Raw genomic sequence first — 144,179 nt, forward strand, 5'->3', positions numbered from 1 at the left:
TCATAAATCTTTTATATTAGATTTATTATAGTTTTTGAACATTGCATCCTTTATTTAGTCACTTAGAAATTTTCAATAGTTAAAAAAAAAGTGTTATAGTAGCAATCCAACCACACTATGTTTGCTATACAGATTACCAACGAGGTAATTTAGTACTCGTTAGGCTGGCTGGAATAAAACAAACACAGTAGTGGTCTGAACACTATTTATATTAAATATTTGTTACAACGACAGTTGTTGTGGTGTGAACACCTTTCCCAAGCTGATGAAACATGGTTATAAGTAATTATACTTGTCATAAGGCATCAGTATTGAACTTATTAGATTTGTATATACATATATATATTATTGTTAATGTCCACTGATATGAAAAGGCATCAATGCTGGTCACTGCATTGTGTGTGTGTGTTTGTGTTTTCTTATAGCAAAGCCACATTGGGCTCACTGCATTCACCCATCCAAAGTCAACACAGAATTTTGCAAACTCCACACGTTAAAATTCAAGTAAACCAGTTTTGTTGTAGAAACTGATGTGACATATTTTGATTCTGTAAAACACTTCCCAAATATCACATACTAGTTCAGAAGAAACCACAAGCTCAAATAATGGAAGATTTGAAATTAAAACTCAAAACTGCAGCTTAAAAACAGACTACAATTCAACACGACATTACATATAAAATATCCTTTCAACATTACATTCAAATCAAAGAACGCTTCCAGTAACAAACTAAAAAATACATTAAAATCATAAATAAAAACAAACTATTTCGTTTCAAGTTCCAAATAAAATGAGCACTTTATGCCTTATCTATAAAATAAATATTTTAGATAAAAAATTAAACAAAATACATTTAAATTAAAACATTTTGGGAATAAAATAAAGATAAAACAAGTTTTTTTTTATATTAGAACAATATTAATAAATTAAAATGAAAATTCTATATACATCAGATAAATTTACATATACAGATATAAAAAACGAAATGGCGCAGTGGTACAGTTACGACAGAAAGTGTTCGTATCCCTGCGTCGTGGGTAGTTTTTTCCTTATAATTTAAAAAAGTATCATGATTAGGATAATGTAAATATTATACTAACACACATCTATATAAATTTTTATGTAAATTGAACTACAAATAAACTGTTTAGAAACAAATAACCAAAGATAAGAGGGGCAGAAAGTGTTCGTGCGTCTACTTTAATGGTCAGTTGTGTAGCCTTTCAGGTGAATTACTTGGCGCAATCTCTCCTCATAGCCCTCCATGATCGTTTGACAGTACTCGACAGGTATTTTTTTCCATTCTTATTTAAATAAGGCCTCCAACTCTTGCAAGCTTTTTTCGGATGACGCTGATGAACCCTGGTCTTCAACTCATGCCAAACGTTTTCAATTTGTTGAGATTGGGTGACGGCGATGGCCATTCCAGAACGCTGATATATGATTCCTCTGCAACCAGGATTGCACATATTTTGATGTGTGCTTAGGGTCACTGTCGTGCTGGAAGATCCAACGACGCCAAAGCCGCAAGTTCCGAGCATCATTCTTGATATAAGTGTCTAATATATCAACATACTCTTTTTTTTCATGATTCCGCTATATTTTCCGTAAGAAGGGGGAACGAAATTTTCCAAAGAACACCGTCCCTACAGTTAAACACGGAGGTGGCTCGATCATGCTATGGGGTTCCTTCAGCTCTTCTGGAAAATATAGCGAACCCTTTTTGTGGCCGAAAAGCTCGATTTTAGTCTCGTCTGACCAAAGAATACTCTTCCAATAGGTAAAGGGTTTATCTACATGCTTTCTTGCATACCTCAATCGTGCTTCTAATTGAACAGGCTTTAAATATGGAGTTCTACGAGGACGGCATGCTTTGAACCCAGAAGCGCGTAACATGTTCGTAACTATAGAGGTGCTTACTTCAACCCCAGTTTCCCTTACCAGTTTCCGTTTGTCATTCCGTTACGTGTTAAACGGGGGTTCCTACTCACTTCTCTGAGAACCTTCCTCTTAATTGGTAAATTAAGTTGCTAAATTGCTAGAAGTAAATTTTTTGCTGGCTAAATTCCAATAATTATGAACCAAGTGTCTAGTTCTGGAATGGTATAATGCCATTTATTCGCTAAACTAAACAAAATATTTACGGGAATATCAGTTTTTTTACACGTTCTGAAATTTACGAACACTTTCTGCTCCTCCTATTTTTGGTTATTTGTTTATAAACAGTTTATATGTCGTTTAATTTGCATAAAAATTTATGTAGATGTGCGTTAGTATAATATTTAATATACACTATATGTTTATTAGACTAATCGTGATACTTTTTAAGTTTTGAGCAAACAACTACTCGGGACGCAAGTGTACGAACACTTTCTGTCGTAACTGTATGTCTGAGGACTTATACTGCTAGAAACCGGTATCTGATTTGCTTTGTGCTTGATGGCAAACAAACAAAAATATATATAAATTTATATATGCATAATGCAAAAAGGTGCTTAAACCCAAACTTTCACTCAAACACAGAGTAATGGAAACTAAGTCAGAGAAAAGATGGAGAAGGATAATTCATACAGCAGAGTGGACAAGCCTTGATTGTCTTAATGGCTTGGGTCTTCAATACTATTTCATAGCTTAAAATAACTTCTGGAGATGGTATATTTCCATCCTTTAATACCCACTATAAATTAGCGCTGGTCAAGTGCGTGGTAGTTGTTTAATTGTACGTGTAGCGTCCGTATCTTCGCATCTATTCAGTAATCTTCTCACATAAGTAAATCAAATTATCTAACCAACAAATCACTAAGCTTTAGACATTGTGTTGAATCTATCTTATATGCAAAATCATCATTTAGTGACTTTGCGTGCCATGGCAACTATGTAGTTGCTCTTGACATAGTATAACAGAAGCAACCCTAGTCTCAGTTACCTCTATTTTACTTACAAAACTAGTATTCGAGAATGGTATGACAATAAGAAACTGAATACAAAGTGACTAAAACTGCAGACTACATCAGTTTTTACAAGTAACGTTGCCTACTTTTTTCTTCTCCAGAAATGGTGTATTGTTTCATCACTGTATTGAACAAAAACAATGCAAAAGAACATGAAACATAAACTGTGTATTTGGAGGCATTATGATTACTTCCATGACATATATTCATGCAATCTGTTGTTCTTGTGCCTGATTTCGCCAGAATTGCATTTCATCTATTCCTCAAGCAAACCTAATCAAGCATTTCTGTGATGCATCCTCTCTAGAATTCCAATGTCAGAAATGGCAATTTAGTTCTGTAGTTGATATCATTTGGATGTATTCAGAAACATGCCTTTTCACTCACAAAGTCAGTATTATCTGGTTATCTGTTACATACTAAGCTACACTAAGAACTTTAAAGTGGCAAAGTTGCTCACACCCATAACTGCTCTATAAATTACTATTTTCACCATTTGATGTTTGCTGTCTCATCTGCTGTCGAAAAGGCTCAAACTAACAGACACTGTTCACCTGTAATCTCTCTTGACTGGTCTTGTTAGAGCCAGATTTTATTTTATATGGCCGAAAAATGTCTGGCGATCCGATGAGATAATCCTATTTACTCTTACTGTCACCACACTACATATCATCTTGACAAATTTCAGATGCCTGTATCTCCTGTGCACTATAAGTTTTTGCTATTTCTGCGTACTCCATATTCGAAAACATTACCTTTCAAGTTTATTGTGAAAATCCGGCATCTTGACAAATACTTCTCAAAGGCCATTACACTTTCTCTGAAAATCAGTTTCTTTTAGCAACAAATTATTCCTTTTGGGTATAAGTCCTTGGACTTGTGAAAAATGTATGTTCCTCAAAAATAAACCATTTTTAGATTTAATAACACAATACGAATGGTGAAATATTATCATTAAGAAAACAGAAAATTAGAAAATTCCACAAAAAACAAATCGTGCACTCACAGTACAAAAAATAGATATACGGAAGAATAACGAAAGATGTACAACAAACACTACAAGTGACTATAAAACCAAGAAGGACTAAACCTAGACTTGTCAATAAACGGATATTTTTTAAGACTAAAGTATGGAACAATATAATAAGATGAACAGTTCCAGTGATAGGTGACTAAGTAATTTCTCATTTTTAAGGGGAAAACGTTAGAAGCTTAACTTAATTTCATCTTTTACAGATATGTTTTTAATGTGTGACAAAACTGTAATTTAAGTACTTAACAGTAAGCCTGGTATGTCATAAAACTAATTATTACCTAATACAAATGTAATATTTGTTAACACTTTCATTATGTTACCTGATAAATACCTAGTTTGTTATAAAACTCTAATTACACGATGCTGACAGGACAATCCTTTTTATCGAAAAGTTAGCTTCTTCCGTCCCCAGGTACATTCCAATTGATGAAGAAACAGTCGGTATTTTCGCCAAGAGGTAATTTTATACGAGACATTTTCGATCACTAATCCTACAGGCAATGTTCACAGTTTTAGTTGTTTCAAGACTGTATAGTTTGTCAACAGAAGGAGCCGTAAGACCCAATGATATACTGAGAATGATGGACGATATTGAAAGAGCTTCAGGCTTTACTTAATAGAGTTAGATATTATTTTTTTTGCTGTTTTTGAGCGAAACAAGAAAAGATTAAAAAAGAAACGTGAATGTTTTTGACAAACTCAAACTAAGAAGTCAATACCTATAGATTTCGAGAAAAGTATATTCTACCTAAGTGACAAATAGCTATAAATATTCTGTTTATATACACGTATAACAATTACCTATGTTACTGATGAACTAAACAGTAGTAAGGTAAACTACTTAAGCTTGAAATTTTGAGCTAAGAATGTTTTCTTGAGAAGGTGCTAGTTTCATTCGTAGTGTTTGTTTAATAATGCATCAGTTAGTGACGTTTTCCGAGTTTAATTCGTGACATTGGTTTAATAACATGTGAGCTAATACTGCTTTTACAAAAATGTACTAGATTTATTCTAGTGTTTGTATGATGCTGTTTAGAAAATTTAAATGGTTTAACTAAACAATTCTTTTTTAAAGTTAAAAAATCGGAGAACAGAATTATTATTTCAGTTCGGAAATATAAGTGTTGAGACAGTTTCTCTAATGATATTAGATAGTGTTGCAATATTGTATATACCTAGCTATAGTATTCAACACTGAGGACAGTAATAGTTTAACAGATTGTGAATTATGAATTTATTACAACACCTTTGTAATCCAGTTTTTTTTGCTCCGAGGCAGGTTTTTTATGATTACATAGTATTAGAGTATGTCATGAATAGTTTAAATTTTTTTAACAAGGTCCAGTTAATAAGTTACTTTTGCAATCTATAACAAACCTATACTTGATAAAACAGTGTTTTAGAATGAAGTTCAAATTAAGATTTTATCATTTATCATTATTTTATTAATACTTGTTTTAGATAACAAGAAATGTTGGTGTTATAAGAGTTAAGCTACACTTATCAAATAAAGCATCAAGCAAACTGATTTTGAATAATCAAATGACTTCGACATGTCTGACAGCATAAATAACAATAGTAAATGCAATTTATAAAGCGTTTATCGTTTTAAATTATATGAATTAAATATATATATAATTATAGTTAGCTAGATAGATATCACGAGGATGATAAACAAACATGACTAGAAGGGTAACGAAAATTGTTGATGTGATACATTTCAATATATTGACCTGAAGCTTAAAAAGAAACACAAAAATGAGCCACGTTAAAGCAGCTCTGATATAATTTCTTTTACGATTGTATCACATAACAAGAGCAAGGAGATAATGAATAGTGTAATACTTGACATTTAAAAATAAAGCACTCAAATAATTTAACTAAACAAGTAGAAAAAGTGATAAGTAATAGATTTTTTTCAAATATGATACTTTATTGATTGTCCAAACTGAATCTAGCTTTAAAGGAATAAATAACGAAATGCACCGAATAAAACGTGTGCAAAAAGGAACATTGTAATAAGTTAGTATCATAAAATCATTTTTGAATTGGTGAACAAAAGATTTGTGGATGTGTTATTATCAAATACCTGAAAAAAAAACTTAACGTATATTTGAAAGAACGACTTTTTAATACTTGCATTATTTAATGTTGCTAATGGCATAAATACAAAACTTCTCTTTTCCAACATCAAACCATGTTTAATTATAACGAATTTCGAGAAAACGACTCAACACCAAAATTGTTTACTTTTAATTAAACTGTAATGCATGTTTCAATATTATAACAACAATTACAAAAAAGAATTAAATATCTAGTTCTGAAACAATCGGTAGAGCTGAAGTAAACAGTTACTCCTCATTTTGTGAAGAACAGAATTTTTACGTTTAAAAGTAGGAATAATTTCTGCAGGAATAATTTTTATACGAGGTCACCAGCATTTATATATCTGTTTAATAAGCAATTGACTTTGGTAGAGTAAAAATATTGAATCCAATTTCTTCCACAAAATTTATTGAATTTGGAGGTGAAAGTGATGTAGGTTTATAATTTCCATGCTGTTGATTGTTGTCAAGACGAGGTAAGACGTAAGATACTTCCTGTTCCTGATAACTGATATGATCCCATGATTACTGGAGACTTAAATGATTTCAGTTACTTGAGATTTTGTAGCTTACAGATTGCTTACAGTTATTAAACATTTAATTTTATTTTGGTATTACTGGAGACATGAATCTATTCAATTGTTGAGCATTTAGGTCATTTTGGGATTACTGTAGACAAATACTGTTGCGGTTGTTGAATATTTAGATTACTCCAACTACTAAGCATTTAATTGACTACTGAAGACGTAGTTGTTTTTTGGATTCTAAGAAGTATAACTGTCTTCAATTAACCTTTATTCACATAATCTTAATCTAAGTTAGTAGTTTAGACTTAACTTTTTTTAATATGATTTTAAGACAGATTGTTTAACATTCTGGTGTAATAATTTTAAATTACTTTCTTCCGACGTATGGAATTGCATTCCTTTTATTACCTAATATGGGTCCAAAATGCATCAGTTTACCTTATAGATGACACTGCAGAAGAATTAACAGATTATGCAACAGTAAACAAATATATTGCATTAAGAAATTACTTTCAAACATGTTTCATTATAACCGCGTTTACATTCGATATGTAAATAGCTGCATTAAGACGGCCTGCATTTTCAACTAACTGCAAAATATTCCAACTATAGTTAATTTGTGAATTTATTTGATTGTGTTAAACGACAACTATTAGGTGTATTTGGAAAGGTCACCAAATGAGTCATTATAAGAATAGAAAATGGGAAAGAATTTCATTTTTTATCAGTTGACCGAATAGTCTTCCCTTACAATGAAATAAATTATATATCACGGATTGCAACGAACTAAGTTATCTTCAGAGTTAGTAAAGTGGTTTTGGAATGTTGCCGTTGGGAAAACTCAAGTCAGGTAAAGCACATATTTTAGCTTGAAAAGTTAAATGAATTTATTTTATTGAAATATCTTATTTCCAACATAAATATCTAAGGTGACAATAGAAGGAAGATGGAAGGTTTTTAGGGTATAAAAATATAAGGAAAATTAAGTAAAAAATGATTTTAGGTTACAAATTTAGAGTATTTTATGCAGCCAAAATTCATGAGTAGCTGTAATAAAATTAAACTAAAAACCTCGTTTAAGTTACACAATCGAATAGTTTATTACTTTTGTATTACGAACCAAATGAAAGCAACAAAGGATAAAATATGTTTATTGATTAGTTGATTTTGAATATTAAATACAAGTAAGATGTCGTGATCTTATTAACATAAACTTTACTGTCAAGCCAACTTGAAGAATTTGACAACTATTTTATAAATCCTTTAACTTAACTATACGGGAGTTGGTCAGAATTCAGACATCGCCCAATAGAATAAGACGAATAATTTACCTTATATACTTTACCAATTATTTGTCGTTTTAAGTATAAAACACTTTATTAATTCATTAGGTTCATAACTTTTTGCGTAACATACTTTTGCACTGTCTAATCTTTTATATGAACATTTATCACTACTTCATTTCTCTAATTAACATATAATATTTATTCACCATGAGCGCTTATTTAAATATCTTGTTTTACTTTATACGCGAATTGTTCCACTAATCTTGTTTGTTGAGAGATTAGGTACAATTTTATCTAGTAAAACATACCAGCACATATATAATGAACTTCCTTCTGCAGTAGACGTTGAGATATATAGTCTAAGGTCATGTGCTCATCTATTTGCTTTGTATATACACTCAAAAGTACAGAGTTATAAGTTTTGGTGCTTTGGTATGCTCAAATAAACCAGTATTCTGCATAACAAGATATGGAAACTGTGAATAATTTATTGAAAGAACGAGCTCGTATCTAAGCCGTAAAAGAGATAAAGCAAGCACGAAATCGAAAAAGAGAAACAACAAGACCGTATCGGAGCCAAACAAAGACACTCATATCAAAGTTGCAGTAGAAATTAATCTGAAAAAAGGCAAATTAAACTCAACTCCAACTGACAACGGCAAAATAACAACTTTGAACTCAATAGTTATACTAATGTACCATCATTTAATGAAAATGAAGCTGATAATTACTACCAACATTTGGAAAGGAAGCCCAAATCATGGAATCTCCAACAAAGAAAAAAAGGTCATTATTATTATAAAATGTTTTATTTGGTTAAATCACAAAAAAACTTATGCCACTCTCTCTTTAAAAAATTGTACGAATTATAAAAGGTTAAAGCCGCTATTCTCAAAGCATACGAGTAAGTACCAGAAGTTTCAAGATTATTTAGAGCAAGATAATTAAATAAAGAGATTTATTTTGATCGATGGTGTATATTGAAAATAGTTTTGACAAACTAAGACAGTTATGTCTAATTGAGGAATTTAAACATTCCACAAGTCATCACTAGATGAAAAGAAAGTTGAAACACTACAGGAAGCAGCTGTTCCTTCTGATGATTACATTTTAACTGAAAGAAATTCCTGCTATCTCTGAAAAACTTGTACCTTTTCAGTTCATTAAAATTGAGGATTCTTTTAAGAAATCCAGCTTCTCCTGTTTGAAATCTACACTACATTATATTATTAGAATATTCAGTCTATGTTGTATACTTTACAAGCAATAATTTATGATAATAAGTATTCATGTGTCTTTAACAACTGTTGTAAATTACCTGCAATTTAAATTTTATTCTTACAATTAAGTAATATACAAATTCTTACAATTAAGTAATATACAAAATGTAAATTTACTCTAGACTAGCGAATACAATAGTAAACCATTTTTCTAGAGTGTTTCAACCTTTACACTTTTCTATAAATCAGTAAATCGTTTTTCTCTTTCAATTCTTCGAAATCTTAAACAGCTACAAATCTATACACATATCACTGTGCTGCACATTAAGCGATCGGTGTTTTATTAAACGAAGTAAATTCTAGTTTACACACCTACTTCTTAACCTTGTTTCTAAACTGTACAAACAATGACGAAATTTCCAAGTAATTAAGGTGATATTTAAAATACTTCATTTAATTTATATAACACAGCGTTTATAACATTAAAAAGTATCAAATATCAGGTAAAACATCGAACATGTTTACAATTTTATAAAAACCAGAGGTTAAGCAAATATGCCGGCATTTGAACAAAAATCATAATATTATAACAATTTCTGAACTGCAGGTCAACATCAGCTATATTCAGTATTTTCAAAGAAATTATAATCTACTAGAGTATTACATCCACCTTACAAATAGTAAGTGAGCAACCTGTCTTAGATACAATATGTGTTACAATGACAAATTATATCCGCCTGACAACCAAGTATTTTAATAGATTCTCTGTTTTCAATTATAAGAATTTTTACTTTGGTAGATAAACGTTTATATGTGTTGTTGTGCAATAAATAGCAAGCTAAACATGTTGTAATGTAGTTTATATTTGTCAAACAATATGTAGGCTGTAATTATGAATTATCTAGTTCTTTATTCTTGTCGCTCTGAAACGTTTTTAACATATTTCTTTATTCTTGTTTAATCTTTTCCATTAAAACTGTATATGAAGTTGATATACGTTGAACTAAGAGGTAAAATAAAACGGTCTTACCTTTAAGAAGTTTAGAGAGATAGAAGTTATCAATAGTGAACAATTTCACTCGGCAAATGCTGTATGAAATATTTTGTACTACTCAAAGACATATATTAAATATAACTATAATTTGATTTGTTAATTCAAAATAGCCGTACATACAGCATATTTAAAAGGTATGGGTGCATTTCCAAGCATTTCCAAAATTGTTTTAATCAAATTATGTTATAAATTATAATAAAAAATATCTCTCCGTACGGTTCTCATGCCAACATGACACATATAGCGAGAGGAAAATAGTTATCTGGATTCAATAATATCTGTATTGTGAAATGTAGTAATATTCTAATTTCTGAAGCCTTTTTAGGTAAGCATGAAACGTGTATTTAATAAAAATATACGTATTAATTGCCATTTTCTTATTAACATTTCACTTTTTTATAATTAACGTTTGGTAATATGACTGAAACTCGTAGTGTTGTTTTAACCCCGCCAGACGAGCATCATAGGCTCGTTAAACTTATCGCTGACCCAGTGGAAGGACCTCGTTTAAGAAGACATGAGAAACATATTTTCCGTAATAACGTTATTTTTCTCTTTTCTATAGATGTTTTACAGAGCATAAATCTCAGTGTTAAGCTGCAGAGCTAACAACACTAAAATTCGGTGTTCGATCTCCAATGCTGACACAATGCAGAAAATTATAATGCATTATATTGCTTCGCGCTTAAACTAAACACAAATAAAGAATAAAAAATATAAACAGTATTCATATTTTGTTAACTAATTTCATGGAAGACAGGTGTTCTGATTGTGCATTTTAAATCACGTTTGATTCTAAAAGTACTTAATCTGTAAGACAATAACATAAATGTGTGACTAAATTTGTATTCTAAGAACTGTCTTCTTTTCTGATGACTTCTTTTACGTACTTAAAAGAAAACTTTTAAAGCTATAGGAGTTAGATAGTAACCATCATAATTTTTTTTTGGTTTTCAGCTGGATTTTTTCATAAGATTCTTCTGTCAAATAACAGGTGCAAAGCTCATAATCTTCATAAAGAAAAATAACTGTTTACAGGAAAGATAGGAAGTATTTCCAAAAGGCTTATCAATATTATTTTTAAAAATGGGAAACTTGCCAGTGCAATTTTGTAAATTTGATGAATATTACGTTATTTTCCAAGAATGACAAACAAAAATGTCAATTAATGTTTAGTTATCTGAATTAAATAATCAGAGAAAATGTAAGGAATTAACTACAAATACCAAAAGAATATGGAGAAATTACGTAACTTAGACAAGGAAAAGTACAAAAACACATTATGATATCCTGTAGGCTCATTAAATTTATTGGGCAAGCTTAATTACAAAAAATTTGGCTTCCAATAAAGAAATTAAAAAAAGCCCAATTTGCAAAAACTGCTTTTACCCGAGGGGTTTAAAAACTCAGAAATAGAAATTATGAGTAGCCGAATTAAAAATTAATGTTAGAAATAAAATTTATTTTTTATTCTCTATTAGTAATTTTAAAAACATTCAGTATCGTCTGATGAACTTCTTAGTATTGTTGTTATCGTTCTCTGAAAAAAAAACACCTACAAATTTTAAGTAATAGAAGGTGATAAACTACTACTCTTTAACTGATTTAAAAAAAATAAACGGAAAATTATAAGCAAATGAACAAATGGAAATAAATCAGCATTGATAAACATTATCCGGTCACTAAAGACGTATATGATAAGGGGTTATCTTCCTTCAACTTTATCAGTTCAAAATTAGGGACTTTATGGAAAGGTTGGACTTACGTAGCTTGCAACAAACATTCTGAACAAATAAATGACGCTGGATGGCAACTTAGGTTAATACAAAGCTGAACAAAGCACATTTGAAGAATGGCCTCTTTACGAAAAGCTTCTGAAGAAGACATGGTCATTTTTCACTTGGTCTCAATGCTCTTTGATCCATTAAATTACAAGAGGGCAGTTCATACACTAAAACATACTCTATTCTATAAAGAGATCAAATATTTCTGAAAACAAAATTTCTCTTATGACCCATTTAAGCCAGTTATTAAAAACAATAACAAAGGAGGGTTTGAAAAAAAGGCATATATTTTTTAACCCAGAAGAAAGTTTTTAACTATAGATGTCATAAGACGAAAAGCTTTATTATTTTTCTTCACAATGAATTTTTTGTGTGTAGCGTCTTGAAAATCTCACCATATACAGCATAGACAAGGATATTTTTCTGTAAAACGTATGTGTGTTATTCAATACATAGTGATACGTTTGCAGAATTTTATACCTGTTGTGTGAAGAATTTAATAACCACTACTCTTGCTTATTGCTTCTTCACACCTAACTCTTTTAAAGCGTGTTCATCGTATCTTGTAGATTTCCGTGCGATTTTACGTCTTTTGTATAAGATTTAGTTGTCTTTTTTATTTACAAACCTCTTGAAGAGGCCTCATAATCACATATATTACATACAAAACAAGTACAAAGATCAAATACACAGTTATATACAATTTAATGCACCTAATACTATCTGTAGTAGCTCATATCAAAGGACACACAATAATGTAACGTTGTGAACAGGGACGAACACTTTATAATAAAATTGAAAGAAAGAATCGACATTATTACGAATAACATACCTGGGATAATCAAAACTTATTTTCTTTCTTAACTTATAAAATGACAAAAGATTTAAATGGATATTTTTGACTAAACAAATTTTCCTAACAGTCATTATACAATATTTAGCTAAAGTAATCAAACACATACACTGTAGGCTGTTATCTTTTCTTAATCTTTCTAGGAAGCTCTGTACAAGAATTCGCCGTTTCTGATTCATTGGTACATTGGACACGGGCAATATAAATGTCTCACTGTTTCAGTGTCTTTATCAGAAAGTTTACATAAACCAGTATTAAGGTTTTTGCACATGAACAAGTTTATTGTTCGTCATTAAAGCATTGTGGTAAAATAAATAATCGACATCAGCAAAAACAAAGCTTTTAAATAGGTGATAAGTATATTTATGTATTTTTTTCCAGTTAGTATCTATTAAAATATCTTTCCAAGCAGTAATTTCTTCCGCAAGGGTATAAGAGTTAGTAGATTAGACTTGCGTCAGTTTTATCACTAGTTACTCTCTTCGAAAAACATTTATATGTGTTGTTTGAAACTGTAACAGCTATTATGGTGTTTACACAACTAGTATCAATACCACCAGAAAGTTTATAATCATAAATGTCATATAGATGTCTTTTTTTATATTTTTCTTAAAAATGGATTGTTTGTGTAGTGTCTTGAATATCTCAAGACATACAATATAAACAAACTGATTTCTCTATAGAACAGATGTGTTTTTTTCTAATATTTCATTATTAATGCAAAGTTTGTATATCTTTAGACTGGTTCTCTAAAAGAATTAACATGTTCTGTACTCCTGCTTCTACATAACTAAATCTCGTAACATTTGAGTGTCAATTCACCTATTTTCCGTAAATTTAGTGTTCTTAATACAGTTTTGTCATTTCTATAATTAGCTACCGTTTTACTTGTTTTATCTTTGATTGAAAATATATTCCAAACCATTTATATAAGCTGGTTGGAACAATAATAGGTGTTATGGCGTTCTCAAAGCTATTTTCAGCTTAGTAATTATAGATTTCATAAGTCAATAAGTAAAAGCCCTTTTATTTTACTTAACAATGGATTATTTGTGTAGTGTCTTCAATATTTCAAGGCATAGAACTTTAAAACTACAATTTTCTGTAGAACAATTGAGAGTTCTTCCTGATTTTCATAGTTAATGCTAAGTTTTAAAGCTTTACACCTGTTCTATGAAGAAATTATGTTTCTGCTCCTGTCTACACATCTAACTCTTTTCAAGCTTGTTTGCACTCTCATGTTCATTTGCGTGTGCTTTTAGATCTTTTGTTTAAGATTTCAACCAGACAACAAAGTTTGTAATTATAGGTGCTATAACATTATTCACATCTAACTCTTTTCAAGCTTGTTTGCACTCTTATGTTCATTTACGTGTGCTTTTAGATCTTTTGTTTAAGATTTCAACCAGACAACAAAGTTTGTAATTGTTGGTGCTATAAGTCATTCAGGAAAGCTTTATTTTTTCTTAACAAAGGATTCTTTGTGTAGTGATTTGAAAATCTCTTAACATACAATATGCATCTAGATATTTCTATGTAGAGGAAAAAACACTGTTTTCCTGTATTTCGTAGTTAATGCTAAGTTTGTGTAACAATAAACTTGTTCTTTGGAGAACTTAACATTTTAGTATACGTCCTTATTGCTTTTTCACAATAACTCTTTTAAAGCCTGTGTACCGCCACTTGTGGATTTGAGTGCCAATTTACGTGTTTTCTATTGGATTTAATGGATTTCCATTAATAATTCACTCTCTGACTGCTACTGTATTCAAAACCATTTATATAAGCTGTTTGCAACTATAGCTGCCGTTATGGTGTTTACACAATTATGTTCAACCCCAGAATAAAGTTTGTAAAAACATTAATATTTGTTTTAACAATGAATACTTTGTGTAGTGTCTTGAATATCTCTGTTAAACAGATGTGTGTTCTTCCTGTTTTTAATAGTTATCGATAAGTTGGTATATCTTTAGAAAGACTTATGTTTCGTACTCTAAGATATTACTTCTTCACAACAAATTCCCTTAAGGCATTTTTTCCATCACCTGTGAGTTTGAGTATCAACGGATATGATTTCTATAGGCTGCACTTTTCTCATTTCTATACTTTTCTGTGGTTTACTTATTTTCTTTCTGATTATTACGTTTTCGAAAACCAGTTAAATAAGATGTTAAACTCGAGAAGAAAATTTGTATATATAGATGTCACAAGATATTAAAGAAAATGACACTATAAGATTCCTTAACAAAGGGCTCTTCAAACAACTTTGTACGTCTTTCAAGACACTACTAAATAATCCATTGTTAAGAAATCAAGAAATCTAATGATGCATTTTTAAATGTCTTATGACATCTATAGTTTCAAACTTTCTTCTGGGGTTGAAAATAGTTGTGTGAACACCATAACAGCTACATTACAACGAACCACCTTATATAAATGCTTTTAGAATAATATAACAATCATAGAGAAAACATATAAAACAATAGTTAATAAGAGAAATGACAAAGTAATATGAAATAAACTAAATCCTATAAAAAAAAATATATAAATTAACACCCATATTCCTACGAAAGCTCAAACAAGCTTCAAAACAGTTAGAAGTGAATAAAGGTATAAACAAGGGGATCGTAACTCCTCCCTAAAATTTAAGAACGAAAGATTAAAATAAATTAAGTCTTTATTATAATTTAACAAAAACAGAACTATAGCAACTTAACTTCTCATTCTGATTTAATAAAAATATAACCAATGTAAATTAACTTTATTACACATAGAGTTATAAAAAACAAAGGATGGTCAACTTATTATTATAATTACATAAACATTATAGAAACTTAATCTCTTAGTTTGATTTAATAAATTCAAAACTAGAGTTCTTTAACACCTCATTATATTTTAATAAAATAACCACAGTAATTTACCTCCCCAGTGTAATTAAATGAAAAGCAAAAACTAGAGTAATTTAACTGCTCATTAAATATTATTAAAAACTAAGGTAACTTAACTCATCATTTTATATTAGTGAAAAACACAAGACTATATTATTTCCTCACTGCAATTTACGAAAACAAAATTAAGTATCTTAATTTTTCATCATAATCTAATTTTAAAAAACTACATTTTTTCAACTGCTCTTTACAATTTAAAAAAATTACGGTAAAGTAACTCTTCTTTCTCATATAATTAAAATAAACCTAGATTGACATAACTTTTCATTATAATGTAATAAAAACAAAACTAGAGTAACTTAATTCTTCATTATAATTAAACAGAAACAAAAATAAAAAAGCAAAATAAGAGTATCTTAACTACTCATTATAATTTAATAATAACAAAACTAAAGTATAATTTAATAATAACAAAACTAAAGTATCACAAATCGTCATTATAATTTAATAAAATACAAAATTATAGGAACTATTTTCTAATCAGGAATAAAGTTTTTAATTATAGATGTCACAAGACATTAAGAAAAGCATTATTATTTTTTTCAAAAATTGATTATTTGCGTACTGTTTTGAATTATACTTCAAAAATAATTTATTTTAATATCTCGAGTGGTGTTTCTCAAAGGATTTAGTGTCTCTGTTAGAGTTTTATCCTTTCTATAATTAGCTTTAGTTTTACGTGTATTTTCTATAAATGCTACTGTATTTCATAAACATTTATGATATATTTGTAACTTTGTATCTTCGCTTGCTCATCTATTTTTAATCCCAAAAGGACGTTTGTCATTATGGATGTCATAAGACATTAAAAAAACTTTCTTAACATTGGATTCTTTGTATAGTGTCTCAGGACATACAAGATAATGAAAAATATTTCTGTATGAAGAGTTTTTGGTCTTTGTTTTTATTAAATAGTTAGTGCTAAGTTTGTAGAACTTCAATCTTGTATTTCCTACTTTTGCTTATTGCTTCTTTTAAAGAATGTCTGAAATTTTTTTATGGATGTGAATGACAGTTTTCTATAGCATTTAGTATATTTGCTGCGGTTTTATCAATTCTATAAATATATATATTATTTTATGTTTATTTCTGCGCTTGTTACTGTATCTAAAAATCACTTGTATGAGCTACATTATTGTTAAGATGTTTACACAATTATTTTCAGCTAAGAAGATTTCATAGAAGATATGAAGTATTTAGACAAGCCATATTATTTTCTTTAACAATGGATTCTTTGTTTACTATGTTCAATATCTCAAAACAAATAATATAAACAAAGATATGTGTTATATTTCTGTTATTCATGAAAAACGCTAAATTTATATAAATTTAGGCTTATTGTACGAAGTACATGATACGTTTCCTACTTTTGTTTATAACTTCTATCAAAGCGTATTTACCATCCCTTGTAGAAGCAAGAGAAGCAGTGCTTCCCCAATATGTCTTAATAAAACTTAATTTTTAAGTATGTGCCAAATAATATCTATGAACTTGTATATAATTTGTTTGTTTGTTTTGAATTTCGCACAAAGTTACTCGAGGGCTATCTGTTCTAGCCGTCCCTAATTTAGCAGTGTAAGACTAGAGGGAAGGCAGCTAGTCATCACCACCCACCGCCAACTCTTGGACTACTCTTTTACCAACGAATAGTGGGATTGATCGTCACATTATAACGCCCCCACGGCTGAAAGGGCAAGCATGTTTGACGCGACGCAGATGCGACCCTCAGATTACGAGTCGCACGCCTTAACGCGCTTGGCCATGCCGGGCCATAATTAACTCGTACAGAAGAACTCTACTATAATGTACATAACCAGTAACTACTTTAAAAATAATCTGGACTACAACTCTTAAACTGCTTCTAATTTTTTGTTGCTATAGAAAGTTAATTGAAATATTTCTCTTAAATAATATATTCTTCAAACTGTAAAATGATTGTTATGTATATAATTTTTTTGAATAAAACATTTCAAACTCCTACTTCTATTTAACAAAAAAAATTTCTATGGCTTGAAAATACGCGCAAAATTGAACTTATTAACTATTTATAGTCTATAAATTAATTTATTTAAATCACTAAAACTTTAAGCAAAATGTATAATTTATAAATAAGTTAGCGTTTCGTAAGTACTATTCTATAATGAAAAATGTACAAGAAACAATTGATTATTTGTGTAGTGTCATGAATATCTCATGACATACAATATAAAGAAACAGATATGTTTATACTTCTGTTAGTCATAGATAAGGTTAAGTTTGTATAAATTTGGAATTGTTGTATGAAGTATATGACATATTTTCATTGCTTGTTTTAAAGCGTGTTTACCATCTCTTATGGAAGCAAGAGAAGAAGTACCTCCCTAAATATCTTAATAAAATTTAATTTCATTAAGTGTGTGCTTGTTATATATACCCTTATAAACTTACATTTCATTTGTACGGGCGAATGTGCTTTTGGAAATAATCTGGGAAACAACTCTAAAAATGCCATCTTTTTATAACCATCAGAAAGGTTATTTTTAACTTTTCTGCTACTAGAAGAAGCTATTTAAGATATTCTTCTTAAATAATGTATTCTTCAAACTATAAAATGATTCTTATGCATATAATTTAAAAAATCTTCTATGGCATCTTACTTTATCTTGTTTTAAAATACACTCATAATTGAATTTATTCTCTATTTACTTTGTATGAATTAAATTATTTAAATCACCAAAACTTTAAACGAAAAGGCATAATTTATAAATAAGTTAGCGTTTTGTAATTACCATTATATAAATAAAAAATTACAAAAAACAAATAATTTTAACTTTCCTCCTGTTCACAACCAGCTCTGCATGCGTGGCTGTTATCTCCTTGATGTCACGTTATTTGCAAGTGATTCGGGCATTGTATTATGTGGTACTGTTATTTTTCCATTCATAAATGTTTTTTGAAGTGACACTTCAGATTTCAATATGGATTGAAAAATAATAGGAAAATTGTAAATGTATTATGAACAACTTTTTAGTGAATAAATTTGGAACACAGTAATAAAAAATCAGAAATGGAAACCGATGACTGATTGGAAGAACAAAACTGTGCATTTGAAAATTTAATGTAAAGCATCATAACAAAACATCTTGGTTAATTGGTTGTCCTGACTTCCACAAGCTTTTCTGATGACCATGTTTATTTTTAACAGTTAATTTGGGAAATGGAACTCAATCGGGTTTGACGATTTAAACTAAAAGACTTCAGAATTCTTCCAGTCACATATAAATAAAGTCGATAGTCAAATATAGCTTGTTTTTATGTCTAATTCGAAGTATTTAATTATAGATATAATTATAGATATAATTAAGTAATTAATTTATCTTTATTGTCAATTATAATTTATTCAAAACAAACTTAGAATATCTTAGCTAGTCAGTATAATTTAATAAAAAACGAAACTTAACTCCTCATTATGATCTAATGAAAACAAGTATATAAAATTTCAACTTCTCATTATAATTTATTCAAAACAAGCCACAACAATTTAACTCCCCTTTGTAAATCAATAAAAAAGTAACTCAGCTTCACTCTTTCATTTGATAAAACCAAAAATGAATTAAATTAAATCAACTTTATAATGTAATAAAAATTAAACTTATTACTAATAAAATAATTAAAATTAGAGTGACATAATTGCTCAATATAATTAAAAAGTTTAATTACTTAACTCTTAATTATGATTTAATAACAAACTAAAGTAACTGAGCTCCTTGTTTAATTTAATAAAAACATAACTTTAGTATCTCAACTCTTCATCATATTTTAGTTAAAGGAAAAATAATAGTATCTTATACAGCTATTGTAAGTTAAGAAAAACAAAACTAAATTAACTTGGCTCCCCATTATAATTTAATAAAATATTACAATAAAGAAACTCTTCTTTCTAATAAAATTAAAATAAAACTAGTTTGACTAAACTTCTCATTATAATGTTATTAAAAGGAAACTTGAGTTAGTTAACTCATTATAATTTAATAGAAACAAAATCAAGCAACTATAAACACCATAATTTTAAAAAGCAAAGCTAAAGTATCTCAACTACTCATAATAATTTTATAAAACAAAACTAAAGTTTCACAACTTTTCTTCAATAAAATACAAAATTACAGCAACTATTTTCTAATGAAGAAGAAAGTTTTAATTATAGAAGTCATAAGACATTAAGAAAAGCATGATTATTTTTCTCAAAAATTGGTTATTTTTGAATATCTTAAGATATACAATATAATAAAACATAATTTATTTTAATATTATTTTCATAATGAATATTCTGACAATAAACTTTAGCAGTAGATTTCATCAAAATATTTTAACGACATACTTTAACTGTTGATTTCATCAACATATTCTAATAACAGACATTCCCTGAATATTATTTCAATGGATCTAAGTAAATTCTTTAACTGTAGATTTAAACACACCTGACTAGATACTTTATCTGTAAATTTCATTAATATATTATAACAGCACACTTTAGATGCAGATTTAACAAACTTATCTAACTACATGCGTTACCATTAGACTTCTTCAACATATTAAAACTATATAATTAAGATGTAGATTTCATCCACATATTTTAACTAAATGCTTTTGCTGTAGATTTCATCAACATACCTAACTAACTATACTAGCTGCAGATTTAACAAACATATATATGTATACTTTAGCTGTAGATTTCATCATCATAATCTAACAACATACTTTAGGTGTAGATTTAACGAACACATTCTAACAACATTTTTTATCAATAGATTTAACGAACACATGCTAACAACATTTTTCATCAATAGATTTAACGAACATATCTAACTTTATACATTAGCTCTAGATTTCATCAACATATTCTAACAACAGACTGTAACTACAGTTTAACCAACATATCTAACTACATACTTTAGCTGTAGATTTAACTAACATATCTAACTACATGTTTTAGCTACAAATTTAACCAACAAACCTAGTTGCATACTTTAGCAATAAATTTAATAAACATCTTCTGACAATAAACTTTAGGTATAGAATCAAGCAACGTATCTAACTACATACATTATCTGCAGATTTCATCAACATATTCCAACGACATTTTAGCTGTTGATTTCGTTAACATATTCTAACAATAGACTTCAGCTATAGATTTAACCAACTTATTCTAACAAGATTCTTAAATGTAGATTTAATTATCGTATTCCAACAACATTCTTTAACTAAAGATTTAACCATCATATCTAAGTGAATACTTAACTGTATATTTCATTAAGATATTAAACATTTCAAAGTACATACTTTAGCTGTAGATTTAACCATCATATTTTAACTATATATAACTACATACGTTACCCTTAGATTTCACCATCATATCTAACTACATCCCTTAACTCTATATTTCATCAGAATATTTTTACAACATACTTTAGCTGTAGACTTCACCAACATATCTTCCTCTAAACTTCAACTATAAATTTAAACAACGTATTTTAACTACATACTTTATCTGTATTATTTATTAACATATTCTGCCAAAGGACTTTAGTTGTTGATTTATCCAACATATCTAGCCACATCCTTTAGCTGTATATTAAACCAGCATAATCTAACAACAGACTTTATCTTAATATTTTATTAACATAGTCTAACCTATATTTTAGATGTAGTTTGAAAAAACGTGTTCCAACAACATTCTTTAGCTGTAGATTTATCCAACATATTTATCTAAAAACTTTAGCGCTAGGTTTAACCAACATATTCTGACTACATATTTTAGCTGTTGATTCATAAACATATTCTACATTCAGACTTTACCAGTATATTGCATCAACATATTCTAAAAACATGTTATAGCTGTATATTTAACCAATATATTTTTAAAACATTATGTAGCTGTAGATTTAAGCAACATGTGTAACTAAACACTTTATCTCCAGATTTCATTTACATCTTCTGAGAGCATACTTTAGATGTAGTTTTAACCAGCATATTTTAACATCATACATTAGCTATAGATTTAAGAAAGATATCTATGTATGTAAGATTTGCTGTAGCTTTAACCAACATATATAATTGCATGCTTGAAATATGTGACATCATAAGGCATTTTCATTACAACTCTTCTTTTTATATCTTGAGTTTGTTTTAACCAATTCACTAAGAGGAGCCTTTAGATAATCGTATTCTTGGTATATAGCATGTGATTTCACTTGTGTTTCTAGGTTTTTCACAGCTAGCGTGTGTATGTATTTTCTTATAGCAAAGCCACATTGGGCTATCTACCGAGGGGAACCGAATCCCTGATTTTAGCGTTGTAACTTCGAAGACTTACTGCTGTATCACAACTAAAGGATCTTTATTCGAATTTGGAATTTGCTCGACTAGTCGCCAAGCATTTTTTTTCGACTTAAAATAAAAGTAAGCTATTTAAGTTTATAACACGGCTTAAGCATATCTACACATTTTTATATCGCGCAAAAATAGCCTGAAGTTACAAAATATTTTCTTATGTATATCATCATAATAACTTATTCTACTGACTTGTGTTTTTGAATCAAAGAAAATGACGTAATTACAGAATATAAATATATGTATGTATATGAAAAACAAAACTGTATGAAAGTATTAGCTTTAGCATTTACAGTGGAGTTTAACTTCTTAGAATTTAAAATGATGGAGAAAAACCCGTATAAATTATCAGTGGAAATAATGTGGATTGTAAGCTGTGTAAACTTGCAGATTGAGTTGGATAAGGAGACCTAAAGATCAATGTTTACTTAAAAGTATATTTTGCTCTAATACCAGCACGAATTTTACAATGTTGACACACTACGCAGTAGATTTAAAAAATAAGTTGGATATACATAGCCAAAGCTACAGTTGTTTTCTTCTATTGATCTATAATTTATTTTGATTTACAATCATGAAATATTCTTGTTACTTGTTGCCATACACTATTTCAGAGGTGGAAATTTTAAATGTTCATTTGCTCCCACAAGTATACATATATATGCTTATTTTTCTTGTATATTTTTGCATTAAGAAAATTCAAATAACCTCGCGTTTTTCTCAGTTCATTCACGTAAAACCTATTTGAAGTCTATTTACGATTGAACAATATTACAGCAATTTATAAGGCTATCTCTAGCGAAATCTCCTATATGTTCACGGAGTTTAAGCTTTTTTGTTTAAAACTTTAATGAGTAGTTCAGCTAAAAGGAACAAAAGATAAACCTGCAACTCGTTGGATAAAATTACATGAAAAACCCAACAGCAATTATAGTATATGCAATATGAAAAGTACTATCTAGCAATTATTTTTAGAATCCTCCCTCTCTCTCTTCAATTTCAATATTTCATGTGTTGCAACATTAAATAAACTGTTGTTGACATCTTTATCTAAATATAAAACAATTACCTTGTTTGTGTTTAATGAAGGAACAAATCATGTTAATCATACTATATAACTCAGATAAATGAATGAACTGCCTCAAATTATTTTATACAGTATATATTTGCAATTTTAAAAATATGTTAGTTGTTTTATAGCACAAGAAAAATATTGATTCTACATCTGTATAATAGTTAGTAGAAACTGACAACATAGATATTTGTCTGTTTCGCTGATCAGGCCAGTAAGTGTTCCGTGAACAAAATTAATAATATAGAGCAACGAAGTAATTTGTCTTCAGAAAAGACGATAACCAACTTTAGGTAAATGTTTATTCTATTCAACATTTCAGCTTATGCATTTTAAAGGTATTTGACCGTCAGAGGCTTTAAAACAGATTTTAAATTATAGTAACTGTAGTTTTATAATAGTTTCGGTTACTATAATTTAAAATCAATTTCATAGCCTGTGATAGAATTAAAAAAAAAAAACTTTTATATGATGTTGTTTATTGTCTTCTTGAGCCACCAGAAGGCAAATCCACTTATTATAATTGTCAGTAATAATGACCTATTAAGGTGACTATTAAGGATGTTTACAGACTTTATTTCCATTGTGAAAAAATCGTTTTGTTTTTAAAGATGAAAGAAAGCATTTGTCTAATATAAATTGTTTTCTTCACAACAAGCAATTCACTTTAAGAAAATGGTGTAAAATACACTATAATAATGCTTTAAATTTCTACGAAACTAAATTCTGTTTATGCTCCGTAAATAAATTATAAAACACAGTTTCTAGCGTTTTAAGTCTATATAGATACCGCTGTGCCCCTGGGGAGCATTGTAATCATACTATAATGGAACTCTTGCTTATATGATACTGCAGAAACTTTTTATTCTGCGTTGTGCAACCCCCAACTTCGAGAAATTTTTATCCCGTATGCATATATATTTGCAATAGAGATCACGATTTTTCCGTTTCTCGTCACGGAGAACTTTATTTTTTTTTTCACTCTCAGGGTGCAAATATGATGTCATAAATACATCACACGCGGATCTAATGCATTGTGCCATGTATATAAATATAATAGCACTGTCTGTGATATGTCCATGTAAATACTTCGCAGTTCATTAGGTCCATGAAGAAATGCACACAAATTTTCAGTTTTGCATTTTACATTTTTATGAGTGTTTTGCGGGATGTTTTACCACTAATTGCCCCTATTTATGAATCTTCACCAAATTTTACAACAAGGTTTGTTGGGTCCATGAAGAGATACGTGCACATTTATGGTTTCATATTTTGTGTTTTGCTGTTTTTTTTATGGACATATGGGTTTTCCTTAAAATTATATATAAAGGAAACAATTTTTTATGCCCTAAGATAACCTTTCATTAATCATGAATTTATATAACTTTCGTCCATAGTACAGATATCCCAACTAGTGTGTATAAAATTTAACTACTTTTTATTACTTTTGAAAATGTAAAAACATGGCAAAACACATGAACTATATCAACACATGAAAAAACTATTAAAAGAAAAACCTGCAGAATCTTTCATTTTTTGTTTTACAAAAAAAATAGTTTGATGTATATCCTAACGATTTGAAAAACTTTCTTCATTAAAATTTCAAACAACAATTAATTTACGGTCTCGCATATTCCAATAGTCTAGAAGTTTCCTAACTTTACTTAACAATAATATTTATACGTCAAGAAACAAAATTAAGTCTTTTTTCGCTATAAATGAAGTTTAAAAAATATTGTATAAAAAAATTCTGTTTACCTTTTTCAAACATATTAAAGTATAGGTAAAACACCTTTACTAGATTTATTCTGAAAGATAATTTCATGTATGATAAATCTAATTAAGTCATTTTTATCATAATGAAATGAAAACATGCCCACACTAGAAAATTGAGCGCTTACTTACACAAGCCAATAATGCTTTAAATTACCTAAGTATTCAGCTGTACCTGGAAGTGGATTGGAACCTCGTAAAGACTCTTATCAAAAAGTCTTATCTTCTTTTTAAGAGAGCAGCTTCAACATGAAAGAAGTAAGAAGTAAATACAATGCAAGTAAATTAAACATATTTAGGCTTAAGCATTGTGAAACAGCTAAACAAATTATGACATGCGGAAGTACATATTTGTATATCACGCCTTGATGGCAAGGGTAACTAGTCATATGAGTGAAATGATTATAGGCAATTTTTAGAATGATTCTTAATTTCAACACATTATATGCTAATGTGTTTTTCTATTTTACTAATAATGATATTATTTCACTTTATATATTTATCATTAGTATGTTTAATATTCTTTTAATTAAGATTTCTATTGCAGGGATTAAACAAAATTAATTAAACATATGTAACTATATGAAAGATTGCTAGTGGATTTAACAAAGTAAAAGTAAATAACAAACAGCTTTGGTTTTCAATAATTATTAAGTTGATAGTTAGTTAGTTAGTTATCACCATTAGATTCCATCAAGGAACATAGGGCCGCAATCGCTTGCGGATTCTTCAACAGGTATTTAAGTGAGTAGGTTGTTAGCCCTTTGCACCGAGCCGTCCCTAATTTAGTAGTGTAAGACTAGAGGGAAGACAGCTAGTCATCACCACCCACCGCCAACTCCTGTACCAACGAATAGTGGGATTGACCGTTATATTCTAACGCCCCCACGGCTGGGAGGGCGAGCATGTTTAGCGACCCTCGAATTACGAGTCGCACGCCTTACCAGGCCTATTAAGTTGATATCTATATCTTTAATGAGCGATTTCTTTTGGCAAATATAAGAACTATTTTTCCTTTTAAAAGCGTTATGTTATGAAAATGTAAAGAAATACTGGTTATAAAATTATTTATAATGAATCATGGGTTTACAGTATGGATCGCCCATTTGTTCTCCTTTTTATTAATATTATTAGTGTTCCGCCAGTATACAGCAAAAACGGGCGCAAGTATTACCATCAAACCTGGGCAATAGCACCAAATGGATCATTGCGTTGGAAGAAGTAAAGCAATAACCAATAGTTACAGTAAATCATCGTGAACCGTACCAACAAGTCTCCCATAGCCGATATCTTTAAGCCGTGGTTGAAAATATAACATTACGTTCAGTTTCGAGCATCGAGCCAGCAATCACGGTGACAGCCGATAGTGTCGAGTTGTAACAGCTTGATTGTAAATTTTACAGATACTGCAGATACAGTAACCATCGTTGAACTTGGTATAAAGAATGGTAAGAAATCGTGCAAGCAGGGAATGGAAAAATGATGGTGATTGTTGATATATATTTTGCAATTATGTATTTTATTTAGAAAATAATTATTTTCAGATAAAGTAGGCAGCAACTGCTTACTAAAATTTAGGGTCATAACAGTGAAAGAGGGTCGTAGAAGTGACCTCCAAACTCCATTAGAAATGAAGGGGGGTATGTTACTATAATTAACTTATAATTGTTAATTAGCATAATTGTTAATTTCGTCTTTGTAGAGTGTGCAGAATGTCACTTTTTAGTGGAAATTTGGCATTCTGTAGCAAATCCGTGACCGACCTTACTATGGTCAACGGAGAGGATGGGGAAAATACAACAACTATAATAAATATTTAAAATGCTTGTTTGTGTAAGAATGCGTTTATATTATGACACGTCTTCTTATATTTCTATTTAATATATGTTCATGCATATATGCCACTTGAAAAATTAATATGATTTCACATATTTACGACTTTGCAGCTTAAAGAACAAAATCCAGTCCACGCTCTATTCCAGAATAGTTTAGTAATTCCTCTAATTCAGTGTTTAAAGACAACTTATAACTACAGGTTATATATATACTATAATTATACAAGCATATATATAACATGTGGTATGTTGATCACAATGCGTCATAGTGATAATACATTCAGTACAGTTTTCATTGTGGCAATGATATCAGAAGAAAACAGCCATCTAATCTGCATGAAACAAATCCAAAGGTCTACAATAATCTCCGACAGAGCATCATACAACAACTACGTATTTCGTTAAATTAAACTGTTTAAAATAAGGCAGTATTGATATTATACGTGTGATCTTTATAGCGTAAATAATTTTTGTGTATATTCGTTTAACTAATTCAAATATGTATATGTTATTCTGGAAACAAGTGAAGTGCATGCTGTTCTCGTTCCGCTTTTGAATTTATCGCCAATAAGTCTCAGACACCTACTGTAGAAGAATCTTTAGCCAAACACTCATATTATTCAAACCTACTTACAAATTACTACTATATTATAATTTATATAATATTAAGAAGGTTAAAACTTCCACTAATTTGACGAAATATGTAAGGAATTGCAGGTTGAAACTTGTTTTATCATGTTTAACCTTCAATCCCTTGGAAAACCTAGAGGTGATATGTGTGTGTGCTCCTAGTTTCAAGAATGTCAGCCCAGAAATAGTGGTTTGTTCCTGAATTTCGCGCAAAGCTACACGAGGACTATCTGCGCTAGCTGTCCCTAATTTAGTTGTGTTAGACTGGAGGGAAGGCAAATAGTCATCACCGCCAACGCTGGGGATACTCTTTTACCAACGAATAGTTGGATTGACCGTCACATTATAACCCCCCATGTTTGGTGTGACGGGGATTCGAACCCGCGACCCTCCAATTAAAAGTCGAGTGCCTTAACCACTTGGCCATGTCGAGCCAGAAATAGTGTTAGTTAGTTAGTTATCACCATTAGATTCCATCAAGGAACATAGGGCCGCAATCGCTTGCGGATTCTTCAACATGTATTTAAGTGAGTAGATTGTTAGCCCACTGCACTGAGCCGTCCCTAATTTAGTAGTGTAAGACTAGAGGGAACGCAGCTAGTCATCACCACCCACCGCCAACTGTTGGGCTACTCTTTTATTAACGAATAGTGGGATTGACCGTCACATTATAACGCCCCCACGGCTGGGAGGGCGAGCATGTTTGGCGCGACGTGGACGCCAACCCGCGACCCTCGGATTACGAGTCGCACGCCTTACGCGCTTAGCTATGCCAGGCTTTCAGAAATAGTGTAGTAGCACATAATTTTAATTGTAAAGAAAAGGAAGAAAGAAAAATGGAAAGCGCAATTTCTCCTTGAAAGGATGACACAAAGAAAACCTTTGAATCATTGTATATTTTATAAATGTAAAAGCTGCGTCACTCCTACGATAGATGATTTGTCAAGCATTATAATAATAATAGTTACATAGTGAAATTAAATACTAGTTTTTCAACAGATATGCATTTTTGTCAACTTTAAAACAAAAAAAATAGTAGCTTTTACTCTTTCCGTGTATCATTGGAGACCATTTAAGATAGTTCACGTTAAGAAAAAATTTTTCTGGATTATAACTAGACTTTTGCGTTACTTACAAAAATGTTTAATATTGATTGCATCTAATTTCTTCCTAGAGAATGTTCCTACGATGCAATGTATGAAAACTTATTTGTCGGAAGTGAAATAGAGAAATCTTATTTACAATTCAGCGGTGAGAAGGGGTGAAACAAACAAATGTTAATTAAATGTAATAATTTTAGTGTTAGATGACCTAAAACAAATGTGTTTTAATGTTTTATATAGTAATTAATGCAATAAATAACCAAGAATGTTCACATTTAAAGTGTAATGTATCTGACTCTTCTCAGCACACAAATACCTGAAGCTTGATATCGACAAGAAAGACCTGATTGAAAGCTACGTAGAAAGAAATAACAGCTGGACCAAATTTGAGATTGTGCTGTTTTTAATACTAGAATAAAATTATATATACATATATAATGCTACTTAAAAAGTAAGTTACAATTTACTCCAAGAAAATGTGTAAGAATTATAATTATTTATTTGGATAGATTATACGTTTCGATTTTTGATGTTTAGTTTCTGCACTGCTGGCCAAAATCTTAAGGCCAATGAACATAAAGAAAAAATATGCATTTTGCATTGTTAGACTCAACCACTTCTTTGAGTAGAGATTTGAAAAATGAAAATAAGAAAAGGAAATTAAAATAAAATCTTTTTTAGCATTTAATAGGGAAAATGTGAACACTATGAAATTAGCCTAAACACTAGCTGGCCAAAAGTTTAAGACCACTGAAACGAAGCGTTAATCGGTAAACATGAAACGAAATTTAGTCCTTTGTGTTCAAGCATTAGCGTTGTCAACATTTCCCACTGACATCTCCTGTGTTACATTGGGTAAAAACATGACAAAGGCTAAAAAGTTGACAGAGTTTGAGTGTGGCAGAATTATCGAGCTGCAAAAGCAAGGTTTCTCTCAAAGTGCCATCGCTGGTGAGATTGGGCGCAGTAAAACTGCTGTTGAAAATTTCTTAAAAGACCCTGAGGGAAAAACGGAACGAGATTTCAAGTGGTCAGCCCAAGGAAATTTCGCCGGCGTTGAGGAGGAGGATTCGACGGGTTGTCCGGCAAGGCGCCAGCCAATCATCAAATCATATTAAGACCCTTACGGACGCAGAATTCAGCTCAAGAACAATAAGAGGGCATCTGCGAGAGAAAGGCTTTAAAAACCGGAAACGTTTTCAAAGGCCACGCCTCCTTCCACACCACGAAACAGCTCGGTTAAACTTTGCTGAGGAGCACCAAACTTGGAACGTAGAAAACTGGACAAAGGTTTTCTTCTCTGATGAGAAACAATTTAACCTGGGTGGTCCAGATGGCTTCTAACGTTACTGGCACGATAAGGATATACCACCGGAGACATTTTCTACACGACACAGTGGAGGAGGTTCCGTCATGATCTGGGTTTCTTTCTCTTTTCATGGAACAATGAGGCTTCAGGTTATACAGAGGCATCAAACAGCAGCTGGCTACATTGGCATGTTGGAGAGAGCATCCTTATTGACTGAAGGCTCTCGCTTGTGTGGAAATGACTGGATCTTTCAGCAGGACAACGCTACAACCCATAATGTTTGCAGGACAAAAGACTTTTTCATGGCGAATAATGTGATTCTTTTAGAACATCCAGCGTGTTCGCCCGAATTGAACTCCATGGGGTGGATGGCAAAGTAAGTTTATAGAAATGGACGTCAATTCCAAAGAGTGCACAATCTTCGTGAAGCTATCTTCACCACTTGGAATATCATTCGAGCCAGTCTTCTGCAAACGCTTATATCGACCATGCCAAAGCAAATGTTTGCAGTTATTCGCAATGATGGCCGTGCAACTCACTACTGAGACCTCTTGTTGGGCATTTTCTACCCTGTTTAGGACTTCTTTTTGGTATGGTCTTAAACTTTTGACTAGCTAGTATTTAGGCTAATTTCATAGTGTTCACATTTTCCCAATTAAATGCTAAAAAGTTTTCTATTTTTATTTTCCCTTTTCTTATTTTCATCTTTCGAAGCTATACTCAAATCAGTGGTTGAGTCTAACAACGCAAAATGCATATTTTTTTTATGTTCATTGGCCGTAAATATTTTGACCACCAGTGTATATTGCCTTCAGATGGTACAACATTAGTTTGTACTTTAATTTATACTGCCTTGAGGTCTACAACGATATACATGTCTTAATCTCGGTATCTTCAATGTCCAGTAAAAACGAAAACAACACAGGATTTTTTTATATCTCGTTCTATTCTATATTAAAGATAAACATGTAACTCACTGCTAGCGTTTCACCGCCTATTTACTAACATTAAAGCTATGTAATCTCCCTTATTGACAAAAAGTACAACAGAGACGTGAATCACTGGCTACGCCATGATATACACTTTATGATTTAATTATGAGACATCTATCAATATGTTCCAACTGGCTTGGTTCTATTTGTGTTTCACCATAATATACATTTACTTGATACCTTAATGGTCCTTCAGTCTGTAATTTACAGCCTACTTCACCATGCATGTTTTTTACGTGGACTGGAACTTCAAATATTATTACTACAGCTTTATTTCCATCTTTTCCAATACATTTGCCAGTTTGTAGTTTACAACGGATGCCCGTTTATACTAAATATACTGCTTTTTCTGATATGTTTGTTTATAAATGCAAAGCAAAAGGTGTATCTGACTAAAATTTAGTTCAAGTAACATAATTCATCATACAAATACATTGTCTTAAACAAGTTTGTTTTACTATTATTTGAAGTACAACAGGCTAATTTTACATTCGTTCTAACTTACATACAAATATTGGATACTATATGATGTAGTATAAGTTGTGTCCGAAAAGACCTTACAGAACGTGTTTTGTTTGAATTCAAGTAGAACGTTACACAATGAGTTTTTAATAGTGCAGTAATCAAATCCTAAAGTTTAGTGTTATAAGCGCTCAACCTGTCATAGAAAATATTCATCGGTTTTATATCAGTAATCTGAAAAAAAAGGAGATACAAGTTCAATAATCTACTGAACTTATTAAGTATATTATTTGAGTGAAACAGGTAAGGATTATAGCGTTCGTAGTTGTTTTTCTTCTTAAGCATAGTTTTACGAATGAGACGTAAATACTTTATATACTTATAAAATATGTATTTATCTATTTATAAACGTCTGTGGTTGTTTTCAGGAAGAAACCAGACATACAGAAGTTTTCATTAATTAAAGAAATGTTTGTTTCAATCCATATGTTCTGTATGTTGTGTCTTTGTATGTTATATACACATACATAAATGCATTATATTTCAATAAATTCTCTACCGGATTGAAATACATTTTAAAGAAATCTCTTTGAATGACACGTTAGTAAAAGAATCACATAAACATTACTTTATTTCTGTGCATATTTCTTTAACTGTTTGGTGTGAAATTATGGAAGTAGCTGCAATACAATGCTCATGTACTACCTTACATAGGGGGCTTTTATTTCAGTAATTTTGAATTTAGACCTTTCAAAGATGCAATCTTATGAAGTTAAATAGTGCTTTGTACTGTTTACAAATGTTCTAACGATGAACATCTTTATAAGCACGAATTAAGTAAAGAAGAATAAACACAAATTTATCATATTCATATTTTAGGAACTTTTGTTTGTTTTTGTTATAAGATTTATGTGTATAAAGCTGTTAATCTTTATAACATACGATGGCCTGCATATGTAGAATTCTGACCTCGTACTTTACACCTAGGTTTCATTTTTGCTATGCTCTAGGTGTGTATTTATGTCTAACTGTTGTTGTTGAGAAGCAGTTTTGGATATTTTTGACCTAAATGTTTCATTTGTTATTTTTTACACCTTTGTTACTGATATTTTAGATGTATGATGCATATTAATAAAATTTTAGAAAGGGATGATCTTGAATAGTTTAAGCAATACTGTCAAAGGATAGGATCACACCTTATTCCATAGTACTAACAATTATTTACTTGTATCCTTTTATTTCGAAATTATTTGTTTGTCAATAAACTTCTGAATCAGCCGTTGACCCCTAGTGGCTCAGCGGTATGTCTGTGGACTTACAATGCTAAAAACCGGGTTTCGATGCCCGTGGTGGGCAGAGCATAGATAGCTCATTGTGTAGCTTTGTGCTTAATTCAAAACAACAACAACTGAATTACCCGTTATAAGAGGTTAATGATTAGGTTACATGAATAAAAAGTAAATATACATTAATACTTAGACTACAGCTTGCAAATAACACTCTACAGTAACTGTCAGGTTAGACTTAATAATTCTTTTGATTTTAATCGATAATAAACCTTCATTTTATATTATTAGGCTAAGGTATAAGAGAACCATGCGTTAGAACGACAATTATGATATTATTTTATTTTGTTCTTAGGGTCAAAATTTAGTACATGTAGATTTAGCAGTGTGAATATTTAATTCAGATGCATCCAAATTTTGTATTTAAAGTTAAAGCACATATAATGTTGTTTACAACACGAAGTGTGTTCCCCACAAGCTTGTGTAAGCTAAAAACTATTGTGGTAGAAATATCACTAGGCACAGTAATGCTTAGTATGTAGGGATGGGTCAATAAAAACTTACTGCCGATTTCAGTTTATTTCTCTAATGTCCACAAAGTTGAGTAATAACTTTATTTGAGCACCTAACTGTCATTATCGAGTGTTTCACAACTTGTGAGACTTTCAGCATCATTGAAAAGTGTTTATAGAGTGGACAATTTGGAACAAGCTAATAGTCAAAGTGTTGATCTATCTACTTTTTCCACGTTAGACAAAAAAGTGTGAAGCTTTTCTACCGATTTTAGTATGAGAAAAAGCATTTTAAGAGTACTTGCGAACAGACTATCACTAAGCACAGTGATATGTTTAGCATAAGCTTTAAAACATCGTAATTCTAATGTAAACGATATTTTAGTTATTTCTGAAAGTTAGCTTACCTACAGAAATCTGGTATCCCTTTAAAAAAGCTTGCGTACGGGGTGAAACAGGAATTATTAGCCAATAATAGAAGAATGTTAGATGACTGTAGCTTGTAGAATACTCAGTGCTTTAGGAAACCAACTTCTATATTTTGTATGAAGTGAAGAAGTGAGAGAAAATCAATATACACAGTATTAACTTTTATCACGCCCATTCGTACAAGACATTAACTTTCATCAGAGGTAAAACGTCACAAAATAAGTAATAAAAACATTTTATACATGTAAAATGATGTAGGAATGTCAGTGGCGAAAAATATGGCAAGCATAAATACAAGGATGATACAGCTATACATTTTTCGTATGTTCTATTCTCACTGTAAGTTCTTCTACACTACGTCCCATGAAGTCAACATTATGACAGTGATAATTAACAATCTACTGGAGTGAATTTCATGGTATAATATCAATATCTGAGATCATTTTATAAGAGCAATAAAGAAACTGATAAAACAGATGTGATATTAACAATATACAGTCATGGACAAAATGTTTGATGTTATTGTCCAATTGCATGGAATACTTATTGAGTAAATACCAAAGTAGTAACATAGAAAGTAGCATATAATCAGACAAAAGCGAACGAATTGTTATTCTGGTCTGTACAAGTTGTTTTGAGTATTTGTTCATCAAAACACAAGCACACACCTGTTTTATGTAAAAAGGTGTGCTTTTGTAACAATCTTTTTCGAATCAAGTCAATCTTTTTAGACAGTATCTATGTTGAATCATGGTGTAGAGTCACGTGCCAGAAGTTATAGGGCGTCAAATTGTCCGACTGTCCGGAAGTGGTAAGAAGTAAACAGGTATTGTCAGAACAATGGGTTATATGGGTTATACCCTGTGTAATGTAATCAAAAAACTGAAACGCGATCAAACAACAGGGAATGTTGTTTGAGATGAATCTGAAAAAGCGGACCAAAGGAGTACTGAGTGTTTAATATGAACTGGTATAAGGTTACAGATGTCATTGATAATAATTTGATGTCATATTTTGCTATTATATATATTTTTATTTGGTTTTCTTATGACGGATAAGATGCTGAATTATACATCTTTCTACAGATGCGTAATAAAACTTTAATGTTCAAATAAATCGTTCATGATGTTCATGAAACCTGTTTCATTATAAAAATCATATCTGTATGTTTAATATAACATACAATTCTCAGTTTTACAGCACTAAATGTATTTATATTCCATCTTATTAATGATGATCTTATTTTTTACAAAATATGTGAACAATTTTGCTACAACTGTATATTACTAACTGAATTATAAAAATAGGTTATTATGTTTCAACCTACTTCAAACAAACTGTTTAAAAAGTGGGGAAACAAGTAAAAATATTTAAAAAGTAAAAAAATAAATATGATACAAGGATGTCAAAAAGTACAAAAAGAAGGTAGAAATAAATACACAAAAAAGTACAAAAGTTACTTCATAAGTACCTATATCTTTCCAAAAAATAACTTTTACAACAACTATATGTTAAATTTCTGTCAGTTTCATTAATTCATGTTTTAATAAAAGCATTTACAATGAATAGCTCTGAAAAATTAAGTTGGCTAATAACCACAAGATATTAAAATTGACTCAGTCCTTACCGGCTACTTATGTAGGGGCTTTTATATGGTTCTGGGTACTCATCCTTACTTTTTATTGCACATTTTGGTATTGCTATATCTACATAACACTTAACGTTAAAAATATTTTATTACTTTGAACATAAGTTTTGTGTTTCCAAAAAACACAAATGACCCGCGATTTTCATTGTGTTGTGAAGTAACATCATTGTTATGATGTCCGTTTTGAACTGTTTAGAGTAGAATATGTTCGCAACGAATCGTTAGTATGATGAGGGTGTTGATATAATATTGTTTTTATCCACTTTTTCACTTCTTATTTATGTAACGAAATGCTTTAATTTAGTTATATTACGACAAGTGTTTAAACAGTATAAAATTCAACACAACATTGGGCATCAACCAACACATTTGTGATCTGTTTTGTTAGTTTATAATGACTGTATTGCTTTTGAACTTGATATTTAGTTAAAATTATTCTAATACTATCCTTGGGCTTAATAGAAAATATATTTTACACAGTTTAGATATAATATGATAAATTTAGCTATATAATCAATAAAAATAAATAACGTATTCAGGATATGAACAGCTCCTAATCCATAAAAATTTAAACTAGATATATTGCTGATCGCACTTACTTCAGAAGTGTTTTGTGTGTGTGTGTGTGTGTGTGGCAGAATAAAATAGTTTATTTTGAATTAGTCTTCTTTTGATACCAAGCTTCCAAAAAACAGATAATTGTAAGACTTGCATTTTCCAGCTGTTTATTTTTTAGCAATCTACTGTCACGATAATCTAATAACGAGTGATGATTACTAACAATTAATTTATTTTCATCTAGATATTATCAAATATGATAAAAATCTTCACCCTACACTTGTTTGGTAAATGTAACACTAAAGAAAACGAAAGATTTAACATCTCATAGACCATTCATTACTACACACTAAATATCTAATGTGAAACGCAAACACATAAGATAGATGAATGAAGGATTACTGTAATTTTTCTTCTACTTTTCGTCCTTAACATCCTGGAGATAAGAACAATCGGATCTTTAATACCCATATATTTCTCAGCAGACATATAGCTTAAACAATCGTGTGCTGTCAGTTGTTTTCATAGAAATAATTTCACTCATATGTAATTTAAACCTCAAAGGCCTGACACACAGAACAAAACAGAGCATTAAACACCTTGGAAAGATAAATAATACACTTGATTTATAAAAGGGTACATCATGACGGAACGTAATTATCTCGTTTAGTGTAATCTATGTGATTTTTAATTTACCTACTAGCGTATCATTAATAAAGTGCTAAAAGGCAGTCGAAAAAGCTTATGAAACATTTATGTTTGTCACAAGCAAGTCAAGTCGTCGACTTGTACCTTCTTACATTAGGTAATGTAAAGTTATTTATTTGTTCCATATAATTGTGTAAATTTAAGTGGGGACTATCTGCATTAGACTTTCCTAATTTGAACTGATAGATTAGAGAGAAAGAAGCTAGGCAACGACACCAACGGTTGCTGTAATTTAATAGTAGGATTTAGCTGTCGCTTAATAACGAATCCTGAAATTCAAAGAACAAAAGTTGACAAATTACAACCAGACTAGCTCCAGAAGCTGCTTTACTTCCATATCGTTGACACCTGCAGGTAAAATATTTAGCTGTTTATAATATTATTAAGTTTTGTTACAAACGTTTTTAACATATTTACTGTTTTACATTTATTTTAGTACTTACGCTTTTTTTCTTTATAGTTTTATTTTTTGCATGTCAGTATATTCTTGGCTGTGTATTGCGAAGTCCCGCCTGCCTTCCAAATTTGTAGAACGTTTTTAAAAGTAAGAATCAACAATATTTGTATATGAAAACAATCTACAATATTATTGAAGCGTCGAGAAAATAGCGCGATTCCTATAAAAAGCGGCTAGTTGAGAAACGGAGAAGAATATTATCGGACAACTACAGTCAACATGCTATAGGCCTAGGAAACTATAATTTGGATAAACGTTTACTAACCGGAACACTACAAAATTTGACCAGGACAGTTATAGATTTCAAACATTACAAAACATTCAACTTCAGGCAATTACTTCGGACGTTATTATTACAACGAGGACATCAAGTATCTTCGCCGGAAGAAGTGAGCTTGTAAGGGTGTTAAGGCTAGCCAAGAACGATGTCTTCAGTTTAGGCAAGGCGCAGCAATATTAACTCAGAATTAATTTGCTCGGCGTGGACTAGGATCGTTGATAAAATATTCAGTTTTAGACCGGATATAAGACTCGATATTGTCTGTAAGTATGTAAAACTGTTGTATACAAACCATCAATAGTAATAACTATTAGTAATTGTTTGTTTGTTTTGAATTTCGCACAAAGCTACTGGAGGGCTATCTGCGCTAGTCGTCCCTAATTTAGCAGTGTAAAACTAGAGGGAAGGCAGCCAGTCATCACCACACACCGCCAACTCTTGGGCTATTCTTACCAACGAATAGTAAGACTGACCGTGACATTATAACACCCCTACGGTTGAAAGGGGAGAATGTTTGGTGTTGCGGGAATTCGAACCCGCAACCTCGCATTACGAGTTGACTGCCTTAACCACCTGGCCATGCCTGGCCACTATTTGTAATAATAGTTATTATAAAGTGTATTGTTTTTATCATTATGTATTAAAACGTGTTAAAAAAGGAAATTGTGTGTATCAATCTTGCTGATAAATAACAAATTCAACACATATTAACATTTAATTAATAACTAAATCAAATTCAAATATCTAGTTATTTGAGATTGTAACACTTAACTCACATAACATAATAAATAGGAGACTCGTCCGAAATAAATAATAATACGCAACACTTTGTTTGTTCTGAAACACAAAATTAAATACGATATATCATATTAAATTAAGGTTTTTAATAATCGTGTCAGTTATTCTACATGTCAACTGTAAAGAAACATGTGAGACTTACATAAGCTTTACCTTTTTTTGCATTTTACTTTTATTGTCCTCGGAGTCGAGTTATGAGTACTCAGTGTATGTTTGTTTGTTTGTTTTTAATTTCGCGCAAAGCTACGTAAGAGCTATCTGCGCTAGCCGTCCCTAATTTTGCAGGATAAAACTAAATATAAGACAGCAAGTCATCACCAACAATCGCGAACATTTAGGCTACTCTTTTACCAATGTAAAGTGGGATTAACTGTGACATTAAAACGCTCCCACGGCTGAAAAGGCGACCATGTTTGGTGTGACGGGGAATTTTGTATGTTCCTTGGAAATGCTCTGACATGAAAAAACAGAAACACTTTTCAATATCAAAAATATATAAGAAATAAGACGTTTCACATTTAGAAACTAACAAATCATCTAAGAACAATTATGTGCTAATATTTATTTCTGATTGAATTCACCTTACCTATAATGTCAGGATACTGTTTCACTGTTAATGCGTTTAGGTTTAGTTTAATAGCATCAACTAGTTACATGTACTATATTAAGAATTCTTATGTTCCAGGTACCTGCTTCTTTCTTTAAAAGTACTATGATTTTCTGGCTTGCTTCAAGCCAGAACTGCTCATTCATCACCTACATCTCGGTGAACCGAAATAATAAATATGATACACAGATCTCTGATAATCCTTAACCTTTTGTGTGACGACATCTATGGAGTGAAAGGAAAACCTGTAAAAATGAAACTGATATACAGTTACGACAGAAAGTGTTTGTATCCTTGCGTCGTGAGTAGTTTTTCCTTATAATTTAAAAAGTATCACGATTAAGATAATGAGAGTGTAGCATGTTATAAATATTGTACTAACACGCATCTACAATTTTTTATGTAAATTGAAAAACAAATAAACTGTTTAGAAACAAATAACCAAACATAGGAGGGTCAGAAGATGTTCGTGCGTCTACTTTAATGGTAATTTGTGCAGCTTTTCAGGTAAATTACTTGGCGCAATTTCTCCTCATAGCCCTCCATGATCGTTTGACAGTACTCGACAGGTATTTTCTTCCATTCTTCTTTAAATAAGGCCTCCAACTCTTGCAAGTTTTTTTCGGATGACGCTGATGAACCCTGGTCTTCAACTCATGCCAAACGTTTTCAATTTGGTTGAGATTGGGTGACGGCGATGACCATTCAGAACGCTTATATGGTTCCTCTGCAACCAGGATTGCACATATTTCGATGTGTGCTTAGGGTCATTGTCGTGCTGGAAGATCCAACGACGCCCAAGCCGCAAGTTCCGAGCATCATTCTTGATATAAGTGCCTAATATATCAACGTACTCTTCTTTTTTTCATGATTCCGTTGACGCGGTGAAGAATGCCTACACCAGAAGAGCTGAAGGAACCCCATAGCATGATTGAGCCACCTCCGTATTTAACTCTAGGGACGGTGTTCTTTGGAAGATTTCGTTCCCCCTTCTTACGGAAAATATAGCGAACATCATTGTGGCCGAAAAGCTCGATTTTAGTCTCGTCTGACCAAAGAATACTCTTCCAATAGTTAAAGGGTTTATCTACATGCTTTCTTGCATACCTTAATCGTGCTTCTAAATGAACAGGTTCTAAATATGGAGTTCTATGAGGACAGTATGCTTTGAACCCAGAAGAGCGTAACATGTTTGTAACTGTAGAGGTGTTGACTTCAACCCCAGTTCCTCTTACCAATTTCTGTATGTCCTTACGTGTTAAACGAGGGTTCCTACTAACTTCTCTGAGAACCTTCCTCTTGGTTCTCTTTGGAATTTTGGTGGAGCGTCCGGAACGAGGGAGGTTAGCAGTTGATCCTGTAAGCTGAAACTTGGCAATTATGCTTTGAACAGTAGATTTTGGCACATTAAGTTGTGTAGCAATACAGGAAAGAGACACACGAACTTGTATGTTGCAATAATTCGGTTTTTTAAATCACTGGACAGTTGTTTCCAGTTCGCCATGATAACCAAGCAGATAATGACGGAGACGGCGCTAAATTGCCGGAAGTACAAATTTTGCTGGCTAAATTTCAATAATTATGAACCAAGTGTCTAGTTTTGGAAGGTATAATGTAGTTTATTCGCCAACCTAAACAAAACTTTTACGGGAATGTCAGTTTTTTCACACGTTCTAAAATTTACGAACACTTTCTGCTCCTCCTATTTTTGGTTATTTGTTCATAAACTGTTCATTTGTCGTTTAATTTACATAAACAAACCCCAGTTTCCACAGTTGTAATCCTGCAGACATACTAGGAGAGTTGTATGCTGAAGCATTACAACACAGATAAATATTATTATTATTGAATTTTTAACTAGTCAGATTTATAATTGCACATATTTTCCTTTGAACATTGAAAATTACTTTGAAAAACAAATATTCATAAACATAATGAAGTGATTTACATACTACATACCCAAAGAAGACAGGCCAATGTTCTGTTGATACATATAATATGTTTATTCCAAAATAAATTTCTTCATCATGCTCATAAATTGTTATTTGCCAAATTAATTTGATATTAGCGTAATGTGCTTTTTGACTCAAATATTGTACATTACTACTTTCCTGGTGTAGTAATAAGACCTTAAACGTCATACAGGTGTATAATATAATTTGTTTTAGATTGTTGAATCACTAAATCTGTTTCACAATTTTGTGAGTTTAAGAGTAAAGTAATGACAAATCATTTTGTATCTGTTAACATCTGAGGATAATTTAAACATTTATTGTTCAACAATGACGATTGTTTTTATTTCTGCTCTTTTAATTCTGTGTGGGACTTTTACTTCCTCCCTCTGTATTTTCTTAATCAATTTCATTGTTCTCGCAGAAATCTTCGTTCAAAGACGCAGTAAAGTTTTCAATTAAAATTTGTTTGGGTAATAGCTGCTGTGGGAACACCTTTACTCAGTGTTTTGGGGTGCGCTTAAGTCTTAGTTGAAGAGTGTAGTTTCCTTAAATGAGTCTCCAAAGTTTGGAATCAATATTCCAGTGGCGCTGTAAGCTAATCGCTCTTATAAATACAACATTTTATTGATATATATTTCACAAGGTCTTAAATCAGCTATGACAATTTAATATAGTCCGTTATTATAATAATGTTATTTGAATTTGAAATTTTGGTGTTGATATTGCTTGTTCTTTATATTGACGTGTCTGCGTGTGTGTGTTTTATGAACATAGTAATATAGATAAGCTGCAGATAAAGGAAATCACGTAATCTAGATTAAGTAATATTGTGATATGTTTTCAACATTATTGGTGTACGTTACATATCACAGTTATCGTAATTAAATTAAACATATATGGCTTTTTAATAGGCTAGAACTTGCAATGATTAAGCACGAACGACATGAAACGATAATTGTGCATTGAACAATGAAAAATATTCTCAGCGTTGTTCAGTAAATAACGTATGTCAGGAAACAAGAGCTCGTAGGTTCTAAGGTGAAAAAAGTGTTAATGATTGATTAACGTTACAAATCTTCAACAACAACTTGTAGTTATCAAATACACGCTTATCGTAGGTGATCAGAACTATCAACTCTTACTCATTGGTTTTCATCTCCTGAAATCACGATGAGTGCCTTTTTCCTTAAGGAAGCCTACAAGTTTAGGTTTAATCATATAATATTCTCTTTTCAGAAATACAGAAATATTTATATAATCTTTTTACGCTTTAAGTTTAAAAAAATGTTTTTCATCAAGTTATTTTCCAAATAACTTAAAACTGATTAAAAATAACTTTCTATTCGATAAGTATAAGCGTATAACTTATAAATATTTCGATCTATGCTTCTCAACATTCTATATATTTTTATTTCTAGTACACCTCTCACATTAGTATTATCCACGAGTCTTAGTTTTTGGTTTTAGAAATGCACTTAAGCCTCAACTAATGATCATAAATGTCAGAATAATAAGAAAATATGTGAAAACTAAAATTGAAACTAAACACACGAATTTTGCGTATAGACTTAAGAAACTAATCATACAAAATTATTTTTAGGGCTTTCTTATTTCACTATTAAACTATCATTACACGAGTTATAAACTCGTGCTGTAAAGAAATGAGAAAGTTAGTAACACCATAACAACTCGTTAAGTTGCGCATAATAGGTGTAAACTGTAAAGTGGTAGCCTGTTTAGCCTCCATTGACGCTTACTAAATTTTGAGAAAACGTTTTTTTGTTTGGAATTTCGCACAAAGCTACTCGAGGGCTATCTCTGCTAGCCGTCCCTAATTTACCAGTGTAAGACTAGAGGGAAGGCAGCTAGTCATCACCACCCACCGCCAACTCTTGGGCTACTCTTTTACCAACGAATAGTGGGATTGACCGTAACATTATAACGCCCCCACGGCTGGGAGGGCGAGCATGTTTGGCGCGACTCGGGCGCGAACCCGCGACCCTCAGATTACGAAGTGCACGCCTTAACGCGCTAGGCCATGCCTTGAGAAAACGATAAACCCCTTCCACCCTCCCAGTGATATTGCGAGATGGCACGTGCTTCTATTACATTGTAAACGGCGTTGCATGCTCGTACATCATAAAGTCACGTTTTCTATATAAAATGTATGAATAGAAATATCAGTGCAAGAGAAGGTAAAAAACTAACAAATCTCATGGTGAAATATGCATATACTATGCATGTTATGGTAGATGTTTCATTTTCATTAATATATTTATGGTAAAATATAAAATTAAACTTACAAATAATGATGCTCATGAAAAGATACAGTGAAAAAATAATTAAATCATTAACGAGTTTTTGTTTTATTTATTTGTTGTTCAGCAAAAGCTACACACGAGGCTATCTGTTTTCTGCCTATTGAGGTCATCAAAAACGAAACGACTTTTAGCGTTATAAGCCAACAGACTTAGTCCTAAGCTACTGGAATGGTCATCTAAAATGATAATATTCGACAACAAAATGAAAATATTTAATGATAACAGGAAAAACATTTTTTTTTCTGTTTTCACGATGTGTGTGTGTTTTCTTATAGCAAAGCCACAAAGATAAGATGCTATAATGAATACATGTGTTATATATACAAATTCTCTGTAAGGTATAGTAATGTTTACACCTCTTAAAATTAGCTCAATATATACTGATATCTTACAATTATCTTTGGAATAGAAATAAGCAAATAGAGAAATACACGCTGTTATTTAGGGAACAGGATATTCTAATTTTAGTATTCAAACCATTTGAAGGAATGTGATAATGTATAAAACAATTAACTATTAGTTTTTAGTGCAAAATTGACACATACGAGGGCTGTTAAAAAGATACGCGGACTGACGTTATAAAACAAAATGTACTTTATTTAGAAGTTATAGTTTTGGGACCCCTTCAAAGTACTCTCCTCCCCAACGCACACACTTATCCCAACAGTGTTTCCACTTGTTGAAACAGTCCTGGTACGCTTCTTTTGTAATGTCCTCCAGCTCCTTCGTCGCATTTGCCTTAATCTCTAGAATCGTCTCAAATCTTCTTCCTTTCAAGGGTCTTTTGAGTTTGGGGAACAAGAAAAAATGCAAGGAGCAAGGTCAGGTGAGTAGAGGGGGGAAGAACAGTGATCGAGTGTTTGGCCAAAAACTCACGAGTTCTGAGGCACAAATTTCGCAGCAACGCGGTGCATCTTCAATTTTTCGGTCAAAATCTCGTAACAAGATCCAACTGATATCCCACACTCTTCAGCAAGCTCCCTGACAGTCAGACGTCCATTTGCCCGCACCAGGGTGTTGATTTTGTCGACGTGTTGGTCGTCAGTTGACGTGGAAGGACGCCCAGGACGCTCATCATCTTCAATGGACTGTCGACCATCCTTAAAACGTTCATGACACTTGAAACATGCCGTACGCTTCATAGCAACATCACCTTAAGCCGTGTTAAGCATAGCCACAGTTTTTTTAGTCGCAGATTTTCCAAGTTTAACACAAAATGTCACAGTGAGTCGTTGCTCCTTCAGGTCATTCATTCTGAAATCCGCCAAACGAAAAAATCGCACTTCACTTAAAACCGCGTAGCTAATACACAAATGAAGATATCTGCAATCGGGAAATGGCGTCGTAATCAGCTGATCTGTGGGAACCTAGCGACACCAAGCGGATTCCTCTGGAATCAATTGGAGCCGCGCAATTCAAACAGTCCGCGTATTTTTTGAACAGCCCTCGTATATATACACAAAGAGAAAGCTTTGTTTGTTTGTTTGTTTGGGAATTTCGCACAAAGCTACTCGAGGGCTATCTGTGCTAGCCGTCCCTAATTTAGCAGTGTAAGACTAGAGGGAAGGCAACTAGTCATCACCACCCACCGCCAACTCTTGGGCTACTCTTTTACCAACGAATAGTGGGATTGACCGTCACATTATACACCCCCACGGCTGGGAGGGCGAGCATGTTTAGCGCGACGCGGGCGCGAACCCGCGACCCTCGGATTACGAGTCGCACGCCTTACGCGCTAGGCCATGCCGGGCCACGAGAGAAAGCTACTTCTGTGGATTATATCCTAATAGAAACTTAAGATTTTTTTTGTATGGAACACATGATTAACTTGCAATGATTTTTCTAGAATTTTACATCCATAGTACATTGTACATCATATTCGTTTAGTGGTTTTTAGTTACTTAAAAATTATTTAGACACTTTTTTGTCTTTTATAGTAACAATTACAGAAGTTTTATTTAGCACCGCCTATGTCTGCAAAATGGACAAATTAATGTTCGTCAAAAAAAAATGACCAATTGTGGAAATAAGATTTTATCGGTTTCTTTTTCTGAACAAAAGACTGATGATTTGGCGTATGTTTAGCTTCAGTGGACCACTAGCTGCTTCAAATTGATTGAAGTTTAAAACGGCTAACGAAAATTTGCAATTTTAGTTCAGAAATGAAAATAGCGTAAATATTCAAAAGCTGTCGTCGTGACTGTCATTATCATTTTCTACATGTATTAGAAAGTACCAACAATACAACAAACAATAGAAGAAAACGATCACAGTCAACTTACAATGACAAAGTTAACCACGACGCTACGGATTTTATTGATAATGACATTTTGGTCTAAAACTACAGACAACTATGATGATGTTGTGATGACAAAGGAAATGAATACGTCATAAAATAATGTAAAAATACATATGATATCAAAGATGTTTTCAGAATAGATTGTTCTTTAACAAAAAATCTACCACGTCGAAAATCATGTGAAAGTGAATTCATTATTTCTATTAACGAAGCAAGCCGTGAAATTACCTTCAACGTTTCAATACTGAAGAAAGTTGATTGGTTGGTTGGTTGATTTAGTGTTTTATAGCATAAACCAGCTAAGCTATTTGCGCCAAACATTCGATAAAAAGTTAAAATTAAAGAAAATTCAGTAAAATTCATAAAAAGAAATTTAGGTAAAACAAAATAAAGTTTAAAGAAAACATAAATAGTAGAAAACCAATATTTACGTCTAGTTTACAACGCTAAGAGAAAACCTACAGTAATACAAGTTGTAAAGGGCTTTCTGTAGCATGATTGCAATTATCATGACTCACCAGGTAGACTAACAGGTAAGTACAAAAACCACCGTCAGTCACCTGAAGGTCCGGTAAGGCCAAGCATGTTAAGGCGTTCGCCTCGTAATCTGAGTGTCGCGGGTTCGCATCCCCGTCGCGCCAAACATGCTCGCCCTTTCAGCCGTGGGGGCTTTATAATGTGACGGTCAATCCCACTATTCGTTGGTAAAAGAGTAACCCAAGAGTTGGCGGTGGGTGGTGATGACTAGCTGTCTTCCCTCTAGTCTTACACTGCTAAATTAGGGACAGCTAGCACAGATAGCCCTCGAGTAGCTTTGTGCGAAGTTCAAAACAAACAAACAATCACCTGAAGTTGGCCTTTCAAGTCCTGGTTCTGAGTTATTTGACGTTATGGCCACTTTCAAAAGTAATAAAAGTTTTAAAAGACTTGTAGCAAAATTTTAATAACAACTCGCCAGGATGACTAATGGGTAGTTCAAACGGATAATTCAAACAGTAGCGTTAGTCATCTGAAGTTGGCCTTTCCAGTCCTGGTTTCGAGGTATTTAACATTACGGCCATTTTCTAGTTTCAAATCAAACTAGATGGACTGTGATTCATAAAAAGGAATCACATTAAATAGGTCTAATGTATAAATTAACAAAGTTAAATAGCATTAAAAAGATTAATGACCTTTGAAAAAACTAAAAACAATACCAAGGTGGACAGTGTCACCATCACCAATAACACTGTATAACGTTATGGAAAAACCTTGGGACAGAATATGTTTAAAATAGTGCCGTTGTTGAGAGTCGTAAATACGGCGAGAAAGTAAAATTGTGACCTGAGTGTTACACAGACAACATATTGGTACATCAGTCTCTGATAAAAGAAAACGATGAGTTAAAAAACTGTGACCAATGCGTAGTCTAGTTAGAACAACTTCCTCTTTCCAATCATTATGGAAGCAAGACGCCCAAAGAGTTTTCTTTCGAAAAGCTTGTTTTCGCGTTGCTCACTCCAAGTCGACTGCCAGTTGACACGGAGCCGAGCCTTGAATTTAACAGGACCATAGTCCATGTATAGAACAGGCACTTCGGTGATAGTGCTAGAGCAAATAGATTTAGCTGCGGTGGCAGCGAGCTTGTTCCCACGAATACTAACGTGGCCCAGTATCCAGAAAAACTGAATAGAAATAGGTGTTAAAGAGAAATGGGCCAGTAGGTTTTGAATATCGGCGAGAACAGGGTGTGAACTAACATGAAGCGATTCCAGGGCCAGTAGAGAACAAAGTGAGTCAGTATAAATAGTGCAGTTGGAGTACTGCTTAGCTTCAATATGATCCAGGGCAAGAGAAATGGCGTATAGTTCAGCAGTGGACACAGAAGCTGTAGAAGGAATTCTGCGTGCAACCACCGAACCGCAACAAACCATGGAAGAGCCCACAGAGTTACCTGATTTGAAACCATCCGTATAAATTGGAATGGAAAGATTGTTCAAAAGATGTTCAGTAAATAAAAGGCGGTACTTCCAAATGGGAGTATCTGCCTTTCTCAAATGACTTAAAGAAAGGGCACATTTGGGGACTGTAATAAGCCATGCTGGGATGGGCTGACTAGTAGATTCTGCAATGTTATCCAAGGACAGACCTAATTCATCCAACTATGCCTGGATATGAAGGCCAAAAGGAGCAATGGCAGATCGTCTGTTCTGAAAAAGTATGGCCCACCGAGGAAGAAAAACACAACCCCAGGTGGGATGCTTTGGTAAGGAACAAAGTTTCGAAGAATATAGTAAAGAAAGATGCAAACGGCGGAGGTGCAAAAAAGGTTCATAAGACTTTATGAATAAGTTCTGAACTGGGGAAGTGCAGAAGGCCCCAGTGCAGAGCTGAAGTCCTTGATGAAGATTGGGGTCCAGCATCTTTAAGGCCAAGGTCCTGGCAAAGCCATAGACCAGTGATCCATGGTCGAGTTTCGATCGAATAAGAGCACAATATATCTTTAGCATAGAACATCGATTCACTCCTCCAACTGGTGGAAGTTAGAACAATGAGGATGTTCAGTGCTCTTGTACATTTGACCCGTAGCTACTTGATGTGTGGTATAAAGGTCAGCTTATGGTCAAAGATAAGCCCCAAGAACTTTGTCGCAGAGACCACAAGCAGCACAACTTCATCGATACGGGGTTCAGGATCAGGTTGAATATCCCGTTGGCGGTAAAAGTGCATGCAACAGGTTTTAGAGAGAGAAGTTAAAGCTATTTGCTGTGGTCCTTTTCACTAAACGATTGAGGACAGTCTGTAGCTGCCGCTCAATGTACCCTATGTTCGATGAGTGACATGAGATGCAAAATTCATCGACATAGATCCCGTTTGCAACAGTGAGAGTGAGTTGTTCAGTGATGACATGAATTTTCATACTGAAAAAAGTGACACTCAAAACACAACCCTGAGGGACTCCAAGTATCTCTAGAAAAAAACGGGAATGTGTCGAACCCACACGAACTTGGAAGCTCCTGTCCATTAATTTGTTTTAAATAAAAATGGGCAAATGACCACGTAACCCATATATATGGAAGTCTCACAAAATGCCATATCTCCATGTTGTGTCATAAGCCTTCTCAACGTCAAAGAATATTGATACAAGATGTTGTCGTTTGAGAAAGGTTTCTTTGATTGACGTTTCAAGTCGAATCTGGTGGGCCACGGTGGAGCGCTGTCGTCGGAGTCCACACTGGGTGGGAAAGAGGAGGTTGTTAGATTCGAGGAACCAAACAAGACGAGCATTAACCATCCATTGTAAGGTCTTACAAAGACAGCTACTCAAAGCAATTGGATGGTAGTTTGAAGGAAATTTGGGATCCTTCCGAGGTTTACAGAAAGGTAGGACAACAGCCTGGCGCCAAGCATCAGGAAAAACATTCTTCTACCAGAGCCGGTTAAAAACAATCAGAAGAATAGCAAGAGGAGCAGGGGTTGAATGGAGCAGCATTTCATAGTATACATCATCAGGTACAACCGATGTACTGCCAAATTGATGAAGGGCCGTTTGAGTTTCACTGGCGTAAAGGGACAACTATAGTCACAGAGACAATCGGCTCGAAAAGAAAGAGGTGATCGCTCTGCCCAAGTCTTCATGGCTAAAAAAGTGGATGAAGAAGCAGAAGTGCTAGATACACGGCAAAATCTTTCACCTGGAATATCAGATACGTCCTGGCTATCAGAGAGAACGATCGACAGGGGGAGAGAATTATATTGACCACTGACCTTTCGAATTTTGTCCCATATCACTGAAACTCGTTGTAAAAGATATGCCAGTTGTACACTTAATCCAAGATTCCTTCTGGCTTTGACGTCTTACCGACCGAGCATATGCGCGGGCCTGCTGGAAATTGATGCGGTTCGAGAGTGTGGGACATCTATGGAAAGTATCTCAGGCTCGATTTTTGGCCTTCCGTGCCATGTGGCAGGCAGGAGTCTACCACGAACGAGGATATAGTAGAAAACGTGTCGAGGTTTTAGAAATACATTGAGCAGCTGCTTGTATAATACAGTTATCTATTGATGGCATACAGACAATATCAAGTTCTATGAGAGCAGCGAAAGAGGGCTAGTTTGCGTGATCCAGTTTCCACCGGCGCACACGGATCGGGTGGCATCGACCATGGTCAGTCTCTCTCAAAAGTATAGGAAAATGATCACTGCCTCGTGGATTATTGTCAACCCTCCATAAAACAAAATAGGAAAATTATGAAGGGGAGCAAATTGAGAGATCAAGAGCAGTAAAGGACTGACCAGGTGCATAAAAATAAGTAAAAGAAACAGTACTGAACAGAGAAAGGTTGGGTTCTGAGAGAATACACTCTTTAGAGCGACCCCTCCTAACAATATAAGCAATTCCCCAAATAAAATGATGTCCATTAAGGCCCCACAGGATTAAAAAGAGAGACGGCAACTGTTCAATGAGAGCATCAAGGTCTGATTGATCATATATCTCTCCATGCGACAAGTAGAGAGAATAAACAATGATTGTATGACACAAGAAAACACGGATGGCTATGGCCTCCAAGGGTGTGTCGAGTGGCAAAGACAAGATGGGCACATGCTGATCAACCAACAGTGTCACCCCTCAATGTACTCGTCAATCACACAGTCTGTCATTTTTGTACAGAGAAAACTGCCGAAAGATGACTGCATCGGCAGGTTTCAGAAATGTTTCTTGTAAGGAAAGACATACAGGATAGTAGGAAGCAATCAGTGTTTTGATGTCATCCAGTTTAGAATGCAAACCTCGACAGTTCCATTGTATCAAGATGGCCATTTTTCTCTACGTGTGGGCGAATTGGGTAGAGATCCCTTCTGTTTACGACCACGTCGTTTTTCTTAGTGTCCTTATTTGAGGGGAGGTCTGTCGATCTCCATGGATCCTGCCTTGGGTCAATTGGGCAGGTCTTTGTTGTTGGAAGGGGATTCCAGTGACTGAGGACGTGAACAAATGATCGTTTTGCATCTAGAGATGGGAGAAGAAGATGTATCCGAGGAAATGCGTGTACTCTGAACCAAAGGATGTGGATCTTGGGGTTTGTTGGAAAGTATGTAAGAGACAGAGATAGGTGTTGAAAGTTGATTCATCAACTTTTTTAACCATGGAGGTCAAAAGACTTTTAATTTGTTTTGGGAACGATTCTTCTGGAGGCACAGAGAGATCTGTCTGCACTCCCACTGTAGTTGTGGAACGAAGTGCAGCAGCATACGTCCGAGATGAAGTGGTGGACAGCAACTTTCAAGCCTTAGGATAAGTAATGTTATGAATGGTTTTCAAATACTGAACCTTTTTTTTTCTAACCATTTAGGGCAAGAACAAAAGTAGAACGGGTGAGAGCCATTGCAATTGATGCAATGAGGGTCCGTTTTACACTTGTAGGCATCATGGTCCTTGTCACTGCAACGAGCACACGTCAAGGAACCATGACATGACGTCTTTGAGTGACCGAACCATTGACACTGGAAACATCGGTGAGGGTTTGGAATGTATAGCTGTACTCTGCAATTAAGATAACCTGTTTTGATGGTGGCAGGCGTACGTGGTGACGTAAATGTCAGAATGAGGACATTGGTCGGCACAATAATTCCATCTTTGTGAGTGGATATACGCCTCACTGCAGAAACTCCTTGCATGGAAAGATCAGCAAAAATCTTTGACTCTGAAATGTTCTTCAAATCCTTCTCAGCAATAACTCCTCGTGACGAATTCAATGTAGCATGACGTGTAATCGCAACAGGTATATCCTCAATTGCCTTTGAATGAAAGAAGAGTTCACTGTGTTCAGATGTGGATGTTCCCACCAATATTTCACCAGATCGAAGCTTCTTTACTGACTTTGGAAAGCAAGCAAGTCCCTTTTGTCTCTTCTGAATGAAAAAGGGAGACATTTACTCTAAAGGTTTGTCTGAAAATGAATGTAATATAAGAAAATGAGGTAAAACAGGTGGTACAGATGGTGAGGATTGCTACTCAGAATCTTCATGATGTGGTCGTTTATCTATAGACCGTTTTTCATTATTTTATTAAGATTTTTAATTGAAGTATCCATAATGAAAAAAAGGAAAATTTCGGTGCCCACTGACCCCCACCATGAAACCCTACGAGGGGACGCACTACAATGTCAAACAAGGACACTGCAGCAACGCCAGGGTTTCGTGAGTACTATACCCAAACACCAGCATCAAATACAATGTCCACAACGTCTGTTGAGAACATTTAACATTGGTACTCGGTTTACCCTAACCCAATTGGACCAGCCGATTAACCCAAGTAGGGCTACCACAAAGCCGCCCCTCTACAGGAATTCAAGGCCAAAATGGTGTGTTAGGATTGGACCCCTCGACTACCAGGATCCTCTCCACCATTTCACGAGTCGCCACAACGGCAAACACGTGGATGTATGTATAGGTCCATGAGGAGGTAAACTGAAAGAACAGAACTTTCCCTGGGAGGTCCCCTCACCACGTACAGGAATCCACACCTAGGGGACTGAAGAAAGTATGCTCTGTTATTTTAAATAATGATGCAGACCAATTATTGCTTAACACAATAAACGAAACTGTAAAAGATAGGAGAAATAAAAAAATCATATCCTGTAAAAAATTAAAAGAAAAATATAATTAAAGTCAATCGAAACTTTTGCTGCGTACTATCCAGTGAAGGGTGTTATTAATTCCATTGTGCGTTTTACTACAAAATGACGAAATTTTCCGTTTGTGTAAAAATAGGTATCAAAGCCAGTAGACTATTTGATGTTTTAGTTTTATACGTACACTATATTGTAAAGGTATTTCGAATTATTCTATTTAAATTTGCAATGCTAGTTATCTAACATAAAAAATTCTAATATATGGCTAATATTAATTGATACATCGATTTATTTTTTGCCATATTTTTATCTATACTTAATATTTTGCTCTAAAAATAGCTGTGAAATTATTATCGCTGGTACTTTGGTGTAGCGTGTGTGTTTTCTTATAGCAAAGCCACATCAGACTATCTGCTAGGCCCACCGCGGGGAACCAAACCCTTGATTTTAGCGTTGTAAATCCGTAGACATACAGTTGTACTAGCGGAAAGCCTTTCGTTTTGTAAAATTTTGCCCAACAAATATACTATCCAACATTATATCATATAGATTAAAAACGTAATCTGAGAATTAAAAATACATTCAATAATTTATTGTGTATTTTGTTGTTCGTTAAAACAATTATAAACTAAAGCATTAGAAAAACAGTTATTTCATAAAACTCCAACTATAACCAGAAATCGTGTTAATATTACTTATAAGTGTAACCATGGCGTGTGTGTTTGTGTCTGTACACAAGAGCAATTTACTGAATTTTTTTTGACACATTAACAAATTAATTTAGCGTAAAGTTTTATTTTTAAAGCATTCAATTTCATGGATCTAAAAACTTCAGTCGTAATAATTTGTTATATTTCTGAAAATTAAAATCTAAATCAAAACTAACAAAAAAAAAGGATTAGGAAAATAAAAACAATAATAAATATTATATGATATCCCACATTTAAATATTTGATTATAAAGAGAGAAATGCTAAGGAAATATTATTTAAAATATTGTGTGGATATTTTAAAAGTAACAAATACACAACACATACAAGATTTTTATCGTGTTTGTATAATTACTTTCATTTTACTGTTTTGTTGTTCCCTTTTGTTTACGTAAAGCTACTGGTGTGTTTTTAGCGTGATATTTCATTGCTTTTTTCATGTTTCTTGAAAAATGCTAGCGTTCAATAGTTGATTTAAGCTGACTGAAATAAGATTCTAATGACCAACAGCCTATTCAAATAAACTGTAAGGAAATTCTACTCTCTAATAGCTTTTATAACCAACTGATAGAAAAACCTGAAGATGACCTTGTCAATAAAAGTGCTAATGGGCTATCTGTGCTCTACCTACCACGGGGGGGGGGGGATGAGGAAGAGGAAGGAGTCCCATATGAGCAACATATTCATAAAGTTAAACAACTCCTGACCAAAAAATACAAAATGTTAATACAATTAACAAAAGAAAACGGAATAACAGAAAAATAATTATAAATTAATCTTAGAATAATCACGGTGTTTGATAATATTTATTGAACTATTTTACGAGTTTAAAGAAAAAATGTTTAAAATAATTGGAAACTGAGATATATCACTGTTTTAATTGTAAAGGCAATAAATACATTTGTCTTAAAGTATATTTTTATTCCCCAAACAAATTGCTAAGCACGCTTAGGTGTAGTATAATCCGATTTGTAGTGATTATCTAATTGAGTGAATTATGTCCAGGTAAAATATCAAGTTTTTGTCCGAGACGTTTCTGGATCTATTTTCTAGTTTATATATGATCTTACTTTATCCTTATTGTTAAATTTAGAACAGTATTTGCTGTTAATAATTCCACCTGCCGTATTTCAAACACACTGTGAAGCCTGATAAATTTGCTTAAAATATCTGAGCTAAACCTGGTATTTCTATAAATGTGATATAACGTTATTACGACTTTTCATGCATTTCGACTTTGTGTTTCTTTTAAACAAAACTTTTAAAAGATTTATGTGAATATTGTTCATGCAGCTTTAATACAGAATACTAGTCAAGAGAGCTATTAAGTTCTCTTGTTCCAATTATCCACTGAATTGACTCGTTCAACCAAGGTATCATGGGAAAGATTCCTATAAAGTGAAGCACAGAAATAAACAGTGATATTTTCTGCTGGCAGGTTAGACGGTACTTCAAGATTAAATATTTCTTATTATGCAATGAATGTGATTCTTAGTCTGTGGGTAATACCTATGTCCTGAGAAGAATGGCATTTTAGTCTTTACATATATAAATGTTTATTTACTCAGTTTTAAACGTGATGATTTTGGTTTGATTTAGATTCAGTACACTGATGTTCTAGAGCTCTCCAGTAAAGACACTTAAAATATACACACGTTTTGACTTTGATTATTGTTTGAGTTAAATAAAGGCTGCTTCCCTGTGTTTAAACTTATGTCAAGTTTCTTTCGTTTGTTTGAACACAATTGAAATTAAAGAATTCAGATTTTTCTCCATTATACTTTTTTATAGGAGTTCCTCTGAATCTGTAACACTTGTTTGATTACTGTAAGGTAAAATAGTGTACCTGAGAATGCTATAGAAGTAGATAGACAGGAAATAATGAATTGAAGTTGTATATTGTTGTTGTTTTGAATTAAGCACAAAGCTATACAATGGGCTATCTGTGTTCTGCTCATCACGGGTATCGAAACCCGGTTTTTTAGCGTTGTAAGTCTGCAGACATACCGATTAGCCACTGGGGGGGGGGCTGGAGTTGTATGTTTTTCGTATGTTGAGTGAATTTACCTGTATCCTTCTGAACTCTTCAGTTATCGAGATGAAGCTTTGCATTTTCCTGGAGAGAAGGCTATTTCAAAAATCTTAATCTGTCCTCATATGACTTTTTTTTTTTCATTCCAACTTCTTAACCTTATTCAACAATTCATTTTTCTACTTAAGAAACCTAAGATTGAACATAATATTCTATGCTTGGCCTAATGAGTGATCTATAGCAAAACCACATCGGGCTATCTACTGACTCCACCGAGGGGAATCGAATCCCTCATTTTAGCTTTGTAAATCCGTAGACTTACCGCTGTACCACCGGTGGACTAGTCAAATGAATTCAGTCAAAAGTTGATGCATAATAATATTTAAACTATACCTAATTTAATAAAATACATAATTATAAATATCATTAAATAAATATAAATTGTTTGTTGTTGAGCATAAAACTTCGTATTGGGATACTAAAGCTCTGCGTACAGCAGGTTCTAAGCCTTCAGAGATACCGTGTTGTCAGGGGTCGATAGGGAGGTTACATGAGTGAATTGGTACAGCACAAATAACAAATAAGCTGTAAATGTATTTATAAACAGCAACATACAGAATTAAGAAATAAAATAGAGATAGATAAACAGTTTAAGTAGTAAAATTAATGTTATTAATATTGACAAAGAGACGTTTTAGAAATAAACGTTGTATTTAAATTGTCAGTATATATTGCATCTAACGATTAGCATTTAATGTTAACAGAGGGCAGGTTATTCTCAGTTGGAAGGAGTGTTTATTATATTATGTTTAGGTTTAGTGTGTTTGAAGTAGTGTAGCATATACTGTTATATGAAACGTAAATTACTACATTTTTATACCTACGCCAAGTAAATTAGCGATTTTACTTTAAGTGATACTTTTAAATAATAATGGAGAAATCAAGAAGCGCTGAATTATTAGAGTCGAATACTGCGTCTCGATCAAGACATGCAAGCTCAGATTCTTTGGGAGAATCTGAATCCAAATCTAGTTCTTTGAATTCTAAACTGGGAGTGGAATCTAGTGGAAGTAGAAGTTCACGATCAAAAGGTTCTAATTCGCCATCAAAATCGCTTTGTTCTACGTCGTCTTCTGCGTCTACAAATCTAGTTCAAGAACTGAAGGTAGTTGTGCCGTGAATATTGAATTGTACTTGCCAAATATGTGTTATTGTATGTCTGTTTGTGGACAATATTTCAAATTTATTGCTACCAGACAGAAAAAGTTATTACAGACCATACAGCCTAAAAGTGTTTACATTGCACAGTAAAAAGTTTAATAAATAATAATGTACAAAAATATTGGAAATATAGTGGGCAAATTCCAGTTGCACAAAATATCCTGTAACTCCTAACTTGTCTAGTACTATAAATTTTAATATTATAAAGATTAGCAAAATGAGTTGCTCATGCTACTATGTATTTCACTAGTACTGCATTAATGCTAGAACTATTAAGAATATTTCCATTCCATTTGTTGAGTCTGAGTTAGTTTTTTTAAAAATACTTTTTGTCCAAGTTTTTGATTATACAATAAATTTCTGGATGCAGCATTAATACTACCACATAAATAAAAAAAAAATTAATATATTTAAACTATTAATATTTTATCTCTTTAATGTTTTTTAAATTTTTTTTGAAAACAGTATGCATAATTGTGCAGATGTGTAATTTACGTAGATGTGATTTAATACAATTCATGAAGAAGACATCAACAGTTCATAATGCATAATGTTATATTTGGTAATTATGTTCATCTGAAGTAGTAAAAATGCTGTTGTACATTATAAAAAAAATCCATAGGGAATGGAAACAGGTAATAAATAGCTTTTTGTTAACATACTTGATACTTCTGGGAGTATTTTATGAGAAGCTGTTCTGTTTGGCTTAAGAAACTAATATTTCAAATATGCTTATTAGAATAGTGCCATCAGCTGCAGTGTCTGCATTACATACTTTTACTGAATTACACTACTTTGATGACAGTAAACTGTGGAATCATGTTTGCATTTTTTTTTTTTGTATTACTTTTAGTATTTAAATACATTTATTATCTAACATGACTGTGAAGTATAACTATTTCACAGCTAATGTTATATAGAAACCATATATAGTGTCTTGTGCACCATTGAGTTGTTGGTTTTAGGTATGAATTGTGAATCCCCAAAATGGTGAGGTTTTAATAAATATTTCACACTTGTTTGCATTTCGAGAAAAAAATCCATTGTTTACCTTTTTTTGCAATGAAATATTAAGCAAAAACTTTTGTAAATTGTTTAGTTAAATAACACTCCTTATGAAACAGAAGTTTAGTTGTTTTTTTTAAGATTTCTTTAAGATTCCAGTATAAAATAGTAAATTAGGTTTTATCCATTAGCAGACATTAAACCTTCCCAACCTTATGGTGTTTAAAATTGTTTAGAGAATTGATAATACTGATACACCATGTTTATTCATGCTTAATGGTGAGAATATAAGAACTAGGGGACACATAAATTTTGGCATAGTAGATGCCATCTTCAGTTGATTTATTTTTCTAGGAATGTGGTTGGTCTTTAGGATGATTACTTTCAAATGTGATGGATGCAGTAAATTTAAGGGAAAGTGTGGAAAATATTTAAATGATAAGGGATGACTTTTAGGGCTTTTTCATGTGTAGTGTATAAAACACTTAGAATTTAGATGAACCAATACTTACTAATCCCCTGTTCCAAAGTTTTGTCTTGTGAGAAAAAACAATTATATGTATATATTGTAAATTTTCTTTTATAATAAGCATTCATAAAATTATCTAAAAGTAGTTTAACAAGTTGAAGTTCAAAATTGAAAATCTTTGTTACATTAGATTGAAAGTGGAGAAATTATGAATTTTTTTCTTACTAACATAAGTGTTTAAATTCTATAAACTTAGAGTGAAAGTAAAGAAAAATGTATATTGATATATCAGTCATATTATATCTACTATATGTAGAGCCAATGATGCTTTTCATCCAATACAAGAGCTCATGATGTCAGCTGATTATATATAAACACACACACAGAAAGAGAGAGAGTAATAGGTGAGATGTGTAACACTACTTATCAATTTGTATAACCAAAAATTGTTATGGTAGGAACTAGAGTAAAGTTATAAGTATAAATACAATGGTTATGACTAGTGTAGGATTTAAGCATTCACAGTTGGTTAGGTTTAATAGGTGCAGTAAGTGAGTTTTATTTGGGAGCTCAGGGTTGGCGTGTACTTTTAAGATGTAATGAAGATGTATAATTTTATGTAGAGCTTATAGGTTGGATGAGAAGTTGGTGGCTGTTGTAATTAAAGTAGAGGCAATATATAAAGAGAAGCATAGACTGTGGGAAATGGCAGCAGGATTTCAGAAGGATCTTAAGCTTTTACATTCGAGGGATACATCAGCTAACAATGACTTTCAGAAACATAGAAAAAATACTATTAGAATAAAAAATTGTGAATTTAATTATAATATGCCTATTCTGTTGAACAACAAATTTCAGCCCTTGGTTTCTGTACATGAGGAACTATTGGAGAAAAGTGCAAACAAAAGAGGTAGAGAAGGATGTGGATTATAAGGAGTTTATAGTTATAGGATATTCCTTGAAAAGTTGTGTGGATTGAATAGTCTGTGGGGTAAATAGGGAAAAGAGAATCAGATTATGCTACGTTGGGATGTAGGTGAATGATATAACTAATAAAGGGGGCTAGTAGAGATTCAGATTTTGTGGTGTACGTAGGGGCTAATGAGTAGGTCAGAGGAGCTAGTTGATTAAGACATTTAAAGAAGGGCATAATTTAATTTTGTCAGGTATACTGTCCAGAATTAACTGTGTGGATGAAATTGAGTAAGTTACAAGGGCTATATACAATGCTTAAGCTAATAGGTAATGATGAAAAGATTGATAAGGTCAGTTCAGTGGAAGAAGAGAGCTTTTTAGAATGGATGGTTCACATTTAAATAGGGTAGGGGCTGGCTTATTTGTTGAGGCTATTAACCCTTTTGCAACAGGCTCAGTATATTATACATGAGTTTGTTTACACAGTTGCACATTAAGTATTTGCACTATACAGCATATGTATCTTCACAGATATGGTAGACGCTTAGAAAATAATGCATGTATTTTGTATACAAACAATCAGATTTCTTAGTTAAATATTTTTACTAAAGATTTGTTTGTGAAAATAGTCTTTTATTACTAGTCTGAGTGCAAAGTGATTTCATGTTATGATTTAGAAACTATTCTTTTCCCCAAAAATCACAAATATTTACATAATGTCTAAAATCTAAATATATTTCAAACACTTGTTTTCAGTAAGACTTTATATTTTATTTTCTCTACTGTATTTGGAGTATGTAACTTAACCAAACTCATAACTATCATATAAAAATTAGGAAATATAAGTTATGCTTTCTCCAGCTAGAATGACTACATATAATAACATGAAAATACAAATGTTTAGTCTATGTAGCTTAAGTTTCACATAATGCTATGTATAATATATATTTTTTTTTTATTATATTGACTTTCCAGTCATGCCTACCTAATATTACATAGCTTGCATTAATGTGGTGCATGTGCACTTGGATCAAGCATACAATAATATAAAAGTGACCTTTAGTATTCCCTGTCTCAGCTGCATTTTGGTGGACTAGTATTTTGTAATATACAACCACATTTCAATTACTATACATTGTGTGTGTGTGTGTGTATTATTATTATTTAGAAATAAATTATTAAACTCATGATGGTGAGAAACCCAGTTGAAATAAAAATGTATTCTCAGGACAGCTAGTATGGGTATTAAAACTTTAATTACAATAAATTAATTAAATAAAATTAAAAAAGATGATGCAAGAATGTCAAAACATTGTTCTGTACTATCTTGAGAATACAAATTATTAAATTTATTTTTTATTAAAATGTAAAGCAATAAATCAAGAAATAAATCAATTATCTCTTCTTCCTATGATCTTTGTACTCGGTTGTTGATGGACACAAATTTTTAAGCCTTTTAAGATTTCACACATGGAGGTTATCATACAAAATTTTTTTAGGTTTTATATATACAGTTAAATAACGAAGAAATCATAAATAACTATATTGATACCAGAGAATTCCACTATAATTTATTATGCTCAGTAACTAATATTTATTTAGATTTTAAGAAATATGAAACTTCAAGCAGACTAAAGACACAACATACTTCCTTGAAAACTTGAATCAAAAGAACATGGTAGCTTTTTCAAATATTAAAATGGCTGAGTAAACCACTCTGGGGATATTTTAAGCTGTTGATTGGTTATTCACATCATATACTGGAGTAAAAGTATATAAGGGACCATTTCAAAAAATGGAAAGAGTTGAATGGAGCCACTGTGATTGACTCAGTACATAAGCCATATCCCAACAAAAAGGGATAGCAACACTGATGTATGATAAGGAAGGCTATTATATGATTTTTATGAGAAGGATGGGTTATTAAATATTGTTTTTCTTTGGTTTTTTACTAATGAACATTTAAAATGTATTCCACATTTTGAACTGTTAGCAAATGGAAATGAGAGCAAACAAGGTGACTGCATTAATTCTGAGCTTGTTAAAAATAATTGGGAAGTTTATAAAACAATAATGTCCTCAAATGTTTCAAAGGAGGTTGAAGATTGGATATGTGAGCCATTTAATACTGTTTTTTGTCAGTTCTTGAATAGTTGGCAGGTACCAGGAGATTGGAAGTTAGCTAATTAATTTTTTCAACATATGTAATGAAAAGTGTCTCAATAATTATAGACTAGTTAGTCTTGCATCATTTATGAGAAAAGTTTTGGAAAGTCTGTTAAACAATGCTTTGCAAAGTCATTCAACAAACTTATTAGAATTTTATTGTATAGTCAACATGGTTTAACTAAATCTAAATCTTGCCTTGCAAATCTTTTGATGTTCTTTAAAAACATTGCTGCATATGTAGATGAAGGTAAGGGTGTATTTGACTTTTCAGAAAGCATTTGACAAGGTTCACAAAAATTGTTTATATAAAAAAAAAAAGTCTATAGATGTGGAAGATAAATTAAATAGAAGAGTAGCTGGATGAAAGAAAGGAGAGGGTTGTTATTAATGAAGTACAGTCAAGCTGGATTAATGTCACAAGGGCTTAGTCTTAAGTTGTTTTTTATGATTTACATCAGTGACATAGATGAAGGAATAGTCAGTAAGTTACTTAAATTTGCAAATAGTAAGGTGTTGGATGTTGCTAGCTCTGAAGAGGATGCTACTGATTGACAAAAGAATTTAGACCATTTAGTGAGTTGAACAAATATATAGCAGGTAGATTTTAATTATAATAAATGCAAGATAATGCATATGGGTTATTTAATTTGAATTATAAGTACAAATTAGATGTAAATAACCTTAATGGTGGTACAAAGAAATATTGGTATAATATTTGATCATTCTCTTTCGTCATCCAAGCAGTGGGCAGGGCAAATATGTTTTTAGGTTGTATCCACAGAAATATTAAATACAAGTCCAAAGTCCCTTGGTGTGGATACCTGTTCATGGTGAGGGGACCTTCCAGGGAAGGTTCTGTTCTTTCAGGTTACATCCTCTGGGATCTAAACATCCACCCATGTGTTTGCCGTGCGTTGCAACCCATGTAGGGGAGGAGAGGATCCTGGTGGTTGAGGGGTCCAACCCTAACACACCATTTTGACCTTGAATTCCTGTAGATGGGCAGCCTTTGGGTGGCCTCCCTTGGGTCAATCGGCTGGTCCACTTGGGCTAGAGTCAACCAAGTACCAGTGTTGGAAGTTTTCAATGAGTGTTGTGGACATTGTGTTTGATGCTGATGTTTGGGTACAGTGCTCATGAAACCCTGGCTTTGCTATAGTGTCCTTGCTTCACATAGTAGTGTTTCCCTTCATATGGCTCCATAGTGGGTACCAACATTTTCTTTTTTCCCTATGGATCCTCCTAATAAAAATTTTAAATAAAATAGTGAAAAAACAGTCAACATATAAACGACCACTTCTTGAAGACTGAGCAGCAATCTTCAACATCTGTACCATCAGTTGTACCTCATTTTCTCATTTTGCATTCTCTTTCACAAAAACTTTCAGGGCAAATGTTCCCCTTTTTTTATTCAGAAAGGACTGGAGGGACTTGCTGGCTCTCCAAAGTCAGTAAAGAAGCTTTGATCTGGAGACATATTGGTTGAAACATCCACATTTCAACATAGTAAACTCCTTGAATTCAAAGGCAATTGGGGATATACCTATTGAGGTTACCTTTCATGTTACCTTCAATTCATCACGTTGAGTTATTGTTGAGAGGGATTTGAAGAACATCCCTGAGTCAGAGATTCTCGTTGGTTTCTTCACTCAAGGAGTTTCTGCAGTGAGGCTCATCTCCACTCGCAAAGATGGAGTTACACTGCCGACAGATATCCTCGTTTTGACATTGACATCACCATGTGCACCTGCCACCATGAAGGCAAGTTATCTAAATTGAGGGAACGCCCATACATTCCAAACCCTCTCTGATGTTTCCAATGTCAGAGGTTTGGCCACTCAAAGATGTCATGTTGTGGTTCCCTGATTTTTGATGCAATGACCGGATATTTTGCACTACATTCTTTCCTAAATTTTTGATTCACAGTTTTAGTCCTTTTAGATTTGCCAGAAGCAAGACAATCTGGTGAATGAGGCATTGTGGTATCAAGGGCCACGATGTCTATGAGTGTGACACGGACCCACATTGTGTGAACTGCAATGGTTCTCACTTTTTCTACTTTTGTTCTTGCCCTAAATTGTTGGAGGTAAGAGGTGCAGCATTTGAAAATGACTCATAACATTATTTATCCTGAGGCTTGGAAATTGCTGTTCATCTCTTCATCTCGTACATATGCTGCTGCTTCGTTCCACAACTACAGTGAGAGTGCAGACAGATCTCTCTGTACCTCCAAGAGAATCATTCTCAAAACACATGAAAAGCATTTTTATTTCCATGGTTAAAAAAGTTAATGAATCAACTTCTACACCCTTCTTTGTTTTCCTTATACCTTCCTACAAACCCCAAGATCCACAACCTTTGGTTCCAAATACAGGCATTTCTTTAGATACATCTTTTTCTCCCATCCCAGGATGCAAAACAATCATTTGTTCGTGCCCTCAGTCACTGAAACCCCCTCCAACAACAAAGACTTGCCCAATCAACCCAGGGCAGGATCCATGGAGGTCGATAGACCTCCCATGAATAAGGACAGTGAGGAAAAAAGATGTGGTCATAAATAGAAGTGTTCTTCAGCCACTTCACCTACCCATCATTAAAAATGGCCACCTTGATACAATGGAACTGTCAAGGTTTACATTCTAATCTGGATGATATCAAAACATTGATTGCTTCCTACCATCCTGTATGTTTTTCTTTACAAGAAACATTCCTGAAACCTGCCGATACAGTCACCATTTGGCAGTTTTCTCCATACAGAAATGACAGGCTTTTTGATGGACGAGTACATGGAAGGATGGTACTTTTGGTTGATCAGCATGTGCCCACCCTGTCTTTGTCACTCAACACACCCTTGGAGGCTGTAGCCATTCGTGTTTCCTTGGGTCATACCATCACTGTTTGTTCTCTCTACCTGTAACCTGGAGAGACATATGCTCAATCAGACTTTAATGCTCTTGTTGAACAGTTGCCATCTACCTTTCTAATTCTGGGAGACTTTAATGGACATCAACCCTTCTGGGGAAGTGCTGTAATTGATAGGAGGGTTTGTTCTGTAGAGCATATGCTCTCTGATCACAAATTTTCTCCTTTCAATACAAGGCTCAAAAACAGGCCTGGGATACTTTCCATAGATATCTCACACTTTCAAACCTCATTGCTTTGCAGCAGGCTAGTGCACATACTTGGTGGGTAAGACATCACAGCCAGAAGTAATCTTGGATTAAGTTCACAACTGGCATATCTTCTACCACCAGTTCCTAGGTCATATGGGAAAGGGTTCAATAGGTCATTGGGCACTACAATTCTGCCCCCTCTTGATCTTACTCTCTGGCAAAGAGGTATCTGATGTCTGGAGCATCACCAATACTCTAGGTGAAAGCTTTTGCCAGGTGTATGGCACTTCTGCTTGTTCCTCCACAATTCCTTCTTGGCAATCACCTCTTTCCATTTGAACTGACTGTCTCTTTAACTATAATCATCCCTTTACACTTGTGGAAGTGACAATGGCCCTTCATCAGTCTGGCAGTATATCTGTTGGACCAGATGATGTGCACTATGACATGCTGCACCATCTATCTCCTTCTTCTCTTGATATTCTTCTAATTGTTTTTAACCGGATCTGGCAGGAGAATGTTTTTCATAATGCCTGGTGCCAGGCTATTATCTTACCTTTCTTGAAGCCTGAGAAAGATCCCAAGATTCCTTCAAACTACCGTCCAATTGCATTGACGAGCTGTGTCTGTAAGACCTTAGAAAGGATGGTTAATACTTGTCTTGTTTGGTTCCTCGAATCAAAGTACCTCCTATTGCTCCCCCCCTAGTGTGGGTTCCGACGACAGCACTCTACCATGAACCACCTAAAGGACAACATCTTGTATCAATATTCTTTGACATTGAAAAGGCTTATGACACAACATGCAGGTATGGCATTTTGCAAGACCTCTATATTTATTTGTTGCATGGCCATTTACCCATTTTTATTAAACATTTTTTAATGGACAGGAGATTCCAAGTTGTGTGGGTTCGACACTTTTCTGTTCTTTTCTCCAGGAACTTGGTGTCCCTCAGGGCTGTGCTTTGAGTGTCACACTTTTCAGTATAAAGATTAATGCCATCACTGAACAGCTCCCTCTCACTATTGCAAACGGGCTCTATGTCGACGACTTTCACATCTCGTGTCAGTCGTCGAACATGAGAAATATTGAGCAGCAACTACAAACTGCCTTCGATCATGTACTGAAGTGGACCATAGTGAACGGCTTTAATTTCTCTCTCTCTAAAATCGTTTGCATGCACTTTTGCTGCCAACAGGGTATTCAGCCTGATCCTGAACTCCGTATCAGCAAAGTTTCTCTGCCTGTGGTCCTCGAGACCAAGTTCTTGTGGCTTATTTTTGACCGTAAGCTGACCTTTATAACACACTTAAAGCAGCTATGGGTCAAATTCACAAGAGCAGTGAACATCCTCCGTGTCTTCTCTACCACCAGTTGGGGAGTGGATCGATGTTTCATGTTAAAGATATATTGTGCTGTTATTCCATCGAAACTTGACTATGGATCAGTGATCTATGGCTCTGCCAGACCTTTGGCCTTAAAGATGCCAGACCCCATTGATCATCAAGGACTTTGACTCTGCACTGGGGCTTTCCGCACCTCCCCAGTTATAGCTTATGTGTAGAATCTCATGAACCTTATTTGCACCTTTGCCGTTTGCAACTCTCTTTAATGGGGGAGATGAAGGATAATAAAGCTCCTGGATATGATAATTTAAAATTGCCTATAATCAAAGAAATATATTTTGCTAATAAAAATTGGTTTACCAAAATATTAAATTTTTGTCATGATAATGGTATTTTTCTGTTAGTTTGGAAAAAGGCTAAGGTGACTCTCATCCATAAAAAAGGAAAAGATAAAATGATTCCTAGTAGTTATAGACCAATATGTCTTTTGCTCATTTGGGGTAAAATATTTAAGATTTTGAAATATTGATTGACTTATTTTATAGAGAAATATAAATTAATTGATGATGTACAATATGGTTTTAGGAGTAAGAGATCTACTATACATGCATTACAGAAACTTAATGATTATGTTTATGAAAGTATAAACAATAAGTGCATTACATTATTAATTTCTTTGGATTTTAAAAATGCTTTTAACTCAGTGGATAAAATGATCTTAATAAAACATTTAAATAATCTAAAAATTCCCTTGAAGTTGAAAAAAGTGATTATTGATTTCATTCAAAATAGAGAAGTTTTTATAGAAGGTATAACTAAGAAATATAATAAAGGGATTCCAGAAGGATCTAGTTTGGGTCCTATACTATGGAATCTTTATATTGATGGGATGTTAAAATTAAAGAGTACAAACAATGCAAATATACAAGCATTTGCTGATGACACCATTATACTTATGAGAGCAAAAGCTTCATACCAATTTACGTCTTTGTCTGAGAATATATTAAATAAGGTTTTATTTTATTTTAATTTATAAAGGTAAAAATATTATGCCCATACCTACAATTACTATTAGTTATAAAAGAATTAAATTTACTAAAGAGTTGAACTACTGAAGTATTATAATTGACATGAAATTAAACTGGTTATTGCATCTTAATTTTGTTAAAAGTAAAATAGTTAATATTATTCAAGAATCAAAGCAGATTTCAAGAGCCGCTTGGGGCTTGAAACCAAAAGTTTTGAAAGATATTTACATATTAAGTATAGAAAAAATAATAACATATATGGATATGAAATTTGGTTTGAAAATACAGAAGGGATTAAAAATAAAATTTTACAAGTTCAAAGAATAGCAATATTACCCATTGCAAAAACCTACAAAACTGTAGCTAGTTTAACACTTAACACGTTAACAGGTATTCTCCCGTTAGATATAAAACTAGAAGTTGGTGTTAAACTATATAAATTGTTTTTTCTTAATCAAAATATTAAAATAGAAGATGAAGTAATTGAATTAGAAAATACTGAAGTTCTAATGGAGCTAAATTTAGCTCCTTGGATCAACCATAGTTTTAATTGGTACTATCATGAAGATTTAAAACAATTTAGTAATAAATTTTATACAGATGGCTCAGAAATTAATAATAAAGTTGGATGTGCTTATATATATATATTTATAATGATGAAATTAAAAATGAAAGTTTTGTTTAGATTAAATGATAATACAACAGTATTTATGGCTGAACTGTTTGCAATTTTTAAGACTATTGATTTCATGGTTAATAATAACATTTTGAGGCAGCGATATATTCTGATTCAAGGTCATCATTAATGGCACTTAAATCAGGTAAAAATAATTTAGTAAATAGAATTAAAGAACATATTATCTACAATAAACTTATTACTTTTGTGTGGGTTAAAGCCCACATTGGGGTCAATTATAATGAAATAGTAGATCTTAAAGCTAAGGAAGCCACAGAGAGAATGGAAATTAACCCTGAATTTGGATATAGTAAAAACAAATTAAAACAAAATTAAATAAAGAAGTATTAAGTAATTGGCAACAAAGATGGGATGATGCTTCTGTTGGTAGATTCACCTATAAATATTTTAATAAAGTAAACTTTAATAGATGTAAAGGAGATTTTTATATAAATCAAATTTTAACAAATCATGGGGCTTTTCCAGAACATCAATCAAGAATTTATGGAAAATCTAATTTATGTCTATGTGGAGAGATAGGAATGCAAGATCACATAATTCTATATTGCAAAAATTATGATTATATAAGAAAGAAATAATTTCCTAAAAATTATTTAAATTGGCAATTTAAGTGACTGTGACTGATGGTGGTTCTTGTACTTGCCTGTTAGTCTTCCTGGGGGACTATGATCATTACCATTATGCTACAGAAAGTGTTTTACAACTTCTCTTACTCTGGTTTTTCTCTTAACATTGTAGACTAGGTGTCAACATTGGTTTTATGCTTTTTCTGTTTTTCAATGTTGTTTTGTTTTACCTTCATTTCCTTTTCTGAATTTTACTACATTTACTTTATTTTTACCTTTAATCTGTTCTACTTCTAGAGTTATATCATAGACTTATAAATTTAGGGGACTGGCTATATGTATGTTGTATAGCACGTTACTGGTGAATTACAAAATTAGATGCTTGCAATCTTGAAATTGGAAACCACTTTAATTTAGTATTATGTATTTAATAGGCTTAATAGAAAATTTACCAAATCTGTAATAACTCTCATCTAAGTTAGAGGATGTCACTTGAGGACATAGTAGGGCTTTTAAAATTATATTCCCTTAAAGAAAGAAGGGTTAAAGAGAATATTAATGAATTGATTAATACTGTAGACATAATTGATGTATAATAATTTTTTGTATCTTATAATAAGAGTTGTAGAATTAGGAGACATGGTTTAAGATTTAGTATGGTAGAAGTTATCTATTAGTTAGGCAAGATTTTTTTTTCTTTCTAATAGAATGGTTGTTCTTTGAAAGGTTGCTTTTAGGTGTGTTAGATGCAACAAGATTAGGATAGCTCAAGGAAAGCTAGAAAAGGCTTGATTGATATTTGGAATTGAAAAGCTGAATGTATGCAGATGAATATTTGATGAAATGAATGAGACAACCATAGTGGATCAAGGGTTCCTTTCTGGTCCTTCAAATTTTATGAGTATCTGCTGGAAGGGATCCAAGCAATATTAAATATAAAACAGGGAAAATTGAAATATATGTTTTTCTTGCAAACTGAAAAAATAATAATAAACTGGAATATTAATCACTCTCACCTAATTTTTAGATCAAATACCAGGGGTTAGACACCTGGTCTTTTTATATCTTATTAAAAAAAGCAGACATATTTGGTTAAAATCAGACTGTGACCTCTACATTAGAGTTTATTTGTGGCTATATACTGCCTGACTCTTGATGATTCTCAAAGCTCTTTAGATTTAAAATTGTTCTAAATTTTTGTAGGTAACTCGGCTAATATGTAATGTAGATATGAAAATAAACGTAGCCATTCATTTACCACTTTTGTCAATAGCTAAGTAAACTAATGATTGTTATTACAATTTTAATAATAATTATTTTTGTAACACAGTTTTCAGATTTAGCTGAAAATGTAATGGTTATTTCAAAACATTCAAACCTTGTAAATAAAATGTTTTTCTGTTTTATCAGCTGTCTTCATCTTCATTATTAAACTTTGGTTTCCCCATCGTGAATTCTTTGCAAGTGTAATAACTGTTACTTAATGTTATACAAATAGGCACAGATCTACTTGTACATATCCCCACTTTCTATTTTTTGTCAGAATTTAATTTACAAAATAGCCAAGTATTCATATCCTTCCATCTAGTATCAAAAAAGAAACATCAAATATCAGTGTGTTTATTTGTATTTATAGAAATTTGTTTTAATATCTGAAGTTAGTATTCTTTAGGGAAGTTTCTTGAAACAAAGACTTGCTACAGGATTGATTTGTCATTGTTCAGAAGCCAGAATTGTCATGAGAAGGCTGTTTTCATATTATTGATGTCCAAGTAAAAATGTAAATTATATGACTTTGAAAAAACAACAGGTATCTTATGTGCCAGTATTAACTTTTTTTAATAAGTATCATTATGAATAATTAAGTTATTTTAATTAAAACATTTTAAGTTTTGTTGTAGTTTTAGTTTCATATTAATCACATTATTAGAAACAAATTGCTGGATTATAACTTGACTTGTATAATCTTTTACTCTCTATATTAATGTTATTTTAACTTTGTCTGACTTACATTACTTCAAGATTGTATGGTCAGTACTAATTAATTAATTGTGGAAGTCCCTTCTTTCAGATAAAAATTACTGAACATTTGGTTTCAGTGTTACATTGCTAGCTTTTTGAAAATTAACTGATGTCATACTGTTATTGTAAAATGAATCATTCCTGCAATTAATTTGGAGAAATTAAATGCTCATATTTGTTAACACAATGTTATTTTCTGAATAGACTTTGAAATGAATTAATGTTTAAGTTTTTTTATGTTGAGGGACTTTAAATTTGGACTAGTTGACGTTATAAAAAACCTAGTGTTTGAAGTGTGGCTAAGTTCTTATTTGCATAATAAATGTCTTATGATTATTCATTTCCCTTGGCTAGTTACAAAAGATTTGAGCATTATGTGCTTATGTATACAACATTTAAAGCATGTAAAACAATACTGAATTATCTAGAATAAAACTTAGGAAGTATTGTTGCAACAGGTAATTAATAAGTGAATAAATAATTTTGTATTAAAGCCTGAAGACCAGTTTCCTGTGGCTTTTTTTTTTTTGAAATTTCATAAGTGATTTTGAGTTGTAAGTTTTAAGTCTAATGTAAATTTTGACATTTCAACAATTTTATCTTAAATATTTTAGAATCAATATTGTGTCGATTTCTGACATGTTTGTGTAGTTCATGAAGAAAAATTATTTCTATTCAGCTGTAAGAACTTTTGCCTGTAAAGACAGAAGTTGCATGAATTTATAATTTTTCTGCTCATCACAAAGAATAACTTTTTTCTGAGAACCTGTTACTCCTTGAGTATTATTCATTTTGTGATTTTCAAGTGGTTTAATCATTTACCTATGAAATACAGCTTTGAACATAGCTGCAGAGGAAGTTTAAATATGATTGGATAGAACAAAATTAGATTATCATATAATGTTAGTAGATATTTGGATTTAAAGCTTTTTTATAGTTTATGTAAAGTTCCTTTCACTTTTATTAGCTTGAGAATCATATCGTAAAAATATTTGTGTTAAATTACATCTGTTTCAAGGGTAAAGAAATGGTCTTCAATTAGAAGACATGAAATAACTTTAAGGTAAGCTTATGCCATGTAGAGATCAGTTGAATGGGTGAAAAAGAAAACTTTAGTACAAGTTCAATAGTTACAGAAGTTTTTATCACAATCAAGTACAAATAATTTACCTAGACCCAGAAGTGTGTGTTTATTGTGTGAAATTAATGTTTTTGCATCTTAAAAAGAGATATACTGGTTCTACTGAGTTATAATGTTTTTAAACGTGAGATTTTTCTCTTGTGTTCATCAAGTGAAAAAGAAAAATCAACATTAATGTTACTGCTCAAGCATAACTGGTATTTAAACTTGATATAACTGCTTAAAATTTTTATTCTTTTAGACCAGGTCTTAACAAATAATTTCAGATCTCATCTCGGAGCCAGCCCAAAAACTCAGTATCCAGGTGTGCCTAACCTATTTTCACTACTGTTTGTACTGGGAAATGTATATTTTATTTACTTTCACAACAAATGCATGCTATTCATCATATAATATCAACAACTACTTGATAGTATTTACTAACTATCTTTGGTCCCATATGAGTCTTAAACATGTACGTTGATTGGTTGAATTGTGAGAAGGAAGGAAGAAAAAAAAACATGAAGTGCTGAATTTCCCATTAAAATCCAAGAAACAAAGTTCAAATTAGAATTCAGAGAGTATGAAAATAGTTCCAAACTTCCAAGAGTCCAGAACTGTTGTAGATTACAGTTCTGTTTAGCACTGCCCTACACATGTAAATAACAGCCACTGTGATGAAATTTTTTAGTTGCAATAGATGGATGTAAATAGATTAATGCCAAATAACTTAAGTCAGTGATTAAAAACGTGTTTAATAGAATGTGATTTAGTATTCAATACTTCATATATTAAGGGTATCGTAAGCTTTGGATAATCCTACACCATTGAAACTCAACTTGATAGGATCATCATAATAGTATGTCTAAACAATATTTTTGGTTGATCAGCTGTTTTTTTGGTTTTTTTCTTGGTTGTGAGTTTTTGTGTTACTTTTGGTGATTGAAATAGTTTAATTGTATGCAATTTTTTTAAAAAATCAGTTTGGAATTTTAAATTTCTCTCTACATTTAGATATAGTATACAAAATATTAGCTGCCTTGTTTATGTATTATAGTTTTGACCAAAGTCAAGTAAACAGTTGGAAAAAAAAAAAAAGCTACAGTTAATTGTTTTGTTTGTGTTAATTCCAGACGAAACAGAAAGAATCTCAGTCTGTTCATAGAGGAGATGAACCTCCACTGTTACCTGGAGAAGTGATCCCTGGGAACTTACGAGGTATTTTTTAAACTGGTTTATAACAGATGTAGAAATATGTAATAAACATGAAATAAAATGAATATGTTTAATGAGTTAGTATAAATGCACATGTATTTATATATATTAATAGAGGAAGTTAGTACATGTTATTTTTGCTTTTCATGTTTCATTTAATGGTCCTCATTTCCAAATAGGATACATGCAGAATATTTTGCAATGTTCATGGTATTAGATATATGTGTTGTAGGTTACTCAATTCTGTAATTCTGTCTGTGCTAACATAACTACTTGTGTCAAGTTTCTAGAATATGTAGGACATTTGTAAAAGGTTTAAATACAAAATTATGTAGCATGACATTTCAGTTTGTTTAAAGTTTATGTGCATTGCATAAATATATATATGAGAAAATATGTATTTTCCATATGGATTTGTATATGGTGTATATATAACAAGTTTGAAAATGTGGTAATAAATAATTTGGTAAGAGTTTAAGAAATAAATATTGTTTCTGTTTCTAGAACTTTGCATTAATTTGAACTATTAACATTGCACCTTACTTTTTAAAATGGATCATGTGTTCATAAAATTCCCTAATGCTGTATTATGGTTTTGTTAGTACATTTCAATTTTTTTGAATAAGAGTATCTCCAATAGTAGAGCATGCTAGAAATAATAGAAAATAATGCTCACACTCATAGTTTTCTCAAAACAGCTTGCTTAAAGAAGAATATCTAAAACTTATTGAGACATAATCACTATTTGATCATTAAGAACTTTCCAAGTTAAACTTTTTTAGGAAGTACATTTGAATAAATTATTATACAATATCAGCTGAATGTGTGTAACTGGTGTAAGTTTTCAGTGTTCAGGGTATGGTGTGTGTTTTCTTTGTAGAACAAATGTGTTCAAAAATCAAAAGTACTGTATGATTAAGGTATCCCTTATGAAATGTTTTTTATATATTTCATACATCAGAAAAACTGTCTTAAAAAGACTTACATTGTATATATAAAATTGGTTGAAGTGTGTATGTGTATGTATAAATACATATATTAGAAAAGGCACATTGTGAAAAGTCACAGTTTAAACAAAAATAGCTACTACTTATTGTTTCATTGTATACTTTGTGATTTCAGCCCGTGATGTGACCTACTTGTGTCCTTACATTGGTCCTGTTCGTGGAACATTATATGTAACAAATTATAAATTGTACTTTAAAGCATCAGGATCAGAAAGGGTAAGTAGAGCATAGAGTATGTACTAAAGTAATGAAGTTGATCATATGTTAATTGTTAACATTTTATAAACAGATATACATGTGCAGCTTCTTTTGAAGTACTTTCTACTTTGAAGTAGAATAAATAAGTCTACTTTGACTTTCTACTTTGAAGTAGAAAGTAATAAAAGTGATATAATGATAACAGTATCATTTTTATTTTTAATGATATAAAAATAAACAACAAAACATAATTGAGCAAGTGCCAATCTAGGTGCAATACACTTTTTCTATTTGCTGGAAAATGTCATATTACTTAGTATTGCACCATCTTATTGATCCTAGTTTTTTGAGCAGTGTGTTTTTTTTCATGTCTGCCCTGTGCATCTCAGTATGTCTCAGTGAATGCTGCAGTTTACTTCATGTTCCAGATCATAGCTATTCTTAGTTATTATGCCAGAACAAGGGAAGAAGAGAAAAGTTGACTCTGAATGCCATGTTTTTAAAGAACAACAAAGTGTGGACTACTTTTGTTATTGATATGCAATGAGATTATCACAGCACCAGAAGAATACAACATTTGTAGACGTTACCAAACTAAGCACTTGCCAAACTATTTTTAGTTCACAGAAAAGGTACGTTCAGATAAATTCAAAACCTTGAAACATAACTTATCATAACAGTTTGTCTTTAAGAGGAAGAAAGCCGAGAATGAAGCTCCAACCATAGCAAGTTTTCAAGTGACACACTTCTTAACCAAGCCAGGAAAACCATTTGTTGATGGTAAGCTAGTTAAATTATGTATGACTGAAGTAGCTGAAGAAATGTGCTCAGAGAAAGTAGACTTATTTAAGACTATTAGCATTTTGGTGAATACAGTTGCTTGTAGAGTTGAGAACATTGGAAGCAATGTTATGTTGAAAGATAAGGCTGAAGAGTTTGAGTGATTTTCCATCACACTTGATGAGTCCAACAGATGTGTCCAGCACTTTGCCATTGTTGATGTTTATTCATGGAGTTAGTAATTTTAAAGTGACTGAAGAATTAGCTTCTGTACACAGTATGCATGGAACAAGCACAGATTAGGATATTAAAACCTGTAGTCTCAATAGTGATCTTCATTTTCTTTCATGAATCAAACCATCATCAATTCCATGAATGTTTGGTGGAAATGAAAGTAACATATCCCAACTTGCCCTACCACACTTCAATTTGATGGTTTATGTATGGGAAGGTTATGTTGCAATTTTTTCAGCTTAGAACTGAAATTGAAATTTTCTTAAATGAAAAGAACCACCCTTAACAGTAACTCATGAACAGTGAATGGCTTTGGAAATTAGTTTTTCTGTGGACTTTGCCATAAACCTGAATGAATTCTATTTTAAATTACAAGACAAAACTGAGCTTATCTGTGGTATATACACTGAGGTGAAAGTATTTCAACAAAAACTGATTCTTTTTTGAGTTGATGAAGAGTTGTTTCACACACTTCTTATGTTGTGAAGACTTCAAGCAAGAAAAGGGATTCCCATTTCCATGCGGGCTTGCACAAGATCTCCTTTCTGACCTGAAACTATAGTTCAAGGAGTGTTTTTCTGATCTTGATTCAAGTGCAATAGAAATAAGGATCTTTCAAAACCCATTTGATTGTGTTACTGGAGAATTGCCATCTGAAGTTAAAATGGAAGTGATTTGATTTGCAATCCAATGACATGTTGAAGGACAAATACAAAGGGAAATTGAGAGAATTCTGTAAAAGCTTTCCCAGTGATCAATATTTTCATTCAAAAAACTTTGCATGTGGATTAATTTCAATTTTTGGCATGAAGTAGGTGAAATCTATTTGAAAGATCATCCTTTTCTGATGAGCATTTGCAATCACTTTTGATGATATGGAGCACAAATTTTGAACCTCATTAAAGTGTAATTTTGTCAGAAAAGTGCAAGTTTCATGCTTCTCTCCAATGCTAAAAAAAGACTTGTGCATCCTAAATATTTTCAGTATGTGTTTTTATGAGAAATAAATTAGTGATGTTGTATTCTGATCATGTATGCATCCATACTTAATTTTACCATGACCCTTTTGGCCTGTGAAGCCTAAAACAATCTAACTCCAAGCCCTTGTCCAGAAAGGTTTAAACCTCTGTTGTAAACAAATAGTTTCCTCAGTTAAGTGCACTGCATGGCCAGGAAATTAAGAGTGCTCGACTTGTAATCTGAGAGTTGCAGGTTCGAATCACTGTCACACCAAGCATGCTTGTCCTTTCAGCTGTGGGGGCATTATAAGTAACAGTCAATCAAAAACTATTGGTAAAGGAGTGGCCATAGAATTGGTAATGGGTAGTAGACTAGCTGCCATTCCTCTAGTTTTATGGTGCTAAAATAGGGATGCCTGGTGCAGGTAACCCTCATATATCATGTGCAGAATTCAACAAAGAAACAAACTTCAGATAAGGAACTAACATATTAAAAAATGTCTTATGTTCTGACGAAGTGAATACCCAAAAGGCATTTTACAGCTGATATGATATTTTTACAGCTAATGTATAACTTGTCACTTATCAAATTTTTAGTTGTTGTTATAACATATGTTTCTTAAAATATTGACTAGTAGCCACATGGTATTCAATTTACATATGTATTGTTTATGTAAAGGGCAAGTCATCTACATTTTTCATGTATAAATCAGTTTACTGTACTTGAAGGTATACGTTATTAGCACATGCACAGTCTATTTAACAATGATTAAACAATTTTAAATTAATAAATAAATAAAAAAAATCTTATTGCTTTACCCTGTTCTAATTGATATTCAAAACTGACTGGTTAATTTTTATCTTCAATTTGTATCTAATTTTCCTGGATACCAGGCCATGTCAGTATACTTGGGAATGACCTTGCTGACATTGCACCTAAGTCCATCTACTCTGGTTGTACTTCTACTGTGCCTGTCCCGTATATGGGCTAAAGTCCTGTATTTGAGGCACAGTTCTGTACCAGTTGGAAGTTGACTTGGAGTGAGCATCATGATAACAAGCTTTTCCAAATCAAATTTTCTGTTGCTTTTTGGCTAACTTGTTTTCATAAGGATCTGAAGGAGGAAGTTGTTCTGACCAGGCTACATTTTGGTCACAGTTTTTTAGCTTGTATTTTTCTTTTATGTGAGACTGATGTACCAGTGTGTGTACTTTGTGATACTCAAGTCACAATAGCTCATGTTTTACTAATGTTTTAATTCTATTTCTGTTTAAGTGTTTACCAGCTTTTCAAAGTTTTTTTAGTCTTACCTTGATTAATTCTTACATTCTACAATAATTTTTTTTACATTTTTTTTAACCAATTGTGTGGCACATATAGCCCAGTTGTTTTGTGTCAATAAATGCTGAACAAAAATGAGAAAAATAAAACAAGGTTCATGGCAGATGCTACCAAACAGTTACCCTCCTCCTAGTAAGCAACTCAAAATTAGAGACAATGAGTACAGATAGCCTTAATTGTTTTGCCAGAACAAAGATGGAATGAGCAAGTTTGAGAGCAGTGGGAATTACACCCATGATGTTAAAATCATAAGTCTCCTAAAGTCACCAAAGCTCAACAAATTTTGTTCTTAAAGTGACAAAAACAACTTGTAAAGATAAAATTGGGAAGAGCATAGGAGGCCCATTATGGAGTTTAGTATGTAACAACAAAAAACATAATAACAGCATTTCAGTTACTTTACTCTTCAGGTGCTATCAGTTGTTTATCCAACTTGACATTATAACCTTTTTGTGTGACAAGCATATTTAGCTCATGGTATCACAAAAACCTTTCCTCATGGCAAGACAGTCGGAATACTTGCACATCCTGGAATTTCCTGCCTTAGTACTGTGAGTGCATACCAAGCAAAAGTACATTTAGTGGATTTTGATATTAAAAATACTAAAAGAAAAGTCATATTTTAAGTTTCATTTTTTTTGTAGACAATTGAAAATTTTTGAGAACCCAACTTAAATTTAATTAAGCACTCAAAGGGCTAACTAGCAGAAAAAATTGAAAAAGATAACAATTGAAAAACCATAAAATGGTAAATTAAAAGTATACATAAAAAAGAAAAACTTTAGCACTTACCTCAGGTTATGGCCATTTTATGTGTGGGTACTTGTTTTTTCAATTCTACATTTTTCTAACTGTGTTAGTCATTTAAAACATAATTAATGTAGTTTCCAAATACATATTTTGTAACACAAAAGAATATCAGGTATTATAATAGAATGTCTGAAACTATTGTAATTTATTTCACTTTCTGACTATTTCTAACAAACAAGTTTTAGAAATTCCACTAACATTCAGAACACCAACTTTAGTGTACACACATCAAAATATTGCATAATAGTGTCTTTGACCCCAAAAAATAAACAGAAAATCGTCAGTTTTGTGTAGTTCTCAAAATGTTCTTCCTGTTGGTTATATACATGGTTACATTGCAAGTTGGTGCAAGTAAATAAATAGCTTCAGGACCATGATGAGGTGGAAGGAGCTTCTATAGGGGGCGTGATAAATAAAGAAAATGGGATGTTCTGGCTATTGTAAAAACTAGTTCATATTTTCAGAGGTTTGACATTCTGAAGCCTATAAAAGGAAAAGAGAGAAACTAAATGAGATATGTGTTGTGACAGAGAGAAGTGAATTATTTAATTATTTCCTTTTGAAATAAAGATCTTGAAACTTAGATACTATAAAATATTGAACTATGAAATATATTTTAATTCCAAGTTTATTGACATATATTGATGATAAAGTTGTTTATTTAAATCTTCAACATAACTGAAATTGGGCATGTTATATACACTGATCTAAGATCATAGGGTTAAGGAAATCATTAGTGCCTTCAAAAGACTGATACAAGTAGCATTACAATCAAGACTGTTGATGCTACCCAGTTGGCCTGTTTAAATATGACAGTGAACAGAAGGCCCAATTGGCAACAGTATGCATTATATGAAGCATAGTTAATGTTGTTATACACATTTACTGTTCATGTTAATATTCTAGATTAGGTGTATAAAGAATAACATGCAGAAGCTAAGTTTTTATCATTGAATTTAAGATCCTTTCATTAATTTGTAGAAGCTAATGATTGTAGGGCAGTGTGTAGATAAATTAACAATTATATTAGATTGGAGAGGATTTATTATGTCAATTTTATTGCATTTTTTTTGGTCCTCATATAATTTTGTTTTTGGTATACATGCATATAGGATTATCTTGTCATAATGTTGGATAAGAATTTATTGTATAAGAACAGATTATCATTTGATCACTTGTGAACTAATAAAATGATATGCAAATCTATGTTTTTTCAGGATTCTGCATATTTTTGTGATGTTCCATTAGGCGTTGTTAGCCGTATTGAGAAAGTAGGTGGAGCCACAAGTCGTGGAGAAAATTCGTATGGTATTGAATTATTCTGCAAAGATATGAGGAACTTGAGGTTTGCCCACAAACAAGAAAACCATTCTCGAAGGGATGTATTTGAAAAACTACAACAGTATGCCTTTCCTGTTTCTAATAAATTGGTATGTATTTGTTGTTTAACTGTTTCAAATTCCAGTATGCTTGCATTTATTTTATATTACTTTCTTGTTGCCTTAAAAGATTCTAGAAAATTTTCAGTCTCACTTTCAGGAACTTTTTTGTTCTGAATCTGGTTGATATGTACACATATCTACTGTTTTGAGTCAGAACAAAAATCTCAAATATTGGTTATTGCATCCTTTTCTCAATTTTAAATTTCAGCGATGTTGCTGTGACATGCATTTATATTCTGCATTATTAACAAGAGTCTGATTGTGTTTCTTTTCATCAGACTGGAAAGAAAGTATTGTCATTTTTTTGAATACTTTAATAACCTGAAAAAAAATTAGTCTTCAATTACAAATTTAATCAGCATAATATTTGCCCTCAAAATCTGTAACATAATTCCATCTTTTAAGTAAGTCTATAATTTATTCTGAGAGAAAAAGGTAAGGTTTATTAATACATTGACATAAAAAAAATAAACATACATTTCCTCAAAACCAATAACTCTCTTGGATGAAAAAGTATTTTTCTTTCCATCCTAATATTTTAGAATATTTATACAAATCCAAACGTAATCTTTTAAATTTCTTTTTATATTATGTAAAAAATTATTAGTGCCAAAGAAATAAAATAATGAACCAAAACATTTTATATCATCATTGCAGGTTCATAATGATGTAACACAGTGTGTATGTAGTTGAATACATGGATATATGCATTATAAAATATCAGTTATACTTTTCTGTGTTATTAAATATGTTTAAAATACATTTTTAATTCTGTTTTGCAAAGTTGCTTTTAGTAAGATTTATGTGTGAAACATAAAGTAGTTTTAAAGTACTGTTTTAATATTAAAAAAAAATCAATACTTTTATCTCCACTTTAGAACTTTACTACACTTTTCAATGACTTAAGTTCACTTCCTAGAAAGGAATGTGTAGTTTCAAATTCAGATATACAATGTTCTGCATTTTGTAATAATTTGAATAACTGTTTCCACAGCCAATATTTGCTTTTGAATTTCAAGAAAAATATCCTGTGAATGGATGGACTGTTTATGAACCTATTGCTGAATATAAAAGACAGGTATGTACATTAGGAGTTGCAAATATAAATAGCTATTTTTTTGTTTAGATCAGTGGTTTTCAAATGGTATTCTGCAAAATTTTGTAAATATATCCCATCAAGTATGCTTTTCCATGACCATGTAAAATAATTAAGTTTATTTAGGCCAATGTGGCCTTGTTATTGAATTGAGAGTGTATTTCACATTTTTAAACAGAAAAGCTGTCCTCTTTGTGGGTTGTGAGGTCAGATGAGTGTGCTGTGAAGTTAATATTTTCCTAGTGTGTCATGAGCACAAAATGTTTGGAAGCCACTGGTTTAAATGATCAGTTCTGTACAATCTGTTTTTTTTTTTTTTTAAATTGTTTAACATTTTCTGTAACTGTTTATCATATACTGTAATCTGCATTGCATATTTTACAAACGCTTAAGATGATAAATTTGAATTTTTTTCTTGGCAACCTATTACATGCATTGTTTTCACAATGTTTTGTAGTTATGCATCAATGTATTTTGCAGAAATATTTTTCAGTATCTTCTATTATAACTCATTTTGGGTTTTATTAGTTGTTTAGTCAGCTTAGTTTTATTTAAGGTTCTTCTATCAGTATATTGAAAAATGTATCTAATTGAATTTTTGGACACTTCCAATAAAATTAGGTGTTAACTTATTAGATGCTAAAGTTATGTAACATTTTGAACTCTGATAAAAGTTATCTCAGACACAGTACATTAACTATGCTCACATAAATAACTTCCTATTTGGTTGTATCCTCTATATGCAATTTTTTCTTTGTACATGTTACATTTCTTGAAACTTCTATCCATCTGGAATCACCAATTCTAATGCATCTTTTGTTTTGTCATGAGACAATAAGAGTGTGATGTACTTTTTTGATGTTACTCCCTCTTTTCAATTCTACATCCCCTCGATGTGGATTCCTGTACATGGTGAGGGGACCTCCCAGGGAAGGTTCTGTTCTTTCTGGTTACCTCCTCTGGGATCTAAACATTCACCCATGTGTTTGCCATGCGTGGCGACCCGTGAAGGGGAGGAGAGGATCCTGGTGGTTGAGGGGTCCAACCCTAACACACCGCTTTGGCCTTATTCCTGTAGATGGGCAGCCTTTGGGTGGCCTCCCTTGAGTCAATTGGCTGGTCCACTTGGGCTAGAGTCAACCAAGTACCAGTGTTGGAAGTTCTCAGTGGGTGTTGTGGACATTGTGTCTGATGCTGGTGTTTTGGTATAGTGCTCACGAAACCCTGGCATTGCTGCAGTGTCCTTGCATGACATTGTAGTGCATCCCCTTGTAGGGCTCCATGGTGGGTGAGGTCAGTGGGTATCGAAATTTTCTTTTTTTCTGTGGATCCTCCCAATAAAAATTTAAATAAAATAGTGAAAAAACAGTCAATAGGAAAACGACCACGTCTTGAAGACTGAGTAGCAGTCTTCAACATCTGTAACACATGTATCTCATTTTCTTATATTACATTCCTTTTCAGAAAAACATTTAGGGCAAATGTCTTTCTTTTTTATTCAGAAGGGACAAGAGGGACATGCTGGCTCTCCAAAGTCAGTAAAGAAGCTTTGATCTGGAGACGTATTGGTTGAAACATCCACATCCCACCACAGTGAACTCCTTTTGAATTCAAAGGCAATTGGGGATGTACCTATTGAGGTTACCTCTCATGCTACCTTGAATTCTTCATAAGGAGTTATTGTTGAGAAGGATTTGAAGAACATCCCGGAGTCGGAGATTTTCGTCTGTTTCTCCACTCGAGGAGTTTCTGCAGTGAGGCTCATCTCCACTCGCAAAGATGGAGTTACACTGCCAACAAATATCTTTGTTTTGATATTTACATAACCATGTGCACCTGCCACCATCAAGGCAGGTTATTTAAATTGCAGGGTACGGCCGTACATTCCAAACCCTCTCCGATGTTTCCAGTGTCAGAGGTTCGGCCAATCGACGTCATGTCATGGTTCCCTGACATCTGCTAATTGTGGCAAGGACCACTATGCCTATGAATGTGACACGGACCCACATTGTGTCAACTGCAATAGTTCTAACCCTTCATACTTTTGTTTTTGCCCTAAATGGTTGGAGGTAAAAGAGATGCAGCATTTGAAAACGACTCATAACGTCAGTTATCTTGAGGCTCGGAAATTGCTGTCCTCCACTTCATCTCGGACATATGCTCCTGCACTTCCTTCCACAACTACAGTGGGAGTGCAGACAGATCTCTCTGTGCCTCCAAAAGAATCGTTTTAAAAACAAATGAAAAGCATTTTAACCTTTATGGTTCAAAAGGTTGATGAATCAACACCCATCTCTGTTCCTCCCATACATTCCAACAAACTCCAAGATCCACATCCTTTGGTTTCAAATACAGGCATTTCTTCAGCTACATCTTTTTCTCCCACCCCAAGATGCACAACAATCATTTGTTTGCATCCTCAGTCACAGGAATTCCCTTCCAACAACGCAAACCTGCCCAATCAACCCAGGGCAGGATTCATGGAGGTCGATAGACCTCCCTCGAAAAACGACAGTAAGGAAATAAGAAGTAGTCATAAACAGAAGGGTTCTCCAGCCACTTTGCCTACCCAATATTAAAAATGGCTACCTTGATACAATGGAACTGTCGAGGTTTACATTCTGATCTGGATGACATCAAAACATTGATTGCTTCCTACCATCCTCTGTGTCTTTCCTTACAAGAAACATTTCTGAAACCTGCCAATACAGTCACCTTTCGGTAGTTTTCTCAGTACAGAAATGACAGGCTGTATGATGGATGAGTACATGGAGGGATGGCACTGTTGGTTGATCAGCATGTGCCCACCCTGTCTTTGTCACTCAACACACCCTAGAGGCCGTAGCCATCCGTGTTTCCTTGGGTCATACCATCATTATTTGTTTTCTCTACCTGTCACTTGGAGAGACATATGATCAATCAGACTTTGATGCTCTTGTTGAACAGTTGCCGTCTCTCTTTCTAATCCTGGGGGGACTTTAATGGACATCATCCCCTCTGGGGAAGTGCTGTTTTTGATAGGAGGGGTCACTCTCTAGAGCTTATGCTCTCTGATCACAACCTTTCTCTTTTCAGTACTGGTTCTTCCATTTATTTTCACGCATCTAGTCAGTCATTTATCACTATTGATTTCTTGGTTTTCTCCCCTTCATTATTCTCCCATTTGTTATGGAGGGTTGACAATAATCCACTAAGCAGTGATAATTTTTCTATACTTTTGAGAGAGACTGGCCGTGGTCGATGGCACTCTACCCGTGTGCTCCAGTGGAAGCTAGATCAGGCAGACTGGTCCTCTTTCACTGCTCTCGCAGAACTTGATTCTGCCATTCTTAATCAGCCATCAATAGACGACTGTGTGGCAGTGGTAACTGACTGTATTATACAAGCAGCTGCTTAGTGTATTCCTAAAACCTCGACATGTCTACCACGATATCCTCGTCTGTGGTGGAATCTTGCCTGCCACATGACATAGAAGGCTTAAAAACGGGCCTGGGAAACTTTCTTTAGATAACGTACACTTTCAAACCACATCACTTTCCAACAGGCCCGTGCACATGCTAGGTGGGTAAGACGTCAAAGCCAGAAGGAATCTTGGATTAAGTTCACAACTAGCATATCTTCTACAATCAGTTCAAAGGTTGTATGGGACAGGGTTCGAAGGGTCAGTGGGCACTACAATTCTGTTCCCCTCTCAATCTTACTCTCTGACGGCCAAGTGGTAGCTGATGTGTGGAGCATCGCCGATACTCTAGGTGAAAGCTTTTGCTGGGTATCTAGCACTTCTGCTTGTTCCTCCACATTCTTGGTCAACAAGACTCAGGCAGAGCGTTCACCTCTTTTCTTTCGAACTGACTATCTCTTTGACTGTAATCGTCCCTTCACACTGGTGTAACTGAAAATGGCCCTTCATTGATCTGGCAGTACATCTGTTGGACCTGATGATGTACACTGTGACATGCTGCGCTATCTCTCTCCTGCTTCTCTTGATATTATTCTAATTGTTTTTCCTAATGCCTGGTGCCAGACTATTATCTTACCTTTCTCTAAGCCTGGGAAAAGATCCCAAGATTCCTTCAAACTACTATCCAATTTCTTTAACGAGCTGTCTCTGTAAGACCTTAGACAGGATGGTTAATGCTCATCTTGTTTGGTTCCTCGAATCAAACAACCTCCTCTTGCCCACCCAGTGTGGGTTCCGATGACAGCACTCCACCACGAACCACCTAATTTGACTTGAAACATCAATCAGAGAATCTTGTATCAATATTCTTTGACATTGAGAAGGCTTATGACTCAACATGGAGGTATGGCATTTTGCAAGACCTCCATTTATATGGGTTGCATGGCCATTTACCCATGTTTATTAAAAAAATTTTTAATTGACAGGAGATTTCAAGTTCATGTGGGTTTGACATTTTCCTGTTGTTTTCTACAGGAACTTGGGATCCTTCAGGGCTGTGTTTTGAGTGTCACACTTTTCAGTATAAAGATTAATGCCGTCACTGAACAACTCTCTCTCATTGTTGCAAACGGGCTCTATGTCGACGACTTTCACATCTCGTGTCAGTCGTCAAGCATGAGATATATTGAGCGGCAACTACAAACTGCCCTCAATCGTGTACTGAAGTGGACCATGGAGAATGGCTTTAATTTCTCTCTCTCTAAATCTATTTGCCACCAACGGGATATTCACCCTGATCCTGAACTCCGTATTGGTGAAGTTTTGTTTTCAGTGGTCCCTGAGACCAAGTTCTTGGGGCTTATTTTTTACCATAAGCTGACCTTTATGCCACACTTAAAGCAGCTAGGGGTCAAATGCACAAGAGCACTGAACATCCTCTGTGTTCTCTCTACCACCAGTTGGAGAGCAGATCGATGTTCTATGTTAAAGCTATATCGTGCTCTTATTCGATCAAAACTCGACTATGGATCAATCGTCTATGGCTCTGCCAGACCCTTGCCTTCAAGTTGCTGGACTCCATTCATCATCATTACTTTGACTTTGCACTGGCTCTTTCTGCACCTCCCCAGTTCAGAGCTTATTCATAAAATCTCATGAACCTTCACTGTTTGCAACTGTCTATGTTCTTCGAAACTTCATTCCTTACTAAAGCATCCCACCTGGCGATGTGTTTTCTTTCCTCGGTGGGCCATACTTTTTCAGAAGAGGCAATCTGCCATTGCTCCTTTTGGTCTTCGCATTCAGGTGCAATTGGATGAATTGGGTCTGTCCTTGGATAACATTGCAGATTCTACTGTTTAACCCCTCCCACCATGGCTTATTACAGTCCCTGAATGTGACCTTTCTTTAAGTCATCTGAGAAAGACAGATACTCCTGATTGGAAGTACCATCTTTTTTTTACTGAACATATTTCGAACAATCTTTCCATTCCAATTCATGCAGATGGTTCCAAATCAGGTGACTCTGTGGGCTCTGCCATGGTTTGTTGCAGTTCGGTGGTTGTGCTCAGAATTCCCTCTATAGCTTTTGTTTTCACTGCTGAACTGTATGCCATTTCTCTTGCCCTGGATCATATTGAAGCTAAGCAGTACTCCAATTGTACTATTTATACTGACTTGCTTGGTTCTCTAGTGGTCCTGGAATCGCTTCACGTTGGCTCACACCCTGTTCTCGCTGATATTCAAAACTGACTGGCCCATTTCTCATTAACATCTACTTTTATCCAGTTTTTCTGTATACCAGGTCACTGTGGTATTTGAAGGAACAAACTTGCAGACACAGCACCTAAATCTATCTGCTCTGGCATTATCACCACTGTGCCTATTCCATACATGGACTATGGTCCTGTATTCAAGGCTTGTCTCCGTGCCAGTTGACAGTCAACTTGGAGTGAGCAACGCGACAAGCTTTTCCAAATAAAACCCTATATTAGACTTTGGCCGTCTAGCTTCCATAATGTTCGAAAGGAGGAAGTTGTTCTAACTAGACTACGCATTGGTCACAGTTTTTTAACTCATCGTTTTCTTTTATCAGAGACTGATGTACCAATATGTTGTCTGTGTAACACTCAGGTCACAATTTTACTTTCTCGCCGTATTTACGACTCTCAACAACGGCACTATTTTAAACGTGTTTTGTCCCAAGGTTTGTCCATAACATTAGACAGTGTTATTGGTGATGGTGACACTGTCCACCTTGATAAAGTTTTTAGTTTTTTAAAGGCCATTAATCTTTTTAATGTCATTTAAGTGTTTGACATTTATTCATTACACCTTTTTAATTGTGGTTCCCTTTTCAGAATCTCATTCTCTCTAGTTTGATTTGAAATTCGGAAATGGCCGTGACATTACATATCTCGACACCTTGAGTGGAAAGGCCAACTTCAGGTGCCTGACACTGGTGTTTGAACTATCCGTTTTAACTACTTGTTAGTTGTTCTTGCGAGTTATTATTACAGTTTTGCTGCATGTCTTTTAACACTTATTACTTTACCTTTTGATAATGGCTGTAATGACACATAACCTGGAACCAGGACTGGAAAGACTGACAGGTTATGATCATTACCATTATGCTACAGAGAGTCATTTACAGCTTCTCTTACTCTGCTTTCTCTCTTAACATTGTAGACTAGGTGTCAACATTGGTGGTTTTATGCTTTTTCTGTTTTTCAATGCTGTTTTGTTTTACCTTCATTTCCTTTTCCGAATTTTACTACATTTACTTTATTTTTACCTTTTAACCGGACGTTTGGTGCAGATAGCCAAGCTGCTTTGTGTCGTAAAACACTAAATCAACCAATCAATTCTAAATCTGGCACTGCTTAAGTGGTAAAGTTTAGTTTGTGCTCTCTTCAAGCATTTTATCTGATTTTTTTCTTTATTTTTGTGCTAATTTCTTTAAAAAAGGTGTTTTGTATTATACAAAGAGATTAGAAGCTGCTGAAATGTGGTTCCTTAGAAGGATGATAAAAATATCATGGACTGAAAGAAAAACAAATGTGGAAGTCATGGAACTGGCAGGATACAAAAGGTCCCTCATGAAAACTATAAGAAAGAGACAAATGGAATTTCTAGGACACATCTGTAGGAAGAATGGGATAGAGAAACAGATGCTATGTGGAAATATAGAAGGGAGGAAAAACAGAGGGTGTCAAAGAACTAAATATATCGACAGCCTCAATAACTGTCACCAAGAACTCAATGAGCAACATTGAGTTGATAAGGAGGATTGACAACAGAGAAGTCTGGCATGCCATGGTCGTCGATGTCTGCCGCCGATTTGACACATGAAGAAGAAGAAGTATTATACAATTGTGATATTTGTAACTTGTGGTGTTATTCTAAAGTGAATTATTTTACACTTCTGACTGGATACAGAACTTCATTACAAAATAGTTTTCTTTCTTTCTTTATGCCAATACTATAAAGCTACAATGACCTCAAAAGTATAATTTTCTGATCACTAAACACACTGCTGAGATGGGGTGTTCTATAAGATCACTTGTTGGTTTATCCTCACATTATGTTTGCTTCATTAGTTTGCTTGTCCTGGACTGTACTTACCTTTTGACTACATGGGTAAAGCAGAAGAGAATAACTGCCCATTCCTGCCATGCCCTTGTATTGAATAAATCAGTATATTCTACTTTTCTTAGTAAGGTTTTGTGGTCACTCATTCCACTGTTACCATTCTTCTGGACTCTTCATCATGTCTTCTATTCCCTTTTTTTCAAGTGGATTTTGGTAGTCGTGGCCATTTTCCAGTTCTAAGCCACTGGGGTGGGAACTATGGAGGTGTTCTTAATGAGATAATGAAAAACAATGTATAAACTAAAACATTCAGTTGAGAGTAGGCTAGTAGTGTTCTACTGTATCTTGAGAGAGAGTCATTAAAATTGTAGCTCATCCTTTTGATTGGGATCTTTTACTCTACCTGCATATGAATGTCAGTTTCTAGTGCCTTGATTTTGAATTTAGAATTAAACCAATCAACTCCTTGCACATATATTATAAATGTCTCCTTTCCTTCACTCAGTTATACTTTTATTACTCCATCCATGTTGTGAGTCATGGCGGAAGTACTTGCAGAATGATATGATTCTACCCGTTCCGCTATTTTACAATGTTCTTAATGTTCTAAGGATGTTACTGCTCTTAGAATGGTTCATGTGACTTTGATTTTGAGTGGGATGGCTTACATTACTCAGACATCATTTTGATGCCAGGTATACTGGGTTCTCAAATTAATCAATTTCTCACATTGCTATAATTGTCCCATTTATGGGTTAAGAAGTACGAGATTCTTTCCATTCTCATGAACAGTAAAGACAGTATAATCCTCTGTCCTACTCTCATGTGGATGTCAGTTATTGGTTGACTGGGCTTGGTATGTTGTTGACTTACTATGTATGGTCCATCACATCCTAGCCACTCTACACTTGGAGCCTCATCCTTCTATTCTCTATCTACTTTTATTTATTATAAGATTGAAATTCACGTGTCATGTGGTTCAGATCTGTATCCAACCATAATTCTTTTGCCATTGGATGTGCTACTCCCTACTTCCACCCATATTTATAACACTTTTTGTTTTCCACACTGGGCAAATGGTGTGGAAGACTGTTGCATAATGACTTGCATGGGTTATAGTTTCAAGGCTTCTGGCATGCACAAAGAAATTTGCAGATAGAGGACAGAATTGAAGAATAGCTGTCTACATGAGAGGTGGTAAGTACCTATCAGAAATATAATTTTTCTATACTGAAATGTAACTTCTAACATCTGTATACATGTACTTTATTATATACTTTTATAAGATAGATTGAAAAATGTTATGTTACTTTTAATTTTATATTTTATGTAGGGGCTACCAACAGAAAGCTGGAAAATAACAAAAATCAATGAAAACTACGAGCTTTGTGATACTTACCCAGCAATTGTAAGTCAGCCTTCATATAATTCATAACAATCAGTATATAACATTAATTTTACAGTTACAAGTTTAAAAATACTTGCAGTTTATTTACCTGTGCATTTTTTATTATTATTATTAGTGTTACATTTCTGGTGTTTGTAGTACAAAACTAAAACTCGTGTTACTGAAATATTTTCAGCATAATAAATTATGCTGGAATTAAAATAAGTACTGATCATTTTTACTAATAATGATATTTTAGTGTTCATAATATTTAATTATTATAGTAAGATTTACAAAGGTTATGTTACATCTTCATCAATTTTGTTTATAAAATTTATAAAACATTGAATGGTTGTCAATTAGAAAGTTAAATGTGCTGCAGATTTATGTTTTTCAAAAGAAGCTTTTGTCATAATATTCATGGGAGATAAGTTTACATAAGCATGTGTTTATTTAGCTTGCAGTTCCTGCAGCAGCTACAGATGATGATTTGCGTTCAGTAGCGAACTTCAGAAGCAGAGGAAGGATTCCTGTAAGTGCTTTTGTTGGCTTGGAAAATGTAGTATTTCTTTGAAGCTTTTATTAACGTGATACCAAAAAACCTTTATTTTAATAATGTATTCACAAAATTAAGGCAAGTTAATGATATATGAAGTTTATATTTTTATGCTATTTATAACATTATAGGGGATTTAAAGAATAAAGTTGTCTTATAAATATTTTAAAGTTTTAAACAATGGAACATAATTATCAGTCAATACCTTTGTTTGAATGTTTATAAGAAACACTAAAGACCAAAATTACATATTTTGTTTTAGACACATATGATTAACTAAACATTAAAAAAAAAAGCACCTAGGATTATAAAATATAACTAAATAAAGAGAAAGGTCAAAATCAAAACTCAAATGTTTTTGGAAGGAGAACTTTGTAAAAGCAGTCAGGTTTGGGGTTTTCTCTTTTTGTAAAGTAAAACTATACATTGTTTATATGCATTTTGCATTTCATTATCTTTTTGCATTGTGTTGTTTTGATTGGCAGTTTATAAAATTACGAATTAAAAAAAAAAAAAGTCATAGAGTATTTCCCACTTTCCTGTAACTACTGAGTTCAAATTCACCTAGTTTTAGATAAGTATAAGCTATTGCATTTTAATTGTAAGCACTTAATAATATCCACCATTGGGACAGTGGTTAGTTTATAGGCTTACAAGTCTAAAATTTAAAATTCATTTTTTGTGGCTCATTGTGGCTTCAAAACAAGCAAAAACATTTGAAGACTTAGATATCAATGATGATTGTTTGAAAAATAATATTACATGCTGTTATGGTGATGTAAAACACTGTGTTACATAACACAGTAAACCTCAACACACTGTTTTACTTATTGTGGATTGTAAAAACAACTAGCATATTTATTTTTGTTCCATCCACAATATTATTTTTTTGTGTGATTTATATTTTATATGTATGTTTTTCCATTTGATTATTTCTCTTTGCTACTTCATGATCTGAATCTTTTTGCATCATTTGAACATACTGATGTGATGGGATAATTAGCACGGTTATGTACAGAAACATTCTTATGATTTGAATGAAAGTCCAAGCTTACTGTTCTAGGTGAGTTAGAAGTGGAAGCTACTACTGACTTGTTGAAAATAAGCTTCTAGGTGAAAACACCTTGAATATCACCTTTGCATTTTAAAAAGGTGAATAACTGGTATTAACAAATCTAATAGCACACTTAAGTTTCATTTTGATGTTGTTATAAGACATTGTGACATTATTGTTTTGACTTTAAACAACTTAGTATTCAACTCAAGGAAACATCAGTCTCTTGCAAACCTTAAGCACCTGAATATTACATGTTATTCAAGGTGTTGTAATTTAGTGCTTTATTACAGGTACTATCGTGGATCCATCCAGAGAGCCAAGCTACTATCACTCGTTGCAGTCAGCCTCAGGTAGGAGTAAGTGGAAAGCGAAGTAAAGATGATGAACGATATATTCAGATGATTATGGATGCTAATGCTCAGTCTCACAAGATTTTCATTATGGATGCACGACCTAGTGTGAATGCAGTTGCCAACAAGGTATATTATTAGGTTGAGGAATAATTCGTGAGCATTTTTAAATAATTTCATTCAAGCATTACATGCAAGACTATACAATACTTCAATGCATGACCACATTACACCCAAAACATTTATTATGATACTTTATTTCATGTAATACCTAGGTATATAGTATGCATTGTTTTAAACGAAATTGCAAGAAATTAAATGCGAAAAGCAGATGGTGTCGAAAATGCTCGATTTTGTCCACTTGACATTCCATTTAATGAGCTGAAAATGAAAGCAAAAATTAAAGACATATGAAAATCAAACACACCATCTATTAGAGCAAAAAATTATCTACCAAATGACATGAAATATTTTGCGAAAGCGTTTCATTTATGAATATTTTTTTGTAACTTGAAAAAACGCTCACGAATTATTCCTCAACCCAGTACATTTTGTCTGATAAGTTGGAGATTTATTCATATGTCAAAACACTTAATGCTGAATCATAAATTTTGTTGTTTGGTACATTCCATGTAGCTAAATTTTCAATAGAATATGTACAGAAATATATATTCTACAGTTTAAACTACAGTCCCAGTAAATTTTCATTATCTTAGTGTTGTGGTCTACTTAAATTTGCTGATGTCTTTAAAAACATTACACTGGTTTGAGAACTAGCAAGCCTACCTATGTTTTCCAGTTGTTTTCTGTCTTTTGTCTTTAAAGGGTATTTTGTTGTACCATGTTAAGATTTAATGCTCAGAAGAAGAAAACATTTTAAAAATGACACATTCACATTTTTGTAGAAAATATATGTTAATGGTATGCTATTTTGATACTCTTGTTTTGGTTTCAAATGTAATAAAAAATTCAGATTACATAAATATATTTTTATGAGTAGCAGCTTGGCATTTAGAAAGTTGCTTTATTTATCTACAATTAAGTGTATAAATCAGTATTCATGCTATAATTTTTTTTTCCACTTGAGTTTATTAAGAATTTTCTTTCAAGTATCTTGTTTATTTTTCATTTAAAACAAACTTGTTTGTGTACTACATGGTTATTTTTATCCATATGTATCAAATACATACTGAAAGGCATGTTAAATTTATTCAAATACATGCAAGTGGTTGGAATTTATAATGGATAAAATATTGTTATAACAGGGTTAACTAAAATTTTGTTGTAACACTTAACTAAAATATAAAGTGGTATGACAACATTAGCTTGTCCTCGCATATTCTTGCAGTATTGAAGAAAACTCATTACATTTTACATTTTCTCTGAAACGTATTTCATACTAATTTCAATTCTAACAGTTTAATATTTTTAAATTAACTCTTACAGGCTAAAGGTGGTGGTTATGAAAGTGAAGATGCTTACCAAAATGCAGAGCTTGTTTTTTTAGACATTCATAATATTCATGTAATGCGTGAAAGTCTGCGTAAGTTGAAAGAAGTTTGTTTTCCCTCTATTGATGAATATCGGTGGTTATCTAACTTGGAAGCAACTCATTGGCTAGAACATGTCCGATGTATTCTGGCAGGTGCTTTGCGAGTTGCTGATAAAGTTGAGAGTAACAAGACATCAGTTGTTGTACACTGCAGTGATGGCTGGGATCGAACAGCACAGGTGAAAAATATTTCTGATTTATTTTCAATGATGTGCAGGTATTCCTTTATTATGAGGCATTACTAATGGTTCTGAATATATACGTGCTTGCTTATAGACATATAAAGAAGATACTATGTGTATATTAATATATATAGTTTTTGATCATCAGAAAAAGGTTGTGTTTGATATTATTAGGCTTATAAAATATTTTGAATGGCTATACAATTGTTCAAGCTTTGTCAGGTAAAAAGTAATGAGTGTTCCTAAATTTTGATTAATTTAACATTTTCAGTAGAGGAGTTAAAGAAATGCAGTAGTAGTTAGTTAGTTATTTTTTTGTTTAGGGCTATAACTATTCTTTAAACAAGACAGGTTAGAAGAAGAGAACATGGGTATTTCTTAATAATAAGATTGCTATTATATTGGAATTTTTAATTCTTAAATCAGAATTCTTTTCTACCTTAAATTACACTATACTAAGTTATTTTTCCATTGTTTACAGATTCAAAAATGCTCATAAACCTAAACACTACTTGCTGCTAATTATTTGGAGTAGGAAATATGCATATTACTTCAGTGTCAATAAAACTGGTTACAGTTTAACTTAATAGTTTTGAAAGGTGTGTTCTACAATCCACTTACCCATCAATAAGTAAAACTTTTTTTTATGGAGATCTTTAGTTTACCATTTAAAAACCTACAATGGAATTCCAAAAGACTTAACTTGCCTCCTCTCATACAAAAGATATGTAGCTTTTTGTCTGCCCACTAAGCATTGCTAAAATAATTTTTAGTAATCAGTGCACCATTCTTTGTACCCCTCCAGTCACTATGTCTGACCATCAAGTGATTACTCAACCAGTAGGACTGTGCAACCTATACCAGTACAGCTCTCTACCTCTGCTATTCCTTCCCAGTCCTCTTCTCAGTAGACATGTCATTACTTTTTTGCAAGTATCATTATAGTTTTTAGTTATGCTTTGTCTTTGAAGTAAGCAGGTTACATGTTCCTCACCTTTTCTAACAGCCCAATATATTCTATCTGTTTGGGGATATGGACTTCCTTTTAAGTTCTTATTCTCATGGGTCAGACTCGTGCATTCTCTTCAGTGAATAATACTTGATCTGTGGAATTTCTCCTTGGATCTCTGGCTTGGTGGTTGAACAGAGTCCAGACTGTGGTGGGGTACTGCCAACTCCTTGTTTAGATACCATACTTCTCTTTAGTGGGCTAAAGTTCTTATTTTAACTCCAGGGAGATATGATCTCTGGGAGTGAAGGAGTCTTTCTCCATATCATCTTATTTGAGAATTTGGTGGTTCATTGAGCCTTGACTCCCATTTCCATCATCTATTATGTAGGGTGGTTGTGGTGATACATTCTCTCCTCCCTACTGTGGTCACTTATATCACTGAGCCAGGGAATATCAATTCCTGGTCTCTTTGCTCTCAGATCTTGGGTCTGTTTTCTGAGCCTACCACCATTACATTGTGGTCTATGCTGGTCTTTTTCCTGGTTTCTTCTATTTGGTGATAGTTCAGTTATCTTCCACCAAGATTCTCATCACAAAATGGTCCCTCATTTCACAAATATTGTCACTCTTTATCTTTATGTATGGTTTTGTTTTAGCCCAGAGACTGATCCAATACTTTCATACTTCTTTCTTGATCCATGAGATCTTCTTTCAAGTCTGTTTCTTACAGATGTTAGTATACCTCTGACTTTATTCTCTTCACTGTGGTTTCTGTCTTTCACCTTGTAGTTTGTTGAAGGCTTGTCCACCTGCCCATGCTCAACTCTTGCGTAACCTTGTCTTATCTCCTTCCATTTCTTCTGGGTTTTGCCATCCTTTGTCCTTTCCATTCATTTTCTTTGCCTATTGGGATCTTAGTGTGGTTCTTTATGTCCCTTCCCATCTTAAATTTCAGTTTTTGTCATAATGTTCTATCTACCTTTCCTCCCTCATAACTTGATTCCTTCTCCTTATTTTGTTTTGTTGTTGTCGGTCAGATTGTTATCCCATTTATGTAACATATCTTTACCATTTCTCCTATGTCATCCTCTAGTCCAATCTAAGTCCATTCTCCCTAGGACCTATGCTGCCACTGATTGTGTTCTGGCTTTTGCAACCATTTCCTCACCTTCCATTTCCCACCTATACTTTCTTTCCAGTCCATTTGGGCATCCTTGTTTGGTTTGCTCCTTCATATGTTATATGACACATTTTGATTCTTTTTGGGTTCATATTCCTAACTCAGTTTCTCTTGTTCTGTAACCTGTTACTCTCAAAGGTATCTCCTATCCAAATTTATGTTTGATTTGAACTACCCTGGTGTATGATGATGTCATCATGTGACAAAAGCCTTCCACCAGTAGGAGACTAACAGCCTCTGAGAATGATCTGTTGGACTATAGATTTAACCTGATTTGCTTAAGGTAGTACCTTAGCATTTGAGAAATGACCTTAACCTTTCAATCTCTTTCTGAGTTTCATTCTCACATGTTTCTTTCTACATCTTTTGTTTTATCTTTCATAATTGTATGTTATTACAATTTATACTGTTTCCTTTCTCTGTAGCTTCTTTCTCACCTCTAAATGCCTCGTCTCCCTCCATCACTCTTTCAGTCCTGACTTACTGACATTCTTCCTTTTCTTTCTCAGTCCCCTGTCTTTGGCATCTATTTGCACTTGTTGAGAATCAATCCCCTTGTCTTCTATTTCACTCTTTGGTTTCTCATTTTTTTCATCTTTTTTTCTTACCACTTTTTTGTATTTCCTCTCTTGTATTAACTTTCTGTCTGAGGTACCATCTTGTGCTCCAGATGGGTTTTCTGTAGGAGTGAATTTCCTTCACTTTGCCAGTTTAGCATATTCTGGTCTGATCTACTAATTTTTTCATCTGATGTTAAGACTTACTGGGCCAGGTAAGGAAAATGTTAATCTAAAGCCTCACCCTTTGTGTTTAAAATTATATCTTTTCTGGAATAAAGATGTGTTATTGTATGATGCAATTGTTGTAATTCTTTAATTGAGTTTAATTTCTTGTAAATGTGTAAACTTTTATGACCTTAATTGTAATTCACATGTAAAAATGATGAGGGAATATTTTGTCCAAACTTCTCATTTGGCAATGCTTGGGTTCATACACACCTTTTTGTTTATTTAATGCTTCGTTTTCAACTTTGTTTCTTCACAAAGTGGTTGTTTTTAAATTAATGTGATTTCATTCAACCCATTTTATCTTCTCTTAGTAGCATTAAATTCTGGTCTCTTTATTTTCTGCACTCAAATTAGGTGATCATTTTTGTATAATGAATTCTAAAGTTAGTTATACAGCTTTGAGAGTTACACCAACAACAAGTTTTTTTTTTTTGGGCCTCATATGTGGGCAACCAGACAGTGGATTTATCTGCTTTTGTATGCTAGAAGATCAAATGTTACATGGGACAACCTTTGTTTCTGGCATTGTCCAGGCTGCTCCAGAACTAGCTGATCTTGTGCAAGTTGACATATAGACCTTAATTTTCTTGTTCCCTCCTAAATATTTTGCATTTCCTTCCAATTCCTAACCTGAGGAGTCTACTCTGCCTGATGAGGTCTTTATGGTTTTTGTGACATTTTATTTCTTTCCTCTTTTCCTATACACTGTGCTCTTTCTTATTACATTAATAACCTTCCCAGTCTATTTTTGTTTTTTCTTCCCTCATCTGGTATTCAGGTTCAAGCTGTGATCACTTTGTCTCTCAATTAAGTGAGAGGATTATCATCCATGCCCCTTGCAGACTTCAGATGAAGGTGCACTTTCCTACTGTTGTGCTGCCTTTCCATTTTTAGACCAGCAGTTGTTAGTTTCCTCATTGCTTGTTTTGGGGACAACTCCTGAATCATCTTACCCATGTCCAATATTCTTGCTTGTGTTTACCCTTACTAATGCAGTATAGTATTATTCTTCCAAACACTTCCTATCTGGGGCTCTCCACAGAAATCTTGAGGGGTTTTCTGGAGATACCTTTGCCATGCCATGCTCCACTTTAACTCGCATATCAACTTTGGTGCCACATACATGGTTTCATTGTTGTTGGGACTTTATAGAACATGATGCCATATTGGCACAGGTCCTTTACCTTTGACATCTTAGATATTTTTTATGGCACCATTTCTGACATGGTCCTGGAAACTATAGAGCTTTGAGTGATGTTGGTTCAATAGCAGTCCACACTTATGATTATTATAAGCCATTTTTCTTGGTCAAAATCATGTTTACCTCCAACTACTTCTGTCCTTCCCTTTCCCAGTCCTTCTATTTTAGGTACTTCGTCTCATCAGTATAATCTGCCATACCCTAACCACTCTGCACCCAGGGGTGCACTATTTGTTTACATACTCTTTTCATTGTGAGATTGAGTTACATTAAATTTGTATGGTTATGATTACTTCCTGTCACATTCTTTCCCACTTGGGTGTCCTTCTTTAATTCTTCACTCTTATGTTTTGCTTGTCACAGTTGGCAAAGAGTATACTTGGCTTAGAAGTGATATGTTTCCCCTCTTCAATCTTCAGATACAGTTCTCTTGTTTCCAGGAGTATCCATTGGATGACTTTATTGGGATACTTCTTTTGTTCCCTCACATTTTCCCCTTCTTCTTATTAATGTGTGATTCTGGCTAGGATGTAAGCACCATATCAGTATTTATAATTTTCTTAAACTGGAAATGTATTTCGAATAGTTGCTTAGACATAACACTTTCAAGCAAGTATATGAAAAGTAGCTCAAGTGAAGGTTTTTGATTCGTTGAGCCTAATTGGTGGTGACTATTAAAATGTCACTTTGATTCACAAGGAATAACTTGAAGTTCTCTCTAGTTCATGGCACTACATCAATGCCGCTACATTATTCGTAGTGTTATTGTTCATGTTCAGAACTATTTTTGTTGTTTGTGTTTTTATCCTTGTTTGGAATGATTAAAGTGAGTTGACAACAAAATGTGTTGATGTAGAATTTTGTTCCTCATTACTTTGTACTCTTTCACATCATCGTTGGTAAAAACACTTTGGTAAAGACCAGAAAGGATTACTTTTGTTGAAACCTGTGTTTCTTCTACCTACTGATGTGTATGTGCATATGGGCATACATGACAGATGGTAAGGACAATGATGCCAGCATAATCACTCATCTGATGAACACCAATAGAAAGGAAATGTATATTTGTCTGAACCCTGTGAATCATTGATTTTTAGATTGGCTGGTTTTTCTTTATGATTTTGGTTTTGTCATACATGTGCCTAAATTCCTTGAAAGAAATATCAGATCTTATTTAATGCTAGAACTGGTGATACTGGGTTGCCAATATTTTTATGACACAAGTTGAAACACAAGCAATTAACACAGCATTACATCCACCACTATACTGGTACAGATATGTAGATGACACAGTTGCGGGTTTCAAATCTACAGAACACAATCTTAATTTTTTCAATCACATTAACTCTATTCATTCCAACATTAACTTCACATGTGAACAGGAAGAAAGCAATCAAATATCATTTCTTAACCTCAAAATTACAAGAACCGACACACAATTCAAAACAGAAATCCACCAAAAAATCACCCATACTGGACTATACATTCCTTGGGACTCAGCACATGAAACAAAACAAAAACTCAACATGCTAAGAAACCAAATAAACACAGCTATAAAACTATGCTCACCAGATAAAATTAACGACTAATTAGACAAAATAAAACAATACTTCATCAACATCAATAAGTTTCCTCCACAAACCATAGAAAACATTATACGCACACACCTAGACAGAAAGCAAAATCAACCAACAGAAGTAAATATATCTCACGAATCAAAAAAATCACGAAACCATATACTGCTGTATACCATATATTCCTGACATCAGTAGTAAAATAACCAACATTTGGCAAAAACTAGTGACAAAATATGACATTCCAGTTAATACCAAATTTATTCAAAAACCAGGCACAAAACTGAGGTCTATACTATGTAAAAACTACACTGACAAACACCACACCAACATTATTTATAAAATACAATGTGATAACTGCCACAACTTCTATTATGGAGAAACAAGTAGAAAAATGGAAACCAGATTCAAAGAACATAAAAAGTCACCTTCACACGTTTTCGAACACTGCAAGTCAAATAAACACAACATAACCATAGAAAACACTCAAATACCTAAATAAAGAAACAAACGCAAAATTAAAGAAGCCTTATTTATACAACAACTTAAACCCAAAATAAACCAATATAAAAGAATGCCTTTATACCTTTATTAATATAATAAAATAAACAAAATTATATATTCAAACATCTAACACCGCCCTCTACATTCCGACACTCAGTTACACAACCCCTTTCAAATATGTGGTCAGCTTCCGGTCAGTTACCTCTTTCTTTGTGAACCTGATGATGACCGAAGAAGGTCGAAACGTAGTTTGCTCTTCTATGTAAAATATTTTCTCAACCCAAACGAGCCGTTTTTACATATATATTTCTCTACAAGTGGGTTTTCTCGACATCACTGAGTCACTAACAATCTTGCATACAAGATGTCATGACTTGCTTCTCTTTCAAGTAGTTCACAGAAGTTGGAAAAAAGTAAGTTCTGATAGCAAGATGACTTTCTGGTGTAAGATGAATGCAATATTTATATTAGACTTCCCTCACCTTGATAATGGATGTACTGCAGAATGTGTGCATTGTAGATTGTAACAGTCCCAGTCATACAGTGCAGAATATATGAATAAGAATGAGGCTTCTAAGGATTTTCTTCATAAGAAACATCCAACCTTAGTGAGAGCTAAGGTGCAATCTAAATGCTACAACCTTTGTAATCAGTATGAAATGGGTTTGCAGTCTATGACAGATGGGTATTTATCAATCAGAGTTTATAACCAAGGTTATAATGCACTTCTATGCACTGTGGTATCTCTTAAGTTATCTTGCATATACAAAACATATCAACCCAATAATTATTAATTCAACCAATTTCAAGTATTTTCTGCAGTAACTATCACATGATTCAATATTTTTTCAAGAAAATCCTAATTCAACAATAATGCAAGTATAACCACTCATTTGGTAAACACCAACACTAAGTAACTCTTTACTTAGATAAATCCGGAACATGTGTTCCCATTTATGATCTGCACTAATGAATAAAACGAAAACATATTTCATGATAATTATTATATTTGAATACTTCTTTGTTTTATGTCATAATGTGCCTCAGTTGTGGATGTTTGTGTGTGGTGAGGAGACCTCCCAGAGAAGGTTCTGTTATTTTAGAGTATCTTCTCTTCAATCTGAATATCCACTCACATATTTGTCATGCATTTGTGACTCATGAAGGGGAGGAGAGTATGTTGGTGGTTGAGGGGTCTAATCCCAACATGCCACTTCGGCCTTATATTATTGTAGACAGATGGTCTCAGGTGGCTCTCCCAGGATCTGTTGGCCTGTGCTTTGAGGCTAGGATAGACCAAATACCAGTATTGGATGTTCTTAGCAGGTTTTGTGGATTTTGAATCTGATACTGGTGTTTGGGTAGGGTGACCAACCCTGGATATGCTACTGAACGTTTTGCTTTTAGTTCTGTAGCATGTCTCCTTATGGGGCTCCATGATGGGTGGAGTCCATGGACATTGAATTTTTCTCATAACTTTTCAAACTTCTTACCTACTTGCTGCTAATGTTAAACAACCCTTGTTTGGTAAGCAACCTTGCTTGTAAGACTGTAATATTCATTCCCAAACTACAGTTGATAATGTACCTCAATTCCTCATTTTACACTTACTATTTGAAAAGATATTTGGGCAGATGTTGTCATTTCTTACTCAGAATGAATTGAAAGATCTTTCCAACTTTCTCAAATATGTCCAAAAATTAAGATTTTAAGACATTCTGGTTGAAACATCAAAACTATAAAGCACCAAACTTCTCTTGAAGTCCGAAAACGTAGGAAATTTTCTGTTCAAGTTACTCCCTATGATACCCTGAATACATCTAGAAGAGTTATTGCTGAAAGGGATGTTCTTAACATTACAAGTCAGAGATTCTCATCAGCCTTTCCAGTCAAGAAGTATCAGCTGTGTGTCATATCTCCACTTCCAAAGAAGGGGTGCTGTGGCCTACATGCCTTCTTATTTTGATGTTCACATCTGTGAAACTGATTTGTTTACATTGTAAGGTTTAGCCTTATATCTTTAACCCTCTCTAGTGTTTCCATTGCCAGCAGTTTGATCACTCTAAGACCTCTTGCCATGGCTCTTTGTGCTGTGTGCCCAATATGGTGGCAAAGACCACAAGGCAGATCTATGTGACCAGGAGCCTCATTTCATCAACTGTGATGACTCCCATCCTTCTTATTCCTTTTTATGTTCCAAGCAGGTCAGGGAAAAAGAGGTACAGTGCTTGAGAGCTGTTAACATGTCTTATTCTGAGATACGGAAACTTTTGTCTTCCATGCTGACAAAGACATATGCTGCTGCATTCTGCTGTACTACCTCAGTGGGTATGCAGACTGACCTTTCCATGCATCCTGAAGAGTCTTTTTTTCTTATCTTCAGAGTTTGTTTTCCTCTGTGAAAAAGGGATTTGATGTGTCCACATCTCCAATCTGTGTTTATGGTGGCTGCTCAAGTCTCTTTCTATCATCAGCCCCAAAGTTTAAAACCATTATATAATTATGTCCAGTCACTAGACTCACCATTTCTGACAGTGATTTGCCCACTCAACCATGTACACAATCCATGCAAGTGAACAGAGGATGTGTCTTCTAAAGAGAAGTGTCATGGTCACAAATCAAATGGCTCTCTGCCCTGACAACCTCTGCTAAGTAATACTGACTCAGGGAACTGTTGCAGATTGGATGACATTAAGACCTGGATTGATTCATACTGTCCTTCTGATGGTATCCTTTTCTTTCTAACCACATTGTTTATCAGCAGGCCCCTGCCCACACTTGGCAGATCACATGTCAAAGTCAGAAGGAATCTTGGATTAAGTTCTCCTACAGCATTTCTAGTTCTATTAGCTCCATAGTTGAGCGGTACAAGATTTGGATTGTTGGTGGGTTGTACACCTTCCAATATCTTTTGATCTTGTCCTCTGATGGCTGGGAAGTTGACATTGTCCTCAACATTGCTAACACCCTTTCAGAGAGTTTTTTTTTTTTATCTGTTCTGCTCTTCTACTTCCTCCACAATCTTCTAGATCATCAAGGTTCTGGCCTGAGAGATTGCTACTTTTTCTTTTGGAGGTGGTATCTCTGATTACAATTGTCCATTCACCATAGTGGAACTGCAGGTTGTTCTTCATTGATCCAGCAGTGCATCAGTCAGTCCCAATAATATTCATTATGAGATGCTGCACCATTTATCTCCTGCCTGTATTTCTATCTTTCTAGTTGTTTTCAAATGGATTTGGCAGGAAGACAAACTTGGATGGTGCCAGTGCTTCTAATGCTTGGTGCCAGGCTATCATACTGCCATTTTCTAAGCCTGGGAAGGATCCAAAGATTCCAGCAAACTATTGACTTTACTGCTTTGTAAAGTTTTGGAGAGTACGTGCAATTCTTGTCTTGTTTGATTCATAGAATCAAACAACCTTCTCTTACTTATCCAGTGTGGGTTTCAATGGCAGTAATCAACTATGGACCACTTGATTCAACTTGAAACATTGATCATGGAAGCCTTACCCTAGAGAGAATGTTTAGTTTCCATCTTTGATCTTGAGAAAGCTTATGACATGATATGGAGGAATGGGATTTTACATTACTTCCACTCCTATGTGGCAGTTTGCCAATTTTTCTTTAGAATTTTTTACTCAACAGATGATTCAAGGTTCATGTGGGTTCTACACTTTCTCATTCATTCTCACAGGAACTTGGAGTCTCTCAGGACTGCATCTTGAGTGTTACACTTTTCAGTGTTAATATCCACTCCATTAGTCATAATTTTTCCAACTGTTACAAACAGTCTACTTTGACAGCTTCCACATTTTGTGTTGGTCATTGAACATGAAGTTTATTGAGTAGCAGCTTCAAACTGCCTTCAGTTGTCATGTGTCTTGGATAAACACACATGGTGTTATTTTAAAAACCTGTTTACATGCATTTTTGATACCAGATTCAGCCCAGGGATGATGTTCTTCCTGTAATGCCAGAAACGAAGTTCTATGGACTCGTTTTTGATCACAATCTGTTTGTGTCAGCTGTAGGAGGACACTGAACACCTCCCATGTTTTCTTTTCCACTTCTTGGGATGCCGATTGCTATTTTATGCTTAAGATCTATTGTGCACTTATAAGTTCAGAACTTGATTATGGGTCTCTGGTTTGTGGTTTAACCAGGCCCTGTCACTCAGAATGCTGGATCCTGTTTGCTATTAGGGGCTCTGGATCTGCATGGGGGCATTCCTCACTTTGTCATTTCAGTGAATTTGCACAAAGTTCCATGAACCACCTCTACATCATCAATGTTTGCATCTTTCCTATTGATACACTGTTAACTGTGTTACTGGCCACAGCACACTATCCAGGATTGTGTTTTCCATCCAAAGTGGACTGTTTATTCAGTAAAAGACAGTCCATTATTTCAGCTTTTGGCTTCTGTATTTAGATGCACATGACCAATTTGTGTATGGCATTGGATGATGTTTCCAATTCTAGTGTTTGACCTATTTTTCTATGGCAAATTACTATTCTCATATCTGATCTTTCTCCTAAGTCACCTGAAGAAGGCAGATGCTGCAAATGGAAAGTACTGCCTCCTCTATACCGAACTGAAGCATTATACCTTTATTGCTATTTATATGGATGGTTTGAAGTCAGGTTCTTTCTGTGGACTCTTCCATGGATTGTCATAATTTGGTTTTGCACAGACTCTCCTTTACAGTTTCTGTGTTCTCTGACAAGTTGTATCTTATCTCTCTTGCCCTGGATCATGTAGCAGTAAGCCATTACTTTGACAATACTGTTTACACAGATTCTCTTAGTTGCTTCATGTGATTTATCATCCCATTGTCCTTGATATTTTGAACTTCCTGGCCCAATTTTCTTTGTAATATGTTCATGTCTCATCTTTATGCATATTGAGCTTCATTGGCATTTGGGGGGAATGAGCTTGCTGACACCACAGCTAAATCAGTCTGCTTTGGTGCCATAATGCTGTATTTGTTCTATATATGTACTACTGTCCTGTGATCAAGGCTTGGATATGTGCTGTTGGCAGTCAGCTTGTGGTGAAGAAAATTCCAACAAGCTTTTCCAAAGCCTACTATTGCCATTTGGCTATCTAGTTCTGCAGGGATCAAAAGGAGAAATTTGTCTTGACAAGACTTTGCACTTGTCACAACTTTTCAGTGCTTCATTTTCTGCACTGATGCACCATCATGTGGCACTTGCACCAAAATTGCTCATATTTTGCTGTTGTTATGACTAGAAGTGGCAGCACCATTTTAGACATGTTTGCACTCAGAATTTACCATCGACTTGGGACAGTATCATTGATGACATTTTTTGTCTTGATTGTTTTTTTAGTTTTATATGGTCCTTTGACTATTTTAATTCTATATAGATTTTACCTTTTTCTGAGATTTAAAAACAAATTTCATATTTTGGCATGTATCTTTTTTACCTTGTTTACTTTTAATTTTTGTATATTTGTTCCTCTGTTTATATTGGTTTTTGTTTACCTTTAATTGTTTTCAGGGAATTGTTGTACTTCCAAAAAGAAATGAAACAATTCTTATTTTTAACAAAGGTTGATTTGCTTTCTTACCACCTGTCTGGTGCAGATAGCCTTGTTGCTTTGTCAAACAACCACCAAACAATTGTCATAAGAAGTGTTTCTAGGTTATAAAGTATTGCTATTTGACCTCTTCTTTTAAGTCATGTACAAAAAGAACTTCATTTTGTTGGCACATAAGAATCAATTAATTCAACAAAAACAAAAATCTGTAATTAGATTTTTAAACATATTTCGATAATTCTTAGTTATTTCTGGCATATATTTTTATAAAGTCACTTATTACAATATTTATCTTAATGTAAGAGCTCAGCTTCTGATATGGCTATTGCTTTGTTTAGTTGGTCCTTTTATTTTAAAATAATTCATCTAATTTTTAGTTGGAAGCTTCGTTGATCTCAGTATTAAGCTTTTAATAAAAGATTCCTAACCAAGGCTTAATCAGGTGTAGTAACAACTGTTTTCAGTGTGTCTTCTTGTCATCACAGTTTCTTTAGAATTTTTATTGTGCAATGTTTATAATTTGAAATAATCACACTTCCTTCCTCATTAGGTACTTGAAACATTTTCTAGAGTTTGTTTAAAAGCATAAAATTGTTATTCAAAGGTATGCTGGAAGGTTTGGATAGAGGCCAAGAGTTTTAAGATAAGGGGACATGAAATTTGATAGGATATTAGAAATCAGAGCTTTCAATCATGTTGTAGTTTGTGTTTGCAGTAAGTAAGTTCTGATGTAAAATTTGGATAATTTTTAACCTGTTTAGTGCCGTAGACGAGATAACTCGTCCAAGCCGATCAGTAACACTGTGCCACGTATGAGATAATTTATTCTCAATAATACCTAACTTCAACGCTAGATGTCAGCACCATACATACAAATTGTTTCACTTTTGATCCAATGTTTTAAAAGTTATTCAATTTTGCTGAAAAAAATCCGGCATAGGAGCTGCTGTAGCAGCTGAAATACTTGGCATTCAACAGGTTAAAGATTATTAAAATTTTTCATTTTACTGATCATATTTAAGTATTGTAATGTATTTCATAAACAATGTTAAATTTAAGAAAAGCATTTGGAGAAAATGTATAGTATAGGGATAATTCCTCCTGCTTTTGACCACTGGGCATTCCATAATTTTCATTAAGCTACAGAACATTTATGGAAGCAGCGTACTAGCTATTAGTAAATTTAAAAATTGTTACAAGGAGATTTCATTTGCAAAGTATGATTTTACATAAAATAATTAAGAATATTTTTCTGAAACAAACAAAAAAAAAGTTGGTAATTTTCAAAGAAACATTATAGAATTTCTATAAAACTGTTGATGTGAACAGTCACTCTGTATTAATTTTAACAGATAAGCAGATTTGTCCGTTTTAGATGGAAAAATTTTAATGTCAGAATATTGTATATATTTTCTTCCACAGTTGACTAGTCTAGCAATGCTTATGCTTGACCCACACTACAGAACTATCAAAGGCTTTGAAGTTCTCATAGAAAAAGAATGGATTAGTTTTGGACACAAGTTTGCACAGGTGCATAGACATTAACAATAAATTTTCATAAAAGTGTGATTTTTTATAATTAAAACATGCCATAAAAGTGTGGATAATCTTTTGTTAAATGGGATTAAGCAATTCTCAAAAGTACCAGTAGTATTGAACTACATAATTTCTATTTTGAGGCTGATGGTTATTGAATGACATAAGTAGCATATATGAAATTAATATTTTATTTGAATTGTGATGCATATTTAGTTACTTTTAAACTATGCATTGTTACTGTAGGTCTGTAGCAGACAAATGTTTAATCCTTTTCTATTCCCAAGTTTGTAAAACATATCTAATACAATGAACATCCAATGTAACATGTATAATAATAGGATTTCTTTATCAAATAGACAGTAGAACTGTTTATGTAGGAATAACTTGGATTGTTCATTGAAACAGTATTGTAAATATCTCTTCAACAGGTCATCAGAACTTTACAATACTATACAGTGTTTTCTTTCATAACAATATCTATGTGATGACTGAGTTAAAAGTTCTTGGAATATCTGCAAATATCATAACAAAATGTTTGTCTTATTCTACTTTCTTTTGCTCCTTTTTTATATTACATAATAATTCATAAACTAAAACAGTGGTGTCAGCCAGTTTCACTGAGATGACATAGTATCAAATGGAGTATATGCCTTTATAAGTAGTAATAAATAGTGGTAATTAAAAAAAAATCGTGATTCTAGTGTAAATGATGTCATTCTGGCAGCCTCTGGTTCTATTTCACTCCCCTACATTTTATAAAAAAAAATGAAATATCCTGATTTTTTATTTAAACAATTAATATATTTACAGCGTATTGGTCACGGAGATGACAAACATTCTGATGCAGACAGATCCCCAGTTTTCCTGCAATTTATAGATTGTGCTTGGCAAATTACACAGCAGGTAAAGTATAAATACAGTTGTACTTAAGCAGTAGTCTTGGAAGTTTAATGCATATCAGTAGTTGGAGTTAACATGACATGATAGATGATGCTTTCCTCTAGTGACTTTTTATCCTGGTAAGACGTATAAAATATCAGCTAGAAAAGGCTTTAAAAGACACTTGTTGTCAGTGAGTAAAATTGGTAGGTTGTAAGACTAAGAAAAGAAAGTATAGAAAGTAATATCAATATAACCAGTCCAATAAATCATTTTAAATCATTTTCTTTCACAATATTTCTGAATTTATCTATGGTTCATTTAATACATTTAAAAGTTCTTTAAGATACATCTCTCAATAAACTATCTGTAAAATATTTGTTGAATAAACTATTAATATATCATGTGTTAGTGTTTCTTAATTCTGATTATTTGTCTGTGGATATGGGTAAAAATTACAATAGAAGACTTAAAGGTAAAGATTTTGTTATTTTGATATGAATTATCTTTAGTACACGGTTTAATTTTGAGCTGTAGTAGAGCTCAGGTGAGGTAGATGAAGAAAGGAAAACACTATCTAAGAACTGTTTGTTTTAATTCAAACAGTTGTAAACTTAATATTATAATTTTTCATATCCATTTAGATTTAAATTAATAAACAAGTTACATTTTCTGGAAGAGGTATATCTTGCAAATTCTTTTAAGAAATGAGTCTGCTGAAAGATAATAGGGGGGAAAAATTGGGATTAGTATAAAGTACTGTGATAAATGTGTTTGAGTTTTATTAATAGTTTTGGTAAGTGAAATAAGTAAAAAAACCCTGTGTTACAATACATGATTTTTTTATTTTTATTACATCCTTTTTCAGTTTCCAAATGCTTTTGAATTTAATGAACACTTCTTAATAACAATTTTGGACCACCTCTACAGTTGCTTGTTTGGAACTTTTCTTTATAACACCGAGCAGCAACGAGTGAAAGAGGCAAGTTAAAAGATTCTATTACCTTTTTAAAATAACAGTGACATATTTGTTGTATAGTAAATAAAGTTTGGTTATGTTTACACAAGTAGTGTTGAATATGTAGCTGGTAATAACTTGAAATATGATTTTTTTTAAGTAATATATAAAAAACAAGCTTGTTCAAATTACTTAAACATTAACTTTTTTGTCTTCAAATTATAAACCTATTGGTCAATGCAACTATGTAAAAGCTAAGTATTGGTGTATGTATAAATGCTTTCTTTGGAACTGGAAAAGTGAATGGTATTTTAGTATCATGTTAAATTAAGGTCGAGTTTATTATAAATATGCATATTTATCTTGTTATATAATATTTCTATAAAAATAATATAAATATAATCCTGACTTGACTTCTAGCACTTTTCTTGTGTCAAGTGCACAACTGCATGTAAAATTTCGAAATGTAAGTACAAATAATAACTCTAACTCTATTTTGACAGTTTTTTTTAACAACAAATAATTACAAACTGATATTTTGTCAGTTTAAAACATTTATTTAGTGGGCAATTTTTATTTTTTTTTGTTTTTTTTACATTTTCATTTATGCCTATCTACTTAAGTCTTGCCTATAAACAACAGATATTGAGTTTTTTAGAATTTGTTTGTTCATTCCAAAATGTAGGTTTAAATTACTAAGACACTATCACCACTTAAGAAGATAATTATCCATATTTTGTTTCTAACATCATCTTATTTCCCTTTCACAAATTTAACAATACAATTTTTCATATCTACTCTTTTATTATCTCACAACATTGTGATCTGAACAACTATTAATGAAGCTCAACTTTGGAAATAGCTATAGGCTAAATTTAAACACTATTTAGTACAGCAGATTATAAACTATTTATGTCAATGTAGAGGGAGTGTCAAAAGTAATTAGAGTTTCCGATACAGTACTTCTCCCTTCTCACAAGATTAGCTCTTCCCATTTTATGCTGGCCTCTGTATACAATTTTTATTTAGTGCATTGCACAAGCCATCTTTACCCACTATTGGAATCAAAGATTCCAACATGTCTCTCTCACAAATCATCATGTATCATCTTTTCTCTAGTAGGAGAGTACTACTATCACCTTATGCATGTGACTCTCTCTATATATACTGTTACTAAACCTTCACTTCTTGTTCCTTAATTCCTTTCATAACTGACATAATCCTGGAATTTTTCAACATTAGAGTAGCTTCAGTCCAACAACAATCTACTCTATTTCATCTGATGGCTTTGTTTGTAGTTGTCAGAGCCGATTGTAGCACACCCGATTCTTGTCTCACAACCTTTCTTTTTCCAGTTTTGTTGGTTCTTCATTCCTGAGGTGCCACCGTTTGCTATTTTTCATGACAGCACAGGGTATGGCAATAACAGTTCTGATGACTACCCGATGGGAGATTGTCTGGTGATCTTCATTTAACAGTGGAGCTCTTTTATCTCCGTTTGGGTTCACTGAGTTTTATCAGAGATTCATCATATATTTTCTTATTCTTCCTCCCTTGTCTCATGTGCCTATTTCCTTTCCTCCTCCTCAAGGTCACTTGGTACTTTACCAAGGCATTGCAAGAGCACCTCACATAACAGGCACTCGAACCTACTTCATGTTTGTAGTTCCTGAATAGACGGGACTGGAGACTGTTCATCACCTTGTCCTATTTAATTTAATATGTTTACACCTCATATTTTACCATGGGATTTTACCTTACTTTTCAGTGTGCTTTTTCTCAGGGTCTTCAGATGACAAAGATTGACATCTTCAATGCTTATCTGCATATTTCTATATAAGAGCATTTACGTCCATATCTTCAGTCTTCAGTTTGTCCACCATGGGGTGGTGTACTATTTTCTTGCCCCACACCTCAGTCTGGCTTTGATGTCATTCATTTTGTGTTGGGTGGTGGTAATCTTCATGCCCTGAGGTTGTGCTTTTGATTTTATTTGGACATCTGGTTTCTTCTCACTCATTCCAAAGGAATGTTAGCTCCTTCCTAAAACTGCTCATGTGGGCTGGTTGATCAAATTGGAGAAGTTCTTTCTCCATTTCACCCAGTACCTTGTTCATCTAGGTGTTTTCTTTTACATCCATCTTAGTCAGGCCCAATCTTCTTCTCTCTGGCTCTCTAGAACACCATGTCTGCTCCTTCAGTTTCTGCTTATGAGGTTCTATTGCTTTTGGGGATATGGTCTTCTAGGACTCCTCTCATAACCCTCAGCCAGGTTCTTGAATGATCCCTTCACTGAGCCCTCCACGACCAATAGAACCTTGATCTTGCTTGGGATTCTTTGGATTCTCCTATAACCCTTACTTTCTAGATTGTGGATGAGCTTCAATAGTAATTTGACAAGGCTCATACATCAATAGGTGTCCTGCTTCCTCCTTTGTGGTCAGGTTCATATCTGTTCATAGATGCATCTCTTCAGGACTGGGGAGTGTAGATCAATCACTAAGAGGCTTCATGTCATTGGTCTGTGGAGGAGCACTCTCATCATATCACTGGATGGTCAATAACCTTAAGATATTTGCTTCATTAATAAGCCAATCTTGGTTTGTACCACCCATGGACAGCATTGGTAATGCAGAAAGGGATAGCTGTCCATCCCTGCCATGCTCATATTGAATAAATCTGTATGGTCTGCTTTTCAAGATAGGGTTTCGTGATCACCCTTTGTACTGTCTTTGGTATAGCCATCCTACAGACTTTCCAACACCCTTTTCTCCCCTTTATTTTAATGGGAGTCCTTACCATTTAACAGTTCCAAGCTGGTGGAGTGTAGCTGATGACCATGCAGGCATTCTGATGGATGGGTTCTATATACCTGGCTATAACCATTCAGTTCAGAGTAAAGCAGTAGTGTTCTGTCAGTATAGAAGGCATGCCATTCTCTCCATTGAATGACACCATGGAGTGAGTTGCCTGAATGCAGTTTATCCCTTTGATTTGGTGTCCTTATCACACCCTCATGCCAGTACCATGCAGGCTGGTTATTGATATGGAGTTAACAGTCAACTTAAATTCTCATATAGATTTGGGGTTGCCAATCTTCCTCCCTTGATTCTTCATTCTGTGTAATGGGTCACGGATGGTACATGTTGGATGTTTTTGTTTCTGGTCTGGGCACCCTCTTGTTCTCTCTTGTGCAGGGATTTTATTGACCTTAAAAGTGTTATAGTTGCAGGAGTTAATTGCATGCAATGGACTTCTCTTGGATACCAGCGGATGCATTCCTGGATCTACGACCCAGTGACAATCCTGTGTCATGCTTTGAAGTTGGTGTTTTCCTTCTATCCATGACTTCAGGGTCTGAGATGAAGTCAGTATGATAGTCATCCTACCCTTGCACAGGTGTCAGTATCCAGCATGGAGGTTTTGGATGTAATTGATTTACTGAATACAATCTTCTGTGCCTTAGCAATTCTACACTAATGGACATAACCTCTATTACTAAGTTTACTATTTTGGGACTGCGTTTCCATAGTTATCCAGTTAGAATCACTTTCCTGTCTTATCCTCTCCCACTTGGATGTACTCACTTTTCTGCCATGTTTGTTTGTAGCTGATCATGACAAGTAAATACCCATTTCAAAAGTGGTGTAATGCCTTTCTTTTAATTATCTGATGTGTTTTTCTTCTGCTACAAAAGTAGATTTTTCAGACATTTATTTTCGGGAAACATTGGTTCCTCCATCTTTTCAATGTGGGATTCTAACAAATGTGTATTCCCCACCACCACCACCACCACAATATTCTGGTGCTTGTGTTTTCTATCAAACTTCACAGTAAAAGTTCAGTAGTGGTTTATAGAGGGAGTTGCATGTGTTACATTAGTGGAGAAGTGATGCATGATGATTTATGTGTATGATAGGCATGTTGGAATCTTTGATTCCAATGAGGGAAGTGCAGAAGGACTGTGGTATGCACTATAAAAATAAGTTAGCACACAGAAGGCAGTACAATGTGAAAAGCTAATCTTGTGAGTGGAGGGAATTGCTTATTGCAAATACGTTTTCTGTACAGGAAAATAACTTCATGGGATAGTGATGGGAAACAAAATTACTCTTTCAAGGAAGAGCAACCACAAATCTTGCAATTTTTTTACAGAAAATTTAATGTTCTTTTGATTCTAGAAAATGTTTTCATGTTGCATTGTTTTTAAATAGTTGGAAAGATACCAGAATTTCCCTTTGTAACAAGTTATTGGGTAAGCGTATTTACGTATGTCGAGCAGAGTTGAAAACAGCAATGTATTCCAGTCACTCAAGTTCTTATTTATTGAAAAGAAACTATATTTATTAGATATAAATTGATCTTTACCTGATTCCATTATGAAAGGTCACATGCTAGTTATTATTTATAACTGTAAGTGGTTATTATTGCAACTAGCAAAATAAAGAATAAAAAAATGTGATAATGAGAATCAAATTGAAATTCACGGTATATATAAAGTGGAACTATCTGACAAACAATAAAAAATTGAAATTCAATTTTAAAAAATAAAGTAATTTATTTTTGAAAAAAAATTGTGAATTTCACAACATAAAACAATTGATACAAAAAATTAAATGAAGTTATATGAACTTTTCAAAACCAAAATTAGATATTATTTATTAAGTTTAAGTTTTATGCAATTTTATGAAGTATTTTCATTGTGTGAAGTACACCCACTTCTGTCTAGAAAGTATTAATGTGTATTCTTTAAAAATAAACTACACAATTAATATACTTTGAACTGGGAACTAATTTCATATTATAAGAACAAGATCCCTTTTCGCTCTGGAAATTACTTCAGCCATCATCAGTCACACCCAGTCTGACTTAAGAGACATTTTATATACCCTCAAGTGTACACAAACATCAGCATCCAAGACCAAGTTTAAGTACATTAAAAGCTTTAAAGTATATCATTGGAACTCCATCAAGTTCCAGTATTTTCAGTTTTTTTTTTTTTCTGTGGAAAAGCCATTGATGTTGCTTGAAGATTGTAAAGTTTTGGACTGTAAGTCTTTATCATTTTGATATCCATGTTTATTATTTTATTTCTGATGTAGGTAAATGTGTCCAACTTCATTGCACTGGTATTTTGTTGGGCTAGAATGTTCTTCATGAATATAATCATCATCTTATGGATGGGTTCATAATGTTAGAAAAACAAAAACATGTAGGTTTAAGAAGTCTTGATAGAAATGAAATAGAAACTTTATAGCCCAAGCACTTTTCAAAGGTGGAGTTCTCTTATTCAGGGCCATTTTCTAGTCTTTAACTTGAAATAAGACAGTTAAGTAACAGAATATATTTTTACATATGCTACTCATTAATATGTAATGAAGTAAGATAATGAGATACTAAGCATGTAACTTGAAGCCCCAAGTACTCTACTCTAGTTTTTTTTCCACTTTCATCAAAAAGATAAAAAGCTTACTGTATGAAATATGTCTTTTTGCTCTATATCATGTAACAACTTCATTCTGTAACTGTTAATTATAATGGGCTATAAAGTAATCCTTTGGTTATAAAGACTAGCTATGGCAGAATTACATTGTTGAATAGTTGGGATTTTGCAGTGAATCAAGAATAATTGGGTTGAACATATTACATATAACTTGTGTAACCCATTCTTATAAATTGTGATTAACTCTGTATATTTTATATTAATATGCACATTTATGCCCTGAAAAATAACATTTTAAATAAATTAGAATGAATCGATGAAATCAACACCTGTTAATAAAACAAATATGTGTTTGAGTTGATTTTTCTACTGATCATATAGCTTCCATAAATATTTTCATTTTAATATTTGTGTGGTTTTGTTACTTTACAAAAAATACCTCAATGAAATATTTTCAAACAAGTTTTAGCTTATCATTGTTGTTGATTTCAGTTACCAATTTTTTTGTCTTCCTACATTTTTGTAAAACTTGTAAAAGTTTTTACTTTATAAAACTGTAAATTTTCTTTGTTTTGATTTGAGAAACAGTGAATACAATTTCACCATTGTAATGAAAAATAACTTCTAATCTTACAAAAATTGTAAGCAACTCAGCTATTTTAAATTGTTAATCAGAAGGTTTTATTCAATAAATAAATGTATGTATGTAATAAGTTTTAATTAAACATGCTTTACATTCATTTATTTATATTTTTCTATATTTCTGTTTTTATGATATTTTCCCATCCAAACAGTTACATAGAATATTAAAACTTAATGTCACCAAGAACTAACAAACTGCAGTCTTCTCAGTAACATGAAACTTGATACAGTAAAGTGCAAAAAGACCTGAATAAGCTTACTTCATCTTGTTTCATGAAATATGTTTCTTTCTCTATCATTCTGCAACATCATAATTCAGTTGAAGTGTAAAATGGTAAAGCAACTCTTTTACAAATAAATTAATAGCAAATAATTAAAACTGTAGTTGTGGTAAAAGCTGTTCATAAACATATTTTCATATCACTACTCTTAAGCTTTTGTTTTGTTCTGATCTCTAAACAAGTCTTTGCTAAATTAGTTTACAAAGATGGGAAAAAGAGAGAGAGAGAAAGAGAGATTTAATTTTGTGTTTAGATCAGCAGCCTATGTCTTCTCAAAGATGAGATATAGGTCATTACACCACACCTTGATTACTAAGGTTGCAAAACAATAATTAGCTAAAATTGATTAAATTACACTTGTATTGGATGTACAAGGTTCAAATTAGTACTATTTTGTTAAAAATTATTTATACTTTCCTCATATAGGGTGAGTTACATGTTATGCTATTATCAAAACATTTCTTGAAATTCACAGACATTAATCCTCTCCTTTGGAAAATACTAAAATCAGCCAAAAATCAGAATTTGTGGTGATGAAACATTTTTATGTATAAAATTAAGTAATTCTTGTATTGCATAAATTTCAACTGTTAAATATTTTGGAAAAAAGAACCTGAAAGAATGCCTGCAGTTTATTTTCTGTTATTTTTTTCAATTTAATAATACAGTTTTTCCACTTTGGACAAGATGTAACCATCAAGACACTATAGGGCTTAAAATTCTATTTTTGTTTTCCTTTTATTAGCAAAACTTGTATACATGTGTTGTTTTATAATTTTACATTTAAAAATTAAGAAACTTCTGATGTATCTCTCATGTAACTTGATTTATTATTTTACTAGCACATCAATGTTTTATTCTGTGTACAATGTGTTGAAAAAAAAATTCATATAAAATTAAAATGTGTAAAGTACGGATGAAGGTGTTTTATAATCTTGTAAAATTCACCATCTTACAACTCAATACTCAAAACAGTTTTTCAACTTCTTCAGGATGTGAAAAACAAAACTGTTTCTCTGTGGTCCTTCATTAATAGCAACATTGAAGATTTTACAAACCCTTTATACACAACATATAGACAGCAACATGTTCTATTTCCAGTAGCAAGCATGAGGCGGCTCCAATTGTGGAAGAGTTACTATTGTCGCTGGAACCCTCGCATGAGAACACAGGTATCATGTTTCACTGCTGATTTTCATTTAAAAACTGTAGATCAATACTGTTTCGTAGAAACTTAAGAAAAGTGAAATTACTTTGTGGAGAAAAAAGTAGTTTATTTATTCATTAGCATATCAAGTTTGCAAAGAAATATAAGATTTATCATTTAGATATATTTTTGAATGGTTCTGATAATTTGATAATCTGATATTTTTTATTTCTAAAATCTGGTATGGAAAATTATTGTTCATCAACATAAATATTTATAAATATTTATTTTAATCAAATATATTTTCAATTTGTTTAAAGATTGAGAGTTTCGGTATTTTTATGTATAAGTACAATGTTAAAGTAATTATTTATTCATAAAAGGTTTTTAAAGCAAAAAGTTTGCAGATCACAATAAAACTTGTATGCCATTCTTATTGTATAGAAACAGTGCAAGTAACAATTTAAAAGGCATCTTTACTTCTGCACCAGAAGTAGGTATTTGATTAAAGTTTCATATAAGAAAAAAAAATTTTGTTACATGATTTTTGTTTAAATATACATTTCCAAGTGTTTTCTTATTGCCAATTTACCTCAGGAGCCTATCCTTATGAGAAGTCGAGAACTCTTAGCTCTCCGAGACCAACTGAGAAAGAGGTATGAAGATCTTAAGAAAGAGGTGGAAGCTAAAAACACAAGAAACATTGGTCCCACTCCAAGAGTTTCCTCCCCTATTCAAGTTTAAGTTGCAGATTTATGTGATTTAATGAGTCACATCATAGTAATAGTTATTGGATTTTAAATATACGTATATATGAGTAGATTATTGGTCATAGATATTCTGTAGGAAAATGAATTTTTCAAAGTGTTATATATAACATACAAGCATTCCTTATTTAATTTAAAGCCTGCTTAAAACTTGTAGAATGTTGGCTATAGTCTTAGAACTTAGTTTTACAGTTCAAACATAATCAAGTGATAATGTCATATTTGTTTTTATAAACATACTTTAATAAATGTGAACCTGCTTAAAATAAGCAGGTTCTACCAACATGACTCTCATGTTCAAAGATAAGCCTATAAAAGTGTTTTTAGTATATTAAATATTATGTGTAATACTAAACATCCATGAAAACTTTTTAGCATGTTTGAAGCAGTCAAAATTAAAATGTATTTCTTTGTTCAAGTTTCAGATTTATAAATTACTGTCTAATTTGGAAATACACTGATAATTTCTAAAGTAATTTTGTAAGTTTCTTTCCCCCTGTATTATTTTAGCATTACAAGGCCAAAAACTGTCAACAGTATCATGAAGTATCTTTACCAAGTATCATCCTCTTTTGAGCTAGAATCATAGTGGAAACATTATTGTCACTTTTGTACTGAATGCTTTAAAACCTTTTTATAATTCATGTTTTGGTTGATAAATTAGGTGATGTTGGAAAATATTTAGTATAAAAAAGTATATATTTTTTTCAATAACAATGTTTTTTAGCTATGAACTATTATGCAAAAGTTTAAAGACACAGCATACTATACCCAGTATAGCTTTTGATTAAAAATATATATCGTAATTAAAACAGTAAATAATTTCTCTTTTTTTTATTCCTTATATGCCCACTTATTATAATTTAATCCCATCTTTTGACTAAATTCATAAAATTGGTTTTATGTAAAACAGTTAGGATCAAAGTTTTCTCTGAGCTACAGCTACAGTATTTTACCGAAAACAAATATTTAAAACATTACTGGTTTATCTCACATTATTGAAATGCTTTTGGGCATGTTTTAATTTATGAAGTTTTTTTTAAAACGTAAAATTTAACATTTTTAATGTTTCTTAGCTTTAGGTTTTCCTCAAGGTCGAAACCACCATGTCTTCAATAACATATTTTCTTATAATATTTTATGTTTTAATGTAGTTATGTTTATCATTGAACATAATTTTGTCTAGTGTCACAACCTTAACCAAACTCATGTTAGATGCTTCATTATAAATTTTGAACAATAAAGTCTGACTCACTGCCATACATTTAAAAAGTCTGAAGTAAAATCATATGCTTGTTTAATATATTGGTTGTTGCATATTTTTTTCCAGTGTTAGAATAATACTTTTTTTCAATAATTGTTTTTCAGTGCTTTAATGTTGGACTATATCTCAGAACACATTCAAAGTTTTTGGCAAAACTTTAATACTTCGCTCAAAGAATTGTTGTTTTTCTCCAGGATGATTTAATTATATTTCATTATTCAGTATGTAAGACACTATAAATAAATTTCCCACAAATGGCTAACTTTAACTTGTACAAAGTTGGAGGTGCAAAGTTTTTTTGGAATGTAAGTTATCACACAAGTTTCACCATGTATATATATATGTATATGTATCCCACTAGTTCAATATTCTATTTTGGTTTGTTAATCAACTTAGACACTGTATTTCACACATTTTAATATATTATTTTGCAAATAGTCTTCTCTGTATGGATCATACACACATTTTGTGTTATGGCTCAACTTGTGTTATAGCATAACTTCAGAATGTTAATAAACACCCCTCATGAAAGCAGAAAATTAATTTGTGAAATTTTATTTCCTTAAAATAATTGTTTGTTACATGAAATTTAATTTCCAATATTAAACTATTTGTTGATTGTTATATTCGTCTTTACACACTAGATGATTACATTTTAATTATAATAAAATATCCAGAACTCTGCATATACATACTGTGTACTTATCAAAATTGGATCAGTTTTCTTTAAAAACACCTTTGATTTTAGTTATTATGATGTACATTATAATTTATCTGAGTCTCCAATTTATTATATTATGTATCATGATTTCAGATAGCTGGAAATTTTAATTTAGAATTTATATGAATTTCAATATATATCAACAAGATTGATGCACAATTTTCTTTCTTAACACAAATGTATTTTAATATACAAACACAACAATGCAATTTATAATAATGATTATTACACATATTGGTTTTGTATACAGGAGTCTTATGAACGATACTGGTCTTATCTGTGATCTAGAACTGAATATTTTATTGGTAGTCCAGGGCCACGATAAGCAAATTAATTCTGCATTAGTATTATTACCTTGCTTAAGCTAGCTAGCTGTCTTTTCTTGGCTGGCCTCACACTGCTTACAAGCTGAATTTTTGTTGATGAGGATATTTAATGTAGGCTTAGAAATACTAACATCCAAAGCTAATTTTTTTTTAAGTTGAACAGTTTTGTAATGTTTGAAATCTATAAAAATTCCTGTTCAATTTCTGCAGTTTTCTGAGGAACAAGCATTAATCACAGTTAGAGCTTCCAAGGCTTTTGTTATACTGACTGTACTGACCAAACAATACTCTACCTTTGTCTCTTGGTGCATCAATTTATAAACTTTTAGGTAAGGTTCTAGGAAATTCAAATGACAATAATGCTGGAAATTACTAGCATTTGACATATATTGTACATTGTTGATTCTTATGCTCAAGAATCTTCTGCAAATTCAGAGAATAGGCAGGACTTGTGCAATACATATTTAACAATATATATTGCATGCATTAAACTGAAACAAACATAGATATTAAAATAAATGTATAACAGTAAATCCACTACAGTTTTTATTCTATTAAAGTAGAATTTTATTTCTTCAAGTGTTTTCTTTAGTTCCTGGCTTTAAAGAATATATATACTTATTAGATGTGAAATATTGTTTAATTTTTGAAAAGGTGGCTAGGCATGAGCTAGTGGTTATTATGGTGAACTAGATTCAAGGGTCCATGGTGTGAATACTATTGCTGCAAAACACGAGAATATTTGTGTTTGTGATTTTTCTTTATAGCTCTGGGAGTGTTATAAGAGTAATAATCAAATCCCACTGTGCAATCTGGAAAGCCCAGTGAGTGTATTTGTTTGTTGTCCCTATACATACAGTTTCATAATTAGATACTCTTATTGCAGATATACCTTCTGTACTTGTTTGTGAATACCTAAAAAGCAGACAGAAAATGTATTTTTTGTGTATTTAGAAATACATTTACTAATGAAAAATGTAGTTTTAAAGATAAAATTTGTAAAGACAGCTTCAAGCTATTATAGATAGTAATAAACTTAAATATACAAGCATTTTTAAACTGTATAAAGATGTCTTAAAGATGTTTTTAGTTTCAATTTTGAAAAAAAAAGTAACTGGAACACAACACATGTAGTGTATTACTAGTGTAGAAATACACACTCAAATTATTATACTATGTCCAAATTTGTTAACGTGATAGCTTTCTAAGCCTACTAAAGGAGTCAAGACAACATATTTGGTATATCTGTAAAAGTATCTGACATTGTTCATGATCAAGCAAGCATTAATAATTATGAAGAAAGACATGATATAAATTAAAAGTGTAGGCTGGTACCTTATAAATAACATTTTCCCTCTTTTATCGATGTTATTCAGGTGCAGTTGCACAAGTTAAAATTATTAAAACAACAAACTGGAAGCAATTAGTGCCATTTGTTTAAATTAATCTCTGCTTTTATTATACAGTCAATGAGAACTTTGCAGGCAATACTGTCAAGTGCACAAGTTTTTCTTTTACTGCAATGTAGGGCCATAAATACTTTGTAAACAAAATAGTTAAATGATTACAATATTCATCACAGTCCAATCAGACTTGTTTAGAGAGAAATAAATGATTTTTTTTCTTTTGCAATTAAATAATGATTCAAATCACTTTTTTTTTCTCAATTCTACTTGTCTTAAGATTAATTTGCATGATCCCAGTAGAGAATTTTTGTGAAACCTTCTCTCCACTTTATTGCTTAAATGATATTATTTTGTAAATGTGATGAGTGAATTTCCTTATCAGCATCAGGACGTTATTGTAATGTGCCAAATTAACATAATAATTACTTGGGTTGCATTTCAGAATATTGTATAATATACATTGAAAATATTAAGTTTTAGAGATATTTAAAAACAGTGAAGAACACACTTGCTTAGTCTTCAATATACCATAACATTTAAATTTTTTTTTTCGTATTTACACTCAAATTCAAATAAATAGATCAATTTTATGTGGGCCAGAAATTACCTGGTATTAACTGGAAAGGCTACAAAACTGAAGTCTATGGTTAATGTCCTCTTTTACAAAAAAAAAAAAAAAAAGCCCTTTGTGTTTCGGAGCTTTGGGTACATTACAGTGATAGTTACAACTCACTTTCTGTTTGCATAGCCAAGATTTGGCAGTGATGTTATTGTGATTGGCTTTCTTCCCTGTAGCCTGTCCGTTCAGAATTAGTTAGAATTTAATACAAATTATTCAGTTTAAGTTCAAGTTTTCAAAATAATCAATCATATCATTATTGCATTTTTTAAAAAGAAACTTGTATAATAACTAAGCTGTTACAACATAAAGTTGGCCTGTTTATGAGCAGTCAGAAATTGGACGCGCTGAATTTTTATGTAATTTATTATTCACATGTATGAAAAACTCCACATTTATGAAATATCTTATACAAACTGCTGAGAGTTACACCAGGTTTAAACTGTCAAGAAAGAAATTGTTAAAGGTAAAAGGGACTGAATCGCTTATTTCAAAACGTAAAATTTGAATGAAGGACTTTAATGCTTATATAAATTGTAAAAAGAGAGCCAAGGATATTATTGATTATATAAAAGATCCCCAGCGAAATTTTCTGAAGAAAGAAAAGAAGGTGATTCAGTGACCTATAACTTCTTTACTAGTGCATTTAATGATGAAATGAAAAGATTGTTAGTCTGATGAGATTTTCAAAAGGTGAGGAGGAATTATCTGTAAATAAGAAAAATCTGTTTTGGGAAACATTGAGAGCAAAACACCTGGTTTCAGACAATTTTTTTAACTAAGACTTAATGTTTGTTTGTTTTGGAAATTTCGCACAAAGCTACTCGAGGGCTATCTGTGCTAGCCGTCCCTAATTTAGCAGTGTAAGACTAGAGGGAAGGCAGCTAGTCATCACCACCCACCGCCAACTCTTGGGCTACTCTTTACCAACGAATAGTGGGATTGACCGTCACATTATACACCCCCACGGCTGGGAGGGCGAGCATGTTTAGCGCGACGCGGGCGCGAACCCGCGACTCTCGGATTACGAGTCGCACGCCTTACGCGCTAGGCCATGCCGGGCCAAGACTTAAAGAAGCTTTTAAGTTGATGGCAACTTTTGCACTGCAGTGTTAAGAAGGCATTACCTTAAAATTAACTAAATTTTTCGTTTTCTTTAACAATCACGTTTTTAACTTGTGAAAAAAACTTTCAAGCGGAAGTACCTTCTATTTGCGTAGTAAGTATTAAAACAAAAAACTGGTTGAAATGATTTCCCTACAAAGACTTTTTAGTTGCAATATGCAGTTAACAATAAAACTTCGAAAATATATAGCTCAAAGTAAAATTGTAGATTATATTAAATTTACAGTAAGAATTGTTGGATATACAGTTCTTCACTCTAAGATGGCCAGGGGGTTAAGGCTCTCGACTCATAATCTGAGGGTCGTAGGTTCGAATCCCCATCACACACCAAACATGCTTGCCCTTTCAGCCGTTGGGGCGTTACAATGACACGGTCAATCCCATTATTCGTTAGTAAAAGAGTATCCCAAGAGTTTGCGGTGGGTGATGATGACTAGCTGCCTTCCCTCTAGTCTTACACTGCTAAACTAGAGACGACTAGCACAGATAGCCCTCGTGTAGCTTTGTGAGAAATTCAAAAAGCAAACAAGCATTTGAATTATTTTAAATGCTTTTTGATATATTGTTTTGGCAGAGTATATATGATGAAACTTTGTAGAATGGACGGCGATAGGCAGTTGCCGTTCATTCTACAAAGTTTTATTATTTTAAATGCTGGTTTCTTTGTTATTTATATCAGCTTACAATCTTAAACAATATAGGAAGCCATAGTAACAAATTAGAATAACGTAAATAATAGTAAACGTATATAATTATCTGAACACGCAGTTAAAAGCACTGTTTATAATCTTATTTTGAAGCAGAATATTTAACCTTGCTTTTTTTTTTCTCAGCTGATGAGTGAAGTATTTTACGTATTTTTTAATTAACAACTAAAAGTTACGGAAAAGTACGTTTTTTTTTAAATTCAGTACTGTTTAGAATTTACTACATGTTTGCAATATACTATTTATTCGATTTGTTCATGTAAAATTGAGATATATCGTAATATAATTTTGTGTTCTTACTTGATAAAAGTAAACAAAAGTGAAATCTTGCCAAAAGCGTCAAAACCAGAATGTCGAAGAATCAATTTAGTATTAGCTGGGTTGTAATAACAGTGAAATTTTTCAAGCCAAGCTTAACTCCTTTACGTAACTCGACCTATGAAAATACAAAAATTTTAAGTTTGTTTAGAATTATTTTGAATACTGTGTTTAAATTTTGCATCACATACCATGATATTTGTCTCATCACTAGTCTACAGTGCTGCAGTCTGTTCTTATGGTTAGAAATGTTTTGTAATGAAGCTTGTCTTGGTGGAAGAAACGTTTTGTTACTTTTCTCACATGTTTTTTTGTTTATCAACTGAAAAATGTCATTTTGAGTTTCTTGACTTTTCCGATTGTAGTAATTAGCTAACATTTTCAAAATTCTGAAATTACAGATTCAATATGCGGAAGAATAATCGCACTTTATAAAAATGTTTTGTACATATTTCAATAGGTATTGCTTCGGGTATGGATTATAGCGCCACAAATGGTAGATCTAGAATTAGTTCCATGTCGAACTTTTGACCGTTTGACAATTAAATCTTCCAGGTTGATTTTGTAATTATAGGAGCGTAGCTGATTTTCTGGAAAAAAGAAATTGATATTGCGAAATTATTAAACATTGTAGAGCTAAAGAACATAACACATCAAAGAAAGAAGTTTTCAATATTATCCAGGAAAATTGAAATTTTCGCAGAGCAGATTGTTAGGACAGTAATGGTTCTGAAATCTCATCCAAAAACAATCTGAAATAAACGCTCATCTTCAAAATGAAAGCTATGGGTACAAAAGAGAACGTTTCAATATAAAGCAGTTACAATGAAGGTGGATATATATCTCGTACTATTTCACAAATTAATGTATAATAATTCGAAGTTTATGAAGGGTGATAAAGCCACATCTCGAAATCAAGACTATTTTCATAAAAAAAGAGATAACCGAAGAATCTGAAACCATAGCAATCTTATTGGACTACATTTTTGTCATATCCATCATGCAGTTCCAATAGGCATTTATACTATTTATTTTCTCAAACATTTTCTTGAAATTGTATGTCTGGTACTGTGGAGGAATTTTTGGAAATTTTGTTAAGATATGTGGTCTAAGATTGACCTCACCATCTTTAGCAGAGTGTGTTTTATTTTAAATTGTATAATTAATCAACGAATAATTTGCTGCTGCTAGAATTTAATGTTTTATTTGATGTCTCCTATGTTGTACATTGCTGACCATCAATATTATTTGTAGAATTAGTGGTTATTGTAATCATCAGATTCAGTTATACGTGATACAACGTTAACGTTAACACAGTTTGATTTTGAATAAGTTGTTATCTAAGCACAAGTAAAAATTGCAAAGTTCCAAAGATGTATTTTTAATTTTCCGAGACATATTAATTTGTTATTCTTGATAATCTTAATAACGTAAGGGCAACAGAGATCGTTTACTCCTACAAGGTTATACTTTCATGCCCACCTTTTATTTCTTACACTATGTAAAGTGCTTCTCTACGATACTACATCATGTTAACTTATTCCAAGAGTCAATTACCTTGCTGTTGAAAAGTTTTTTGTGTGTGTTTTTCTGAAGACTGTCTTTTCTAAATCTTAAACTTGTGCCTTCTTGTCCTATTATATTCATAATATAGCAAAGAGAAATCGTAAGCCTTTATCCTATGAATCCAGAGCCTGTCATGGCCTGGTGGTTAAGGCGTTCGAGTCGTATTCTGTGGGTCGTGGGCTCAAGTCCCATCACCAAACATGCCGTAAGAGCTTTAGAATGTGACGGTAAACCCCATTATCTGAATAGAATAGCCCAATAGTTGTTTGTGGGTAGTGTTTATCAGCTGCATTCAATCTATTATATCACTTTTAAATTAGGTCCAGCTAGCGCAGCAGGTTTTCGAGAAACAAATAAACCTATTTATCTCTCGGATAATCTTGTAATCTTCAATTAGATAGCTTATTAGCCTTATTTCCTCAACATAAAGTACCTCTAGAGATTGCCCCCCGTTAGTACAGCGGTATGTCTACGGATTTACAACGCTAAAATCAGGGGTTCGATTCCCCTCGGTGGGCTCAGCAGATAACCCAATGTGGTTTTGCTATAAGAAAATACACACACCTCTAGAGATCTTGGCATATAGTTATCAGTTTCTTTAGTGACACTATTCAGTTGGTTCACATCCATGTTAGATATGTAATCCAAATTATGATAATCTAAATAAATTATTATTCTCTAATTATAAACTATTTTTATTATTCCAAAATATTTGTCTAATTTATCAATTAGTCCCAGAGTCTAATATCATCAACAAATTTTACTAGTTATGCATTTATTAATATCATTAATTAGAAGAATCGGTAAATAAGAAAAGGCAGAAGATATGCAATGGTCTTTGAACCAATCTATTGATAACAATGATCCTTGTTAGATATACACGACTATTTTCATTTTAAGTTTAATATGAGTGCTATGATTTAGATTGTTTATGTATAATAATTCGAATTCATTATGACTCTACTATCTAACAAAACCACAGCCAAGTACAGGGGTCAGTATAGTAGACACAGAAACAAATTAGAAATTGTTAAGCTTAGTTATTTTTTGAAGCTATAGCTTATTACAGGTTTGTTTAGATAACTTTGCGATAATACGTTGTGCAGTTCAGTAGGGTTGAATTGGTGATTGTTCCATTATTGCATAATGTTACTAGAATCCTCTAAGTTTTTCAAGTTATTTGAATTGAGTGATATTACATCATAATATCTCGTAGTCTGCGGAACGTTCTAGATGTATAAATACATGTCAAACTATATGATATATAATGCAATTATCCTAACCTTCACACAACATATTTCTACAGCATTCATTATTAATTCACCAAAAGAAAAAAAGTATAAACTTTAAGAACTCATACACTGTGTGATGATTTGGGTGACTTTGAAAGAAGAGGTAGTGGGTGAAGTAGTAACGGTAGAAGTGCTTTCTGTTACCCACTTTTATTGTCCAGTTCTAAACGTCTTTTCACTGACAATCATTGGCTACGGAAGTTTTTATGGGCCAGAGTTAAAAGGTCACGAGTCAAAATATGAAGATGATATAAATAAAAAACTGCTTTTCATATCAGTCTCATAATTATTGTTAGGCTTCATCAGAGTTTATGCATTATTGCAATAGTGTCAACCATTTTTCATTTTATTTCTCCACAGACGTTTGTGTTCCCTCCCTCCACACTGTGTGTATGCTATTTTATATAAATTTTAATATTATTTTTGTGCAAGAACGTGATGCTATCTATGAATTTAGTTGACGTTAACTTACATCAAAGATAATCTATGCTCAATAACAGCAGTAATGTGAATGGCGGTGTTGTGAAGCCCCACTTACATGCTTCTTGTTTCACACTAGCTTTTCACATAGTTTGGTAGAGATTGACTCAGTAGCTAGTTAACGAACAAATAAACAAGCATACAGATATTTGTGCTATATATATAATATAAGTGTAGCCACAAAGATCGTATGATAGCAATTTTTATAGTGAAATGATCATAGATTGTATTGTAATAAAGAGTATAGAAGAATAATCAGTCTTGTGAATAGTGGACTACTTGTTTGAAAAAAATTAAAATAAAACAAGTGAAATGTATATACAAATGTTCGTGTTGGTAATTATATTTGTATATCTTGTTATAATTACCTACACATGGTCTGTGCTGTTTATGTGTTGCTGTAATTTATAGTCAACAAGTCACAGATACTAATGTGAAGAATTTGGCCTGAACGAAAACCTGAGTAGTGAGCTATGTAGGATATAAGGCGATAAATAAGGGTAGAAGAAGACATAAGCAATGGAAGTAAATTTTTTAGACACATACAGCTTTAGTGGTGGCGAAAATATTTCAGAATATATAACCATGTTGACTTTGATAAGTGGATACAGAGAGATGGGTGACTTGGGCTCAAGAAGACTGTCTAAGAAAGTTTGTTAAATAGCAACAAGATCTAGAAAGAGAAGAGCATTGGCAGAGAAAAGAGAAATAGAAAAAGAAAAGAGTGGAAGGAAAGATCAGAAATAGAGATAATAAGAACAGACACTGAGATTGCTAAACTCACCAAAAACGACAATGGGGTTAGAACCAGCCGACCAAAGCTGCCAAAATTTGATTAACATAAAGATGACATGGATACTTTCTTGGAAAGTACGAAATTTGCTCAAAGTTAAAATCGAGAAAAAGGCAACTAGACAGTCTGTCACATTTCCCTTCTCACAGGAAGAGAACTACAAGTGTGTATGTGGGCATACACATTATGCCAGAAGATGTCATGGACTATAACAAGCAAAATATGGCATTGCTGAAGAACAGGGAACTTACTGAGGAATGTTTGCGTTAAAAGTTCAGAGAAATTAAATCTGAAACTGAAGAAACTATATTTGAAATTGTGGCACGTCTACTGCGATATTTCATAAGATAGACTAACATGGTCAAGTGTGAGGATAGTTTTGAAAGATTGGCAGATATTTGACAACATGAATAGTTCATGATTACATGCTCTACTGACATGCCACTGTTCCTTAAAGAGAGAGCACCGACAGACGTAAACGAGATGATAAAGCTGGCGGGACAGTTCGTAGATGCCCATGGAGTGGGTATAACTTGAAAATCCAAGAATAACTAATGAAAGTCGAAACAGGAGTAGCTGATCAGAAGCAAGACGCCACTACGGTGATAAGAAGTTAACAAACAAAAGAGACAAGTGAATAAGTTTTATTGTAAGTAAAGTCTCAAAAGGTGACACTCTGAGTGCAAGTCTATGGGAACTGAAAAACGCACAGGAGAAATATCCTTCACTGCAGAAACTTTAGGACAGTGCCCAGAAGTGAAAGTTGAACACGAAACAAAGGGAAAAGAAACTTACAGAATATAGGATCAGAAGTGTGTGGTGTTTATTTACTGTTCACATTTATCACCAACTAGTCACAGACACTTACTGTAAATAATCCAACTTATAGAAAAGCCAGAAAATCCAGTTTGTGTAGATTCAATTAATAACAACGTTCCACCCTTCCTGATGACGAGAAACCCACTTCAAGTAAAAATGTTTCTTGGGACAGCTGGTCAGGATATTAACACATTTACCGAAATATAGCATAGAACAATGTTTCGACCTTCTTAGGTAATTTCCAGGTTAACAAAAAATCTAAAGATGACCTAAGAAGGTCGAAACTTTGTTTTCTGCTATAATTTGGTAAAAGTGTTAATACCCATACCACCCGTCATGAGATACATTCCACCCTTCAATCTAATTAACTATCATTCACTGGTGTGATTTTCTTAGGTTAGCTTTTTGAAAGTCTAAGTATACCAATTCTACACAATTTATATCGTCCAGATAACTATAAACATTCTGGAAACAAATAACAGATTAATAAGGAAATATATATTTTTAATGAGTCGATGTTCATTTTATGATATTAAATTTCACTAAATGATTTGTAAAGCTTCTTTAATTAGACTCTCTAGACATTTTCCACTATTAAAGTAAGATTAACTTGTCTATAGCTTCCAGGTCAATATTTATTCACTTCTATGAAACCAGGAATAGTATTACCATTTGCCCAATTCTCAAACACCTGTCCACTATCTGTTTACTTTCCTAAAATGATGTATATAAATACATATATATATAGAGAGAGACTCGAATATGTATCTCAACTTTGTGTTTAGATGAAAACCTTATCGCATTATTTTGGTTTTGCCTTACTTTAGTCTTTCCACTCATCACGAAGGGATAAATGTCTATAATATTCAGAACAATTCTAATAATTAATACAATGCTCAGTGTCAGCGATATTGTTAAGGGTACAATTTCACATTAACATTTTGCTTACTTTGTATACTTAAAAAAAATCCATATTATTTGTTCTGATGTTATGAGTCAACTATTTTTCACAAATCTTTTGGGATTTTTGAAAATTTTAACCGCATTTCTCGTTTATCCATAGTTCTGTAAATGTTTCAACCTAATTGTCATTTTAAACTTAAGGCTTTTGTCCCTTATATTCTGCTTTTCTGGTTTTATTAAGCCAATTAAGCTTGGAGTTTCATGTTATCCTTTTATTCTTTTTAGGAACATGTCTAGTTTACATTAAAAACATTTTTTTTTTAAATTTCAACATCATCTTTTAACTTATTATCCTAATTTAATAATAATGAATCATTTCTCAATGGCTGAATGGGAATTAGAAATATTTTTTTCATTAATATTAATTTGAACATATAGTAAAACTTCAAACTAAATTATGCAAATATCACTTTTCCCCAAACGTTTCTTACCTTCAACTTTTGCAAACAATCCCTTATTAGTACTTAGCAGCAAATATAAAATGGTCTTCTCACTTTGTTGTCTCTCTGACCATTTGGTTTTTTAAAGAAATATCTCTTTCTCTAATAGTTTCATTCTCTATAATTCCTTTCAATGTGTCTAATATTTTAGACTATCCTGCCTCTTGCTACAGTATGCTTATTAATAAGCAACTTTGATCTTATTATAAAATATCTAATTTATTTCGCCTGTCTGATCAAATGGCCTATAGGCGTTGCCAATTAAAAACTTTCTATTGTTTAAATCCTTCATTGTAACCCATATAAATTCAACCTCTTAACTATCAAGCCACTTCTTCCCTAACAAGCTGTAGTTGATCACTCATGTAAAGAGCTACACCACCTGTACTTCTAAAAAGCCTATGCCTATTAATTAATTTTTAGCCTTGAATTTCAAAATAATTCCTATTATCAGTGTTCTCCACATGTAACCAAGTTTCAGTAATTGGTGTTCTGTCATAGTCTTCCAATTCAACTACAACTCATCCACTAAGTTCTTGATACTCATTAGAATAATAATAATTAACCTTATTATTTAATGTATTGTCTCTCTTTAAATCTGGCACATATGTCTTTAGAACTCCGATTTAACTTGTTATGCTCGTTGCATTTCCTTACCACTGTTTAACTTTAGTTAAAATTATCTTAGATTAATAATTTTACAATGTTTCCTACAATTCGTGATTACGAGAAAATCCACTTGTAGAGAAAATTATATATGTAAAAGCGGCTGGTATGGGTAGAGAAAGCACTATGTTCGCTCCTCTACATAGTGCTTTCTCTATTCATACCAGCCGTTTTTACATATATAAAGTACTTCCTACAGCCTCCTTCTACCTTGCATACTTAATTCATACTTACCCTGTAATCTATTTTGCATGTCCAACCATCCAAAATACTAGTTTAAGCATATCCCTTATAAAATTAGTGGACGTTGGTATTCTTTCAAGTGATTTATTCCTACATCAAGCCCTAAAAGCGCTAACGAAATAATCAAGCGTCTATTTCTATCACTAAAATAAGCAGCCCTTTTAATTTACAGTACCAAACATCATTTATTCTTATGAGGAACATAAAAGAATGTTCCTTGATACTAGTAATGTTGAAGGCTTAAACACTAAAAACCGGGTTTCGATATCCTTGACGAACACAGCAGTGATAGCCCATTGTATAATTACAAAGAAACTTTGGTCCCAGCAATTAAGCATTTTTTTTACTCTGCACCCTTGTGAACCCAGCTTTCTTTTTCCAACTTTCTCACAAAAACCTTTACCGTGACTCTGTTCTACTTTTCTAATTTATGTTACTGATATTCTATTCTTCCCACAGCGCCACCACAAACAGCACAAAGTTCCACAATGCTTTCTCTAAAATTTCAAATGTTTTCATTCGTCCTTTGTGATTAATGAAGTTATTTATACATGAAACTGCATACCTGTCTATATTGTCTTATAGCATCGATTTATAACATTTATTAGATAAAATATTAGGCTTATTGTTAATTATTTACAATTTTATTTGTTTGAAGTTAAGGACAAAGCCACAGATTCAAGCGTGGTAAGTCCGCAGACATACCATTGTGCGACTGAGGGCCAATTATTTATGAATCTAGATCTTAAATGATATAACAGTCGATAAAACCCAAAAATACTTTTTACAAGGTTAAAAGAAATATAGAAACAATTCTTTAAAAAAAACAGAAGTTAAATGTAGTAATAATCATAAAAACAAACAATAAGAAACTTTTTTGATTTAAAAATATACATTAGATAATACAGATATGCAAGTGCATATTTTAATTTTTAGAATATCTTAGACATGTTTTGCGTATTAAATCATTCTGAAATTAACTATATGTGATTAGATGAGAAACATGATTTTTTGTTCAGTGTGTGTGTGATCGATTTAAAGCATGGGTAAAAGTTAAACGTTTTTCACTTTCTTACGATTTTGTATTCTCTTTGTTTATCTAGAAAACATTACAAAATTAATATATAATAAACATTTTCTGGTTTTAAACATTTTATATTCACGTGTGTGATCGCAAGAGACCTGACCTAGGTGAAAAATACTAGATTCTAATAAGCACATATATTATTAGGAATCTTCAAGACCATATTCATGATATTAAAAAATAGATAAATTTTCAAATCCAGCTTTGTTTGTTGCTAAACGTAAAGTTACGCTATGGGTTATATACGTGCTGTTCTCATATCAAAATCTGGTCTTTACTGCTATAAACCTTCAGACTTACTGGGGGGCCACAACACACGACTATTTTTGAATAAATTGGGAATAGTTACCTGTAATTATATTCCTGAGTCGCTAACTGAACTCGTGTTTAAAAAAACGAACATTTTATTATTGTTTTGTTGTTTTTTTAGTTAAACTGTTTTTTAATATATCATTTGAAAAGTTCAGAAAAGCATCCACCGTATCATTAGCTGTTGCGTCATCTTTCAGCCTATATGCACAGCAGCATTCCGTTTCATATGGCAAATGTAAAATACCTTGAACGACGTTTGTAGATTTTAATTATTACCTGGATTCGAAAAAACAACAAAATGTTGCAATAGTTTTCTCTAACTTTCATTCACCAAAGGCAGTAACGTTGACAAACTGTAGAGAAAGAAAAACAATGCTTTTAAATATTATATATATTGTGTTATAATGATTTAATCCAGAGTTAATTAACATGGAGCTCAGGGGTTTTATAATCGAGAATAAAATAAATGTTTCAGAAATTTTTTATTAGTTGCATCAAGTGAAGGCTCAACGTAAAGTATAGGTAGGCTAAATTGAGCTAGGAATGTCTATTACCTCAAATATATATGTTTTGATTGGGAAATATCAAATATTTTTCATGCACTTTAATTGATTGGACCCGATAAAGTGAAATTCGTAACTATTAATTATGAGTGAGCTATATTTTGTTGAAGTCAAGTTATTGGAGTTGCTAGGTAGGAAGCAACATTGCACCAATTGCGACTTTCTGTGATAGTAAGTTTCACAGAAGTTTCGGTTTAAATATTGTTATAAAGTTCGGAAATGAAATGAGAAATATAATGAATACTGATATAATTAATAAATTAATTAATTCTGGATTCTTGGATAATGCAAACGCGCGAAAATCAGTCGTTGTTACGAGATCCATGAAATGCAGCATCACACAAAATGTCAGTGGTTCTCGTCTATTGTAGTATCGATTCAAACCAGAATATTGGTGGAAGGTTATGCTTTCTAGTGGAATATCTACTGAATAATCTTAAACGTGAGCGGTTGTTGATACCGACCAGCTGTTGTGATCTAAATTATTCTGCAAGCCTACTTTACTAAATATGCTTTAAGGTGTTACAAACTGAATAACTTTATCAACTATACAGAATGCTGTTGTTCGTAGCATTTATTAACGATAGTGTTATTAAATCTCTAAGGATTTCATATTATAAAAAAACGTCTTGAACGAAAAGGCTGAAAATTAAATCAAGGCTAAAATTCCCAAACAAGGTACAAGGAATTTTAGCTAAATACACACAGTACAACTGTCATTTTGAAAATGATTTCAATGCCCCGAATTAATATAGAATGATCAGATAAAGTTAATTGAAAACAAATTCTAAATAAAACTCAAACTTCCTTTTCCTCAAAAGTTTGAAACACATGTGTGTTTTTTGTAGGAAAGCCACAATAGATAGGGTAATCAAATTCCTGATTTTAGCATTGTAAATGTGAAGAATTGCCTCTATCTCAATGGGTAACATCTGAAAAAGAGAGGTTCCTTGATATAACAATAATATTTGATTGGCGATACTACATTACGACAAGATCCTTCGTCACATAAATGTTTACGCGTGCTGTCCATCCTGATTGAAATTAAATATATAAATTTTTCGAGCTACGATTAAAATCACACATTAGCACGAACAGTCGATGAATATTGAAAAGGTTTGAAATATATTTTGTTATGTTGTTCATAACCTCCTGACACACATAAAAATTATAATTTAAGATGATCTCATAACTTTTACATATTATATTTATTCTAAGTGTTACTATGGCATAAGAAATTTCCTACTTGTTCAATGAAATACTTTTTAAAACTGGTAAACGTTACAGTGAGTTTTAAAGTTCTTTCTATGGTCTTTATTATAAGTAATTCAAAAGCATTGTCGCTTTAGAGGGATAAATCTCCATGACTAAGCTTCACAAAAATATTTAAAATTCGGAATATTATGAATTTTTTATTTAATTTAAATCTGTGTTTGTTTTAACAATATGCTATCTAAAATTAAGAAAGTTGAACATTTCAGAAATGAATGAAGGTTAATTTCAAAATTTTGGCTGCGTTTTAATCTTTGAATTTCATAAAATAATATTCTATTGTTACAAAGAGTAAAAATCAGTTAGTGTGTTTTACACCAGAAACGCGTAATGTAATATGCCAAGTATTTAGTGACAGGCCGAAGACTACTGTCGATGATATATAATCGTGTGGGTTTGTTTATGTTTTTCGCACAAAGCTAGGCGTCCCTAATTTAGCAGTGTAAGACTAGAGGGAAGGCAGATAGTCATCACCACCCACCGCCAACTCTTGGGCTACTCTTTTACCAACGAATAGTGGGATTGACCGTAACATTATAACGCCCCCACGGCTGAAAGGGCGAGCATGTTTGGTGCAACGGAGATTCGAACTCTTCATTCTCCAATTACAAGTCAAACGCCTTAATTCACCTGGCTATGCCGAGTCTAGTCATGTGGGACCGGGCCTGGCATGGCCTAGCGCGTTAAGGCGTGCGCTTCGTAATCTGAGGGTCGCGGGTTCGCGCCCGAGTCGCGCCAAACATGCTCGCCCTCCCAGCCGTGGGGGCGTTATAATGTGACGGTCAATCCCACTTTTCGTTGGTAAAAGAGTAGCCCAAGAGTTGGCGGTGAGTGGTGATGACTAGCTGCCTTCCCTCTAGTCTTACTCTGCTAAATTAGGGACGGCTAGCACAGATAGACCTCAAGTAGCTTTGTGCGAAATTCCAAAACAAACAAACAAAATCGTGTGGGACCTAACTGTCAATATTGTCAGTTAAGAGTGGTAATTAGATGTAAATATTTCGCATAATACCCGTAGAAATAGTTCGTGAAGCTTGTTGGATCTTGTAGAAGACGTTCTATTGAATAAGTAATTTATTTCTTTCATCAATATGTTTAGTTAGTTATATTTTGTTGAATTTCGCGCCAGACAACTTTAGAACTAGCTGTATATAGTCTTGAAGACTAGAAGGAAGACAGATAGCTAGTTAAAAAAAACATCCAATGCCAACAAATAGCTAAATCGACCGTAACATTTTAACCCACCTCCCACTGCTGATAAAAGTAGTATGTTCAGCGACGAGTTTCGACCACGTCACCTGCAGATTGCAAGCCGAACACGATGGCCATTATATTTCTTACGTTAAAATAAATATAACAAATAAACGTTTTAATATTGTCTTAATTCATAATTCTATAGGCTTGAAGAGTTAAAGAAACACAACAGGTAGTCCTTTGGTTTAAAAGAGCGTAGGTTTTAAGTTAAACAATTTTCTGTTAAAGAGTGAGTTAGACTTCAGAAGATGAGTTATATATTTTTTTTTCTCAATGATTCCTGAGACGTGCAGTTTGTTTTGTCTCCTCTTTGTGATGCGATCGATTCAGTGAAGACCGTGTTCTAACCCTATTCGCTTTAGACTTTGATTTTTCTTGTTATATATAGCATTACCAAAAACGTTCAAAGAGAGGAAGTGTTACTATGTTACAAAAACGTTTTGTTGCATATATATTTTTCTAACAATAAAGATCGATAGAAGAATGAGGTATATTACTGTCATAACCACGCAAAGCATTAAATAAGTCGAAACAATATATTTCAAAAACTAAGAGAATAACTTATGAAAATGGTGTATAAAAATGATCTTGAACTATATATATATATAGTCATATGCTTATTGTTTTTAAAAACTCAGCTTAATATCAGTGTTGACCATAACTTGAAAATATCCATAAATAATAAAAAAAATGGTTTGGATCAACTAGAAAGAACAGTTTTCAAACTAATAAGGCCTGGCATGATCAGGTTGGTAAAGGCGTTCGACTCGCCATCTGAGGGTCGCGGGTTTAAATCCCCGTCGCACCAAACATGCTCGCCCTTTCAGCTGTAGGGGCGTTATAATGTGACGGTCAATCCCACTATTCGTTGTAAAAGAGTAGTCCAAGAGGTGGCAGTGGGTGGTGATGACTATCTAACTGCTGAATACTGAATACTGCTGAATTAAGTGTTTAGGGCTAATTTTATCATGTATGCGAAAGCAGTTTAACTCGCAAGATAAGTCATTTTTGTGCTAATTTTTCACAAAATAGTTTAGCGAGCTGTATAGGAGTCTATCAGACAATGTTTGCAAATTTATATGTTTGTGTAGAAAGGCTAATGTTGTGGATCTCGGTATTTTACGGCCTGTTATTTGGTAGTGCATTTCGCATTGTTTGCAATTTGTGTAATCCATGCAGAATATGCGTATTCTTTTACTGGGCAAACATACCATAGTTTCCATGTTGTCAGACGTTTATTCTTAATGTTATTTATTTGTTTTACCCACTTCAGCTTCGAATTGTAGGTTAAACCAAGATATTTAGTTAATGTTGTCTCTTGGAGGAGTGTATCATTCGTATATAGTCCACTTTCTTCAATTTAGTAAAAACTATAAGTTGATTTTTAGGGACGTTTACTTGCGATATTTTAGGAAATAATCTGCCCTTCCCTTCATTTGTGGTTGTGGCTGCTATTGATGGGGTTAGTGCATTCTTCCAAAAAGCAGCATCTTCAGAGAATCAGTTGTGAAACAGATCCGTAAATTGGGTTGTGTAGGAGCATATTACTCACATATATAATAAATAGAATAGGGTTACCCACCTCTCCGTGAGGGGCACCTATCTCAAGAGTGAAACACTCCGAGCAGATTCCTTCAAGACTATCTTCACATCTTCTGTCATCCAGACATTTTGATAGTCAGCAAATAATGCTGCGCAGTAGTTCTAATTCTTATATTCTAAGACAATTTTGCCAAACAGTGTAGAATGTTTTCTTAGTATCAAGAAAGCGAACGAATGAAAATGCGTATTTTCGTTTTAGAATTTTCACACAAAGCAAAACAAGGGTCATATGCACTTAGCCGTTCCTCATTTAGAACTGATAATCTATAAAGAAGGCAGTTAACCAAAGGCACTCACTTGGACTACTCCTGTCTGACCAAGTAGTGGGACTTGATCGTCATTTTAGTGTACTAGTGTCCAAAGTGCTTACTGCTTTTGGCACCAACGGACTTCGGTTTTACAGTACAAACATGATAATCACCAGAACATGCCTGCTCAGAAAATATGTAAAATTACAAAGTAAGATAAAGGTATTTTGTACCTTATATCATGTTACCTTTACTTTTAACAACTATCTTTTAAACTTTTAGTAGTAATTACGAAATAATGCAGTGTTACTTTAATTTGATTGAATACTTTTGAAGAATAAAGTTTAATGGGTGAGAAAAGCTACCTTTTTTTGTTCTTGAAAAAGAGAAGTTCACTGTTCGAAAATACTCTGTTTTTGGTCATTCTTTGGACTGTTCTAATGAGTTTATAGTGATTGATGTAAAAATATCATTCTATAGGGTTGATAGCCTACCAGTGATTCAACAACAAAGCTGATAACATAAAGGATGGAAGATATAGGAGCCCCTATCCGCCCGTATTAGATCCAGTGTCCTCTCAGTTTCAGTTTGCAAATTGTTATTAAAAAACAATGACAAATATTTAATAAAATTAAAGTTAAGCACAAAGAAATAATAATTAAATTGCTTGTTAGTTAGCAACTCCTGATTGTAGGGTCCACCTAGTTGCAATTAGTGACATTTTCTAATCTGCATAATTTGAAGGTGGAGCCATGTTGCGGCATTGAGTTGCAATACTACAGCACCACATTTATTGATAATAATAGGTGAAAATGTGAGAAGCTAGAGAAGAAATAAATAATAACAGATTTGTGGAAAAAGACTACACCAAAGAAAGTCGTAATAGTGTATTTTTTAGTTGACTGTAATTTTACCGTACAATACAATGAGGATAAAATATTTTAAGGTTCCAGAAGTATTTCAGTAAAAGCCATATAAGAATATGGGTAATAATGAGAACAGATTTAGTGTATTACATTTGTACTTTAACCTAATTGCAACAAAATGCATGTTTGGAATATTAAGGACCTACTCAATCGTATAGACAATCACCTAAGCGATATATTTTAGTAGGTTTCATATTTTGTCTTTATCTCGGCAACGAAAGGATCATCTCATCGTAAAGATATTCACCAGAGCGATATATTTTAGTAGGTTTACTTCTTTGTTTTTATTGCAAAGATATATCTTAGTGGGCTTTATATTTTGTATATATTGTGACAACGAATTTCTTGTTTGTTTTTGTCATCTAATCCCGTAGTTGCAACGTTCACACTCGAACATCAACAGAGGAGTCACATTAAAAGCGCATAAGAGTTTCGCGTTAACCAACATTGAAATAAATAGCTTGAAGTCACAAAATTATGAAATGAAAGCATAACCGTGTGATAAGTTTACACAGCTTTTGACTTAAACTTTCAAAAAAGCCTTCAAAAACTTATTACGCCTCTTAAGTTTTAGAAACAATTTATCTGTTTACTTCAAAAGCCACAAATAATACTTAGTCTTCACTATGGTGTGAACGTCTTTTCTAAGCTAATAAAAATTATTATATTTTATTGTGCTTATCATAATACATTAGAGTTAGAGTTATATTTTTAAACTGCATTCTTTATTCTATTCCTTAGGTTTATTAAAGAAGAAGAGTTTATGATATTATTTTATTCAGATTGTATCCACTATATCTGTTGCTAACAACGCATTCCATGGAATATCTATCTAATCAAGTTGACTAAGACACAAGAAATAGAGTAGCGGTCGAAAACTTGACTTACTATAGCAAAACACACACTTTATAACCTATCAATTTTCCGTAATTTTGTATCTTTTCAGTGTTAGGGTAGTTTTAGTAACTGTGAAACTTACTATGTTGCATTTTTTTTAATTAAGCAAGTATCGTATATGTGTAAATTCACAAATTATTTAACACATTTTTTTAAATAGTTTACTCCGCTGTCAATCGAATGCTGATAACTAATCAGTACATGCAGTTATTCTACACAGTATGTGTTGTAGGTCTGGAATTTTTATGATCTACTCATGGTTCGCTTCTTACAGTGATTCATGTTTTTATACAACATTTAGCTCTGCAATATCTATGCTACTTAAAATTCTATGGAAACAAGGAATTTTTGAAGTTGTTCCTCCTATGTCATATTTAGGAACTTTGGTATGTATACTTTTAGTGGACATCTTACTGATGATTCCAGATATTTCCACAGTATAAATTTACTTCGACAATTCAAATTTAAAATTGTATCCTGTACTTAGTTTTCGTTTCTCCTTTCTTGAGTCAAATTCATCAATTATTTTTACCTTGTTTATAAAATAACCTGAGAGTTATAAAATTTCTTGTCAGATAAGCATGCTTGTATGTAAATATTACGACAAAAATTACACTAAACGTTTCATTTACAGATGCTGCAAAACCAATCCATGCAGCTGGGAAAACAACCTTAAAAATGTAAAACGATCCAGAAAAACGTTGAAACGAATTAGGACCAGTACTTTAGAATGTAAGACTTAGAACAATAACAGGGAAATATATGAACGATATTTAAAGTTATTTCATGAAAATATTAACGAAGTCTGACGTTTGCTACGTCTACACTGATTGGCCAGTTTAATAGAACATACAAACATTCGTACCGAAATCGTGAAATATTTCCAGTAATTACTTTGTTCGTATCAGCGCAGAGATGTAGTGATATCGTGGCTAAGCTGCAAATTAATGGATAAGAAGAAAGATCTCTGAGTTTCTAAGGAACATAAAAGTAGCTGCCTCTCTAATCGAATCGTGATCATCAAAGACCATTTTTAGTGTGTGTTTAAATACATTTTACATTATAGAATATTAAAAGTCGCAGTCAAAGGAAAATACATTTTATATCATGTAAACACGTGGTCGACAGTTCTTGATAACTAAACGCAGGAAAAGAAAATTAGTTGGACTTCGTACAGTGTAAAAATATGTAGAAAACCATATGAAACACTTGACCTGCTTATGTTATTTCAAAGGCTCAGGCTTCAAAAAAGCGAAGCGGCCGGTGGTTCAGACAACCAGATTATAAAATGCTGGTTTGCAGATGACTGTCAGTAAATTTATAAACAGTATCGATGTTTTTTGTCTTAAAATGAAATTGGAAAGGCGATATAATGGTGTGAAGAACATTTTCTTAACAGTTGTTAAACCAGTTCGTATCTTTTAAAGAAGGAATAACATTCAGAGTACACCTGATTGTTTTGTCAATATGTCTACTCTACCATCTTGCATTTCTACCCTGTTACTGGTATAAGACATGTCGATGATTTTGTTTCGGCACAATTATCAAATCTGAATCTATTTGAACAAGTCAAAACAACTTATACATTGAGTTCTATTATCTTCAATCGTTCATGTTATTTCATAGTAACTCATGTAACTTACAAAACGTCAAGTCCAAGCCAATATTGTAGCGAAAAGTGGTCTAGGAACTGAATAAGAGGTGATGGTTTTAATAAAGTGAGTCTTCTGTAAATATTGAATACGAATGCGTAAAAAAAAATCAATTAGAGAAATACAAATATAGTAGTTTTGAAACATTACATGCGCTTAAATAAGTTGTTTACAACTCAGATTCCTTATTGATGGACAAACGATTTTGATAGTTGAAAGAAAAAATCAAATTATTTTAAATGACAAATCCAAGACGAGGGGAGTAAGGAGGAGATAGTAACTCAACGTTTTTACCTCTGAATGTCTTTTAATATGCATAAGAACTAAATAACCAGGATAGAGAACCCTATGGTTCAGGTTTGCCCGTCACGAATTTTGAAGGACTGACCAGAGGAAGACCCTCCAGCAAGCAGGATGGACTGCTAGAGAGTCTTTGTCCGAGTATGTTAAATAAACACAAAGTTGGTCGTCAATTTTGTAGCATAACTATGGCTGAAAGTGGAGAATGTATTCACATGTATTACGTCTCGTACCGTAGATCCTTTGATTCACGCCTCCGCTGGGACAACGGTAAGTCTTCGGTTTTACAACGCTAAAATAAGGAATTATATTCTTCTCGATGGACACAGCAGATGGCCTAGAGTGGCTTTGCTATAAGAAAAAACACAACAAAACTTTTCATTTACAACTAAGTTCTAGACTAAACTAAGAAGAATATTATAATTAAAGTTTTGTTTACGTTTGTTCAAATGATTGAATAAAGTAAAGTTGGTACATGGTAATAGTTTCCCTTTTTTCTACACACAAACAGAAACTTTAATATCTACAACGTTCATAATATTCTCATCTTTATCAGGTATTACTCATACCCTCCTTACATTTTTTCAAGGTTGTTTGTTATTTTTAAAATCTTAGGAAGAAAGAAATTAATCATTATTAAAATATGCCATCTGCTTATATACTAGAATTAGGAATTTAGTTCTCATGGTAGGAACATTATATTGTTCGTGCGTTGCGCAGCTTTGGTCTAAAATACAGCAAGCTATTCATTAAGTTGTGATATAACGAGAACATTTAGTAGTAAAATCCATCTTTATCGACAGGTGAAAAAAAGAAACCGGGAAGAAATTCGCTTGTTTTCATTGCGAAAACTGTTAAACTCTTTACCAGATTACTGATTAACTTAAATACTTTTACGTATTAGAATTTATTTCGGATTAGTCTCCGATTTATTATGCTACGCACGCTACGTATTATGATTTCAAATAGCCAGAAATTTTAGTTTTAAGCTGAAAGTTAATTAAATGTTAATATATATCAAATTTAACATCTGCCAATAAAACTGATACAGAATTTTCCAGATAACGAGAAACTCACTTGAGGTAAAATATTATTCCAAAGACGACTGGTACGGGTGTTAAAACTTTAATTAAAGCTTTAATACCCGTACCAGTCGTCTTTAGAGTACACACAATATATACAAATAATAATACAATTGATATTAATGGTTATTAATGCTAACTTATGTACAAAAATTTTATAAACTGATAAACAATATTCAGAATTCTATTTGGTCTGGAATTGAATATTTTATCAATTTCCAGGTCCACAAAGCACATAGTACTTTATACTTTGAAATTTATATAGTTTGAGGCGAGATTCTTGAATGTTCAACAATGTTTGAAGACATGCTAGTGTTTTTATAAAACAAATATTGTTGATTCTTACTCTCGAGAATCTTCCACAAATTTAGAGAATACATGTCCAACAATATACGTCACATACATCAAAAAATTATACTTAAGTAAATATAAATTTATAACAGCAACGCTGTTTCATACTTTGCAGGAAACGAATTCTCTTTTAATTAAGAATATAGTAATAAGCGAAATATTTTTGTTATGATGATTATTAACCTTGGTTGCTAATTTGTTTTTGTATTTAGATATTTGAATATTCATTTCTAAATTAGCAACAACTAGTGCAAATAACTCTAAGGAAGCTTTGCGTGAATCTCATTAAACAAAATTCGCATTGCCATCTTAAACCTTAAGATTATCAATGGGGACCATTGACTTTTAAAAAACAAATTGCTCGTAGTTTCATGATTTTTGGTTACAGAACTTTTTTATCAACATATGAGTTGCTTAGAAAGTGTAATACAACATGTATTTTAGCTGTTTGAAATCGGTCATTTTTAATACATTATATAGAAAATGAATGTTTGTCCTTATTGTTTTCGTTAACACAGAGTGTTGTAACAGATGGAAGTACGAAATTATTTGGCCTGATGCAATATATGGATCCCATCTTTAGTGAACGATGTATAAGCAAGTCTCTGACCTGAGGATTAATTAATAGTTGAAGAAAATCGCATATTTCATTTCATTTTCTCTTGTCTAACGATGGCTGAAGAAAAATTGTGTATTTAATTTTAGTTTATCTTATCTGACTATTAGATACAAAGTTGAATAGATTATTTACTTGTCACTATGTCTAATTGCTTTTATATAATAAAAAAATATACGTTGTCATGTTATACAATACTACTTGTAATGCATGTTACATCAGGTCACTGTCTGTAATGGTGTTTTCATGCGGACATACTTTTGTTACTCTATATCTCCCCTTAAGTATGTTATTGCTAACTTATTATATAACACTGAATAATCTTGCAAGGGCTCTGAATTTTAGTAGTAATCAGAACTCTGTTAAAAAAAATAAATAAAATAACAGTTTCGTATATATCTGTATACATATATAATTTTATTGCTAATGAATTATAATTTTTTTTTTCCAAAACATATTTTGATAAGTTTCCTTATTTTTTCATTAGCGTTTATATTTTATGCTGTGAATTAGAGTCAAATAGCGCTATTTAAAATTGTATTATCAAGTGCGTTAAGTATGCAATAACCCTATCAGTAAACCTATCCATTGAAAATAGCCGTTTATATTTAATAACTATATTTTTTGCAATTGTGAACTGATAAGTAACTTGAAATAATATATTTCTGCCTTGATGGAATAAAATATTAGAAACTACTATTTAATTACTCTAGAAATCCATGCAGTGAATAAAAAAATATTGTTAATTTGAACGTACATGTGAAATATGACCAAGAATTTGGATCTCCAGTTATCGTACCACTTAAATGATAAGGATGTGAATATCACATCAGAGCATGTGTTTGTTTATTCTTTTCAAGATGCATAGTTACACAATAGACCATTTGTACCCATTACAGGAATTGGATCCCAATGTTTAGCGTTACAATTCATCAACTTACCGCTGATACTTCAGAGGCTATATGACAACAAATGATATAGGTGCTCTGAACTGTATATAAGAGTTTTGTTCTCGGAATATAACGAATATGGACTTTATATTTTTTCTTACTATGCAATAATATATTAGCATAACATACCCAAGCATTTTGTTTACCTATTTTCTTTATCATCTTCTGTTCATAAATATAGAAATGGATGAAACAAAGTTTTTTTTGCACAACGAAATTCGATTTCTTGCTCACGTGAAGTTATTTTCTAATCTTTTTATTTTCTAGAACAGAACATGGTGTAGTAGTTAACGTATCGGACTGGGGATTCCCAGTTCTCCTCTTTCGAAAGCGTCCGGGTTATATGGCTTCATATCATTGGACTAAGAATCCCAGAATCTCGGGTTTGAGACCTGGCTTATCAAATACGTTTTATACTTTCAGCTATGGATGTGATATAAGAGTAATATCCAATCCCGTTCCTTAGTTAATAGCTTGAAGCAGTCGGTGCTACCCACTGGTTACCTTGTCTCTGTTTCGTAGTTCAGAATTAGAGACCACTATTTCTGATCCACAAGGTTTCTGACTTGGCCATTTAGCCCATCTTATTAGAAACAGCTATTTCTGATCCATAGTTGTCTCTCACTTGACCGTTTAGCTCATTGTATTGTGCAAAGTGTTGTTCAGCTGAACTAACAGTTTTGTTATTAAAATGTATTCAAACTTTCGTCATTTGCTACAAATAGCTGAGTCGTCCAGTGTATCATAAGACATCTTTCCCAGTGGCGCAACTATAAGTCCAAGAACTTCCAACACAAAAATTGTCGTTTGATACTGTGAAATTTTGTACTTATACAACAACAGCAAAAAACAACGAAAACAGCTAACCACAAAACTTCTATACAAGCAAACTAAGGAAAATAAAGATTTTCAAAATGAGAAACTGTAACTTGAACTGATAGAACAAAACGCCAATATTACTTGATAGTTTTCACAGAGATTTCGCAGATATGTATATATATGTATATATATCATTATGATATAAGTTGGCGAGCAGAATCATTTATCCTTTTTATGAAATTACATAAATCACCCTCCAAATTGATTACAAGTATCGAATAAAATTCAATTTAGATTAACAAAACAAAATTCCGATTCTTTATTGTAACATAATGTATAACAAGTTGGAGCCTAACTTGTTGGTCGTTTTGGAATTTTCATTCTTCCTTGTAGGTTTCTAACAAGTGAAATGGTATTGCATGCTTTTCTAATTACAGTCTGTTAAACGATTAAACAGTAAAGGGTTCTTCACAAGTTATATATCGTATGAAGCGTTACAAGGCGTAGATTGTACAAAAGGTAAATGTATATTTCTTCATTATCTCTAAAACATAAACCACTAAAATAATATGTCATATGCCCCATGTATATGAAGGAAAATACTGTATAATATTCTATCAATACTACACAACAGTTTTTGAAAAATCAAGTAAAATCCATATTCTTCTTATATATTTTGATCACAAACTCGTACCACAAACCTGTCACTTCTCTTTTCAGCACGTATATTCCATTGTTTTCGTTAAGTGTTCATGACTATATGCACACACATATACAGCTTATACATTAAAATGCACATGAACTTGTATTCAATACGCGAGAACACATGATATTTGCGAAACCAAAACAGTTAATATCTAATTCTAAGTTGTAAAAATATAAAATTCTCTTACATTAAGTTTTAAATTAATTACATCATTATAATACGACAACATAAGTAACTTGGTTTTCAGAAAATTGTATTATTTAATTGTTTAATCATAGATTGTTTAATGAAACAAAAAAATGTTAAATCAGGAATAAAAACAGCTAAAATTAATGATTACAAAGTTTAAAATGAACAAAACAAAGTTACATGTATCCAAGTAGGTAGAAATTTCAAATCAACTGATAAGACCATTAAATGGTTAAAATCGATTTAAAAGAAATGTGGTCTCAACGTTTACCACGTATCTACATCAATTAACTGATTTTAACAATTACCGAGTATTTTCAAATGTTATCATACTG

General features: G+C 32.8%; 1 protein-coding gene across 1 annotated transcript; it reads left to right on the top strand.

Moving 5' to 3' along the window:
• Window positions 1-55,276: 55,276 nt before the first annotated feature.
• Window positions 55,277-117,076, top strand: mtm (phosphatidylinositol-3-phosphate phosphatase). Its single transcript, XM_076511236.1, has 14 exons — window positions 55,277-55,688; window positions 71,328-71,412; window positions 72,532-72,632; window positions 77,957-78,169; window positions 79,176-79,259; window positions 88,103-88,177; window positions 88,614-88,688; window positions 90,060-90,248; window positions 91,566-91,850; window positions 105,040-105,147; window positions 105,967-106,059; window positions 106,904-107,017; window positions 114,352-114,531; window positions 115,104-117,076. The coding sequence occupies exons 1-14, from the start codon at window positions 55,455-55,457 to the stop codon at window positions 115,248-115,250; spliced, it is 1,983 nt and encodes a 660-aa protein (XP_076367351.1). The 5' UTR covers window positions 55,277-55,454; the 3' UTR covers window positions 115,251-117,076.
• Window positions 117,077-144,179: the final 27,103 nt, after the last annotated feature.

The sequence above is a fragment of the Tachypleus tridentatus genome, chromosome 1, assembly GCF_004210375.1.
Source record: "Tachypleus tridentatus isolate NWPU-2018 chromosome 1, ASM421037v1, whole genome shotgun sequence".
In the NCBI taxonomy this organism is placed as follows: domain Eukaryota; kingdom Metazoa; phylum Arthropoda; class Merostomata; order Xiphosura; family Limulidae; genus Tachypleus; species Tachypleus tridentatus.

Coding starts and splice junctions, on each gene's coding strand:
- mtm (XM_076511236.1), top strand. CDS start 55,455: ATGGAGAAATCAAGAAGCGCTGAATTATTAGAGTCGAATACTGCGTCT. Junction 88,178..88,613: donor GTGATACTTACCCAGCAATT/GTAAGTCAGCCT, acceptor GTGTTTATTTAG/CTTGCAGTTCCTGCAGCAGC. Junction 106,060..106,903: donor CTTGGCAAATTACACAGCAG/GTAAAGTATAAA, acceptor ATCCTTTTTCAG/TTTCCAAATGCTTTTGAATT.